Source organism: Notamacropus eugenii, chromosome 3 (genome assembly GCF_028372415.1).
Source record: "Notamacropus eugenii isolate mMacEug1 chromosome 3, mMacEug1.pri_v2, whole genome shotgun sequence".
NCBI classification, from domain to species: domain Eukaryota; kingdom Metazoa; phylum Chordata; class Mammalia; order Diprotodontia; family Macropodidae; genus Notamacropus; species Notamacropus eugenii.
The window spans coordinates 251,654,718-251,798,896 of NC_092874.1; the positions used below are offsets into that span (position 1 = coordinate 251,654,718).

The 144,179-nt window shown below is 35.0% G+C and overlaps 1 long non-coding RNA gene across 3 annotated transcripts; it reads left to right on the plus strand.

Moving 5' to 3' along the window:
* The first annotated feature begins 5,296 nt into the window (after nucleotides 1–5,296).
* LOC140534403 (uncharacterized) lies at nucleotides 5,297–100,592 on the plus strand. Of its 3 annotated transcripts, none has more exons than XR_011977274.1 (4): nucleotides 5,297–5,722; nucleotides 39,714–40,436; nucleotides 83,300–83,393; nucleotides 86,833–100,592. It is a non-coding gene; the product is annotated as an uncharacterized lncRNA (long non-coding RNA). The 3 variants fall into 3 exon arrangements; XR_011977275.1 differs by lacking the exon at nucleotides 39,714–40,436 and having other exon boundaries at nucleotides 86,833–87,042; nucleotides 88,301–100,592; XR_011977273.1 differs by lacking the exon at nucleotides 39,714–40,436.
* Nucleotides 100,593–144,179: the final 43,587 nt, after the last annotated feature.

Below are 144,179 nucleotides of genomic sequence, written 5' to 3' on the forward strand. Positions count from 1 at the left end.
TGATTATTTAAGAAAAATGGAAATATATATATTTCCCTGAATAAATAGCTCCATCTTAAATAAAGGAATTGAACAAGCTATTAATGAATTGCCTAAGAGTAAATAGGGCTGGAATGATTCACAAGTGAATTCTGCCAAACATTTAAACAACAATTAATTCCACAATATATACTTTTTTTCAGAAAACTAAGTAAACAAGGAGTCCTACCAAATTTCTTTTATATGACAAATATCATGCTGATGCCTAAAAAAAGGAAGAGCAAAAATAGAAAGGGAGAAAGAAGTCAAATTAGAGACAAATTTCTCTAACTCATATTGATACAAAATTTTAAATACAATGGCAGTAAGGAAATTACAGACTTATATTACAAGGATCATACATTATGACCAGGTTAGAATTATACCAGGAACGCAAGGCTGGTTCAGTATTAGGAAAACTATCACCATGACTGACCTTATCAATAATAAAGCCAACAGAAATCAAATTGTTATCTCAATAGATGCAGAAAAACTTTTTTTTAATAAAATACAGTGCAAATTCCAATTATAAATGCTAGAGAATATAGAAATAAATGGAGCTTTCCTTATCGTGATAAGTAGTAGATACCTAAAACCATCAACAACATTATCTGTAATGAAGATAAGCTAGAAGCCTTTCCAAGAAGATTAAGGTGGAAGTAAGGTTGCCTCTTATCACCACTGTTATTCAGTATTGTACTAGAAATATTGTGTATAACCATGAGAAGAAACAAAAATTGAAAGAATTTGAATAGGCAATGGGGAGGAATAAAACTATTGCTTATTGCATATGATATAAGGGCATATTTAGAGAATCAACTGAAAAATTAGTTGAAATAATTAACAACTTTAACAAAGTTACAGGATGTAAAATAAATCCACATAAATTGCTGACATTTCTACATATTACCAACAAAATTCAACAGCAAGATATAGAAAAAGAAACACCATTTAAAATTTCTGCAGATAATGTAAAATCTTTTGGAGTCCACCTACCAAGACAAGGTCAGAATCTATGTGAACACAATTGCAAAATGTTTTTCATACAAATAAAATCAGATCTAAAAATACAAAAATATCAATTGCCCAGCATAATAAAATGACAATTGAACTAAATTGATTTACTTATTGAGTACCATATGAATCAAACCCCCAAAACTTTTATAGAGCTAGAAAAAGATAATTATAAAATTTATGTTAAAGAAAAAAAGGCCAAGAGTGTCAAAGGAATTAATAAAGAAAAAAATCTGGCTTTATGAAGTCTGAAATTACATTATAAAACAGCGATGATCAAAACTATTTAGTGCTGGCTAAGAAATAGAGTGGTAGATCAGTGAAATAGATTAAGTGCATAAGACATAGTAGTAAATAATAATAACCTGGCATTTGGGAAATGCAACGACCCAAGTTTTTGGAATGAGAACTCAGTATTTGACAAAAACTGTTGGGAAACTGGGAAACAATATATCAGAAACTAGATATAGAACAACATCTTACACCATATACCAAGATACAGTCAAAATCACTACGTAATCTAGACATAAAAATATTATCATAAGCAAATTAGGAGAGCATGGACAATTTAATTGTCAGGTCTATGGATAAGGGAAGAATTTAAGACCAAACAAGAGAGAGAGAACATTTAGAGATGTAAAATGTATCATTTTGATGATATTCAGAAGTTTTTGAAGAAAGAAAACTAATGAAACAAAGATTAGAAGGAAAGCAGAAAGCTAAGGATTTTTTTTTTTTGCAACAAGTATCTCTGATACAGTCCTCATTCATTAAAAATATAGAAAACTGACTCAAATTTATTAACTACAAGTTGTTCCCCAATTGAAAAATGGTCAAAGGCTATGAACAGACAATTTTCAGATGAAGGAATCAAAACTATCTCTAGTCATATAGAAATACTCTAAGTCATTATTGATTAGATAAATGCACATTAGAACAACTCTGAGGTACCACCTCACACCTGTCAGATTAGCTAATATAAGAGAAAAGGAAAATTGTAAATGTTGGTGGGGACTTGAGGAAATTGGGACACTAATACAGTGTTGATGGAGAGAAAGAGAGAGAGAGAGAGAGAGAGAGAGAGAGAGAGGAAGAGAGAGAGAGAGAGAGAGAGAGAGAGAGAGAGAGAGAGAGAGAGAGAGAGAGAGAGAGAGTTGTACAAAATGATTTGTACAAAAACTTTTATAGCAGCTCTTTTCTGGTGTGCCTAAGACTTGAAATTGATGGGATGTATATTGAGTTGAGGAATGGGTGAATAAGTTGTGGCAAATGATCATAATGAAATACTATCATGCTGTAAGAAATGACAGGCTGTATCATAACAAAAACCCTGGGAAGACTTATGTTAACTGATGCAAAGTGAAGTAAGCATTCCCAAGAGAACACTGGACATGGAAAGAGCAATACTATATGCGATCAAGTGTGAATGATTTAGCTGTTTTCATTAATTCAATGATATAAGACCATTCTAAAGGATTTATGATGGAAAATGCTATCCACCTTCAGAGAAACAACTATTGGCATCTGAATTCAGGTCAAAACACACTATTTTTTTATTCTATTTGTGTGTTTTTTTTTCTTGGTCTGTGTTTTCTTTCATAATATTACTAATAAAGAAATACATTTCATACAACTACACTTGTTTAATCTATATCAAATTGTTTACAGTCTCAAGGTCTGGGGAAAGAGGGAGAGAATTTGGAACTCAAAATAATTGAAACATTTAAAATGGTTTTTATATATAATTAGGAATAAAACATAAGAAAAACAAAACAAAATATTAGCATAATCCCACCATAAAAAAGAAAATCAGTGAGATTCAGCAATGCCTCATTTAGGAAAGGTGCAGGCATTTGTCAGTTTCAAACTGCCTTTTAGTGTTAGTTTATCCTTTGTATGACCCACAGTGCAGCATATGGGAGACTAGAGAACAGGAGAATCTGTGAAGTGTGGATCAGTTCCATAGTAGAGGACTGGAATTGCTTAGCTCCTCTCTATATGGATTTTTTTGTGTGGCTTTGGTACTCCATGCTTGTGAAAAGTAGGCAGAAACTGGTGTGTTATGACAGTTGCCACGAAGGTGACATAGCGAGATCCAGGTTTTCAGTGACAAAGATCTCTTTCAAAAGAAAATGGGGAAAAGAGTAAAGAAAAGCAGTTCATTAAAGAATATGTGTTTGCATATATGCATGTATACATGTGTATATGTACATATACACACATACATACATATATACATACATATATATACCTATATACGTATATGTCACACACACATATATATGCATATGTGTGCGTATGTATGTCTGTGTATTGCACTCAGGAGAAAAATAAGATGACAATCAAGACAACTGGAAAAATTGCGTGTTGAATATATATTTAAAAAAAGAAAAATACACTTTAAAAAAGAAAAATCTGTAGATTCATATGTAACCTTCTATTTCTATTCTACTACCTATACAGAAAAGTCAATTTTATTTGTTTGGTTCAGAAAAATTTAGAAAAAGAAAATGCAGATGGTTCAGAATGAATTATACCAAAATGGGGAAAAACAGATAATGCCTTGTTAAATTTAAAGTATCCCCCCCCCCTTGAAAAATAAGGTATATTTGAAGATTCACATTCTTTAAGCTTTTTTTTTTTTTTTTGGTTCTTTGTAGAGGGAAATGTTCATGTTTCTTGAAATACCTCAAGTTTATAGTAATAAAATAGGTGAATGAACTAATGAATGAAAAAATGAATTCTCCTTCACTCATGAATACTGCCCCCAATGTGACATTTTTTTTTTTTTCACAAGTAGACTAGGAGCAAAACAGATTATGTTTCACTGGTAGCTCACTAAAGCAGAGTTTGGAGGACAGACATTAGCGAGTTGTTTTCAATGTAAATTTTAAAATTATTTTGAGCCTATGAAATTAATTAGAATGCAAAAGAATAGAACCCACTGATGAGGATGTGAAGGGACTACTGCCATCAGGGGAAATCTGGGTTACAGGTAAAGCTGAGAAGGAGGAAGAGTTTTGTAAGAAATATTAAAGGCACAAGGAGTTGGCCATAAAGAGAGGAATAGTGTTTCCACTTTGGAAAAACAGACTGCTAATTCCAGACTCCTAGTTCACCAGACTGGAAAGGAGGCTGAATATGGGGGAGCAAATCAAGATAGAGATCTGGGAAAATTTTTAGATTAGCTTTAAATATAATTTAACTGAAAATTAATGACATATTTAAATGGTCTGGGGACAGAAGAGCATCCAACATTTTTATACTATCCCAGATAACTTTTACTTACATAATCACTCATATTACTTTTGGCATTCCTATTCTGTTTTTCAATTACTATAGTCACATAAAGCCATTTTGGCAGCTTCTGAGTCCATGCTCAGTGTTTAAGTAGCTTCAAATAGCCATGCATGTTTCTTTTTTGTCTTTACCCAGATGGTTTCACAATCCATGAATATTTGGGGCTTGGCTTTTGCTTTTAAAGACAAGGTATTGTTTTAGCTCTTTCATGATTCTCTAGAAGGCTTATTTCACTCTTTATATTCTTAAAAATGTAGTTCCATGATAAGGTTTAACTTTTGACTATTTTGGGAGAATCTAGTTATAAGTGTGAGCCCCCCACTCCTTTCCTACACACTCAGAATAAGGTCATTAGGTGGAAAAGTAGACAGTGTTGGACCTGGAGTCAAGAATATTTGAGTTCATCATGCAAAGTGAAATGAGCAGAACCAGGAGAATATTGCAAACAGTAACAACAAAATTTTAAGGATGAGAAACTGTGAAAGATTTAGCTATTCTGATAAAGACTATGCTCCAAGACAATTCTAAAAGATCCATGATGAGAAATGCAATCCACCCCAAAACAGAGAACTGATGACCTCTGAATGAAGCTAGAAGCATATTTATTTCTACTCCATTTTTATTGTTATGTATTTTCTTCTTCAACAGTCAATATGAAAATATATCTTGCATATGTATAATTAATATCAAATTACTTTCTCAAGGAGCATAAAAGGAGGAAGGGAGAGAATTTGAAAATCAAAATATTAAAATGATTATTTAAAACTTTTAAAACGATTGGGTAATATTTTGCAAAAATATATTTAAAAGAATTTTAAAAGAAGACCTTATTTGAAACCCTGCTTCACATATACAGTTTCTCTGCGACCCTGGGGAAATCACTTAACCTTTCTGAATAAGAAATTAGATTTTCGTATTAAAATTGTAATATCATTCAGATTTAATAGGCCTGAGCTATTGAACGTTTAGTCTCAGGACTTGACCATTCTTTGAACCTTGTACATCCTTGGCAATAAAAACCAGGAACTCGCCATTCCTGGAACTGCTTATGTTCAAGGGAAGGTGGCCCCTTCCTTGAACATGAACACTTGACAGTGATAAAATGTGCTGAGCTTCAAGGTTTTTGAACATGTCAGCAATTAAAAAGCCAGAATTAGATCCAGTCACACAAGCTGCACATGCTATGGACGTGTGCTAAAACTCTGTATGTAACTGCCTTGGCTGAGAGCCTTCTTTGTTTGCGAACCCTATAAAAAGCTCGGACTACAAAGTCCTGTTGAGCTCACCCGTGGGAGGACGCTTCGCGCGGGACCATCTTTACACAATTCAAGTTGTTCCGGCTGCAACAGGGCTCCCAGCCGATTGAGTTATTGGAGGTTCCCTTGAATTGGTGATGTATTCTCTTCCACTGCCTATCGTAGTTTTAGCTCTTGTATTAATAATCATTATATTTGCCTTCTGCTTCTTCTGCTGTCCTAAACTGTCTGTGCCGTGCCTTGTGTAATTAAAGCTTTTTTTTTTACTTTCGTTTTGATTGAGTCCGAGAGCCTCATTTACAGGAGCGAATCCGAACTTTCTTAACACACTTTCTTATCCTCAGTTTGCTCATCTGTAAAATGAAGGCATTGGAAGACACATACATTCTAATTTTACACTGAATGAATGATTTTACTTTCGAGAATTTAGCTCCTTATCTCATGAAAATTCTGTCCTTCTATATATTTAAAAAATGGAGTTTTGTCCAAACCCTATTTATTTCCCCTATACTTAACCTTGCCATTTGTTCCTGGTTAGTGTAACAGGACGGACAGCTAAGCAGTGCAATAAATAATGGTCCTGAAGTCAGGAAGATTCATTTTCCTGAGTTCAGATCTGGCCTTAGACATTTACTATCTTGGGAACCTGGACAAGTCACTTAATTCTGTTTTCCTCAGTTCTTCATTTTTAAAATGAGCTGATGAAGGAAATCACTGGAGTGTCTTTGCCCTTGCCCTCACTCCCCCCAAAAAACACATCAAAAAACAACCGAACAAAAACCCCTGCCAAAAAGGCATCACAGGGTCACACATGACTGAAAAATAACAATATATCTAGTTGAATCATCCATGTGAAAAAACTGTGTTTCCAGAATGTCATGATAATATTCAATGGAAATAAATATATTCTCATTTTGGGATGTGCTCTGTGGTTACTTCTGGTCTGTTAACCATTTGAAGAGGAGATAGATTGTTGATTGATCGCTTTGCTGGAACTCTCAAAAATTCAAAAGTCACTTGTTAAACACAGTGTTATTTGTGGTTCAGATTCTTTCTAGACTGGCGGAAGGATGATAAACTGCTGTGGGCCTCCAAGTAGGGGAAGGAAACTCAAGAGTTTCTCTTATATGCAACTGGACAGAAGTGGGAATTGTCTGGTTCTACTATTCTTTTTGTCTTATCTATGTTTCTTTCTTTTCAGTGAATGAGATTGTAGATAGCTTATGTTTTTGTGAGCTGTATAAGGTCAGGAGAGTGAGCAACCAGTAGATAAGAGAGCAGACTTCCAGCTAGCTTTCTCGGCCATCTAGACTAGCAAGAGGTGTTGCAGAACAATTTGAGGGAACAAGCTCACCAGTAACTGACATAAGTTCTCATCCAAGAATTATGACATATTTTGGGAGTGCACCTGGTGGGATGAATTTTATGTAGAAACTTAAATTATGCTTGACCTCTCAATCTCCCCAGGGATTGAGAGCCTAAATTCCTTCAATATAATGGAAGAATGTTTTCCCCAGGTGTTGAGTGCCAGGCCTAGAGGCCTGAGGGCTACCCGAGTCTTACCTTACCTCTATCGCAGGTCTTCGGTTGGCCAAACCAGATAAATGTATGAGAGAAGAGACTTTCTGGAGTCGAACAAGGGTTAAGCTTTTATTCAGGGTCCTGGTTACAAGTGCAGGGGGAATTCTTCCTTAGGAGGGAGCGAGGAATCTCCCAAGGAGGCAAAGATCTTATAATAAGAGATTGGAAGTAGAAGTGTAAGTGGGGAGAGAGGGGGAGGGGAGAGTGAAGAGAGGAAAAACGGAGCCTTCTGTCCTGTAACGACCCCTCCCGAGCTAAGAGAGCCTTCAGGCTTTCCTGATCCTAATTAAGCTCTCTGGCTGCATAGTTTGCACCTGAATACCGTGCCTGTTAGATAACAATAGGTGTGCCCAGATCCAGGACAGTCTCGAGGGGGATGCTCCTCCCATCACGTTTCTCACAGGAAGAGGCGGAAATACACGAGATTGCTCGGTCTCACTCCTCGATTCCCTGGTGTATTATGGGGGGCCTCATGAGAACTCTAAGATTTAGAAGTTCCCACCTTTACCCGCCCGAGACTGTCCACATGGAATTGAGCTTCCATCCCTAGCAGTTGAGGAAGGGGAAACTGTTCTGTCTTTCCTAGTAAATACCCATTTGTAAAAACTAATTAATGATAAATTGTTAAGTTAAAATGGAGCACTAATTACTGACATACATCAGTAGGGCATATACATCAAAATGGTGTATGCCTAAAACTTTAAAATAGAGATGCAACCAATCTCTTTGGGTTTTGTAGTACACTGAGGAAGAGATGTAGCCAAGCTTGCTCTAAAAAGGTAAAACCTCTTGTCCTAGTATATGAATGTAATATATTGAAGGGAATAGTGGAAATTTAAAAATGCCTTGAAAATAAATACTTTTACATGACATCAATGTGTGTTAAATACCTGACCCATGATAGGGGTAGACTTTGCAATCTAAAAATCTAAAATTAAAGGATATTTTTCAATTGTTAGGGAGTTAATAACTATTAGTCTCAGTTACACAAGGAAATCTAGGGAAATTAGTCATTTATTTTATAAGAATGACAACCCCAAAGCACAAAGGAAAAAAAAAAAGTAGTGGGTGCTATTTCATGACTTCACTCTATAAGCATATAAATAAAAACTAACTAACCACTTAATGGCTGCTGTTCTTTTCTTTAGGAGTAATTTAGCAATAATTGCATCTACACTCTGTTTCTTTCTTTTAAAACCTCTGTCTCTAAAATTAATGAGGCTTCCACTCACCATTGTACATAGAGGTTGCAGGGGGGCTAGAATAAGTGTTCACTGGTTCAACTAGTATAGGTATATGGCTTTACCAGCAATCTCCCATTATTGATGCTGATGCATAGGGCTTCAATGAATCCTCTCTTCAAACTTGCCCATTGTGATTTCATTATAATCATGCTTTCTGTTACACCTGCAGATCATTTTCATCTGACCTTTGAAATAATAGCGATTTGACAATTGCCTTTTTTCAAATTATTCCTATCTTCCTGAAAAAAATATAGTCATTATGTATACATTTGTAAACACCCCCCATTTATATGTAAAATAGCTCTTAACTGTGTAGGTATCACCAAGAGCCTCCTATTAGTTTACTTATTGAATTGCTAAATAAATTAATTATACCACCTGTTTATGCCTCTATTTCTACATGGGGAACCTAATGCTATTTACTCATTAAAATATTGTTAAATATTAATAAGAAAATAATGTGACATTTTCCTTTAAGGAATTCAATTCCACAGTCAATTAATGAATCTCTATAAGACACTACTTTAAGCTGGGAGACTCATCAATCAGTGTAATAGGAAATTATTTTAAGATATATTTTTTTCAGCAACCTACTGTGTTCTTTTCTTTTTGATTGTAGACATCAGTCGGTCTTTCTGTCTCCAGCTGTTTCCCTCTCCAGTCATTCCATCCTTTTTCTGATGTATATCTCTTCATGCTGTAAAATGGACATATTTTGGCAATAGATATGGGATAATAGGGTCAAATTATTCAGATAAAAAAGCTTACATTTATCAAATGTTTTATGTCTTCTAGAGCATTTTCTTCATGTTGTTCCTGTTAAGTAGGTGATCAGATGCTAAAATGTTTTATAGCTGAAAAAGATGAAACTCAAAAAGAACGAGTGATTTGCAGAAGGATGTTCAATCTCCCAATCAATAAACATTTATTTTTAAAATATAATTTAGTTAATTTTGGTTTTCAACATTGACTTCCACAAGATTTTAAATTCTAAATCATCTCCCCATCTCTCCCTTTCACAGGACAGCAGGCACCCCAACCACCCCTTTTCCCAATCTGCCCTCCTATTACTCTCCCTTCTCCCATCCCCCTCCTCTCTATTTTCCTGTAGGGTAAGATAGATTTCTATACCCCATTGCCTGTCCAACTTATTTCCCAGGTGCATGCAAAAAAGAATTTTTAACATTCATTTTTAGAGTTTTGAGCTCCACATTCTCTCCCTTCATCCCTCTCCACCCACCCTCATTGGGAAAGCAAGAAATTAAATATAGGTCCTACATATGTAGCTACTCAAAATCCTTCCATTGTAGTCATGTTGTAAAAGACTAATCACATTTCCTTTATCCTGTCCTGCCTTCCATTTATTCCATTCTCTCCCTTGACATGTTCCCCCCCCCCCCCACAATAGTTTTTACTTCTGATTATTCCTTTCCCTGATCTGTCATCGCTTCTATTATCTTCCCTTTCCTATCCCCCTCCTAACCCCCTTCTGGCAGGGTAAGAGAGATTTCTATATCCAACTGAGTGTGTGTTATTCGCTCCTTAAGCCAAATCTGATGACAGTAAGACTCATTTATTCCCTCTCACCTCCCCCATCTTCCACTCTACTGCAAAAGAGCTTTCTTGTCTCTTTTATGAAAGATGATTTACTGCATTCTACTTCTCCCTTTCTCTTTCTAGCATTACATTCCTCTAAACACTTAATTTCATTGTTTAGGTATCCTCCCCTCATATTCAATTCACACTGTGTTGTGTGTGTGTGTGTGTGTGTGTGTGTGTGTGTGCGCGCGTGCGCCATTAGTTTCCATTTGCTCCCTTCTAATTTTTAAATGATTACTTTTTTCAGTGAGCTTTTGGACCTCATTTCCCATTTGGCTCATTCCACTTTTTATGGAATTCTTCTCCACATTGAGTTTTTGGACCACTTTTGTCATTTGGGTTAGTCTATTTACTTCAGCATTTTTTGGTTCTCTTTTAGCAAACTATTAACTCATTTTTCATGATTTTCTTTTATCACTCTCATTTCTCTTCCTGATTTTTCCTCTACTTCTCTTACTTTATTTACTTACTTTATTTACTTTATTTCCAAAATCATATTTGAGCTCTTCCATAGACTGAGACAATTTCATGTTTTTCTTGGAGGCTTTGGATGTAGAAGCCTTGACCTTGTCTTCCTCTTGTTGTTATATTCTTTGATCTCACTCTGGTTGCTTACTTTGATCTTCCTCGTCAAAGGAAAATACCTTTTCACCAAGAAAGTAACATTCTGTAGTCTTATCCACCCCATTTTTGGCCATTTCCCTAGACATTTACTTGATTTTGAGTTCTTTGTTAAGTGGAGGTATACTGCCCCATTTCAAGGGTTTTGCGCAGCTATCTCTAGGGATTTCTAAATTTTCAGTTACTCCAAAGTTGTATGATAAAAGAACAGGTGTTTAGTCCTCTTTTGGCTTATACTCTAGCCTGTGAAGAAGCCCAAGCATTCTTTTCTGTCCTAGAACTGCAAGTAGGATTCCCTCTTCAGAGCTGCCACCGCCTCTGCCACACCAGGAGTCTTCTTTCCCCCAGGACTGTCACCCAATACTGCGACCAAGATCAGCCACTAGATTCCCCCAGTGATTGTAGGACCAGAGCTCCAGAAGTAGCTGCAGCTGGAGCAGAATCTATTGCCACCCTGGGGCCACAGCTGGGCCTAGATCATGTTACTTTCTGAACTAGATGAGAGAGCTTTCCCATTGTCCTTTGAAGCTCTTTTTGGCATTTATGGTTAGAGGAGTATGGAAACCACTAGAGCTCCCAGTGATTCAGTGCCCTGAGGTCTGCTTCAGTCTTGTGTTGGTGTGGCTTCCACTGGGCCATTGTACTGCACTCTGATCCTGGTGTGATAGACCCTTCTTGCCAGCCTTCCAGATTGTCTTGACCTAGAAATCTGCTTCACTCTGTCATTTTGTGACTTCTACTGCTCTAGAACTTGTTTATACTCATCTTTACAGGTATTTTGAGGGGGTTTTGAGGAGAGTTCGGTCAGGTCCCTGATTCTCCTCTGCCATTTTAGTTCCCCTGTCCAACAAACATTTTTAAGGACTTATTATGTTCCAGTTACTATGTTAAGTACTTTTAATACAAAGACAAAATCACCATGTACTCTCAAGGAGTACATTTGGTGATGGAGTCATCAAGGAAAAGATTATGTGCAAACAAACTATGTATGCCATAGAAATTACAGAGCAAAGGAGCTAGAATTAAGTGAAATTTAGAATGTTTTCCTCTACATGTGGGGATGCTCACTGAGGTCTAAAGAAAGTCAGAGAAGCCAGGAAACAATGCAGGGATAGAGTATTTTAGAGATGAGATCAGCAAGTGAAAATGGCAAGAGTCAGGAGATGGAGTACTTTGTCACACAGATATACATTGGCATGTAAAATCAATTCTTTACACATTATTTTAAAGTCACATAAATTCTCACTTTCATTTAATTCCTGATGTGAGGCTTTATCATGAGCTAGATTTGACCCTGGCTTCTTGAAGGCTATATTAATGATATTCTACTTCTTGATAGCCCTGAAATGTTTCATAAAATAAAACATGAGTAAACAAAAGTTTAAATGGAGACCCACCAAGAGCCCTTAAATTTGTCACCTAAATATATAATTAGCTAATCCAAGAGACGATCTTCAACAGGTAGGCCTACAATTTTTTTTTTTAGCCATAGCAAAGCTTACGATATTCTATCAGGTTGTAGAGGGATTTGTGACACCATGTGCCAGTGATGGGAGAAAAACACCCTCGGCAGAAAACAAAAGTATAGATTCATCCCTACAGTATTGAAGTATTAAATTACAAAATCTTCTGAAAATAAGTGGTATATAAATTAACAAAACTTCACAAGGAATTTCTAATTTGTTAATTCTCAAGTAATACACTGATAAATTTACTTAGAAGTTATTTACACCTATTTCTCATGTTCTCAAATGACATTAGTAGAAAGGATAGGAATTGGACCTGTGATTATCTTGGTATAGGGAACTAATAAGAGCAAGGGTCAAAGACAGAGGGCTCCTCTCCATTAGAACTTGGTAATTTATTATCTTTGAGGTTACCTAAAGTATTGAGAGTCTGCTGAGAGTCCTTGTCACTTGTCGAGGGTCACACAGTATGAGGCATAGGGTTAGAGGCAGGACTTGAATCAAGATTCTGATGATTCAGTTGTTGAAACTCCATCCACTCTGTCCCCTGCATCTTACTATGAGGAGGATTGTGAAAGCTGAAGACTACAGGGGCACATGTTAGTTTCCCTCACATTTACAACTGAAGGCAAGAGTTGTAGAAAAGAACATTTATTTTGGGAAGTGCATAGTATATTATGAAGCTGGTATCTAAAAAGACATTTTATATTTCAAGATAATACCAATGATATTAATCATAATAATTAAATTATATAGTGCCATATGTGCCACTGTGATGTGTTCTCAATTATTAATTCATTTAATCCTCACAAGAACACTAGGAGATAGATGCTATTATTATCCCCATTTTACAGATTAGGAAACAGAGGTAAAAGGGTTGAGTGATTTGACCAGCTAGGAAGTGTCTGAGCCCTGATTTGAACATAGAGTTTCTCAACTCCAGATCTGGCTTCCTGACTCCCAATATGACACCCTATCTACTCCACCACTGGGCTGCTCAGCAACTTAAAATGTAGGGATGAAGGACTCCAGGCCACCGATGGAGTATGTTTAATGTAGCATGCATGTTAAAGGACCTTGAAGTTCTAATAAAAAAGATTTTATTTATTTTTTTAATGAGGGATGGAGTAGCTTGACTATGTTTATCTACCAAGCTAGACACTATAGGAAGCAACTACAATAAAGTAAGAAAAAATAAAAATTGATAGGTTTAGAAATTCATGTTTGGAAAAAAATATAAAAAAGGAGATAATCATAAATCTATAAACCTCAATTATCTATATACAGATATACAAATTTAGACAATGAATAAGAGGTTAGAGGCTCTAATTCCAGGAAGCATATTTGAACTCATAGTTATTCCTGAAACTATGAGGAATAAAACTCTGGAATGTGTCCTTGGAGGTAAAAAAAAAAATCCCAAGAATGTTGTTCTAGATAAATAAAATTATTCAAAAAAGGAGAATGGACAAAATTAGAGAATGAGACAATGATGAGTTTTCAAAATATTATAACACTGTGAGGAAATCCAGGAACCAGATTGGGAAATAATAGAGAAGGATTTTTTTTCTGTTTTTTTTTCTTTATTTCTTTTCAGCGTTCTAAAATCACTTCCATATATCTTAGATTTCTTTCCCCTCCCTCCCCCTTCTTCCCCCCTGTCTCCCTACTTCCTCCCCAAGACAGCATAAAATTTTATATAGGTTCTACACATGCATTCCTATTAAATACATTTTCACCTTAGTCATGTTGAATAGAAGAATTAAAAGGAATGGGAGAAATCATAAAACAAAATGAAACATAATCAAAAGAAAATAACCTTCTTCATTCTGCAATCGAATTCCATAGTTCTTTCTCTAGATGTGGAAGACATTTTGCCTTAAGAGACCACTGGGAATATTTTAGATGAATGCATTACAATGAAGTACTAAATCTACAAGAAAAATTCTGTGCACACTGTGGTGGCTGATGTGAACAACGTTCTCCTGGTTCTGCTCCTTTCACTCAGCATCAATTCATATGTCTTTCCAGTCCTCTCTTAAGTCTTCCTGTTCATCATTTCTTATAGCACAATAGTATTCCATTCAATTCATATACCACAATTTATTCAGTCATTCCCCAACTGATGGGCATTCTCTTGATTTAAAGTTTTTGGCCACCAAAAACAGAGCTGGTATAAATGTTTTTTTTACATTTGGGATGTTTCCCATTATTTGATCTCTTGGGGATACAGTCCTACAAGTGGTATTGCTGGGTCAAAGGGTATGCACACTTTTATAGGTCTTTGGTCTTAGTTCCAAATTGCTCTTCAGAATGGTTGGATCACCTCACAACTCCACCAATAATGAATTAGTGTCCCAGATCTCCCACGTCTTCACCAACATTTCTCATCTTCCTGTATTGTCATGTTTGCCAGTCTGATAGGTGTGATGTGGTATCTCTGTGTTGTTTTGATTTGGATATGTCTAATCAATAGTCATTTAGAGTATATTTTCATATGACTATAGATAGTTTAGTTTCTTCCTCTGAAAACTGCCTGTTCATATCCTTTGATCATTGATCAATTGGGGAATGACTTGTACGCTTGTACATTTGACTTAGTTCTCTATATATTTTAGAAATGAGGCCTTTATCACAGACACTAAATGGAAAAATTCTTTTCTAGTTTTCTGCTTCCCTCCCTATTGGGTTCCATTGGGTTTGTTTGTGCAAAAACTTTTCTTTTTTTTTTTTTTATTTAACTTTTAACATCTATTTTCACAAAATTTTGGGTTACAAATTTTCTCTCCTTTTATCCCCTCCCCCCTCCAAACCCAAGCATTCTAATTGCCCCTGTGACCAATCTGCTCTCCCCTCTATCCTCCCTCCCTGCCCTTGTCTCCGTCTTCTCTTTTGTCCTGTAGGGCCAGATAGCTTCCTTGACCCCTTAACCTGTATTTCTTATTTCCCAGTGGTAAGAACATTACATTTGATCCTAACACTTTGAGTTCCAACATCTTTAGCTCCCTCCTTCTCCACCCCTTCCCCTTGGAAGACAAGCAATTCAATATAGGCCAAATCTGTGTAGTTTTGCAAATGATTTCCATACTAGTTGTGTTGTATAGGACTACCTATATTTCCCTCCATGCTATCCTGTCCCCCATTACTTCTATTCTCTTATGATCCTTTCCCTCCCCATGAGTGTCGACCTCGGATTTGCATTCTCCTCCCCATGCCCTCCCCTCCATCCTCCCCCCCATCCTGCTTGTGCCCCTGTCCCCCAGTCTCCTGTATTATGAGATAGGTTTTCCTATCAAAATGAGTGTGCATTTTATTCTTTCCTTTGGTGGAATGTGATGAGAGTAGACCTCATGTTTTTCTCTTGCCTACCCTCTTTATCCCTCCACTAATAAGTCTTTTGCTTGCCTCTTTTATGAGAGATAGTTTGCCCCATTCAACTTCTCCCTTTCTCCTCCCAATATTTCTCTCTCACTGCTTGATTTCATTTTTTTTTAAAGATATGATCCCATCCTCTTCAATTCACTCTGTGCACTCTGTCTCTCTGTATGTGTGCATGTGTGCATGTGTGTGTGTGTGTACTCCCACCCAGTACCCAGATACTGAAATGTTTCAAGAGTTACAAATATTGTCTTTCCATGTAGGAATGTAAACAGTAGGAATGTAAACTTTAGTAAGTCCCTTATGACTTCTCTTTGCTGTTCACCTTTTCGTGGTTCTCTTCATTCTTGGTTTGAAAGTCAAATTTTTTTTTCAGCTCTGGTCTTTTCATCAAGAAAATTTGAAAATCCTCTATTTCATTGAAAGACCATTTTTTCTCCTGAAGTATTATACTCAGTTTTGCTGGGTAGGTGATTCTTGGTTTTAGTCCTAGTTCCTTTGACTTCTGGAATATCCTATTCCATTCCCTTCGATCCCTTAATGTAGAGGGTGCTAGATCTTGTGTTATCCTGATTGTATTTCCACAATACTTGAATTGTTTCTTTCTAGCTGCTTGCAATATTTTCTCTTTCACCTGGGAATTCTGGAATTTGGCCACAATGCTCCTAGGAGTTTCTCTTTTTGGATCTCTTTCATGCGGTGTTCTGCGGATTCCTTGAATATTTATTTTGCCCTCTGGTTCTAGAATCTCAGGGCAGCTTACCTTGATAATTTAATGAAAGATGATGTCTAGGCTCTTTTTTTGATCATGGTTTTCAGGTAGTCCCAGAATTTTTACATTGTCTCTCCTGATTCTATTTTCCAGGTCAGTTGTTTTTCCAATAAGATATTTCACATTATCTTCCATTTTTTGAATCTTCACGCTATGTTCTGTGATATCTGTCTTTCTCATAAAGTCCTTAGCGTCCATCTGTGCCATTCCAGTTTTGAAAGAACTATTTTCTTCAGTGAGCTTTTGAATCTCCTTTTCCATTTGGCTAATTCTGCTTTTGAAAGCATTCTTCTCCTCATTGGCCTTTTGAACCTCTTTTGCCAATTGAGTTAGGCTAGTTTTCAAGGTGTTAATTTCTTCAACATTTTTTTGGTTCTCCTTTAGCAGGGAGCTGATCTGCTTTTCATGCTTCTCTTTCATCCCTCTCATTTCTCTTCCCAGTTTTTCCTCCACCTCTCTAACTTGACTTTCAAAATTCTTTTTGAGCTCTTCCATGGCCTGAGCCCATTGGGTGGGCTGGGACACAGAAGCCTTGATTTCTGTGTCTTTGCCTGATGGTATGCATTGTTCTTCCTCGTCAGAAAGGAAGGGAGGAAGTGTCTTTTCTCTGAGAAAGTACCCTTCAATAGTTTTATTTCTTTTCCCTTTTCTGGGCATTCTCCCCAGCCAGTGGCTTGACCTCTGAATATTCTCCTCACAACCACCTCGCGTCCTGGTCCTCCCAGCCAGCATTTGGGGACTGAGATTCAAATGCTGCTTCCCGCCTTAGGGCTTTTGGCAGGGGCAGGGCTTCTATTCAGTGTGAGAATTAAGTTCAGATGGTCAGGTCGGGGCAGGGCCACCTCTCAAGCTCTGTTCCCTCAGGGGGTTTATGCACAGACCTTCCACAATGGATCCAGGCTCCCGCCCTCTTGGGGAGCCCCTGTTTGCAGCCGCCTCTCAGCTTCTATCTCCCGGGGGGGTTCTGAGCCATGGGGGCACCCCACTCCCCTCTCGACCCGCCAAAGGGACTCTCTCACCAACCCTCGTCACCTGTGGGGGGGAGGGGGGGCTTGTGCCACCGCTGGAGATCCCATCCTTGAAGCCTGCTCAGATCTGTGCCTCTCAGAGTCGTGGCTGCCACAGGTCTGGGCTGGGCTCCACGTCTGCAGCACGACGGACCTTTTGCGAGAGGTTTGCAGGTCCCTCTGTGGGTGGAGGGACCCGCGTGGCTGCTGGAGGTCCCGTCCCCATAGCCCGCTCGGATCTTTTCCTCATGGTGTCGCGGCCGCTACAGGGCTGCCCTCTGCTCCCAGCGCCCAGTCCGCAGCATGAAGGGCCCCCCGCGAGAGGTTTGCAGGTCTTTCCGGAACAGAAATCTCCCTCACTCCAATGTTCCGTGGCCTCTGGGTGCAGAATTCATGTTGAGTTGGTCCCCTCTAGCCGTTCTGTGAGTTGTGGGTTCAGAGCTATGTTTATGTGCGTCTTTCTACTCCGCCATCTTGGCTCCCAAAAACTTTTCAATTTAATGTAAACAAAATTATTCATTTTGCACTTCATAATGTTTCCTATCTCTTGTTTAGTCAAAAATTCTTCCCTTCACCATAAATCTGATAAATACACTGTTCCTTGCTCCACTAATTTGTTTATAGTATCAGTCTTCATACTTAGATCATGTACCTATTTGGACTTTATTCGTGTGTACAGTGTCAGGCACTGGTCTATGCCTAGTTCCCATCACGCTGTTATCCAGTTTTCCCAGCAATTTTTATCTAACGGTGAGTTCTTATCCCAGAAGCTGGAGTCCTTGGGTTTGTCAAACAGTAGATTGCTATATTCATCGACTTCTGAGTCTTGAGTACCTAACCTATTCCATTGGTCTACCCTTCTGTTTCTTAGCCAGTACCAAGTGGTTTTGATAATTGCTGTTTTATAATACATTTTGAGATCTGGTAGAACTAGGCCACCTTCCCTAGTATTTCTTTTCATTAGTTCTCTTGATATTCTGTAACTTTTTTTCTTCCAGATGAATGTTGATATTATTTTTTCCGGCTCTAGAAAATAATTTTCTGGTATTTTGATTGGTATGGCACTGAATAAGTAAATTAATTTAGGTAGAACTTTCATTTTTATTATATTGGCTCAGTCAACCCATGAGCAACTGATGTTTTCCCACTTACTTAGATCTGACTTCATTTGTGTGAAAAGTGTTTTGTAATTGTGTTCATATAGTCCCTTGGGGTTTTTTGGCCAGTAGACTCCCAAATATTTTATAGTGTCTACCATAGCTTTAAGTATGATTTTTCTTTCTAACTCTTGCTGTTGGGAATTTTAGCAAAATATAGAAATGCAGAAGATTTGTGTGAGTTTATTTTGATAATTGCAACTTTGCCAAAGTTGTTTATTATTTCAAGTAGTTTTCACTTGATTCTCTGGGATTCTCTAGTTATATCATCATATCATCTTCAAAGAGTGATAACTTAGTTTTTCTTTGCCTATTCTAATTCCTTCAATTTCTCTTTCTTCTCTTATTGCTACAGATAACATTTCTAGTACTGTATTGAATAACAGTGGTGATAATGGACATCCTTCTTTCACCCCTGATCTTATTGGAAATGCATCTAGCTTATTGTCATTTCATATAACGCTTGCTGAAGGTTTTAGGTAGATACAGCTTGTTATTGTATAGAAAGTTCCATTTATCCCCATGCTCTCCAGTGTTTTCAATAGGAATGGATGTTGCTTTTTGTCAAAAGCTTTTTCTGCATCTATTGAGATATCATGTGGTTTCTGATATTTTTGTTGTTGATATGGTTGATATTAGTTTTCCTAGTATTGAACTAGCCCTGCTGGTATAAATTCTACCTGATCATAATGTATTATTCTTGTGATAAGTTGCTGTATTCTTTTTGCTAAAATGTTATTTAAAATTTTTTTCACTGATATTCATTATAGAAATAGGTCTATAACTTTCTTTCTCTGTTTTGGTTCTTCCTTGTTTAGGTATCAAAACCATGCTTGTATCATAAAAAGAATTTGGGAGGGCTCCTTCTTCCTCAATTTTCAAAAAATAGTCTATATGTATTGAAATTAACTGTTCTTTAAATGTTTGATAGAATTCGCTTCTAAATCCATCTGGCACTGGAGATTTTTTCTTAGGGAGTTCATTGGTGACTTGTTCAATTTCTTTTTCTGAGGTGGAGTTAAGTATTTCTCTTCTCTTAATCTGGGCAATTTATATTTTTAAAACAATCGAGCATCTCATTTGGACTGTCGAATTTATGGGCATACAGTTGGGCAAAGTAATTACTAGTTATTGTTTTAATTTCCTTCTCATTGGAGGTAAGTTCACCCTTTTCATTTTTGATATTGGTAATTTGGTTTTCTTCTTTCTTTTCTTTAATCAAATTAACCAAATGTTTATCCGCTTTATTGTTTTTTTTCATAAAATCAACTCTTAATTTGATTTATTAATTCAATAGTTTTCTTACTTTCAATTTTATTAATCTTTTTGGTTTTCTGTATTTCTAATTTGGTATTTACCTGGTGATTTTCAATTTGTTCCTTTTCTAGATTTTTCAGCTTCATGCCCAATTCATGGATCTCCTCTTTATTTTATTCATGTCGGCATTCAAAGATATAAAACTTTCCTTAAGAACTGCTTTTGCAGTACCACTTAAGATTTGGTAGGTTGTCTCATTTTTGTCATTCTCCTGAATGAAGTTGCTGTTTGCTTCTATGATTTATTCTTCAATTCCCTTATTCTTTAGGGTTACATTATTTAGTTTCCAATTAATTTTTGGTCTATCTTTCCATAGCCTTTTATTACACGTAACTTTTATTGCATTATGATCTGAGAAAGATGCTTTCACAGTTTCTGCCTTTCTGCACTGAATTGTGAGGTTTTTAGGCCCTAGTAAATGGTAAAATTTTGTATATGTGCCTTTTATTGCTGAGAAAAAGATATAATCCTTTCTGTCTCCATTCAATTTTCTTCAGAGATCTATCATATCTACTTTATCCAGAGTTTTATTCACCTCCTCAACTTCTTTCTTATTTATTTTGGGATTTGATTTATCAAGTTCAGAGAGGGGGAGGTTAAGGTCTCCCACTAGTACAGTTTTGCTCTGTTTTTTCCTCTAATTTCCTTAACTTCTCCTGTAAGAATTTGGATGCTCTACCACTTGGAGCAGTTTAGTAATGATATTTCTTCGTTGTCTCTGGTGTCTTTTAGCAAGATATAGTTTCCTTCCTTATATCTTTTGATTAGATTTATTTGTGGTTTTTCTTTGTCTGAGATTAGGATTATTACCCCTGCTTTTTTACATCAGGTGAATCACACAATAGTCTGCTTCAACCTTTTACCTTTGCCGTTTGTGTATCTCCCCATTTCAAATGTGTTTCTTATAAACAACATATTGTTGGATTATTGTTTTTAGTCCATTCTGCTCTCCATCTCCATTTTATGGGAGAGGTCATCCCATTCACATTCACAGTTATGATTACTGTCTGTGTCTTTCCCTCCATCCTCTTTCCCACCATTTGTGCTTTTAGTTCTCCCTTCTCCCTTCCCCTCCACAACAGAATTTTGATTTTTGACCATGTGGAGGACTTTTGAATGAAATTAATACACAGTAAAACACAAGAAGTTCTGTAATTGAGTTTTTCATCAGAGCAAATGGATAGAAAAATGAATCAAATGATACAGTCAGAAATTAGACCACCAGAGTGGCACAGAGGTGAGATACTACAGAAATGAAAGATTTCAATTATTGAGCAATAGAGGTTTTAATCCTTCTCTCTCTCTCTCTCTCTCTCTCTCTCTCTCTCTCTTCTGTCTCTCGTCTTTGCCTCACTGTCTTTTTCATCTGCCTGCTTGCCTATCTTTCTCTGAATCTATTTCTATTTCTTTATGAATATTTTGTCTTTATGTCTTTGCTTTCTCTCTCTCTTTCTCTCTCTTTCTCTGCTTCTCTGTTTCTGTTTCTGTCTGTCTGTCTCTCTCTGTATCTGTATTTGTCTCCTTGTTTGTGTCTGTCTCTTTCCCAAAATTATTCTTTAAAAGATAAAGGATAAAATAAGAAAATTCTGCATACTATCTTATGCTCACTACCAAGGTTGAAGTAATTCAGTTTGTTTAGTTTATTTAAGAGAAACATATGCATGTTTGAATTTTTATGCATATAATCTTTTGAATGTTTATATGTATTTTCTGAGCTTAAGGAGGTAGCCATATTTAAATATTTTGAGGGCTGAGTTTTGGAGGAAAATGTCCTTTTCTGTTTGGCCACTCTGCGAAGAAGTAAGACCAATCAGTAGCTTTACAAGGAGATTCAATGTAACCCAAGGAAGCATCTGATAATATTTAAAATATAGGGGTTAGATGTCATTTCGTTGGTATAAGGAAAGCCTATTGAAGAACTTCCTTTACCAGTATAGAATGGAATCTTTTCTATAAGTTAATCTTATTGAGTTTCCTCAGGCAGTGTAAGGTTAAGTGACTTGGATTAGGGTAATAAAAGTCAGTTCAAGTTGGAGGCAGGATTTGAATTCAGGTCTTCTTGTGTCATAGGCCATTTCTCTTTCTACTATACAACACTTCTTTTCTTTAGAGTTTAAAACTATTTCCAAATACCTTAGAAAAAGTAAATTCCCCTTCAAATAGAGAGTGGATGACTATACAATTTGGCAGAGGTTCATAGTATTGCTTAACCCAATGGTTGGCACATAGTAAGTACCTAATAAATATTTATTGATTGAATATATGTTTTATATATGTGTATATGTGGTATCTATCTGTCATCAATCATCTATCATCTATCATACTTTGTAAATGTTAAGTCAACCAATGGATTGCATAGTTGACTTGAAACTATGAAGACCTAAGTCCAATTGTGCCTTATTTATTAAGTAGCTCTGTGACCCCAGAAAGTTTTCTCATCTCTGAAAATAGAGATGAAAATAGTAAATATGTCCCAAAGAATAAATGAAATAATACTTAGAAAACATTCATAAACTTTAACACGCTATAGTTGTGAACTTTTATTGTTTATTAAAGGAATCATATCTATCTACCTATTTCACTGTCTATCCCCAAAAGTCTTCCTGTACTTTTGAATTTCAATAATTTAAAACTGCAAGAAGACTTTTGTAACATAGACCCTAAGTATACATCATACTACTGAGTCATTTAAACACATGCAATTTGAGAGGCTATTGTATATACCAATCTGCAACCCTATCCTGTGTTTCAAGAGAGGAAAGTATCTTTATCTGGGCATAGACCTACCCAGCATCACTGTGAGATCCAAATAAAGACATCAGAAAGAATGAATGAAGTATATATGTGACTAATTTGTCCCTGAGCTAAAATGTAGAGTATGAACACAGGCGTTTTTGACTCCAGATTCAGGATTCTTTTTTACCATACTCTGCTGATTGTTAGCAACAAACAAACAAAAGCAAATTTTATAATCTTTGTATATTTCTATTTTTTTCTCCCTCTGAACAAAATCTATCTTCTATACCTTTCCATATCCTTAGCAAATTGACTCCTATTATGAGCTTTTACTAAGAAATCAGAAAAATTCAGATTTATATTGTACTTAACTTTCACTGTTCTGTGTAGCCTAATGAAATGCATAATACATAAATGTGTGCATACACATAAATATTGCATATACATGTTTGAATTTTTGTGAATATAATATGTTTGAAATATTTATGTATATTTTCTGAGATTAATCTTGATCTTAAAAAAAACTTTACATTATGATATGATATCTCTCTTTGGTAGAAGAGAGACATGACATTCTTAATGATTGGAGAGAGATGGAGAGAAAAGTCAATGAATAACATTAGCACAGAAGTGTATCTTGTATCCATTATCAAAAGATAGAAAAGAGAAAGAGAGAAATACCTTTCCATAAGTTAGAATTTTAAAAGTAAAATGATTTGCTTTAACTCATAGTAAGCTTTCTTATGTGGAAGCTAAGTGCCACAGTACATAGACCACTGGGTCTGGAGTCAAGAATCCAGGAGTTCAAATCCAGCTTCACAGACATACAAGTTGTGTGACCCAAGACGAGTCACTTAATTTTTATCTGCCTCATTTTCCTCAATGATAAAATGGGGACATTAATAGCAATATTCATAAAGTGCTTAACACAGTGCCTGAAATATGGTAGGCCGTTAATAAATGCTTCTTTCCCCCTTCTTGTTCTTCCTTCTTTCTTTCTTTTCATCCCTTCTTCCTTCTTTATTCAAATGCTGGATTGTAAAAAAAAAGATATTGTCTATAGGATTCATACTCTGGGTAAGATCAGGGTAGATTCATCTCTTTTTCTGTCATGACTTTCTCTGGAACTGTGGTTAAAACCTATAGGTTCCTTTTAAGAATAATATTTTTAAATTGATAAAATATAAAATATATGGAATTATGAAGGAAACCAAAGGCTAAATGAGGAAAAAAATAGAGTTCAAATTAAGAATTCTGGTTAGTCATTAGATGACATGTGTGATCCCTCCTAGTTTTTAGTGATTCTTTGATCGGGGGCCTCATGAACTTCTTCAATTCAGGATTATACATTTTTTTGTTTTAATCCTTAGTTCATTATATGATGCCCAAATCCAAAACTGAACAGTAAGTAGAAGTGTCTGCTGCTGTTTTTAATGCATGTACCCAGTCAACCACAGCAGTGTTCTGATGAGAAATATGATTCCACCTGTATAATCAGCTATTGGGCACATGACAGCTTTCTAACTAACCTGACTCCTGTCAGTTTCCAGGAAATTCTTGGTACTGTTGAAATATTTGATGACATATGTATTGTCACAGAAGAAGAGAACATATTGTTTTTCTGTCCCCAAGAAATTTCACATAAGTCAGTTTTCGTATTGAAAATATATCCTTATATCTATGCTCTTAACCAAACATTAGCATAGCTATTATAAAGTTTTGGTATAAATTGATCATCCATTACTGGTTCAATGCGAAATAACCTAACACTCATAGTTTCTGTCTCAGTCATAGTGAGAATTCTCTTTCCTTTCTTTTTTTCTTTTTTGGTGGCAAATTTACCATCAGAAACTTGGATGGTTATGTTAAGCAATGACCTAACATAATACATGATTTATACTCCTAATTATGCCATCTTTCATAAATCACAGAAGATCTCTCAATATTGTTATTCAAACTCAAGATTTGAAATAAACTTAGTTTTCATTGAATGTTTCTTGCTTAACCCCATATGATAAAATTTTATGAGAACATAGAATAGTTTTACATGATGAGTAGGATTGCATGAGTTCTAATTTATACCACTGAAGAAAACTTTTGAGCTTTGTTTTTATATTTGGAAAATTTTGGAAAAAGCCAAAATTTGGAGGTGTGCAGGTCTTGGAATGTTAACAGCTAAATGATTGACATTATTGAGGCACTGGAGGATACTTGTATTGGTCTTTTCTCTTGGACATTATAAATCTTATTTGTCAGATAAATATGAATATTCCAATTCTGAATAATGCCTTGTAAATAAAAATCACCAAGGTTCTCATAGAATAAAGAAAGATATCAATGAACTGAGTTTCCTCTTGCATAATATTTTCTTCTCTCAAAAATTTCACTTATATATTCAATCTTCTGTTAAAGACCAGGAGTGACATCATAGGCTTTTATTTTCTTCTGATATATCCCTTCAAAGAATATATATATACGTGTGTGTGTGTGTGTGTGTGTGTGTGTGTATGACTTTAGAAAACAAAACTTCTGAATTTATTATCTGATCATGTTCACAATGGCAAACCAAAAAAAAAAAATCAGCCTAGAAGTAACTATGTGAAAGGACCAGATTTCCTGCACTTCACCATTAGTTTTCTCCCCAAAGCACTACAGTTTTCCTTGGGACTTGATTAGTTCCTATCACCTATAACACAGCTTCAGAGTCACCTAAGGTCATAAAAATTCCCACCTACTTGAAGTCAGCCTGCTTACCCCCTCCCCAGGTGGATTTCTGGAGACTAAATAAATCATAATATCCTGCCCTGATAACTAGTTGTATTTCACATAGTAACTTAGAGGGCTGTATCCATAGAAACTCATTGCAACCACATCCTTCTTGCATATACTTGCTGTCTTAGGGGAAAATAAACTTCATTTTTTCAATGATGTGATGATTTTATTTTGTCTCAACATCAAACCTAATTTAACATGTATTGGTGTCAGGCCTACTCCTACTACATAAATATACAATGATCTAATAGTCATAATTTGTCTTTGTATCCTCAGTGCCTAGAATAGGCACTTATTTAACACTTATTTAACTTACGTAACACCTGTGGATCACTGATCATTAAATTATGTGTTTACTTACTGTGTGAGAAAGTCAAAACTTGTTCATATTGATAAAATTGTTGATGAATTTACTTATCTCTAAATTAGGACTTCTTAACTATGAACTTTTGAAAATAGTTTGAAAGCAATTTGAATATAATTGATTTCCTATGTAATTGTAGATGTTGCTTTATGCATTGAAATATCTTCATGCTCAAAAAATAAACTTGAGTAGGGTCATCTAAATGAATTTATCTTTTCCCTTTACTTTGCCTTTTTATTGACCAATGAAAACAAAAAAAAATCATTTGCTTTTTGGAGATCGGGTAGGATATTGTGAGTTACATATAGTTTCAAATGTCTAAACCACAGATTGGGAAAAATATGGTTTTCTTCCCAAAAGAGATAGGACTGGATCTATAGGACTGGAGGCCCATTAGAGTGGTTCTCACTCGGGCTATGTTTCCAGATCTAAGTAGTAAGTCTTGTTAGCAATTTGCTGAACTGACAGAGGCAAGCCATGGCCCAGTGCCTGTGCAGCAATTCAGAAGGCAGTGACCATTCAATTAGGGAAGGTAGAAACTAGCAGATCTACCTGAGGAAAACAGGCTTCTAACACAGCTTTTCTAAAGAGAAATATGCTAAAAGTAATACTAAGTAACTGTTGCAAAATGTAGCATATAGAGACTTCAATGACAAATTGACAACAAAATATAGGAGCAATCATGAATATTTAGCTGAGTTTCTATGCCCAGACTGCTATAGCCTATGTGATTACTCCAGCCCTTTCTGTCTCTTATGATTATTTTTTCCTATGCAGGACATAAGGCCTAACTCAGAGGTGAGGAACCTACAGCCTTGAGGCCACATGTGGTCCTCTGGGCCCTCTAGGTCCTCCCTACTAGGTCCTGAACTGTGGCACTTTGGCTGAATAAAAACTTCAGAGAACAAATACTCTTAATAAAAGGATTTGTTTCATAAAACTTGGACTTGGTTGAAAAGCCACACCCAAGGACCAAAAAAGCCACATATGGCCTCAAGGCCACAGTTTCCCCATCTCTGGCCTAGAGAGATGAAAAATAGGTAGAGCACATTGGGCTCAGAACTGAATACAGAAAGTGCCATGCTAGCATAGGCCAAGATTAGTCTAGAAGGAAGACATAGAGGAGGTCAGTATTGGTAATGCCAAAGCTAGGGTGGCAAGATTGGATAAAAGTTAGGATTGGAGAGAGCAGATGAAAAGAAAAATCCTTCTAAGCAAGCTGTGACAGCAGAATATTGCTGTCAAGGATCACTTTTTTACAATTTGTCAGTTATACTTCAACTCCAGGGCATTGGGTTGTCAAGGGAATGGAATAGTGGGTCCAGTTTTAAGTTATTAGTCAGGTCTTGGATTTCAAGGAACAGAGCTTCAAAGCAAGATAATTGAACTACAATATTTGTTGATAGAACACAAAAAACTATTGAAATGCTCATTCATAAAAACAAAACAAAGTGAAGCAAAGAGACATGAGTTTTCCCTCCCTGTCCCTCCAATCTTAGCCTCCTTCTAGGAAATGAAGCTGCAAAAGTAATCATTCTCAGTAAATCAACTCTATGTAAATAAATCCTAACTATGAATGACTTATGGCTTTAGGAACTCTTTAGTTTTACAGTGAGATAGTTGAGGCTAATTTTTTATAAGTCTAGAATAAGTTGGATAATCTTATACGTGCAAGTATTCTGCATAACCATGAGGCTGTACTCAAAGATATTCATTAGTTACTTTTCCTTTCTCTATCTGCATACACACACACTACTCTTATTTCTAAAAGACAAGATCCAGTCTAAACAGATGAATCTGGTTGTTTCAATCTTCAGGGGAAATCATCCAAATGAAAGTGCCTGGCAATCAAATCTCTTCCTAACAAACGACAAAGAGTTCCAAAAGTTTGATCCATTACTGAAAAAAGGGCTATTGCAAATTAGATGAGCTGTCCAAGGTCCCAATAGTGTCCTCAGAATCTAATTTGACATTTATAGAAGTACCACATGGGATAATGAGAGAAGAATCCCACAGGTCCTTCTTGAAGTATGACTATGGAAATTCTTCTTCCTTACCATTCATAAATCATAATCTCATAGTGGACCATAACATTTCAACATTCCACATTGTAACAAACCTATACTCAGAAATAATATTTATGTTACATTTTATATTATGTATTTATATATTATATAAATTTATATATAAATATTTTATACTTATATGAATGAAATATATTTATATTTTATATTATATATGTAAATAATATTTTGACTAATAATTCTCAAAATAGGCCAGATAGACAAAAATTGTGAAATGTCTTACACAGTCCCATTTGATATTATATAGGTTTCCGTGGGCCACTCTGTAAAGAATAACAAACTTTGAATTTGGTTCTTTTAGCTTTCTAATAGTATTTCAATAAAACACTATTCCAGAGCTTAAAAATATTTAATTTTTGTATTTCTAAAGTATTCATTCATACACACAGTTTGATAACTTTGAGAGCAGTTAGTTGCATGAAAGATTACTCAGTCATAAGGCATATGATAAATAAGACAACTCCCTTCAACCATAATGTATTTTCTAATCAATTTAATAAGATATTTCCAATCCAGAGTCCTTAATATTGCTGACTGTAGAATTTTCAGTGAAATTACTTACAAATAACAATTTATCATGTGTCCTGTATTAGATATGTTGTCAGTTAGCTGTCACATAAATAGTTGAGACCACTGACCCATCACTATTGCTATTCTCACTACCAAACTTGATATATCAACCATTCAGGGTAGATTTTCTGATGAAAAGTTCTGAGAAGCCTATTAAGGTGAGTATTATCTCTGTGAAAACTCTCCAAATCTGTTCCAATTACTAAGCATGTCATTGATAGATATTTATTTCCCTCCTTAAATTAGCAGCACACAAGTCTAACCCTCAGGTATTCCTTTTCCTTACACAAAACATGTCAACTGACACCCTAAAGAATATTTATTTCGCTGACTGATGAATTGATAAATACACATTGAATCATAGGTACACATTTCATTCCTGTGACTCTAGATGAATACTCTTGCGAGTATAATGCTATTGATTGATATTTATTTCACTTTGATAAGTAGTGATGCATAAAAATTTAACTGCAGATACCTATCTCTTCCACTCTCAGTGCATAAAAATGTAATTGGCAGATAGCTGAGAGATAATGGACTTCATCTCCCTAGTGTCTAAGTCACTCCCTGTGAGTGGGTTTCTTTCTTTAGGGAGCTCATTAACTCAGGTAGCTGGAGTTTTCATTTAGTGAAATGCAGTATGAATACAAAAAAGGACCTTCAGTAAATTCATGTGAAAATGAATAATATAGCCAAGAAGCCCGAGCTTTATTTTTAGAGACTTTGACATCACAGGTAGGAAACTTAAGGTCATGGATAAATCATGGTGTTTTTGTAACTTTTCCCCCTTTGAGTCTGTTCATTTTGAAGATGAAGGAGGACATGAGGAGGATAGAGATTTTCCTATTATTATAAAAGTTGAAGTGGAGCTTGTATGTTGATATATTGTAAAAACTGGGAGTGAAGTTAAAAATAGATAATTGCCAAGATCCTTTCCATCTTTAACAGGCTATGAAAATACATCTGATTAAGTAGATAGCTTTTAATGAAAGACTGGTTGCTATTGATTTCCGTATACAACAGTTTATGATACTAGAATGATTGATTTTTGGTAAGGACTGTGCAGCCTACAAAGGAAGAAAAGCCTAACTTCACAGGAGATTTGAGTATCTGCAGAAGAATTTAATTCAGAATGTAAAGAGTATGGAGGAAAATGTCAAGATTACTATGAGTGAGTGGGACAATAAAAGAAGGATATCATTAGCAGAAGTGCCTAGTAATTCTCAAAAAGATAATTAGAGAAAAGAGTGTGAAGAACAATATTTATGGACTTTAAGAACTGTATGATAACTCAAGAATCTCAAAGATATAAAACTATGCAGGATGGGAATGGTGAGTAGAAGAGAGAAATAGAAGGACAAAATTTTAATTAAAGATCTAAAATTTAGTTAGAGTTACACCTTAAGTCAAGAATACATATACCAGGAAGGAGAAAATTCACCAACTTGAGTGCTGAAATATAATGGAGAGCATTCAGTGAAAGCATTAGAAATAATGCTCTTAGGAGAAGATACTGCCAATTTCTCAACCAAATAGAAAAAAATGGTAAACACTTTTATGTCATGTTGTCCAGATGATACCAGTGAAGAAGACTACCAGGACAAAGTTAAAAAAAAAACAAAACAGTGGTTGAATAAGAGATTGTTGATCAACACAGATGTTAAAAAGTCACAAAATTGGAAAAAAATGGGTACAAATAAAGTGGCATATTGTGGTATGTATCTCCAATTATGGCCTAATTATTGATCATAATGAATCTTTTGACATACAGGTATTCAAATTCACACAATTAGAAGTTACGATTTTGTAAAATATGCTAAGTGATTGTTGCCCAATGAAAATATACAGTGTGACGTCAAATAATGTGACTACTTCAGGGGATTCATTATTTTCACTAAGTGGAATCTAGGTATACATCAAAGACTATAAAGGAAACTTGGAAAAAATGCTATGGACAAAAATGTATGGCCTTTCAAAATCGTTGATGTTAGCACAACAATCATAAATTCCAGGGCGTTTTGTTTTGTTTTTTTTTTGCTTTTTGTAATACACTAACTTCAAAGCATAATGAATGATGAAGAGAAATTCTCCTTGACTGCTTCTTGACAGTAATTACATAGTGCTACCAGTTGCCAAAGAGAAATTGAGAGCACTTAAGTTATGTTTTCCTTCATTTTTTCTCTTAAGGACAACGATCTTCAAGTTGTTATGAAAAAAACAAACATTGTTAAGAAAAATAAAAACAATAACAAAAATATCGAATAACTTAAGGTCTAGAAGAACTGAATACACTGTATGAACTATAAATACAGTTTGAGAAACCACAGGAAAAATAGAGGTTCTGGAAGATTGGAAGGAGGAAAATATTGTCATATGAGAAAAAAAGTTTCTAGGAATTCTGGACTGGTAATCTCACATCAAAATTTTATAATGAGTTATTAAAATGCATGATTTATGAACTCTTACAAAAGAGATGATCACTAATAGCCACCATGATTTCAAGAAAATGAGACTATTTCAAAATAGCCTTATTTCCTTGAAAGCTAACAAATAAATAAACAAACAAAAACTTATGCTACTGGAAGATATGCTGTAGCTGTAATAGATCACTATTTCAGCAAGAGATATGAAAAATGAAAACATGATAACTTTCTGGTCAGCAGAAAAAAAAAATGTGGGCTAAATATAGAAACAACAGTGTCTACAGAGAGTTGTTTAACAGATTTACCCAAAGAGATGTCGCTAGTACATGCCTTGGATTTTCTATAAATTTGACTCAGGAACTTGCATTCTAATGAGGAGACAACCAGTATACATAGAATGAATATAAAGAGAATAAATATTTTAAGAGCATAAAGTAATGGAATTAAATACAAAATTGTTTGGGAGGGAGGAAAGGAACAGATCTTTTTATATCATGGATGTGTTGTTTTCTGTATTTGGTGGAGAAATTATCTACATGAATGAAATCACAGATCTTCAAATTAAGGGTTACATAAAAGATTCAGTCTCAGCTTCCTGAAAAACTCAGCTTATCCATAACAGCTCATCCCCAAGGTTTTTGAGTACTATAACTGTCTGCAGTGTTCAGATCAAGAAGGATAATAGTCCCATTGTACTCTGTGGTACTGAAGTCACATCTAAAGTGTTCCACTCCCTTCCAAGTACCACATTAAGATAAATATTAGATATTCTAGATGCAGAAGTGGGGAAACTGTGGCCCTGAAGTCACAGATTTCCCAACTCTGTCATTAGGCCAATGGTGGCAAACTCAAATTGAAGTGAAAGGGACCAAAATATACATAAGGATCTATGAGGACCATATATTGACTTAGAGATCCAGGAATTAACATTTATCTATGTTTTGTTGTATTTTTATTTCAATTATCAAATATTTCCCAAAGAAATTTTATCTGATTCTGATCAACTTGGTATTGGTTGACACTTGTGCACAAGATTATGTCTACACAAGACTATATCCACATTAGGGGGAAGTGGAGAAATCGCTCAATTTCTGAACATCTGGGTGTAGTAGCTAGAACTTCCTCTTGCCTCTTCCAGTATTTTGAGGTATTATGTTTCAGTGAGAAAAATAGTAGTCATATCTGGTGATGCAAACATATAATCCCTGCTGCCTGGAGGATGAGGCTGGTGGACCTTTCAAGGTAGAGAGTTATGAGCTGCAATGAACTAGAGCCAGTCAGGTGTCTGCAGTAAATTCAGTTTTAATATTCTAAGTTTTTAGGGTGTGTTTGTGAGGGGGAGGAGTGTTACCAGATTGCTCAAGGAAAGGCAAATCAGTTTAGGGTGCAAGTGAAGTAATTAAAATCTTCTGACTAAAGTGGGTTTATACTCAGGAGTCATTCCTACATTTCTAGACTGAGCAAAGGACCAAAAAAAAGTAGTACCAAAAAAAAATCACTAGACCTTGAGTTTGACATAAAGTCCCAGTTACAATAAGAACTAATTCTGTGGCCAATCTGAATTTAAAATTTTGTAATTTGTAAGATGAGGACAATACAGTATGTGTTGCATATCTCACAAACTCATAAAGTACTATAGAAATGTAGGTTATTACTATTTCCATGTACTTCACCATAATTTTCTGGGATCTCATTAGTACAAAATTCCAGGATGAGGTCTTGTTCCTGAGGAGGTAAGCCAATGTGAGTTGGGATATCAAGTCATATGAGGAAAGATTGTAGGAAATGGAAATGTTTGGTTTATAGTACAGAAGACTAGAGGGTAGTGGGCATAAAAGCTGTCCTCAAAGTTCAAAGATCTGAGCATAGAGATAGCCAGGGCTCCATAAGTCTTTCAACCTTCATACAGAATAATGAGGATTGCTTCCAGAGGTTACATGTCCACTACCATTATGGATGTGTGTGAACAATGCATGATAGATAACTTGGGGAGGAGAGAAAGATGTTTCCACAGGTTGCTATTGTTGTTGTTGGAGTGTGTGTGTGTGTGTGTGTGTGTGTGTGTGTGTGTGCTTGCAGAACCAAGTGATCTCTTCAATTTGCTAACTTTGATTTAATCATCTTATTTGAGAATATAATTCAGACCCTCATGAATCACTGTACATTTATGGGAACTTCCTTACTAAGTAGGCTATTCTGTGTCTTCCTATCATTCTAAACTCTTGGAAAGCATCCTGGAAAATTGTAAAGTAACAGTGTCTACCCTATATACCTATCGTTTCCTTGGGATATCATGAGGTTTGGGACTATATTTAGTAGTGTTAACTTGAATGAATCTTCTGTATGAACTAAAGTTTTTGATGATAAGGTTTTTCAGATATAACTAGAACACCCTTGATCTGAGTCTTTACCCTACCAAAAATGGAAAGGGCTTGATGGCATACCCATATAAGAATATTCCATGTTGCTCTAATGTGGTGAAACTGAGACCAATGATTAGAGCTGTTATAAAGAACAAGTGGGATAATATATGTAAAGCACATTGAAAACTTTGAAAGAGTATATAAATAGGTAATATTATTATAATAAAAAACAAATGGAGAAAACATTTTCTTAAAAATCTCCTTTCAGTTGTCTCTTTTAAACACACATATACACACATATACATACATACATACATATATGTATACATATGTAACTATGATAGCATCATAAAATTCTGGTTCTGCTGATTTTTTTCTGAGTCAAGTATTTAGATATATTTCTATAATATAAGTTTTAAGTTTCAAATACATAAAATATCCTATTTCTTAAATATGCTATTTAAAATCTTTGAAACTATTTTATGGGCAATCTCTATGAATAAAATTACCCTAAACTGAATGAAGGATAGGAGACAGTGGAAACATAATTTTCTTCTGATTAAAAAAGTATATAAATGACACTTTTAAAATGAAGAGAGCATTTTTTTAATGATTTCATTTCATAACTTCCAATACTATATTGGCTCATTTTTGTTACCTTTCCTAAGACTATTAAGGGTAAGATTTTTGTTATTGTTCTTATTGTTGCCGTTTAGAGAGATACTTCTTTTGGACTGAGAATTTATTCAAAGTAAATCACTTAGGCTGCGTGGTCTAACAAGCTGAAAGTAGTCAGTCAATTACCTAGAACTTATTAAGCACTTAATATTTACCTAACATTTTGGTGTTAAGGATACAAAGAAAAGCAAAAGATGGTCCCTCTTGGCACAGATGTTATAATCTTGTGGGCATGGGGAAAAATACGATATAAATTATGTAAACATTACACAGAAATATATTTACATACATATAACATATACATGTGTTCACATATACATGAATATACATATATAACATAAATATATACACAAGTGTGTCTATATATAACATAAACAGGTATGTATGTGTGCATATATATACATATATATACACACATATATAAATATATTAAAATCCTTATATTGTTTGGGGAAAATATTATACTATTTAAATCTAACTTCATGTGATTAAAAGTTGTCTGCACCCAGAATATTTCCTTACTCAGTTAACTCCTTAGGAATGCTATAGATGGTTACAGAGCATTTTGGGTTCCTTCAGGTCCTAGATGTGAACAAAGCATTCTTACTTTGGGTTACCACACTCAGGACTCATTTAAGATGTATCCAAGCTTGTGTTTTGGGTTTGCTTCATGTGTTTCATTTGTAACTTGTGTGCAGAAAACTTTTTCAAAATCCTATATAATGTACATTTTTCAGAAATGAGAGAGACGGGGGGGGGGAGGGAATGAAGAGGGAGAGGGAGAGGGAGAGGGAGAGAACACTACTCTTCTTTCTGGCTTGCTCTCCTCTCCTTTGCCGAATCACCAAATAAATTTCTTTTACTTCTTTTTTCAAGTTTTGGTGTCTATTTTCACAAATCACTATCTATTTATCCATATGGTACATTATTCTTGACTGTAGATGAGAAATTCAACTTTAAAGGATCTTAGGAAAGATGAATTTTGGGGTTATTCAGGTAGAGTCATTAAAGTAACTTTAATTGCTGTGCATGTGGCACATAATTCATTTTTCTTACTGGGGGGAAGAGCAGAAGCTTCAAGAAGTTTCCGGAAAGTGACCAATCCATTTATCTTCCTGGTCACAGATTCTAATGTTATTTCTTAATACACAATATTAAAATTTTAAAAAATTTCTTGTACTTTTCTGCTTCCCATTTCCTTCTTTGTAAATAGTGTCACATGGATGAAAGATGTTGAAGCTGGTTACTTCATCAAATTACTAAAAAAGCATTGTTTCTGTTAGTAACATTACCAGTTCTTAAACAGTGAAAATCAAGGGAAGATGGTAAGTAAAAAAAGTTATTTATATATTGACTTTTCTTTTATATGTTCTTAAATTTGGGCTGCCAACTTTAAATAGGGCTGTGTTCCTGTCCATGATATTACAATACTTAGCATTTAGCAGTGCAGCTGGAAGAAACATATGCCCTTGGCTCCTCTACAGTCCTCTCATGTGACTCTAGGATACTAAGAACAGCTATAAGAGTTAACAGGGGATAAAGTATTCAGTATTGCAGGCTCTGAATGCACATGCTTGGGATGTACAATGAAATAGAATACTTACCACAGGAAGTATTGATCTTTCCCTTCCAGCTGTCCATTCGTTTAGCAGACAGTAAAGCCTAACAATGCTTGACTTTTTTATTTGGTATTTTGTTGGAGACATCTCTGGGTAATTTAAATAACCTCACCCACCTCCATCCTGCAATTGTCCATAACAGCTGGGATACAGAAGCAATTGAATGAATGGGGATAGGGCATTTTTCAGATTTCTAGACCTGTGACAATTGCTAATGGTGGGAAACAGACTGCTCAAAGATGAGGAGAAAAGAGATATTAGATAAGTGCAACAAGTTCCAACCTAGATCTTATTGGATCTCCTTGGGGGATTAGAGGGGAAAATCGGTAGTGCTGTTTCCTGGGAAAATTCTAATGATGGTAGCAGCAAAACAGAACCACAACTCAAGCAATGTATTTCAGAGTGGTCATACTATAGACTAGAACTGCTCTTAAGCTTTATGAATGAATGACTTTCATCTACCACCATATCAGGGAAATTCTGAAGTATCCCCCTTTGTATTCCAGAGATAGGGCAAAAATAACTGAATGGGTTTTTCCCTGGATCCAATGTCACTTTGCTTAGAATTATGAAGAATTGCATGCAAAGTGATAACTGGGATCAATGTATCACAGAAGAGAATCTGACATGAGTGTTACATTATATTACATTAAGTACTGCAAGGTTGAAATGATTTGGGATGAGTCAAACTCTTGAAAAAACTGATTTCTCCAGTCCTGTTTTGAAATGTTATATGATGGAATTTGAGATTATACCAAAATTTATGGCCCAGTGCTTTGAACTCCCACACTCACACCCCAAGCCACCATGATAATGAAATCATTGATCCTCTTTTTTTTAACCATCCCTCCAGTAGCAAGATAGAAGAAAGGAATTCTTTTGTAGCCTTAAACAACAAATGCATCTGTCTTTTCCTCTTAGTCTCATAGCTTTCCAATCTATTGAAATCATCATTATTTATACTTTTTATACTTTATAGACACTTCATTGTCATGGCATATGATTTCCATTATCAAGACTATAGTTTTCTCAAAGTAAGCTTCAGTCATTTTATTCTGACCATACTACCCCTATGTTCCTTAATCCCACACCCATGATTTGCCCACAAATGGAAAACACTAAAAATATCAGTCAAGATAGAAGTCAAGAAAACCCTGGTGTCAAAAAAAAAGAGAGAAAATATCTTGGATGTACCTCTGACATATACTAGCTGGGTGACTATAGTCAAATCATCCAAACCAGGAACTTTGGTACACTAATGAAATCACAGGTACAGACCAAAGATAAGGTGAAAGAAAATAATTTATTCCAATGAAATCAGGGGATTTGTTTTAACTTTATGGTCACACACACACAAGCACACATCCCACAGCACCTGACATAGTAATAAGAAGACAATAGGTAGATAATACATGTTTAATCAATCAGATTAGAGGTGTTGTTGGGAGGAGAGGGGCAGGATCCATTCATATTCCCTGGAGGCCTTAGTGAACAAGATGGATTCTTAACTTCCTGCAAAGCTTTGTCAAATGTGTTTTTTTTAAAAAAAGAAGGTAATGACCTTAACATTGTCTTGCTCTTTCCATTATTCATATTGGAGTGCTGTAAGGTACTAGGCACTGTCCAGAATGTACAATTATGTCCAACTCTTGCCCTAAATTCTTACATTCTGAGCTCATGAGGAAACGTCAAGGAGATACTGTGCAATATGCTAGTGAGGGCAATTAATCAAATATAACCTTTGTGTTTTTTGACATTATTTTCCTGGAAATAAAATAATGATTCGGATTCAGTCCTCCATCTCAACACATTGTTTCCTAACTGTTTTTCTTTAAAGCCTTTTTGATGTCAGGTCACTCTTTCAGGGGTAGCTGATTTGTTCAGTATTTATTTAAGGCTCAGACTTTTGATCTCCTAATTTTGTATGTACTGAAAAAAAAAAAACTGAAGAAGCTAATAATAATGACAGAGAACTGAATATATTTCTAGATAGAGCCAGAAGAGGATAGAAGGAATAGAATCTCTAAGATATGTAGATTTGTGAAAGCTATATGAAGTTAGAAAAACTTCTAATTTTAATTTTTTTTCATTTCTAAATTCTTTCTTAGTTTTTGGATTTTTGAAAGCAATCAACATCTATCTTTACAAAATTCACTTTCAAGGTTTAGATTCCTTCGTTTTCTTCTTCTTCTTCTTCTTCTTCTTCTTCTTCTTCTTCTTCTTCTTCTCCTCCTCCTCCTCCTCCTCCTTCTTCTCTCTGTCTATCTCTCTATCTCTGTCTTGCTCTCTCTCACACACACACACTGTTCCCCTTTCTGCTTTCTTTTTCAAGCTATGAGGAAATATATATTTTAGATCTATAACTTTTAAATAATTTTTGTGATTTCATATCTAAAAATGGTTTATAAATTAAACAATCAATGAATGATGGAACAGGATTAATCTATAAATTAATGTTATCATTAACATCGAATTTTATTTGAATTATATCTATTTCAAATATATAGATTTTTAAAATTCAATTTATTTCTCATTAAAAGAGGAGAGCTAGATGTTAAGAATACACACCATAGTTAGAAAAACTAGAGGCAATATATAAAATGAGTAACAAAAAGTCCCCTTAGTGTAAGACTGATGTCTATAGGGAAGGTTTATGAACTATTACCCAAAATCATAATTTTACACTCAGAAGTATGTTATACAATGACTTATGCTTATGCTTCCAGTTAGGAGCACAACTTTATAGCAATGGGCTAGGGTTTAAACTTCCAACCATTAACCAGAGAATATCCCTCTCTGTTTTGAGTAATAACCGGAACTTGTCTTTCCTATTATGCTGACAAATTCCAGGGCTTTTATAGCCAGTAAGGGGTTGACAAATGACTGATATTAATCATATGTCTTAGTCCTTAATGAATATAAGTAAAATTTTTATTATCATTGCTTTACATATAGTATAGCATGACTAATTTGAAAATGTTTGCTTTTTGGATGATTTTTCCAACTCCATCTTCAGGGAAAGTATGAGAATGAGGACATTTTGATGCTTATCTTTCAACAAGACAATCAAAATTTATTGGGTCTCCTGAGTGCCAAACTCTGTGCTAAACACTGTAAATACGAGAAAAATATAAAATAGCTCCTACCACCAAGATGTTCTAGTATGGAAAAAAAAGATAAATCATAAATGACTTCAGGGGAAATTTAACACTAAAAACAATAGAAATATGTAGAAGCTTCCTTTTATAGGTTATGTTGAGGTTCTGGGTGCTAGGGTCCCCAAAATACTAAGATACTGGGTTCTACTGAAATGAATTCAACTCAAACCTTCTGTCAATCAAAGTTTTTGTTTTGTTTTGTTTTGTTTTTTTTTAAGATTCACCATACTGGGTTGACTCTTAAGGAGCTGAAGCATTTGTAATGCTTCTATTAACAGGCAGACAAGATACAGCCTGAGCTAGATTGAGTCTGAACTAGATTGAATCTGAGGTAGATTGAATCTGCATGCTTTCATGGAGATAATAAGTATCTTATGTACAGAAAGACCGAGGGAAGGGGGCCAGAGTCAAGATGGCAGAGTAGAAGGATGAAGCTGTAGAAGCTCTCCCCCCATAGCCCATAAAATACCTGTTAAAAATGACTCTAAACAAATTCTAGACTAGCAGAAGCCACAAAACACAGAGTTAAAGAGATTTCCAGTTAAAGGCATCCTGGAAGGCTGACAGGAAGGGATTATCGCACTGGGCTTAGAGCAGAGCATAGCTCAGCCTTGGCTGCACAGTGCAGCCTGGACAGGACTGGAGCAGGCTGCAGGGCACAGAATCATGATTAGCAGCTACCATTCCCATATTCCTCAGTCAACAATCTCCAAAGACAGCTTCAAAGGTCAGTGAGAAAATACTTTCACCTGGGTGAGAAGGGAGCAGGGTACAGCCCTAGCCCCGCCCCAGGGCAGTGGAAGTCACTGCAGCACAGCGTCCATTTTTGGAGCCTTAGGACTAAAAATGCTGGGAGAACTGAAGAGCTGATCTGGGTCTCAGTCTTGAATGGTGACCCTGGAATGAGGAGGAGTGCTGGCATGGTGGAGCTGGTAGAGGTTTTGGAGAGGGAATTCTACTCACAGATCCTGGGCAAAAAACCTTGTGGTTGTTCACAGTCCAGAGTGGAGGCCAGGAGAGGAGTGAGCTCCCCTGCCTTGACTGTGGCACCTTGGAGGAAGTGAAAATTTGCAGGTCCCTAGGGTTTACTCTCCACTTGAAAAAAAACTCAAAAATCAAGTAACTGGCTGGAAAAATGCCACAAAAAGGGAAAAAATAAATAAAACTATAGAAAGTTACTTTCTTGGTGAACAGGTATTTTCTTTCATCTTTTCAGATGATGAAGAACAATGCATACCATCAGAGGAAGACACAAAAGTCAAGGCTTCTGCATCCAAAACCTCCAAAATAAATATGTAAGGATCTCAGACCATGGAGGAGCTCAAAAAGACTTTTGAAAATCAAGTAAGAGAGGTGGAGGAAAAATTGGGAAGAGAAAGGAGATCAATGCAAGGAAATCATGAAGAGCAAGTCAATAGCTTGCTAAAGGAGAAGCAAAAAGTACTGAAGAAAATAACACCTTTAAAAATAGACTAACCCAAATGGCAAAAGAAGTAAAAAAAAAAAAACACAATGAAGAAAAGAATGCTTTAAAAAGTAGAATTAGCCAAATGGAAAAGGAGGTTCAAAAGCTTACTGAAGAAAATAGTTCTTTAAAAATTAGAATGGAGCAGATGAAAGCTAATAACTTTATGAAACATCAAGAAATTACAAAACAAAACCAAAAAGAATGAAAAAATAGAAGACAATGTGAAATATCTCCTTGGAAAAACAACTGACATGGAAAATAGATCCAGGAGAGCCAATTTAAAGGTTATGGGACTAACTCAAAGCCATGATCAAAAAAAGATCCTAAGCATCATCTTTTCAAGGAAAACTGCCTTGATATTCTAGAACCAGAGGGAAAAAATAAATATGGAAAGAATATAGTGATCACCTCCTGAAAGACATATGGAAAAAAACTCCTAGGAATATTGCAGCCAAATTCCAGAGTTCCCAGGTAAAGGAGAAAATATTGCAAGCAGCCAGGCAGAAACAATTTGAGTATTGTGGAATTACAATCAGGATAACACAAGATCTAGCAGCTTCTATTTGAAGGAATCAAAGGGATTGGAATATGATATTCCAGAAGTCAAGGGAACTAGAATTAAAGCCAAGAATCACCTAAACAGCAAAAATGAGTACAATACTTCAGGGGAATTAAATTAAATAGAGGAGTTTCTTTTTTTTCCCCATTTTATCTTATTTATTTTCAGTATTCTACGATCACTTCCATATAACTTAGATTTTTCTCCTCCCTCTCCTTCTTTCCCCCTTTCTTCCCCCTTCCTCTCTGAGATGGCTTGCAATTTTATAGGTTGTGCACGTATATTCCTGTCAAATGCATTTTCAGTCATATTGCATAGAAGAAATAAAATGAATGGGAGAAATCATAAAACAAACCAAAACGTAATAGAAAGGAAAATGATCTGCTACATTCTGTAATCGAATTCCATAGATCTTTCTCTGGAATTGGAAGGCATTTTGTTTTAAGAGACCACTGGGAATTTTTTAAGTCCTTGCACTGCAATGAAGTTAAGTCTTCCAGAAAATATCCTTGCACACTGTGGTTGTTGATGTGTACAAAGTTCTCATGGTTCTGCTCCTTTCACTCAGTATCAGTTAATATAAGTCTTTCCAGCCTCTCTGAAGTCTTCCTTTTCATCATTTCTTGTAGTGCAATAGTATTCCATTTCATTCTTATACCACAATATATTCAAATATTCCCCAATTAATGGGCATTCCCTAGATTTTCAGTTTTTGATGACCACAAAGAGTCCTGCTATAAATATTTTTGTACATGTGGGACTCTTTCCCATTTTTATGATCTCTTGGGGATACAGCAGCAGAAGCAGTATTGCTGGGACAAAGGGTATGCATAATTTTGTAGCCCTTTAGGCATAGCTCCAAATGACTCTCCAGAGTGGTTTGATCAGCTCACAATTCCACCAACTATGATTTAGTGTTCCAACTCTCCCACATCGTCTCCAAAATTTATCATCCTCATGTTTTGTCATGTTACTCAATATGACAGTTATGGTGTGGTATATCAAAGTTGTTTTGATTTGCATCTCTCTAATCAGTAGTGATTTAGAGCATTTTTTCATATGACTATGGATGTCTTTAATGCGTTCCTCTGAGTGAGTTCTTATCCCAGAAGCTCAGGAATTTGCCTTTATCAAACAGTAGATTGCTATATTCATTGACTACTGTGTATTGGGTACTTAACATATTCCACTGGTCTACCCTTCTGTTTCTTAGTACCAAATCGTTTTGATAATTGCTGCTTTATAATACAATTTGAGATCTGGCTAGGCCACCTTCCCTTGCATTTCTTTTCATTAGTTCTCTTGATATTCTGGACCATTTGTTCTTCCAAATGAATTTTGATATTATATTTTCTAGCTCTACAAAATAATTACCTGGTAGTTTGATTGGTATGGCACCAAATAAGTAAATTAATTTAGGTAGAATTTTCATTTTTATTATATTGGCTCAGCCAACCCTGAGGAACTGATATTTTTTCACTTACTTAGATCTAACACTATTTGTGTGAAAAGTTTCTTGTAATTGTGTTCATATAGGCCCTGGGTTTATTTTGGCAAGCATACTCCTAAGTATTATAAAGTGTCTACCATAGCTTTAAATGGGATTTCCCTTTCTATATCTTGCTGTTGGTCTTCGTTAGTAATATATAATAATGCAGAAGATTACTATGCGTTTATTTTGATATCTGCAACTTTGCCAAAGTTGTTTATTATTTCAAGTAGTTTTTTACTCGATTCTCTGCGATTCTCTAATTATATCATCATATCATCTGTAAAGGATGACACCTTAGTTTCTTCTTTGCATATTCTAACTTCTTCAGTTTCTTTTTCTTCTCTTATTGCTATAGCAGTAATAGTGGTAATAATGACTATGCTTGTTTCACCCCTTATCTTATTGGAAATGTGTCTAGCTTATCCCCATTGCATATAATGCTTACTAAAGGTTTTATGTGGATACTGCTATTTTATGGAAAGTTCCATTTATTTCTATGTTCTCCAGAGTTTTCAAAAGGAATGGGTGTTCTGCTTTGACAAAAGTTTTTTTTCTGCATCTACTGAGATAATCATTTGGTTTCTTTGAGTTTTATTGTTGATAAGATCAATAAAGTTAATAGTTTTCCTAATATTTAACCAACCCTGCATTCCTGGTATAAATCCTACCTGGTCATAATTGTCCTGATAAGTTGCTGTATTCTTTTTGTTAAAATCTTATTTAAAATTTTTGCACATATATTCATTAGAGAAATTGGTCTATAATTTTCTTTCTCTGTTTTGTCTCTTCCTGGTTTAGCCATCAAAACCATATTTGTATCATAAAAAGAATTTGGGAAGACTCCTTCTTCCCCAATTTTCCCAAATAGTATATATAGTATTGGAATTAACTGTTCATTAAATGTTTGATAGAATTCAATTGTGAATCCATCTGGCCCTGGAGATTTTTTCCTAGAGAGTTCCTTGATGGCTAGTTCAATTTCTGTTTGTGACATGGAGTTACTTAAGTATTCAACTTCCTCTTCTCTTAATCTGGGTAATTTGTATCTTTTAAAATAATCATGCATCTTATTTTGATTGTTGAATTTATGGACATACAGTTGGGTAAAGTGATTTCTTATTATTGTTTTAATTTTCTCCTCACTGGAGGTGAGTTCACCCTTTTCCTTTCTGATATTGGTAATTTTGTTTTCTTCTTTCTTTGTTTAAACTAAATTAACTAAATGTTTATCAATTTTATTGTTTTTCTTCATAAAACGAACTCCTAATTTTATGTTTTAGTTTAATAGTTTTCTTAATTTCAATTTTATCAATGTCTCCTTTGGTTTTTAATATTTCTAAAATGGTATTTAATTGGGGATTTTCAATTCGCTCTTTTAAAAGCTTTTTTAGCTGCATGCCCAATCCATTGATCTCCTCTTTCTCTGTTTTTTCATGAAGGTATTCAAGGATATAAAACTTCCCCTAAGAACTGCTTTTGTGGTGTCCCATAAAATTTTGTAGGTTTTCTCATTTTTGTAATTCTCTTGAATGAAATTGGTGATTGTTTCTATGATTTGTTGTTTAATCCACTCATTCTTTGGGATTAGATTGCTTAGTTTCCACTTAGTTTTTGATTTATATTTCCATGGCCTTTGATTACATGTAAGTTTTATTGCATTATGATCTGAGAAGAATGCATTGAATATCTCTGCCTTTCTTCCCTGAATTGTGAGGTTTTTATGGTCTAATACATGGTCAATTTTTGTATGTATGCTATGAACTACTGAGAAAAAAATTATATTCCTTTCTATTCCCATTCAGTTTTCTCCAGAGATCTATCATATATGCCTTATTCAGAGTTCTATTCACCTCCTTAACTTCTTCTTGTTTATTTTGAGGTTAGATTTATCAAGTTCAGAGAGTGGGAGGTTGAGGTCTCCCACTAGTATAGTTTTACTGTGTGTTTATTCCCGTAACTCCCTTAATTCTACTCTAACAATTTGGATGTTATACCACTTGGACCATACATACTTAGTAATGAAATCTACTGTGTTGTTTGTAGTGCCTTTTAACAGGATATAGTTTCCTTCCTTATTTCTTTTGATTAGTTCTATTTATGCTTTTGTTTTGTAGGAGATAAGGATTGCTATCTCTGCATTTTTTACATCAGCTGAAGCAAAAAATATTCTACTCCAATCTTTTACCTTTATCCTGTATGTGTGCTCCTATTTCAAATGTGTTTCTTGTAAACAACATATTTTTGGATTACAGTTTTTAATCCATTCTGCATCCATCTCTTCTTCATGGGAGAGTTCATCCCATTCGTATTCACAGTTGTGATTACTATCTGTGTCTTTCCATCCATCCCCTCTCATCTTGTGTATTCTTTTAGTTCTCCCTTCCCCTCCACCCTAGAGTTTTAATATTTAACCACTGCCTCCCTCAGTCTTCCCTGCCTTCTTTCAGCCCCCCTCCCTTTTAATTCCCTTTTCCCTTACTACTTCTTCCCTCCCTTTTAGCCTCCCCTCCCTTTTCTTTCCCTCTTCCCCTAATACTGCCTAGAGAGCTAATTTTTTTCTACACTTAACTGAGTTTGCTGTACCTCCTTGAATCCAGTCAGATGAGAGTACTTCTCAAACAATACCCATCTCCCTTCCCTCTTTCCCTCTACTATAATATATTTTTGTGCCTCTTCATGTGATAAAATTTAATTTTTTTACTGACTTCTCCTTTTCATATCTCTCATTACAGTCCCTTCGCACCCTTAAATCACAATTGTCTTCATCACATCATTTAATTTATACCCATTTCCTCTATCTCTCTATATCCCTATTACATTTAATATCAAATATAAAATTCTCAAGATGAACTAGTATCATCTTCCCTTACAGGGATATAAAAAGTTTACTCTTATTTTGTTGCAAGTTTTTTTTTTTTCCCTGTTTACCTTTTTATGCCTCTCTTGAGACCTGTGTTTAAAGATCAGATTTTCTATTGAGTTTTGGCCTTTTCATCAGGAAGATCTGGAAATTCCTTATTTCACTGAATATCCATTTTCTTGCCTGAAATATTATGCTCAGCTTTTCTGTATAATTAATCCTTGGTTGTAGTCTCAGTTCCTTTTCCTTACACAGTATCATATTCCAATTCCTTTGGTCTTTTAATGTAGAAGCTGCAAGGTCTTGTGTGATCTTCACTGTAGGCCCTCGATATCTGAATTATTTCTTTCTGGCTTCCTGAAATATTTTCTCCTTCACTTGATAGCTCTCTAATTTGGCAACAATATTCCTTGGTGTTTTTAATTTGAGGTCCCTTGCAGGAGGTGAACAGTGCAGGAGGTGAATAGTGGTTTCTTTAGATGATTATTTTTCCCTCTCAGCCTAGGACTTCTGGGCAATTTTCCTTGATGATTTCTTGGATGATATTGTCCAGGCTCTTTTTCTTATCATGGCTTTCTAATAGACCAATAATCCTTAGATTTTCACTCCTGTATCTATTTTCTAGGTCAGTTGTTTCTCCAATTAGATATTTTACATTTTATTCTATCTTCTCCTTCTTCAGATTCTGTTTGACTTATTCTTGATGTCTCATAGATTCATTAGCTTCTACTTGCCCAATTCTTTTTTTTTTAATCAAGTTGTTTTCTTCAGGTACCTTTTGCATCTCCATTTCCATCTGTCCAATTGTTTCTTTTAGGGAGTTATTTTCACCAGTTACCTTTTGTATTTCCTTTTCCATTTGCCGAGTTCTCCTTTTTAAGGAGCTGTTCCCTTCAGTGAATTTTTTTTTTCATATTTTTAAAATCATTTGTCAGTTTTTCTTCTATTTCTCTAACTTGGCTTTTAAAATTCTTTCTTAGCTCTTCCAAGAAGGTTCTTTGTTCTTCAGACTAGTTCATATTCCCTTCTGAAGTTTCAGATGGGAGTACAATCTCAATACTGAACTCTTTGGTATTTATGTTTTAGTCCTTGTCCCCATAGAAAGATTCTATGGTTATTTCTTTTCTGCTTTGCTTTTTTACTCATGATAATAATCCTTTTCCTGGCTTTTAAAGTAGATCTCTGTCTGTGGCACAAGGAGCTCTGTTCCACAGTTCTTGTTCCTAAAACTTGAGACTTTGTGTGTTGTAGCCTCTGGTTCTTTTAGCTTGAAACTAATAATGCTGCAGCTTACCTGCTGCTGATCTGACTGGTGTTTGAAAGCAGGGGCCAAGTGAAGTCTTTTTATGTTTTCCCCTCTGTTGCCCTGGATCTAGGTCGATAAGTGTGGAGGAGGGGTAGTCCAGATGCTGGAGTCTTCTCTGCTGATCTAGAGCATAAGCAAGCATAAGCAAGAGGCATACCTGGGGTCATGGTATTGGCAGTTTCTTGTTTCACCTCCCTGGGGTTCAGGATCTTCTTCCAGGTTGTTGAGGTGGGATTGTCTGGGACAACTCTCATCCTGCACTGCTCACCTCAGCCACAGCAAGAGGAACCCTTCTTAGTAATCTTTCTAGCCTTACAGTCTGCACCTGTTTGCCCTTTCAGCTGCTCCCACTGTTTCAGGGTTTTTCCTGAGGAGATATTCTCTGGGCTCGTCAAGGTCAACAAGGTGAGGGAGACAGCAATTACCGATCACTCTGCCATCTTGGCTCCTGGAATCAGAAATCAATAGAGGACTTTAAAACATTCTTGATTAAAAGCCCAGAGCTGAATAAAAAATTTGATTTTCAAACCCAAGAATCCAGAGAAGACTGAAAAGGTAAAAAGGAAAGATAAATCATAAGGGACTTACTAATTTTGAGCTGTTGACATTCCTACCTGGAAAGATAATATTTGTAACTCTTGAAACTTTTCTCAGCATTTGGGGAGTTGGAGGGATTATATACATACATACATACATACATATGTACATATACATATATATATATATATATATATATATATATATATAGACAGAGGATGCAGGGTGAGTTGAATAGGAAGTGATGATATCTAAAAAAATAAAATTAAGGGTTCAAAGAGGAATATATTGAGAGGATAAAGGAAGAAATGCAATGGGGCAAATTATTTCTCATAAAAGAGACAAGAAAAAGCTTTGCCAGTGGAAGGGAAATGGGAAGAGGTAAGAGGGAAAAAGTGAAGCTTACTCTGGTCACATTTGTCTTAAGTCAGGAGTAATAAGCACACTCAATTTGGTTTGAAAACCTATCTTACAGTACAGGAAATTAGGGGAGAAGGGGATAAGAGGGTTGGTGGAAGATGATAGAGAGGAGGGCAAATTAGAGGAGGAAGGAATTAAAAGTAAACACTTTTGGGGAGAGACAAGGTCAAAAGAAAGAATAGAATAAATGGGAGACAGGATAGGATGGAGGCAAACATAGTTAGTCTTTCACAACATGACTATTATGGAAGTCTTTTGCATAACTACATATGTAGAGCCTATATTGAATTGCTTTCTTTCTCAGAGGGGAGGGAGGAAGGGAGAGAAGCTGGAACTCAAAGTTTTAGGAACTAACACAGAGAATTGTTTTTGTATGCAACTGAGAAATAAGAAATACAGGTAAAGGGTTATAGAAACCTGTCTTGGCCTACAAGAATAGAGAGAAGATGGGGATAAGCTAAAGGAGAGTTGTGATAGGAGGGAGGGTAGATTGGGGGAAGGGGTAATCAGAATGCAAGGTGTTATATATTTCCATATATATGCAAGATTGTGTGGAATGGAGAGATGGGAAGAAAATTTGGAACTCAAAATCTTGTGGAAGTAAATGTTAAAAAATAGAAAGAAAGAAAGAAAGAAAGAAAGAAAGAAAGAAAGAAAGAAAGAAAGAAAGAAAGAAAGAAAGAAAGAAAGAAAGAAAGAAAGGAAGGAAGGAAGGAAGGAAGGAAGGAAGGAAGGAAGGAAGGAAGGAAGGAAGGAAGGAAGAAAGGAAGAAAGGAAGAAAGGAAGAAAGGTAGAAAAAAAGAAAGAAAGGAAGGAAGAAAGAAAGAAAGAGGGAAACTAACAAAAAACAAAGAAAGAAAGAATGAATGAATAAATCAGTAAATAAATAAATTAAAAAGGCTGAGGATAGAATTCAGATATCACAAAATAGTCTGGGGGTTCCAGTGACTGTATTAATATGGATGGTCAGCCTGGAATATCAGAGGTATGATCTTGATCAGAATGACCACTAAAAAATCAAATCTAGGGGGAATCTTAATGAGAGTGACCAGTACGCTGGGGTGATTAAAGATCAAATCTAGGGAGTATCTTGGTGGGAGTGGCCAGTAGCCTGGAGAATATAAATTTGATAACATCATCGGTTGGAAGTATAACAGAAGTTTAGGCATGGTGATAATGAAAACTTACGGACCTCAAGAGAATCAAGAGAATGCTAGATCAAATATGGGGAATCCAAGGAGCTTTCAATTTGAGGTTTTCCAGGGCCCTTTAGAAAAATGGGATCAAAACTCTTTTGGGCTATGAGACAAAGGCCTTGGCTTGGGCTTGTGCTCTGTCAGTTCCACTTAAACTAAGCCCAGAAGGAAGCAAATACTTCCATGTAACACTTCCTAGAAGGAAGTTAGATGGGCAAAGGGAGTGAATTTTAAATATGCCTCATACTAATGTAAAGGCACAGAAGAGATGGGTAAAATGCTGAGTCTGGGAGACATAGAGTAGATGACCACAACCAGGAAAGACAAACTGGAGGTAGACTGTAAAGTGATCTAAATGATCAACAATGGAGTTGTCATATTCTCTAAGAAGTCACAGGGAATAAATGGTTACTTAAATTTTTCAATCTTGCAAATGACATTACCAGGTATGTATTATATGTCAGGTAGGCATTTTATTTAAAGAAAAATGAGGAGACCAGATTGGAGAAGGGAGAGACTAGAAGCAAGCAGAACAATTAGGAAGTTAGTACAAAGACCATGACATGAAGATCTGAAAAGAGATGACAACTATGAGATAAAAGAACACATATGAATAATTCTGTAGCGTTAGATTCTGGAAAACTTGTTAACTGATTGTATTTAGTGACTAAGGGAGAGGGATAAGAGAAGCATTACTCCAGTGTTGTGAGCCTGAGGGACTTGGAAGGGTGATTATGTCCTCTACAGAAAGCAGGAAGGACAGGTTTAAGGGCTAAGATTATGTATTCCATTTCAGACATGTTGGGCTTAGGATGAAGACTGGACATTTAAATGAGATGCTATCCAGCAGTTGATAATGCGGGACTAGAGAACAAGAAAGACCTTAGGGATAGAAATATAGCCCTAGGACTCATCTGAATTGCAAATTTTAATGGGGCCTTTTATTTCTCTGAGTTTAACAATGCTTCTTTATAAAAAAAAAAAAACAACTTATTTTTATTGATAGCTTTTCAAAAATGTAAATGATTTTCTGAATATTTCCTCACACCCATTGGGGAGCAAGCTATCTGGTATAACAAAGATTGAGAAGAAACAAATACAACACCCACACCCACATCCACATGGCGATAGGGTAGATCAGCAAAATTAGCTACCATTTCATCTGACTGATAAATGTTTGCATAATAAAATGTTCTACAGTCACAGTTTACCCATTTCTTTAATGAAGGGGAGGAAATGGTTTTTTTCATAAACCTTCTGTGGGTTGTTGGGACATTATAATTATCCAGGACTGAATTTTTCTTTCTTATGTTTTGTTTGAATTATTATAATCATCATAGATAGATTTTCTGGCTATCCACTTAACCCGCTTTCACTTTATATATCTTCCTATACTTCCTGAATTCTGTGTATTTGTCTTTTCTTGAAACACTAATACTTGGATATAATTTACATTTGCAACAGTGATTATCCATTCCCCAACCTGTGATACCCCCTGCTTTTTTTTGACTGATATTGCAAGAATTTTCAGAGTTCTTGTTAGCCACTGCACTGAAGAAAGACTTTGACAATTATATGTATTTGTCCTCTGACTTCAGAAACCTGTCATACAATAGCTTGGGTTCCACATGTTCTCGATTGCAGATGACAAATTTACATTAACTAAGAGTAAATTTTGCAACAATTGTGCAACAGACTATATGTTACCTTAGTACATCTATTAATTTCAGGCTATACTTTGTGTGATCTATTTTATTGTTTATAAATTCATTCTATGTCAAACAACCCATTTAATAATATTGATCACATAATTTTATTTTAATTAAGAGGAATAAGAGAGTTTTCAAGGCCTTTCAGATGTTAATGTCCTGTTATGTAAGTATATATTATTGTCCTCTAAATAAGTTGATTTGGCGGTTGACTTGCATAAACTCTTGGCAAGGGAAATGGGAGCCTGTGGTAGAAATAATCTCTAAATGAATAAATGTGTTGATATACTAAATATATATGAAGCACAAAGGAAATTAATCATGCAGAGGATTCCAGTGACGCACTTAAAGTGCAGCACACCCACTCCATTTTCAAGTTTAGCTGAAGTGATTTTCAATAGAACTCACAAGTATTCATTGACTCAACCGAGCACTCATTGTCTTTAAATAGGAGTTAATGAATACTGGTAAGACACAGTTACCTACGGATGAAGTATTAATCTGGGAATTATTCACAACAGTAAATTGAAACCTAATTCTCTGCCACAAAAAAGACATTTAAGAAAAAGAAAGGAAATTGTTCTACTCTGAGGGAAAGCACGGGGGAGCCAATACAACAATGTTCCAGTTAAGAGTTTGGGAAGAAGGCATATTTCCTCTAACTTTATGTCTGTCTTACCATTCATTATACAGTCCTTGCTTCAGCCAATCTGCTAGGAGTATGCAAATGAAATTGTCTTGCTTTCAGAATCTGACAGAAGTTTGTCTATGTATTTAGTCAGATTTGGGTATAAATAAACATAATAGAGAAGAATTGGAAACTAATTCATGAGCTAGTCAATATTTGCATTTTAAAAGAGCAGACCATTCTGTTATAGTTGGCATAGTTGTGTTTTACCTAATCATTCAATCACTAAACTTTTATTAAGGACTAACTAGATACCAGGCTCTGCGCAAACTACTTTGACCTTGATTATAGGTTTTCAAATACTATTGAAAAACTATAATGTTTTAGAATTTCTATAGCCATTTCATCATTTGTCAGTTCCACACAAGGAAGACAAGATCAGTCAACTCAGTAATACCTCTAATGAAAGGTAAGCATGATTTAAATTGAGTAAAATTTGATCTTTGGAGATGAAGTATAAAGGAAAGCATAGTTGTCATTATTTATGTTATTTCAGTTTGTTCCATAGTCATGACATACAATCTATAAGCTAGCATGTTTAATCTCATTTGTGACTATACACTGACTATACACCTAGCCATGCATATACACATACATATATGTATGAATATGTATACATATATTTACATATATATGTAATTATAAACAATAGTCTTCAAATGCCCCATTTTCTATATGCTTGCAGATATATGTATATACACACAGAATTAAGTATATATGCATGTACATACATACATGTGTATATATATATATGTGTATATATATATATATATATATATATATATATATATATATATATATATATATATATATATATATATATATATATATATATATATATATATATACATATAGTATAGTATCTCCAAAAGCACTAGTATATTTCTCAGGATATTTCTAAGCAATATCTTGTGCCTTTTCATTAACTACCATCTGTGTAACAATTTTTGGAAATAAAATGATTTACTTGGCAAGTATAGAAATTGCTTTGATCAGGTACTATATGAAAGTAGAACTCTGGAGTTGTTTGAAGGAAATCAATATACGTGTACAATATTTAAAAAGACATGGAAGGTTGCTTAGAAAGTGACTTTCTTTCAATAAATTCACATTTAAAATGCCTGTTAGATTCACAATCCATTCCTCACCTATATGTATTTGGTTATGTCAAATTATGTATTTTATATTTAATGGAGCATAGCCTCTGGTAGATAGTTACATGTCAGATGTGCAAATTTGATCATGTGAGTTAGAGTCCCATCGTCTTTGACCAGTATTCCCATCCAAACTAATAACAGTGGTCCAGATCATGTCCATGAATAAGAATGTCAGCATAACTTACTCTTTAATTATAACTAATGCAAAATTAATTTGACAAAAGAATTAGGAGAACATCTATTTGTAATAAAGTTCTGTCACTCCATATCTAATATTAACAGTAATATTACAAACAGATTATCATTTGCAATATTGAAGACTCCACATTCTTTTCTATACTCCCCCTCTCTTTTTCCTTCCCTTTGCTTTTTTTTCTTCCTTTGAATCCTCCTAAACAGAGGTAGTGAGCTGATTTACTAAAATGCTTATTAGCTCAGTGACCATGGTCAAATCATTTAACCTCTATTTGCCTTAGTTTCTTCAGCTGTAAAGTGTCAATAACATAATAGCTCCTAGAATTAAGATAGCATGGCAAACTGCTAAGCACAGGGTCTGGGACACAGAAAACATTTAATACTTCTGTATTTCTTTCCTTTGTTCCTTCCTTCTTTCCTCCTTTTTTTCTCTCCCTCCATCTTTCCCTCCATCTCTCCCTCCTCCTTGTCTCTCCTTCCCTTTTTTTCCTCTCTTCCCTCCCTTCCTTCTCTTTTTTACTTTTGTTTACATTTCTCTTCCTCCTCTTTCCCCTCCTCCTCGTCTCCTCCTTCTTCCTCTTCTTCTTCCTCTTTTTCTTCTTCTGCTGCTTCTCTTCCTCCTCATCTTCCCTTTTTCTTTCTCTTTCATCTTCTCTTGTTTTTTTACCTCCTTCTCTTCCTTATTCTTTTCAATCTGCTCATCCTCCTAATCTTCCATGCCACAATGTTGTAATTAGAACAAATCACTTAATGACATTCAGATAGAGGTAACATCCTGTCCTAAGCAACTCCAGCATAAAAATCTATTACGCTCCACAATTTCATTTGAAGAATCAGTACAGGACATCGGTTCTAGACCCAAAAGTTTGTTTGCTCAGAATTATTAAACTTGAAATTAATTTTTTCTTTCTGGCTATGAGATATTAAATAGAGGGGAATTTAAAACTTGGAATTTTATGTTAGCAAAATTTTATATTATACTACCTTCCTGGAGCTTAAGATAAATTACAAATTCTAGCTGTCAAAAAATAATCTTGACAATATGCCAGCTCATTTCTGTGTTCATTAATGAAAATAACACATAAAACATCTTCATCCAATGCAGCTCTCTGGGAGAGGGATAATATCTTTTACTTCTCAAATGCCTACCTATGTCACTTTAAATGTCCAATAATAGAATTCATTAGCATATTTCAATTCAATCAAAATCAACTAGTTTTTATTAGCCTATCATTGAGCTAGGCATCTGGGATAAAATGGCAAAAGAAATGGTCTCTCAAGGAGTTTATATTCTACTTAAATTTTTGTGAAAATTATTCACTTCAGTTTTAGTCCCTTTAACGTCTTCACCAAATCAATACCTTCAATTAATGAGGATGGCTTCTGAATTTTCAGTGTTTAGTCTGATAGCTGAAAGAGGAAGTAATAGTTTTAATCTACTTTTTAAGAAACTATGTTAATTTTCATGAAACAAATAGAAATATAGAATTTAGAGGTTCTTCCCAACAGGAATGGGACTCTTCCCATAAATCCAACATTTTGTACTTAGGTTGTGTCCAAGTTCTCTGTAATGCATGTCTTTCACAGACTATTTTTGTAGCAGTAACATTTTCACACTCAGATTGATCTTAGATTGACAGACATTTTGTAGATTTGGTACTGTACACCATGTGATCATTTGTTCAATTCTCTGAGCAATTTCCCCAGGCACTTTAATATTGAAGACTTTGCAACTAGAATAGAAAAAAAAAAAAAACAGGTGTACAGACAGCAGAGGGGTTGGGCTGCAAAGCAATTTAGGTTTTACATTCCCCCCTCACCACAATCTCTGTACTTCAAAGAGTCTTACAACCTGAACAAAGTGAAGTAGAGATACCTCCAGGGCACATGTAACTTTTGAAATGAAGATGTCAGTGCACAAGAGTATTACTAGAGGAAAAAAAGTGACAGGATTAGCTATTGGTCAATCGTGACATCACAGAGCAATATTACAAATGCAGTAAGACAGCAAGTGACATTCTCAGAGTGGAGTGAGAAGTGAGACAGAGTGATATAAGAACTTTGGCTTCATTCCCTAATTCGTTGTAAATATCAGTATGACTTTCTAATGACTTGGGAGAGGGGAGCTTGGAAGGACACAGGTGAGGACACCACAAACCATTTTATAGGATGTGAGGGAAATGGAAATACCCTTAGACCAAAACAAAACAAGTATTCATAGATACTTAGGTGGTTGTTTACAAATGTGGTGCCAGGGTTAAACCACCTTCCCATGGGATGTTGTCCAGAAGAGCATGAACTTCCAAGGATGTGGACCATTTTAAAAACACTATGTTCGAATTCTCAGCACTTTAGTGAAGTGAAATGCCTTACAGAAGATACGTGATGAGTAAATCTCTCGATTTAAATTTAAGGATTTGAGAACATTTTTCAAATATACAAAAAATAACATATTTACACTAAAAAAACAACTCCATGGGAAATTTACTAAGAGGTGACCATTTTCCATATTTCCTATGTTTTTCTACTACAGTCACCTAGAAGATTGAGGCGGTCTCTTGTTGCTTCAAAGAAATGAGAGACAAATATGTAGACCCTTGTCCTATATTACTGCCACTATAATAAAAGTCCTTGTTCGTTTTACACTCCTTCAAATAAACATTTGTAGCTCAGGGACATTACATTTGTAGTCATTGAATTGAACAAGTATGAACACACACTTATGATACTGAGGCTGATAGGAGCAGAACTTTACATGTATATCAAACATCTATTATTCTGTATATAGTAGGCTTATATTCACATTAGATCAGGTACTTAAACTACATGTAGGTATGGAGTATGAGGGGTTATTTTTTTACTTGAAAAAAACTAACAAGTATGAGGCTTCTGACTAGCTTACAAACTTTTGTCCTGCTTTTATTTCTTCATTCTTGGTCATAGTTTCCAACACAGTTTCCTACCATTCCAACCTGTGTCTGCTTTTGACTTAAAGTTATAAAGGGAATGGATGCATATTGCTTTAGTTAACCCATTTGGCACCTTCATGCATATTGTTTGAATTATTGATTTGTTAAACTTCTGGAGCAATCATACTGATATGTAGTTCAGGTCCTCCCTCTGGCACAAAATGGCTGTGGCACCCTGGGCAAGTCATCTAACTTCTAACCTTCTATGTGGCCCTCCAAAACTATAAGTTAAAGAGAAAGTGCAAAGTTCCTCCCTGGGAGGCAGCTATAGTAATGAAATCACACTTCTAGCTTAATAAAAGAAAAGAAAAACTCCTACTTTCAGGATTGTTATTTTGCTGATGTTCAGCATGAACCAAGGCAATCAAATATGTCATTTAATAATATTTCTTGCTGCCTTCAGGTAAATTAGGTAAATACTTCCCTCCACTAACCCCTTTATTATGGAACTCTCAATTGACCATCCATTTAGCTACAACCTATTTATGCCTTTTGGTTTTATTTATAGTGGTTCAATTTCTTCAGGGGTATATGAACTCATTAATTATTAGAAGGTCTAGAATTTAGTGTACTAACAGCTGTTAAGGTGTATATATTTTCAGTCGATCAATCAACAGGCATTGATTGCATCAATGTTTCAGGAACACAATGTAACCTCATATTTGTATATGTGTATATATCCATATATATACATATATATATATACACATGATATGTATATATATGCATACATATGTATATAGACACAAATACATATTCATATAGATAAACAAGCATGTATATATCCATATATATGTGTATGTTTATGTACTACACTTTTATATGTCTTACATTTTATATAAACAAACTAACTCTAGTCTTCTCCATTTAGAGATTTTCATATGAGAGGATGAACTAGATAATAGGTAAGGAATATCCCATCTTTGAATAGGAAGCAACATCTCTGCAAATACATTTGTCTTACAAAACTAGTAATGAAGAGGGTTTTCTAGCTCTAACAAAAACAAAGGGGGAAGAAAGATAAAGAATGGGGAGCATCAGGGGGTTATACACTTTTCATGCCTGGTGGTGAGGATTCAATGTTGTATAGTCTGTATAAAGAGGAAAAAAAAGTTGAGTTTTGGTCAGAGAGTATATTTGGTGTCATGACCTGCATTACAAGTATTGAATGAAGCTTTAAGATGCTTATATCTTAAAGTAACTAAGTTGTTGTTGGTTCAGGGGTAAAGGGAATAAAGATGATTATGGGAATGGGGGACAGTGAAAGATGGTAATTTAATTGTAGAAATTTTATACAGTTATTTTTCGTATGAACATATGCTGCCCTACACACACACACACACACACACACACATACACACACACACACACACACAAACACACACATACACTCCCCTAATAGAACTCTTTAATATCACTAATCTCCCAAGGATACCATTCAACTATGGTCCATGGAGTTCTCTCTGAAAAGTCAAAAACTTTCAGATAAGCTTGTGGAATGAATGAATAAATATAATGAATGAATGAATATATAGAATGATAGAATAGAATAGAATTGGAACATAGAATAGAAAAGAACAGAACAATAGAATGAAGTACAGTGAGTGAAAGTAGGGTGCTGTTTTTTTAGCAAGGATGATTTGTACAAAAGAAGTGGCGCAAATGACATCATTCCAGTAATGTTTGACTAAAAAATAAGCCATGTCTTAAAGTGACTATATAGACCTACCAAGAATTGTGATCAAGGGATTGAAGATGGACTGCCTAATTGTGGGTTGATACCTAGGGTGATATTGAAAGGCTTCTGCAACATTGGGTAAGACACTAAAAAAATTTTATTTTGGAACACATGAATAAAACTGAGTCAGATGAAGATGATTCAGGTGAAGAAAAGGTTGGTTTGCATTTTGCCCTTTTGGAGGGAATACTTCAATACCAGAGAGATCCTAAAGAGTTACTGAAGTATTATTCAACAACTCAAAAAAACAAATTTTTTAAAAAATTAATGCCTATAAATGTGAGGAATGGAGTAGCATAGTGGACAATGAGGATCGACTGTGGAGTCAGGATGACTTCCTTTCAAATCCTGCCTATGACATTTACAGAGTATGAGGTAAGTAACCTCTCAGCTCATCTGGGAAATTCCCTGAGAAGACAAGTCATACCTAATAATTGCTGAATTGTATCAATTAAGGGAGTTTCTAAACAGGGAGTATCTTTTGAAACATTGACAAAATCACTGGGGTCTAGAAAAATACTGTTTCGTAAGTGTCCCTGTCAAAGAAATCTCATTTTGGGGAGGCATTTATTGTGGTCAGTCTCTATTCAGGCCACTAAATTTCTCTGTTCTTTTTGAGTTCACAGAACTGTATTTCATAATACTTTTGAGGGCAACATTATCAGAGAGTGTTTTTGTATCAAAGAAGTGCTGTCACATTGAATGCTTGATTGTTGCTTACTTGTTTTATTGGGATCTAGCCCAGCCTTCTTCTACTGGTGAAGGTCAAGAGCCATGTTAAAGTTCAGTCTTACAATAGGAGACAGGGAACAGTGAGTGTATTCTCAACACCTTCCAGGAAGCAAGAGAACACACATTCGCTTCAAGCAATTGAAACACAGAAAATGACTGTGTTGGAACCATTGAATTTCCAATTGAAATTGATTCTAGCAATCATCTAATCTAAATTCATCAATATAAAATTATTACATATAAAAATAATCATAAATAAGTATATAAATAATTATTAATAATTATAATTAATATGCATTAATTACAATAATATAAATAATTATATAATTTTTATAATATTAAATAATATTTATAAATATTATTGTCTATTTTATTGTACCAGATCAACAGCACTAACTACAATACAACCAAGTGCCAAATGGTCAACCAGTTATTGGTTATAAAGCTCTAGTGGTAGAAAACTTTCTACCCATAAGACATTTTTTTTTCATTTTTGGATAATTTTAACTTATGGAAAAGTTTTTCTTCACTCACACTGAAAACTTGCTTCTACCTTCTATTCATTGATAGAAGTTCTACTCTCTAGTTAATCATTTAATTTCCCTTATCTTGGTTTTCCCCTTTATAGAATTAATGCATGCTCCCACAGTGGCACAATGGAAACATGCAATCAAGATCTGGGCTCTAAGTCATAGAGCTAGAATTTAGAGCAAGAAGAGAACTAGATGATGATCTTGTCCAAGATGTTGAGAGGTGAACTGAATTACCTAAGATCATATGGGTAGCAGAGCTGAGAGTCTCTTTGACTACAGAGACACTGTTCTTTTCATTATATCAAACTGCTATCCATGTGGCTATGGAAAAGTCTTTATCTTTCTCAGGATCAGTTTCCTCACTTGGGAAATGAAAGGGCTTTTATTTGTAGGGAATATATAGAACTCTACACTTAAATTAGGCAAAACCGAGTTTGAAAAAAAAAAACAAACCGAGTTTGGATCCTCACCTTGAAACTTAGAGGATGATCATCGTCAGCCAATCAATAAACAATTTATTAAGTACCTACTATACACCAGGCACTGTACTAAGTGTTTGGGATATCAGCAAAGACAAAAAACAAAAAACAAAAAACAAAAAAAAACCAGTACATGCTCTCAAGGAGTTCACAGTTGAATGGAGTAGGGAAACAAGACCATACAAAGAAGCTGAAAAGGGAGGGCAAGAAAGAGGTGTGATGGAAAGGTAGGAAAGAGGTGGTCCCAGGTCAGAAACATGATGAAATTTTGTAGCCCTCTGAGGTACCCAGAAAATAATAGGATGACTGCCCTGGGCTTCTTCCTTAAATGGAGGATCTAGGAGAGGTTTTCCAACTATACCCTCTCCAATCAGAGGAAAAGATGTAGCTCAACAGCGTCATGAGCAGTCCCTTGATTTTTGGACACACTTTTTCCTCATCTGGAAAATGGAGATTATACCTGTAGTAGACATAACTTGCAATATTATTGTTGTATGTAGAAGTTACTATTTTCATATTTATTGTCATAGAAATTCCTTTCCAGCTTTAACATTCTATACCTTAGCATTTGAGGTCTCTTAGATTTAACTGGATTTGTGAGAGGAACAATGATGTTTCTGTCTTGAGCTGCTCAAAAATTCCTGAGATGTGCATTGTGCTACCAGCTTCTAAAGATGAATTTAGGGGGCTATAGAAAATATTCTTTTTATGTGTACCATCAGAATTTGTTCAGAGCTTTCAATTACACAGTCATAATTAAAAGCCAGTTTGAGGGAGCTGTGTCATTTGCCTCAACATGGTAAGATGAGGGATTTCTTTCTTGAGATTTGGCTTGGACTATCTGTTCTCCTTGATTGGTATGCATTTCCTCCTCACCATAATAACTGATAATGTGGATACGGTACTTACAAAGTTTATATATTTTGTGTATGTTTGTATGCATATATATGTGTGTATATATACATACATATGTATATATACAAATGTGTATATATGTATAACTATGTGTGTATATATATATGCATGTGCATATATATATATATACACAGACACATATGCACAATCTTATAAGTGTATATGTTTTTCCCATAATAAAATGTATCTGTCTTGAGGATAACATGTCATTTCCAACATAATTGGAACCTTATTAATTCCTCCTGATTTATTTATTTTCTAGTTCTCAATAAAATCATCTACTTTTTATTGAAAAACAATTACCTTATATTAGCCTAATATACAGTCCTGCCCAATATATCTTACCTCATTTTTGTCATAATATTTAGAGGAGGAAATTATAATAATCTGCTCACAATATTTAGACAGTCATTTTCAACTAGATAGAAGAAGAAGTATTTATTTAGTATCTACTATGTGTGAGGCATGGTGCTAAGCACTTTATAAATATTAATTCAAATAAGAAATTCTTATTTCATAACATTTATATGTCAGTCCAGACATTTGAACCTCTTGTTTTGTTTGGAAGATAGGTACATTATGCACATTTCTTTTGTTTAGGATAAAGTAATACCAGTAGCCAGGATGTTCCACAGGTAGATCCCACTGAGAAATCCAATTTCACAGTTGACTTTCATCCCTCAGAATTTTTTCTTATGTGAAGTAGGTTTGTCTAATGTATTTATCATGTATATGCATTCTTTGATGAAGGCCTGAAGTTAGGAAGAACTGAGATCAAATCCAACCTCAAATACTTACCATCTGTGTGGGTGAGTCATTCAACCTTAGTTGCCTCAGTTTCTCATCTGTAAAATGTGCTAGAGAAGGAAATGACAATCCACTCCAGTATCTTTGCAAGAAAACTCCACTTGGAATTATGAAGAGTTGGACATATCTTAAAAAACTCAATAATGACAATATTGTTTATGAACTCATGTGCAGATAGTGTGGTATATAGAGTTAAAGTGCTATAAGTGGAAGTCAGGAAGACCAGGTTCAAAGTTTCACTCTGATACTCACTAACTGTGTGATAAGGAACACATAACTTCTTTGAGTCTCACTTTCCACATTGCCAAAATGGGTAAATGAGTCTATTCAGCCTCTATGATCCCTTCCAGCCCAAGATCTATTATGTCCTCATCTAGACCTCATTAGAATACATTCATGCAATCAGACTACAGAGATACCATTCTTAGACACTTAGAAAATCATGGTATCCATGCAGCAATGTAAATTTTCAGAAAGTATGAAATCTGACAGTGAAGATGCTTTAGTTATAATACCCTCGAGAAGTGGCAATGGAATGGGAAAATCTACAATAACATCATCCATAATTAGCTATGATTCATTTTGGGCAAAGTTAGAATTTGCAAAGTTCTTTCCTTCAAGATGAATAGCAAAGAATTTATCACATTCAGTAAAACTGAATGCTTTTCTAATTTAAATCCATTCTGCAAATATTTATTGGGATAGAGCATTGATCTTGGAGCCCATAAAGACTTGAGTTCAAGTTTTTTCTTTGATATATATTTACTCCCCTCCCATTTTTAGAGGTTTGCTTATGGTCTGAAGAGCCAAGCTGTGCTTTGAAGGTCCTTTGATTTCTTCATTTGGCTCATCTGAATCTAGCTAGGTGAAATCGGGAAATGACATCTTCTGCCATCAACCCATTTAACAGCTATCATATTCATAAGGCATCAAATATAAAAGAGCCTTTTTTGGATAGAAATTAAAGGCACCAAAAGAGCTCATATTGTAGAGTTGAGATGTCCATTCTCTGTTTTTGGTTACTCTTGCTAATAAACTCTCATGTGATCAAAATTTCTAGTATTATTCAGGATTGAGCTCAAATCATAGAAGGGGACCCAGCATTGCCTAGAGAACCAAATCCCCCACTCACCAGTCTCGGTACCTTTTGATGCTGATATTGGCATCATGGTTTGCTAGAAAGAATGTTTGATTTGGGCACTGGGTTTCTGGATGGTCATCCCAGCTCTGCTACTATGTGGGTGTGAGCTTGAGCATCTACTTTTCCAGGTCTCAATTTCCACCTCTGTAGATGGAAATAATTGATCTATCTAACCTCTTGAGTCCCTTCTGAATAAAAATCAATTTTCATAGAGATAGATAGAGCATTGCATTTTGACTCAGGAAGATCTGGGTTCAAATATTGCCTCAAACATTTGCATGACCCTGAAAAAGGTACTTAACATCATTGTGATTCAGTTTCCTTATATGAAAAGAAAGGAGTTAAATCTGATGACATCAAAAAGTCCTTTCAACTATAATTCCATGATCTTAACTATCACTTAGTTGGAATTTTTCTTTCTTGCAGAATCTCACTAAGTTTAGGGATTCAAAGGCATTTCTGCCATCTTTTTTCCATCTTATGGCCTTAATCCTCATATTTCTCCTTGCCTACTGGTCCCAGATATACAAATGGATGTTTTATTATCTTCATAAAACATTGAAACCAAATTAGAAGAGAAGCAGACTTAGAGATTCCTTCAGCACAGGAGTCCATAGACTGTTTTCCCCCAGAAGAGATGTAGATATTGAAAAATAATGAAGATTCATTTTCTTACTAAACATAGAACTCCCAAATCTCCAAAGAACAAAAATGGTAGGTGTTTTGCAAATATTAATTTGGATGTTGTCTTCCCCATTAGGCTGCAAACTCCTTGAGGGTAGAGATTATGTTTTGCTTCTTTTTGTATGGATGTCCAAAGCTTAGCACAACTCCTATAACACTGTAGAGGCAGCTAGGTGGTGCAATGGATAGAGCACCAGTACAGGAGTCAGGAGGACCTGAGTTCAAATCTCACCTCACACACTTGACACTCACTAGATGTGTGACATTGGATAAGTCACTTAACCCCAATTGCCTCATTCTGGGTCATCTCCAGGCATCCTGATGAATATCTAGTCACTGGATTCAGATGGCTCTGGTGGAGAAGTGAGGCTGGTGACCTGCACAGCCCTCCCTCACTCGATACAAAGTCAGGCACAAGTCATGTCTTTATTTCTCTGATGGCATAGTCTTCTTTGGCAATGCAGGACGAACACACACAGGCATTTAATAATAGTTTATTGAATGAATGAACAAATGTAATGGGAAAGTACAGTGGGTAAAAGTATCTCCAGTACCTAAATCATTGTTAAGTATGAGTAAGTACTGAATAGATGTTTATTGGTTTGTTCTTAGTTGATTAATTTGTTCTAGTTATAATCAATGAGACGTTATCTAGCTGTATCTGTTACTTTTACAGATCATTTTATTCATTTACTTTTAGTTTTTAACATTCACTTCCACAAGATTTTGAGTTCCAAATTTTCTCCCTATCTCTCCCATTGCCCCACCCCAAGACACTGTGCATTCTGATTACTCCTTCCCCCAATCTGCCCTCCCTTCTTTCACCCCCACTTCTATCCCCTTCCCTTCTATTTGCCTGTAGGGCAAGAAAGATTTCTATTCCCCACTGCCTATATGCCTTATTTCCCAGTTGCATGTAAAAACAATAAATTTATTTTTAAAACTTTGAATTCTACTTTCTGTCCCTTCCTCCCTACCCACACACCCTCATTTAGAAGGCAAGCAATTCGATATAGGTTATATATGTGTAGGGATGCAAAATACTTCCATAACAATTACGTTGTAAAAGACTAACTATATTTCCTTCCATCCTATCCCACTCCCCATTTAGTCTGTTCTCTCCTTTGACCCTGTATCTTCTCAAAGTGTTTGCTTGTGATAAATCTCTTTTCCCATTTGCCCTCCCTTCTATCACCACCCACCATCTTATTCCCTTTGCCCCTACTTTCCTCTAGTGTAAAACAGATTTTCATATCCAATTCAGTGTGTATTATTCCTCCCTTAAGTCAAATCTAAAGAAACTAAGTTTCACTCATTCCCTCTCATATTCCCCCTCCTCAATCACTGTAAAAGCTTTTTTCTTTCCTCTTTTATGTGAGATAAATTGCCAGATTCTACCTTCCCCTTTTCCTTCTCCCGGTACATTCCTACATACACACACATGTATATATACACATATATATACATATATGTGTACGCATTTACAAGAATGCATATATACACATACGTATCATTTACACATATGTATATATGAATGTATGTATATCATTCTTTCTGATGACTCTAATACTGAGAAAGGTCTCATGAGTTACAAATATCATCTTCTGGTGTAGGAATGTAAATAGTTCAACTTTAACTAAAAATACCTTATGATGTTTATTTGCTATTTACCTGTTCATATTTTTCTTGAGTCTTATATTTGGACATCAGATTTTGTAGTCAGTTCTGGTCTTCTCATCAAGAATACTTGAAAGTCCTCTATTTCACTGAATATCCATTTTCCCTCCTGAAGGATTATACTCAATTCTGATTGGTAGTGATTCTTAGTTTTAATCATATCTCCTTGGACTTCTGGAATATCATATTCCAAACCCTGAGATCCCTTAATGCAGATGCTGATAAATCTTGTGTTATCCTGATTATACTTGAATTACATTTTTTCTGGCTCCTTGTAGTATTTTCTCCTTGATCTGGGAACTCTTGAATTTGCCAACAATATTACTGAGAGTTTACCTTTAGGGATCTCTCTAAGGAGATGATCTCTTTAAGGATGTATCAGTAAGCACCCCAACATGCAGAGGGACCCTGCTGTCACAGGTTCTTTAATCTGCTTTTCTAAAAGGAAAGACAACTTTTGAGGAGTCAACAATCACTTTAATCAAGCACATGTATCATTGCCTTAGTTCAGGGGACAACTCAGCACCCTGAACTTCAGGGAAAATACAGAGAAATCAAAGGTCAACAGATGTTTTCAAAGGTCTGACAAAAGGAATACATACATCATAGATCAACAGACAAATCTAAATATCTGATCATAGTTATGAGAGAGGAAAGCACCAACATCTGGGTTTTCAAGGCCAGGGGCTTCCTTAGTGACTTCCCAACATACGTTTTCTTTTTGTTGCTGTTGTTTATTTCTTTCTTTTAAGTTTTCAACAATCATTTCCACAAAAGTTGAGTTCCAAATTATCTCCTCTTCTCTCCCCTCCCCCACCCCAAAACGCCAAACATTTTTATTACCTCTTCCACCAATCTGGCTTCCCTTCTAATGCTCCCTCACTTCCCGTATCCCCATCTTCTCTCTTGTCCTATAGGGAAAGATAAATTTCTATACTTCATGACCTGTATTTCTTATTTCCCAATTCACTTTTTTCCCTCTTACCTCCCCCCTTTTCTTTTCCATTGAAAATAACATTTTCTTTCCTCTTTTATGAGAGATAATTTGCCCCATCCCATTTCTCCCTTTCTCTTCCCAATATTTTCCTTCCTCACCCCTTGGTTTTATTTTTTTATATGATCCATTCCTATTCAACTGACTGTACTCTCTGTCTCTGTCTCTGTCTCTGTCTCTGTCTCTCTCTCTCTCTCTCTCTCTCTCTCTATATATATATATATATATATATATGTGTGTGTGTGTGTGTGTGTGTGTGTGTGTGTGTGTGTGTTTAATCCCTCCAATTCCAACTACCCAGATACTGAGAAAAGTCTCAGGAGTTACAAATATTATCTTTCCATGTAGGAATGTAATTGGGACACCTTGGAGAAACTGAGATCCTACAGGTCCCCAGAGTATTCCATACTCTTGACAAAGGAACTAAAACTCAAGTAACTCATTGGGAAAAAGCAAAAAAAAGGGAAAAATAAGACTACAGAAGGTTACTTTCTTGATGAAACGTATTTTCTCCATCCTTTCAGATGAGGAAGAACAATGCTTACCATTACAATGACCTCAGGTCATGGAAGAGCTCAAAAAGGATTTTGAAAATCAAGTGATAGAAGTGGACAAAAAATTGGGAAGAAAAATGAGAGTGACACAAGAAAATCATGAAAAGTGAGTCAACAGCTTGCTAAAGGTGACCCCCCCCAAAAATGATGAAGAAAATAACACCTTTAAAAATAGACTAACTCAATTGGGAAAAGAGGTCCAAAAAGCCAATGAGGAGATGAATGCTTTAAAAAGCAGAATTAGCCAAATAGAAAAAGAGGTTCAAAAGCTCACTGAAGGAAATACTTCTTTAAAAATTAGGATGGAACAGATGGAAGCTAATGACTTTGTTAGAAACCAAGGAATTACAAAACAAAACCAAAAGAATGAAATAATGGAAGAGAATGTGAAATATCTCATTGGAAAAACAACTGATCTGTAAAATAGATCCAGGAGAGACAATTTAGAAACTATGGGACTACCTGAAAGTCATGATAAAAAAAAAAAAAAAGAGCCTAGACATCATCTTTCATGAAATTATTGAAAGAATTCAACTATCACCTCCTGAAAGAGATCCAAAAAGAACAATTCCTAACAATATTGTAGCCAAATTACAAAGTTCCCAGATCAAGGAGAAAATATTGCAAGCAGTTAGAAACAAACCATTCGAGTATTTTGGAAATACAATCAGGATAACACAAGATCTAGCATCTTCTACATTAAGGGATCAAAGGGCATGGAATATGATACTGTAGAAGGCAAAGGAACTAGGATTAAAACCAAAGAATCACCCGCTCAGCAAAGCTGAGTATAATACGTCAGGGGGAAAAGGGGTCGTTCAATGAAATAGAGCACTTTCAAGCATTCTTGATGAAAAGATAAGAGCTGAGAAGAAAATTTGACTTTCAAACACAAGAATCAAGAGAAGCATGAAAAGGTAAAGAGGAAAGAGAAGTCATAAGGGACTTACTAAAATTAAATTGTTTACATTCCAAACAAACATTTTCAAAAAAGTAAACCCCAAAGTAAAACATACTCTCTTTTTTGTTTCATGGCTTTCAAGTTGTCCAAGAAGTTTTAAATCTTCTCTCCTAGATCTATTTATCAGGTCAACTGTTTTCCAATAAAATATTGGGCATTGCCTTCTATTTTTTTCCTCAGTTTAGTTTTGTTTTAATAATTTCTTGATTTATCAAAAAGTCATTAACCTCTATTTGCTCCATTCTAACTTTTGGGAAATTGTTTTCTTCAATGAGTTTTTGCATCTGCTTTTCCATTTGGCTTCTTCTGCTTTTTAAAAATTGTCCTAGTTGGAGTTTTGGACTTCTTTTGCTATTTGGGATAGACTTGCTTTTAAGATATTTCTTTCTTCAGCATTTTTTGTGTGTCCTTTAAGCAGGATGTTCACTCATTTTTCATGGTTTTCTTGCATCATGCTCATTTCTCTTTCCCAATTATTAATATATTTCTGTCACTTAATTTTCAAATCCTTTTTGAGCTGTTCCACAGTCTTAGAAAAAAATATTTATTTTTCTTGAAGGCTTTGTATGTAGGAGCATTGACTTTGCTGTCTTTGTCTGGTTGTATGTATTGATCTTCCTTGTCTTTAAAGTAAGATCCTATAGTCTGATTTTTTTCCCACTGTTTGGTCATTTTCCTAGCCAATTACTTGACTTTTTAATTATTTGTTAAGGTAAGACTCTGTTTCCAGTGTGAAGGGTCCCAAGCTTCAGGCATTTTGGGCAGCCCTTTTCAGAGATATTTCTACGGACCTATAAATTTTCAGTTCTTCCAAGTTGGTATGATCAAAGGAGAGATGTCTATTCCTCTGCTGGTCTGTATTCTGGCTTGTAAGTGATCAAAAGCATTCTCTCCTTCCTTGCAAATGAGACAATAATTTCCTCTGCACCATGAACAGAAGTTCCGTCATGCCAGCACTCCTTGTTGCCCCAGAACTGCCACCCAGAACAACAACCCAGATCCAAGCACAGTCAAAGCAAGAGGATTCTGCCTGCACACCAGCAAAAAGATCCCTACAATTGCCTTCTGATCAGATGCTACATCCCCTACAATCTGTGAGCTGAGAGTTCCTGAACCAGTCACTGCTTTTGCAGTTGTCCCATGGTAGAGACTGAATGGTGTTCGTCTCTCACCGAGGTCCAACAGACCTTTTCCACAGAACTTCTATGTGTCTTTGGTGTTTGTGGCTTAGAAGTCTGGAAACTGCCACAGCTGCTACAGATTCAGTCTCCTGAGACCTGTACTATTCCTGTCTATGCTGGCACAGGTCACATTAAACTGTATTTTTCTCTCAAGCTGGTGCATCAGACATTTTCTGTTGATCTTCAAGGTGGTCTTATAATGGAAATTTGCTTCACTCTGTCATTTTGTGGATTCTGCACCTCTAGAGTCATTTTTATAGGTATTGGGAGGGGTTTGGGGGAGAGTTCAAGCAAGTCTCTGCTTTTACTCTACCATCTTGGCTCTTCTCCCATCTGTTATTTTTAGATCCTTTCCTTCCCACAAGACTCAATCTCACTATTATCCTTTTCTTTTGTTTATTCCCTACATAGGTCTGCAATCTTCCTCCTCTAGCACACATTCATAGTCACAAAGCAGCTATATTTACTTAAATAAACTGGTTTCCTTTTTTAACCATGAAGGGAGTTATTAGTAGAATGGCCCTGTGTATTGAAGCTAAAGAGTAGTAAGCCAAAGTTCCCTTATAGATGCTTAATTCTCTTAGAAGCTCTCAAAGCAAAATTCTTCTTACCTCAACATATCAGTTAACAGAAAGATCTCATTGTTCTTCTCAGTAAATCAAAGTCACAGGAATATGGGAAAGAGGCCAAGAAGCTTAGAAGTCATATTTCCATGTTCTAAGTCCTGGGAGATTAGTTTTTGACAACTATGTAGAAACTGAAATCAGGACCTTGTGGCTTGATCTCAAGAGAACTCTTCTGCTATGTGTATTCTTCTATCACTTGGCCAAAATCCCAGGAAAATTTTGGCAGTCCTAATTAGGTGAATCCTCTGGGAATCAACAGTTATGGTTAAAAATGATAAAAAAAATTTGTATTTTACAGTAAAAATTGTGTGAGATTTTTGCTTTACCAACTGAGAATCTCTAGAAATTTCTAATACCTGCCAATACAAATCTTCAATTTAATAATGTGTACCAATGCTAAAATTTTGCCTTGCCAAAGAAAATAAATGGAAAATTGAAATGAAGCCTAATTCTTTTCCTTCCACACCCAGAGAACAGGAAAAAAGGATTCTCTAAAAATTAAAAAGTTCCTTTAGATGCTACTGTTTGTGAACCCTATGATATTTTGTTGTTTGTATAAAGATATGGAATTTAAAAAATTCATCTAAGAAGGAATTTGAAACCATTAAAGTCTTTGGCCTAATTGTCTATGCAATTTATCAAATTTGATAAAGGATATCTGTTTTCAATATTATGATATACTTCAAAAGAAATAATAGATCCATTATAAAATATTTTCAGTATTATAGATCTATATGTAAAATGAGTGAAGAACAATTATACACATATATACATACTTTAAATATGCACTAATATACATTTATATATGTATACATATACATACATATACGTGTATGTGTGTTTTACAATATATTTTGCCGGTATTATCTCATTTTATCCTCACAACAATGAGGTAGATTATTTGGGATGTAGATGTTATTATTATCCCTATTTCAGAAGGTAAGGAAATTGAACCCTAGAGAGACTGGGTGACTTGAAAAGTTTCAAACAGAAAATAAATGACAGAGGCTAAATTTGAACTTGGGTATTTGTGACTCTGAGTCTATTGCTCTCTCCACTGTACTGCCTAGAAACCTGTGTGAGTAGGTATGGGCATAGGTAGGGTTGTGTGTGTGTGTGTGTGTGTGTGTGTGTGTGTTTATACATACATATAGACATATTCATATGCATATGTATATAGCTATTGATATATATGCATGTATATGTGAACATACACACACTAATATTTTTATAATGCTTCGAGTTTTCAAAGTTACTATGAACAAACACATATGCACTTTACAAATATTATCTTATTTGATCCTCATGTGAACCTTTGGTGGTAGGAGCTATATTCCTATTTTAGCGTCAAGAAACTGAGGCATTTTTGTTATTTTTTAGTTGTTCAGTCATATCTGACTCTTTATGATCTATGGACACCAAGCCCTTCCATCCTCCACTATCTTTCAAAGTATGTTCAAGTTCATGTTTATTGTTTTCATTATACTATCCATTCCTCTTACCTAACTGCTTTTCCTTTTGCCTTAAATCTTTCCCATCCTTGGGTATTTTTGGTTTTGTTTTGTTGTTGGTTTTGTTTTGTTTGTTTGTTTGTTTGTTTGTTTTTGCAATGACTCCTGTCTTCTTATTATGTGGCCAAAATGTTTTAGCTTCAGTTTCACTACCTGACCTTCCAGTGCCTATCTTGAATTAATTTCTTTAAATATTTACTGATTTGATCTCCTTGCTGGCCAAGGGATACTAAGAAGTCTTCTCCAATAACACAATCCAAAAGCATCTATTCTGCAGCACTCTGCTTTCCTTATAATCCAACTCTCGTAGTGAATATACTGTTAATAGAAAAAAGATATAGCTATGACTATATGGACCTTTGTTAGCATGATGATGCCTCTGCTTTTTAGTATGCTGTCCAGATTTGCCATAACTTTACTTCCAAGGAGTGTCTTTTAATTTCATGGCTGCAGTCTGTCTGCTGTGATCTTTGAGCCCAAGAATATAAAATCTGAAACTACTTCCATTTCCTTTCCCTGTATTTGCCAGGAAGCATTGGAACTAGTTGCCAATATCTTTTTTTGTGTTGAATTTGAAACAAGCTTTTATACTCCCCTCTTTCACTGTCCTCAAGAGGCTTGTTAATTCTTCTCCACCTTCCTCCGTTAGAGTGGGATCATCTGCATTTCTGAGATTATGGCTATTTTTCTTGTAGCATTAATTCTTGCTTTTGATCCATCCATCTGTATTTTAAATGATGTACTTTCATAAGTTAAATAAATAAGATGACATTTTATATACACACACACACACACACATATATAGAGATAGATAGATAGATAGATAGATAGATAGATAGATAGATAGATAGATAGATGTATATACAGTTTGTCATATGAGTTTTCCAATCTTAAACAAATAAGTTGTTCCATATTGGTTCAAACTATTGCTTTTGGCCCATGTACAGTTTCCTCAGGAGACAAATAAAATGAACAGAGGCATACGGAATTTACATTATTTAACCAGATTTACCAGAATTACAAACACAATCAATGCCTAAGACCAAATTTTAACTTAGGTCTAGCACTGTATGTATCATGATATTTAGCTGCCTCAACTACACCCTACACACACATGAGCGCGCACACATACATTCATTGCCATGACCATTGTCTTCACATGCCATCAAGGGAAAGATAAAAAGGCCTCTAAGATGTTGAGTATACCCCCTATAGGAAACTTATATGAGAACATGGAGAATTGTTCATAAGATGAGTAGGTTTGTATAGTAAGTTATATCATTAGAGTGATTATCAACATTGAGATTGCATTCAATGTGATTATAGTGAATAAATATTCAAATTCATTTGAGTATTTGATTGCTGAGGGAAGGGAATTAGTTTCTTATGGTTGGAAAAAATATAAAGAATAGTCTTTGTTTCACAACTTTGGAAATCATTGATGCTTTAATCAATGCTATTCCATTCTCTTATCAGAATTGAGAAAACAAAGTTAGCAGAGCCAGGCAGTTGAAGGCACACAAGCCAAGAGAAATTTATTCTCAAGTAATTAGTGTTTTTGACTAGGGGTTTCTCCCTTTCTATCCAACTTCAAGATTTGTACCTATGTATGTACATATGTAAGTGTGTAAATGTATATGTATACATGAATATAAATGCATATATATGCATTTATATATGTATGTATATATGTGTATATGTAATATACTTGTATATGTATACATCTGTATATATTCCCTCTCTGTATGCATATATGCATGCATACATATGTGTGTATACAGACATATAACCATAGACATATATGCATGTATGCATGTATTGTGTATGTATGTTTTATTCCAGAAGATAGTATGAATAACTGGAAGATAGTTTTCTGAAAATGCATCTTCAGAAAACAACAAAATGGGATTCAACAAATTTGTACTAAGTGCCTATTATATGCAGTTCAGAATTCTTAGTGTTTAGGGAAATATCACAGAAAATAAAAACAATATGACAAATACCAAATTTTGGAAGATCTTTGTTCTGCCTGCAAAGTTTAGAAAACAGCATCATGAAATTAGAGTTCAAAGAGAATTTAGAGGAAGAATTCTTAATCTGGTGTCCAGGAAATTATACCCCAATCTCTATCTCTCTGGGCAGCTAGGTGGAATGATGGATACAGCACTTATCTTGGAATTAGGAAGACTCATTATCCTGAGTTCAAACCTGGCCTAAGACACTTATTAACTGTGTGGTCCTGGAAAAATCATTTCATCCTGTTTTCTTAGTTTCCTCATCTGTAAAATAAACTAGAAAAATAAATGGCAAACTAATAGAGTATCTTTGCCAAGAAAATGCCAAAATGGTATCAAGAAAAGTCGGACATGACCGAAACATGAACAACAATAGCATCTCTAGCCCAGTAGCTTCACCAGGCTCTTACTAGCATTCATGACACAAAAACGATAAAAATTCCTGCCTTAAAAGTTATTCAACCCCCCACCTAATTTGATAGTTGAATAAACTGAGTCATAGAGGGTTATATGTCTGGTCCAAGGTTCTTTGTCGCCCCCAAATGGCATTATATTCCCACTCCTCTGGGAGTTTATAGTGCATTTGGTGAATGCCACATAAACATAATAATAAATAAGAAAACAGTCAATAAATCTATCAAATGCTATTCACAAATATATAGTCATATTATAATATTGTCTTTTAAGAACTGATTTCCTAACTTGGTATACTTTCTCTAGAATAATGATAATATGAGGATGATGATGATGATGATGATGATGATGATGATGATGATGATGACGACGACGATATTCCTGTATATGAACAAGGATTTCCCCCCACCGCACAAAACAAACTCCTACTTGTTTGTTTTCTGACTACATACTTAATGCCAGGCATTGCAAATTGAGATGGATGGCAAGGGCAGAAAGCAATCATCCAAAGGGGTTTAACTGGTGTGAAATGAGATGCAATTATTCAAAAGCAAATGTCAGACTAGCAGAAAAAAAAACAAAACAAACCAACGTAATGGTGATGCCCATTTGACGCTGGCATGCTCAGCCAACAAAAGCATTATTGCGTGCTTGGGACACTGACGATTGGCCTGAACAAAACATTAGAGAAGATTAGAGCCAACTCTCCTCTGTTGGTTTTTGGGAAATGACCTAATAAGATCTTTTCTATTTTGAATTTCTACAGTCATTGAAATTTCACTTCCAGGAAGAAAAAAAAAAAGAGGCCTTGGATGCTTTTTCATTATGGAAAGCTTTCTTTCACAATTCAAAGCAACTGGGAGGAATTTTGAGAGAACTTGTATAAGTGTCTTTAACTTTAAAAGATCTAGCAAGGCATAATGTTTTATTATTCTCAAAATCATTTCAGTTCATATTCGTTTTTTTTAAATTACTTTGCCTATCCCTTCTCCCACAACTTTTCTAATGGACAGTGTTGTATCAACCACTTATTACTGTCCTTAAATTTTACTGAATTAAGTGTCAAAAGACTTGAACTTCACATTGGTCCTGCCCCTTAGTGACTATGTGATCTTATTTTTTTTCAGTATTTTTTTTATTTTCACCAGTTACATGTAAAAACAATTTTAACATTGCTTTTTCAAACTTTGAGTTCCAAATTCCTTCCCTTCTTCCCTCCCCACATCATTTCATTTAGAAGGCAAGTAATTTGGTATACCATACATTTATGGCAGGTGTAGTCATACAAAACATTTTCATAATAGCCAGATTGTGAAAAAAAAAAAAAAAACAAAACAAAAAACAGACCAAGTCCGGGGCAACCTTCAAGAAAAATAAGGAAAGTTAAAAAAAGTGTGTTTCAATCTTTATTCAGACACAATCAGTTCTTTCTCTGGGGATAAACAGCATTTTTCACTTTTCCTCTGTCCCCTCCGCTATTTTTCATTTTTGTTTTCTGTCCTATTAGTCAATCTAATAGGTATGAGGTAGTACCTCAGAATTGATTTAATTTCCATTTCTCCAATCAGTAGTGAGTCAAATCATTTTTTAAATGTGGCTATACATAGTTCTGATTACTTCATATTAAAACTGTTGATATCTTATGATCATTTATCAATTTGCAATTCTCTGATCAATGGTGATTTAGAGCATTCTCTATGACTATAGGTATCTTTAATTTCTTGACCTGAAAACTTCCTGTTCGTAATTTTTGACCATTTATCAAATGGAGAATGACTTGTATTCTTATAAATTTCGCTTAGTTCTCTATAAATTTTAGGAATGAGACCTTTGTCCAAGGCTCTGGTTGTCAAAATTATTTCCCAGCTTTCAGTTTCCCTTCTAATTTTGGTTGCGTTGGTTCTCTGTGCAAAGCGTTTTTGATTTAATATGATCAAAATAATCCATTTTTTATTTCACAGTATTCTCTCTTTCTTCTTTAGTCATAAATCCTCTTCTCTACATATCTGACAGGTAAACTATTCCTTGTCTTCCTAGTTTGCTTATAATATCAGTTTTTATATCTAAATTATGTACCCATTTTGACTTTATCTTAGTTTAGGGTGTAAGATATTGTTGGTCTATTTCTACTTTCTGTCATACTATTTTTCAGTTTCCCCAGCAGTTTTTGTTAAATAGTATGTTCTTATCCTAGAAGCTGCAGTCTTTGGATTTATCAAACAGTGGATTACTATAGTTATTTACTATTATATATTAAGTACATAACATATTGCACTGATCTACCACTCTATTAGCCAGTATCAAGTAGTTTTGATGATTGCCATTTTATAATATAATTGAAGATCTAGTACAACTAGGCCACCTTCCCTTGCATTTTGTTGATTATTTACCTTGATATTATAGAACTTTTTCTCTTCCAGATGAATTTTCTTCTTTTTTTCTAGCTCTAGAATTTTTTTTTTGTATTATGATTGGTATGGCACTGAAAAAGTAAATTAATTTAGATAGAATTGTCATTTTTATTATACTAACTCATCCTACCTATGAGCAGGTGATCTTTCCCCACTTATTTAGATTTTAGTTTATTAGTGTGAAAACTGGTTTGTAACTGTATTCATATAGTTCTGGATTTGTTTTGCCAGGTAGGCTCCCAAATATTACATAATGTCTACATTTACTTTGAATGGAATTTATCTTTCTATCTCTTGCTGCTGAGCTCTACTGGTAATATATTGAAGTGCTAATGATTTACTTGAGTTTATTTTATATCCTGCAACTTTGCTAAAGTTGTTTATAATTTCAAGTAATTTTTGCTTGATTTTATAAGAATATCTTATCATCTACAAAGAGCGATAACTTTGTTGCTTCTTTGCCTGTCCTAATTCCTTCAATTTATTTTTTTTCTTCCCTTACTGCTAAAGCTAATGTTTCTAGTACCATACTGAATAACAGTAGTGATAATGGACATCATTATTTCACCCCTACTAAAATGCTCCTAGCTTATCCCATTAACTATAATGCCTGCTAATAATTTCAGATAGATGATACCTAGCATTTTAAAGAAGACTCCATTTATTCCTATGCTCTCTAGTATTTTCAGTAGAAAATGGTGTTACATATTGTCAAAAGTTTTTTCTTTTTCTAGTGAGATTATCATATGATTTCTATTCATTTTGTTGTGGATATGTACAATTATTTTGATAGTTTTCCTAATATTGAACCACTCCTTCATTCCATGTATAAATCCTGTCTAGTCACAGTGTATTATCCTTGTAATAAGTTTCTGTTATCTTTTTGCTAACATTTTAATTTTTTTCACCTATATTCATTAGGGAAATTGGTCTAAATTTTCTTTATCTGTTTTGATTCTTCCTGGTAAAAGTATTAGCACCATATTTGTATCATAAAAATAACTTGATGTTATTGATTTTTTGCCTATTTTACCAAATAGTTTATATAACATTGGAATTGCATGTTTTTAAATGTTTGTAGTTGTATGCCCAAATGATAGATCTCCTCTTTCTCTATTTTATTCATGTAAGCATTCAGAGATACAAAACTTTCCATAATAACTGCTTTTACTGCATACCATAAGTTTTGGCAGGTTGACTTATTATGTCATTCTCTTGGATGAAGTTATTGATTGCTTCTTTAATTTATAGTTTGACCCAAATATTCTTTACAATTGGATCATTAAGCTTCCAATTAATTTTTAACGCTCTTCTATGACACTTATTGTATGTAATCTTTATTGAATTATTATCTGAAAAGGATGCATTTAATATTTCTCCCTTTCTGTATTGTGTTGTGAGATGTTTATGCCCTAATACATAGCCAATTTTTATGTTGGAGCCATGTACTACTGAGAAAAAAAGGTATATTCCTTTTAATCCCCCTTCAATTTTTTTCCAGAGGTCTACTATATCTAACTTTTCTAAAATTTGTATTCACCTTCTTAGCTTCTTTCGGTTTGTTTTTGGTTAGATTTATCAAGTTCTGAGAGGGAGAGGTGGAAGTCCCCCACTAGTGAAGTTTTGCTATCTGTTTCTTCCTGTAAGTCCCTTAACTTCTCTAAGAATTCGGATGCTATGCCACTTGGTGTATATATGCTTAGTAATGATGTCACTTCACTGTCTATGGTACCTTTTAGCAGGATGCAGTTTCCTTTCTTACTCCTTTTAGTAAAATAATTATTTTTGACTTTTGCTTTGTCTGAGACTAGGATTGTTATCCCTCCTTTTTTTAACTTCAGGTGAAGCATAATAGAGTCTACTCCCTTTCCCTTCTCACTAGAGTTTTGCTCAATCTTCCTCAATCTTCCCTCTCTTCTATCAGCCCCCACGATTTTGTTCCCTTTCCCTTATTACTTCTTCCATCCCTTCTATACACACCCTCCCTTTTCTTTCCTCTTTCCCCTCCTACTTCCTATAGGGTAAGTTAGATTTCTATACTTAAATGACTATGTTATTCCTCTTTGAGCCAAATCTGATAAGAATAAGGTTCAAACAATGTTCATCACCCTCCCTTCTTTCCCTCTACTGGAATAGGTCTTTATGCCTCTTCATGTCATAGCATTTACCCCTTTCTCCCTCCTCCTTCCCTTTTCTCCCAGTGTAATCCCTTTCCACCACTTAATTAGATTTTTTATTATCACAACAAATTCAATTTATACCAAGGCCCTCTGTGTATGTATACCCCTTGTAAATGTCATAATAAAGATATAGTTCTCAAGACTTAAAATTAACACCTTTCCTTGTAGGCATGTTAACAGTTTGCATTTATTGTATGATATGTTGTTGCTTTTGTTGTTGTTGTTGTTGTTTCCCTTTCCTGTTTCTCTTCTTAAGCCTCTCTTAAATCTTGTATTTGATGGTCAGATTATCTGTTGAGATCTGGTCTTTGCATCATGAAGGTGTGGAAATTCTTTATTTAGTTGATTGTTCATCTCCTCCCCTGAAATACTATTCTCAGTTTTGCTGAATAGTTTCTTGGTTGCAATCCAAACTCCTGTGTCTTGCTGAATATCATATTTCAGCCCCTAGAATCATTTAATGTAGACATTGCAAGCTCCTGTGAATTCCAGCCTGTGTTTTCACAATATTTGCTTATTTATTTTCTTTCTGACTGCTTGCAATATTGTCCCTTTCATTTAATAGTTTTTGAATTTGACTACAATATTCTTTGGCAATTTCAATTTGAGATCTCTTTCAGTCAGTGATTCATGGATTCTTTCAATGACTATTTTACTCTCTTTTTTTTAGGATTTCAGGGTAGTTTTTATTTATTTATTTTTTGATGATGATGTTTTCTTGGAAGATGCTGCATAGGCTTTTTGCGTTTTCATCATGGCTTTCAGGCAGATCAATAATATTTAAATTATATCTCCCAGATATATTTTCCAGGTCTGTTGTTTTTCCAATGAGGTATTTTATATTTTTGCCTATCTTTTCATTCTTTTGATTTTATTTGACTGATTCTTGAAGTCTGATATGATTTTTATCTTTTGTTTGCCCAATTCCAATTTTTGGATGAAATATTTTCTTCAATTAGATTTTTAAATAAATTTATTTTCAGTTTTCAACCTTCACTTCTAAAAAATTCTGTATTTCAAATTTTCTCTCCATCTCTTCCCTACCTCTACCCCAGGACAGTGTGTACTTTGATTTCCCTTTCCTCCAGTCTGCCCTCTCTTCTATCACCCACCTCCCATTCTTATCCTTTTCCTTTCTATTTTCCTGTAGGGTGAGAGAGATTTCTATGCCCCATTGTCTAAATATCTTATTTCCTTATTGCATGCAAAAACAACCTCTAACATTCATTTTTAAATCTTTGAGTTCTACATTCTCTCTCTTTCCCACTCCTCATCCACCCTTATTGAAGGGGCAAGAAATTCCATATAGGTTATACATGTGAGATTATACAAAAGACCTCTATAACAGTCATGTTGTGAAAGACTAACTATATTTCCCTCTATACTATCTCACCCTCCTTTTATTTATTCCTCTCCTTTGACATGTCCTTCTGCAAAAGTGTTTACTTCCCATTTCCCCTTCCCCCAATCTGCTGTCCATTCTATTATTCCCTGCCCACATTTATCCCCATCCCCCTTGCTTCCCTTTAGGGTAAGATGAACTTCCATACTCAATTGAATATGTATGTTATTTCCTTCTGAAGTCAAATGGGATGAATAGAAGCCTCATTTATTCCCTCTCCCCTTCTCCTTCTTCCCCTCCATTGCAAAGACTCTTCCTATGTCTTTTATGTAAGAATATTAACTGCATTCTCCCTCTCCCTTTCTCTTAGTACATTCCTCTTAACACTTAATTTCCTTTTTTTAGATATCATCTTTTCATCTTCAGGTCACCGTGCTCTCTCTCTCTCTCTCTCTCTCTCTCTCTCTCTCTCTCTCTCTCTCTCTCTCTCTCTCTCTCTCTCTCTCTCTCTCTCTCTCTCTCTCTCTTCATCAACAGTGCATTAGTGTCCCAATCAATTTGTGTGTGTGTGTGTGTGTGTGTATTCTATTCCAGTATCCTAATGCTGAGAAAGGTCTCATGAGTTACAAATATCATCTTTCCATGTAAGAATGTAAAGAGCTAAGCTTTAATAAGCACCTTATATTTTTCTTTCCTATTTACCTTTTCATACTTCTCTTGATTCTTGCATTTGAAAGTAAAATTCACTATTCATCTCTGATCTTTTCAACAAGAATACTTGAAAGTCCTCTATTTCATTGAAATTCCATTTTTTCCCCTGAAGTATTATGCTCAGTTTTGCTGGGTAGGTATTCATGATTTTAATTCTATCTCCTTTGACCTCTGGAATATCATATTCCAAGCTGTCTGATCCAACAGTATAGAAGTTGCTAAATCCTGTGTATCCTACTTATGTTTCAACCATATTTGAATTATTTCTTTATGACTCCTTATATTATTTTCTCCTTGACTTGAAAACTTTGGAATTTGGCTACAATATTCCAGGGGTTTTCCTTTTGGGATATCTTTCAGGAGGTAATCGGTGGATTCTTCTATTTTGATTTTATCCCCTGAATCTAGAATATCAGGGAAACTTTCCTTGATAATTTCTTGAATTATTTCTTGAATTTCTTGATGTCAAGGCTCTTGATTTGATTATGGTTTTCAGGTAGTTTAACAATTTTTAAGTTATTTCTCCTTGATCCATTTTCCATGTCAGTTGTTTTTCCAGTGAGATACTTCACATAGTCTTCTATTGTTTCAATCTTTTGGCTTTGTTTTATGAATTCTTGATTTTTCATAAAATCATTAGTTTACATTTGTTCCATTCTAATTTTTAGATAATTACTTTCTTCAGTGAGCTTTTGGAACTCTTTTCCCATTATAGAAGCATTCCTCTACTCATTGACTTTTTGGAGCTCTTTTGCCTTTTGTGCTTACTTTTTTTTTTCTTTTAGATATATAATTCATTTATTTATTTTCTGTTCTTAACATTCACTTCCACAAGATTTTGAATTCAAACATTTCTCCCCATCTCTCCCCACCTCTGTCCAAGCACAACATGCACCCCATCAACCCCTTCCTCCAGTGTGTCCTCCCTTCTTTTACCCACTTTCCTTCCAACCCCCTTGCCCTCTATTTTCCTGTAGGTCAAAGTAAATTTCTATACTCCATTGCCTGTAGATATTAATTTCAATTTGCATGCTAAAACAATTTTTAACATTCATCCTTAAAGTTTTGAGTTCCATATTCTCTCCCTCCCTTCCCACTCACCCTCATTGAGAAAACAAGCAATTTAATACCATTTATACATGTGTAAAAATGCACTTCCATATTATTTGTGTTGTAAAAGACTAACTACATTTCCCTCTGTCCTATCCTGCTCTTCATTTATTCCATTCTTTCCCTTCACCAAAATAGTGGTCACTCCCACAATAGTGTTTGCTTCTGATTGTACCTTTCTCCAATTTGCTGTCCCTTCTATTATCTTCCCTCTCCTATTCCCACCCCTCTTGCCTTCCTGCAGGGCAAAATAGATTTCCATATGCAATGGATTGTGTCTTATTCCCTCTTTAAGTCAAATTCCATGAGAATAATGCTCAGTTACTTTCTTTCATCTCTCCCCTCATCCCCTCCATTATAAAAGCTCTTTCTTCCCTCTTTTATGTGAGATGATTAGCTACATTCTACCACTCCCTTTCTCTTACTCCTAGTACATTCCATTCAACTGTAAATTTTATTTTTTAGGTATTCTCCCTTCATATTCAGCTCACCCTGTGCCCTATGTCTATGTCTATGTACATATATATATATATATATATGTGTGCGATATACATACATATGCATATACATATATATGTATGTGTATACATGTACACATGCATATATATATATATATACATACAGACACACCTACATATCCATACCTACACATACATAATATACACATACATACATAACAATATACACTTACATATATATAAACATATATATTCCCTATAACTGCCCCAAGACTAAAAAAGTTCTCATGAGTTACAAATAATATCTTTCCGTATAAGAATATAAACAGTTCAAATTTAATGAGTTCCTTAAGGCTTGTCTTTACTGCTTACCTTTTCATATTTCTGTTGATTCTTTTATATGAAAGTCAAATTGTCTATTCTACTCTGGTCTTTTCAAGAAGAATGCTTAAACTTCTTCTATTTCATTGGAATTCCATATTATCCCCTGAAGCATTATACTCAGTTATGCTAAGTAGATGATTCTTGGTTTTAATCCTCTCTCCTTTGACCTCTGGAATATCATATTCCAAACCCTTCTGTCCCTTAGTGCACAAACTCCTAAAACCTGTGTTATGCTGACTGTATTTCCATAATACCTGAATTGTTTCTTTCTGGTTGCTTGTAATATTTTCTCCTTGACTTGGGAACTCTGAAATTTGGCTAAAATATTCCTAGGAGTTTTGCTTTTTGGATCTCTTTTAGGAGGTGATTGGTGGATTCTTTCAGTAATTATTTTATCCTTTGGTTCCAGATTATCAGGGTAATTTTCCTTGATAATTCCTTGCAGATTGATATCTAGGCTCTTTTTCTGATCATGTTTTCAAATAGACCAATAATTTTTAAATGATATCTCCTGGATCTATTTTACAGTTCTGTGGTTTTTTCCAATGAGATATTTCACATTGTCTTCTATTTTTTCATTCTTTTGAATTTGCTTTATAATTTCTTGGTTCTCATAAAGTCATTAGCTTCCATCTGTTCTATTCTAATTTTTAAAGAACTAATTTACTTAGTGAGCTTTTGAACTTTCTTTTCCATTTGGTCAATTTTGATTTTCAAAGCATTGTTTTCCTCATTGGTCATTTGGACTGATTTTGTCATTCGTATTAGTCTATTTTTTTTGTTTCTTTGTTTAGTCAATTTTTAAAGGAATTATTTTGTTCAGCAGTTTTGGGATCTCCTTTAACAAGCTGTTGAATAACTCTTCATGATTTTCTTGCATTGCTCTCATTTCTTTTTCCAATTCTTCTTCCACCTCTCTGATTTTCAAAATTCTTTTGAACTCTTCCATGGGATGAGTCCATTGCATATTTTTTTTGGAGGTTTTCGATATAAGAGCCTTGAATTTAATGACTTCCTCCTGTATTCTTTGTCTTCCTCATCTGAAAGGATTGAAGAAAATACCTTTTCACCCAGAAAGTAACTTTTTATATTCTTATTTTTTTCAATTTTGGGGGGCATTTTCCCAGCCACATACTTGATTTTTGAGTCCTTTGTCAAATGAAGGACATACTCCACAGACATGTAAGTTCTCAGTTCCTCCAAAGTGGCACAATCAATGAAGAGGAGTTTACTCCTCTCCTGACTTGCTCTCTGGTCTGGGAGCAACCAAAACCACTCTTTTCTGCCCAGGATCTGAGAGTAGGATCCCCTTTCTACTGCCACCACCAGCTCCACTACACCAGCCCTCCTTTTCACCCCAGGATAGTCACTCAGAACTGTGACCCAGATCAGGTGCTCAATTCCCCCAGGTTTTTTAGGCCAAGGGCTCCAAACGTGAATGCTATCTTGGGACTAGGGCTGGATGCAGACCCCCCCCTCTCACCCAGGTGAAAAAACTTTCTTACTGACCTTTGAAGCTGTCTTTGGCATTTGTGGGGTAGGAAATCTGAGAACTGAATCTGTTCCCCGTGTCCTGAAGTCTGCTCTAGTCCTCTCCTTGCTGCGTGCCAAGGCTAGCCTGAATTTTTCTCTGAATCTGGTGTGATAGACCTTTCTTGTTGGCCTTTCAGTCTGTCTTTGACTGGAAATCTCTTTCACTCTCATTTTTTGCTTTCTGTTGCTCTAGAATTTGTTTAGACTCATTCGTTACAGTTATTTTATGGATTATGGGTGAGGAGCTAGGGCAGGTCCTTCTCTCTGCTCCACTATCTTGGTTCCCATGTTAGTCTACTTTTAAAAGTGTTATTTTCTTCAACATTTTGGGGGTTTTCTTTAGCAAATTGTTGACTCGTCTTTCATGATTTTCTTGCATCATTCTCATTTTTTTTCCAATTTTTTTCTACTTCTCTTACTTGATTTTATTTTTAAAATTTATTTAATTTATTTGTTTCTAGTTTTCAACAATCACTTCCATAAATTTGAAATTATATGCTCCTCACTTCTGCCTCCCTCCCTGAGATCACATACAATTTAATAAGGGTTCTACCTATACTTTCCTATTAAACACATTTTCACATTAGTCTTGTTGCATAGAAGAATTGAAATAATGGGAGAAACCGTGAGAAAAATCAAGCCAAAACATAATATAACACAAGAGAAAATATTCTGCTTCATTCTGCATTCTGATTCCATAGTTCTTTCTCTGGATGTGGATGGCATTTTGGATCAAGTCCTCTGAGAATATTTTAGGTCCTTCCATTGCTGTGAAGGACTAAGTCTATCAGAAATAGTCTTTGTTCACTGTGGCTGTTACTGTGTATAATATTCTCCTGGTTCTGTTCATTTTACTCAGCATCAGTTCATATAGGTCTTTCAGATTTTGCTGAAGTCTTCCTGTTCATAACTTCTTATAGCACAATAGTATTTCATTACATTAGTATAACACAAATGTGTGCTCAGCCATTCCCTAACTGATGGACATTTCCTCAATTTCCAGTTCTTGGCCACCACAAAAAGGGCTACTATAAATATTTTTGTACATGTAGAATTTTTCTAATTTTTATGATCTCTTTGGGATTCTCTTACTTGATTTTCAAACTCTTTTTTGAGCTCTTCCATGAACTGAGACCCATTCATATTTTGTTACAGGCTTTGGATGGAAGAGCTTTGAATTTTCTTCTGGCTGTGTGTTTTGATCTGCCTCGTCACCAATGACAGAAGAAAATAACTCTTCACCAAGAAAGTAAGAATTTATAGTCTGTTTCTTTTTCCACTCTTTGCTTATTTTCCAAGTGAAATATTTGAATTTTGAGCTTTGTTAAGAGATCTCCAGAAGCAGCCTCTACTTCAGCAGTAGCTGCAACTGCTCTGCACCCCAAGCAGTGGCTGAGTCAGGAGCTGGGACTGGGGTGGAGCTAGACCATGCTCCCCTCTCAGCCAGGTGAGAGACCCTTCCCATTAACCATTGAAGCTGTCCCATCAACCTTCTATATTGTCTTAGACTGGCATTTTGCTTCATTTTGTGGCTTCTACTATTCTAGAATTTGTTTAGAGTCATTTTTACAGGTTTTTTGAGAGATTTAAGGGGAGAACTCTAACTGGTCTCTGCTTCTATTCTGCCGTCTTGGATCCACCCCATCAATTAGATTTTATTCCATCCATTGGCTTCATTTTTCTTTTTAAGGAGTTCCCTTCAATGAGTTTTTGTGCCTCTTTTTCCATTTGACCAGTTCTACTTTTTAGGAGTTTTTTCCTATAGTCAATTTTTGTCCTTCCTTTTCCAATCTATTGTCTCTCTCTTGCATGCCCCTCAATCTGTTTCCCAATATTTCTTCTACCTCTCCTAGTCTACTTTTCAAATTCTTCTTATGCTCTTGCAGAAGGCTTTTCAAGCTTGAGACCAGTTCATATTCCCCTTTGAGGTTTCGAATGTGAGTATATTGACAATGTTGTTCTTTTCTAAATTTGTGCCTTGATCTTCCCTGTCCCCATAATAAGAATCTATGATCATTTTTCCATTTTTACTTTTGGCTCATGGTGTTTGCCTATTTCCTGGCTTTAAAGGTTGAGCACTCCTGCTGAATCACAGGGGACACTGACCCAAGATATTTTTGGATCTTATCATTAGCTTTGTATGCTGGGGCCTCAGGTTTTAGATGCTGGATGCTGTAGGTGTCTGGCAGCTTATCTAGTATTGAACTAGGCTTAGCAACATTGAAATTTTCAGGGTTGGGGTTAGGGTCTGGTCCCTGGACGCTGCCTGCTCGCATGGGCTGCTTTGAAATACTGAAGCATTTTGGTATTGGAGGATACCTGACTGTTGAAGTATGTAGTGGTTTTCCAAGCTGAAGTCTACCTTGCTTATTCTCCTGTCTATGCCAAGCCATTTGGAGGTCCTGGTGTTGGCCCTTGCCTACTCAACCACCATAGTACTCAGAATCTCCAACATGGTTTCCTGAAGTGGGGATTGTTACTGGCTTGTTGGGATGCCTCCTGTCCTGTACTGTTCCCCTTTCACCAGAATGAAAGGGATGTTTCCTGTTAATCCTTTTTGGGCTGCCATACTGCTGCATCCCATTTTTCTCCTGGCTCAGTTTTTACAATTTTTTTCCCTGGGGCAATATTTTCTGTGTTTTTAGAGGTCATAAGGGAGAGCAAGAAAGACTTACTTCTGACTGCAATTTTGGCTCCCAGAGGTAGTCCCAATTCTTATTTTTTTCTTCAATGTTTTGCATACAAGAACATTGACTTGGTTATCTTCTTCTGAGTGTGGGTTTTGATCTTCGTCTCTATAGTGACTTTCTGTGGTCAGATTACATTTTCTGTTGTTTACTTATTTTCCCTTACTATTTGCCTGACTTTTGACTCTTTGTTAAAGTAGGACTCTGCTTCCCGGCTGGAGCGTGCACTGTCCCAAACTTCAGGGGTTTGGTATAACTGTTTTAAGAGATACTTCTAAGGACATGTAAGTTTTCAGTTCTTCCAAGGTGGTATGGTCTAAGGAGACATATTACCTCTTCTGGCCTGTGCTCTGGTGTGTGAGTGAACACAAGCACTCTTTTCTATCCTATAACTGTGAGGAAGTCCTTGCTCCACTATGGCCACATGATCTTGTGTGCTAGGGCTCCTTCTTGCCCTGGGATTGCCACCCAGGGGTATGATGAGCAAAGCAAGAGTCCAGCCTCAGTGATGCCAAAGACACTATAACTTCTATCTGACCAGTTGTTCATTCCTCCCGTATCATCTCTGGACTGAGAGCTCTCGAAGAATCTGCTGCCACTCTTGATTCAGAGGCTCCCAAGACCTGCTCCAGGATTTCTGGGATCTAGGTTGTGCTGACAAGGCATGTTCTGGACTGTGCTCCACTCTCACCCAACATACAGCAGACCTTTGCTCCAGACCTAAGTTTTCTTTAGTGCCTATTGACTGAAATTTCTGGAAACTGCCACTGTGGCCACTGATTCATTCGTCCCACACCTGCTCCTCATTCAGTGTCTCAGATTGTGCTAACATAGCCTGCTCTGTACTGTGCTTCTCTCTCACCCTAGTGCAACAGACCTTTCTTGCCAACCTTCCAAGTTGTCTCGGGTTAAAAAATTGTTTCACTCCATATTTTGTGGGTTCTGTCATTCTAGAATTTTTCTTTTACAATCATTACTTTAAGGTATTTGGAGAGGCTTGGGGGAGCACTTGGGTAAGTCCCAGCCTTTGCTCTGCTATCTTGGCTCTGCCTTATGACTTTATTTAAATCATTGAATTTCTCTCAGTCTTTGTTGTGTCATCAGTAAACTGAGGAACTTGAACTAGAGTATTTCTAGTATACCTTTGAGCCTTAAGATTCTAGCAAATCTGTCTTCAAGGTCAAGTTTGATATTGCACACAGAAACTTGAGACTTCTGATTGAACTGAAGGCACATCTATTTGGAAGGAAATACCTGTTCATTGTCAGAATTATGACAAAGTATGATTCATGTACATGACATCTAACATCATAATGGAAGTTTCTTTTGCAAAGGACAGAGGTGTCTGACAGTATACTGTTAAGTGATGATTCATTCCATTTTTTCCCATGTTACTCCTTTCTCTTCTTCCTTGTTCAGTCCATGTTGTCATGGTCTATCTATGTGATATAAAAATTTAAAAAGGAGTACAACATTGGGTAGAGGGAAAGAGTTTCTCACCTGAACACCATGGAAAGAATTCCCTGGACTCTCCAAACCTACACAGTGACATTTTTGTTGTTACATTCACATAAATTATTGTATTCCTAGGTGTTTGAGCATGACTTAACCTGAAACATTCCAAGAAGGGAGAGGAATAAAAGTATGCACTGTTTTGACTAGAATATTCAAGACTCAATGAATAAGACAAAAAACCCTCTCAAATAGAAATTTTAATTGTGAAAAGTAACCTCTTTTTTGGGATATTGGTTTAATCATAGTTCTCTATTTCATACCTTAAATATTTGTTTTCTTCTCGTAAAGCCCCTAGATTCCTTCAAAGTATGGTTCTAGTGCTATTTCTTTTTTTTATCATTTTCATTAATTTATTTATTTTTAGTTTACAACAAGCTTTTGAGTTCCAAATTTTCTCCCTCTCCGTTTCCCCTTCCCTCTCTCCAAGATGTCATGTAACCTGATATAGCCTCTGCATATATATTCACATTAAACATATTTTCACAGGAATCATATTGCAAAGAAGAATTAGAACCAATGGAATGAACTGCAAGAAAGAAGAAACAAAAGAAAAAAGAGAGACAGAAAATAATATACTTTGATCTGCATTCAGACTATAATTCTTTCCTTGTATGTGGATAGAATTTTCCATCATGAGACTTTTGGAGTTAGTTGTCCTAGAACCTTGCACTGCTGAGAAGAACCAAGTCTATCAAAGTTAGTTATCATACAATGTGCCTGAAACTGTGTACAATGTTTTCTTGGTACTGATCCCCTTATTTAGCATTGGTTCATCTAAGTCTTTCCAGGTTTTTCTGAAGTTCGCCTACTCATCATATAGTACAACAGTATTCAATTATATTAATATACCACAGTTTGTTCAGCTATTCTCCAAGTGATGAGCATCCCCTTATTTTCCAATTCTTTGCCGTCACAAAAAGAGATGCTATAAATATTTTTGTACATGTGGGTCTTTCTCCCATTTGTATGATCTCTTTGGGATACTAATGCTATTTCTTAATGAGCCTTTGTAGATGCCCTCTTAATTATAAGCTCTCTTTTTTTCTTGAGTTGATGTTTTATAACTGTATAAATTACATTTTGTTGGTATATGTATTCATTGTATCCACCCAGTAGAACAGAATCTCCTTGAAGGTAGGGACTCTCTTTTCTTGCATCTTTAGTGATTGGAATAGTGTTTATAATGTCTTGAACAGAGTGTGCCCTCAGTACATATTTGATTGATTCCATTGAATATAATACAATTAGAAGGAAATATGGAATCAAGATGAAAAAATTGCTTTGATGTCTGAAAGAATTGCCTTCAAGTCACACTTCTTATGTCCTTGTTTAACCTTGAGAAATTTACTTAACAGCTAAAAGCTCTAAGCAACGCCTTAATAACAAGTTGCCTAAATGATGCCAACATACTTTGTTAAAAGGAAATTTCTTTAATTAGGAGTTCTCCATAATGATAAATAAATACTTCTAGTCACATATATGCATATATTTTTATGTATATATGAGTGTGCCTGCGTGAGTGTGTGTGTGGGGGGGGAGGAAGAAAGGAAAGAACAAAGGAAGGAAGAAAGGAAGGAGGGAGGAAAGAAAGGAAGGAAAGGAGGAAGGAAGGAGGGAAGGAAGGAAGAAAAAGGTCCAGAGACAACTCGAGATCATATAGGAAATAACTTTTGAAATAAGAGTCTAGCCCAGGTCTATACATGGGGTGACATTTGATAGTTTCCAACTATGCCATGGTTCATATTTAGTAACATATTATAAATATGATGTTGCATACAAAAATTCTTTACCTAATTTCTGAATCTTAGTCATTTTGATGGAATAGACTTAATCAGTACCATACACCAACCACATTCTCATTTGTTTCAAAATGCTTAGTGGTTACCTTTCTTTCAAGTGTTGTCATTTTAGGAGCATCAGTGAAATATATACTATTCATTTCTGTTATCACTAGAGTTGCAAGAATTACAGTATCAAGACAGTGATGCCTGAGAGATATTTGCATCCATTCTACATTCTATTTGTATAGAGAGACATCCATTTCATCATGCATTATCACTAGAATGAAAGCCACAAGACCTGAATTTTTATTCTGAGTTCACAGCTGCATAAATGAGGTAAATAAACGTTTTTCCCTTTCTCACCCAGCTCATTAATGCCCAGAGGCTTTCCTTTGCAAAAGTTCAAAGCTATTGCTCATTATAAGAAATTTTACCAGAAGCAAGATACTAAAAATAGGTGTTAAAGGAGTACATTATGTGATGTCTATGAAGAGAGATGCATACTCTTGGTCTGTAAAGGTAAAATAAAATGTTAAAGCTTGTTAATGAAGGGTAATATTAATAAAATATTAGAGCAGACTAAGTCAAAAATGGGAATTTTATGTTAAAAAATCTGGTATGTTGCAGATAATTTGCATTTTCAGCCTTAAAAATTATTATTCCTTTAATACCCACTTCATAGTACTTTCATAATGACTACAAGTTTCCTGAAGGTAAATAGAGATGAGGACAATTAGCAAGAAATAATAGGGTTTGGATCACATCATGCTAGATCTTTTTCTCTTAATTATCGCTCTAGATGATGATAGATTAACATATTTCAGTGTGATGTACATGTGGGCATTAATTTGTTCCACTAGAAATTGAATTCTTCCCCTATTTAATAATAATATGCTTTTTTTAGTTCACATAAATTATTTCATTTAATTATCATTGCTATCTTTTTAATTGAATATCATCTTTATTATTGTACCCTTCATCAATGATGTTATTGAGGCTTAAAAATGTAATCACCTTGCAGTGCATCATATAGACAGTAAATTTCAGAGGAACGATTTGAATCCAGGTCTTCCTGACTATAAATATAAGCATTCCTTTATAGCTGCCTGTTTAAGTGTTTTCCTGACCATATTTTCTTCTTCGGATTTTTAGGGTATCTTAAGGCTGAAAATACTGAACCACTTGATATTATGATTCCAATCTTTCTTTCAAGATTGATTTCCCATTACTCTTATTCATATCTTCAATGTTTTACCTAAAATAGTCTCATTCCTGTTTCCTTCTCATGATATTTCATCTCTTATCTCTGTTCCCTTGTAGAGGATAACCCCCATGCTTCTTCTCCCTCCACATCTTGGATACCTGGTTCATGTCAAAGGTCACCACTTCCACAAGATCTTTCCTTTGTGGTTAGTCTTTTTTACCAATTTCCCATAAGTCTTTGTTTTTTCTTTTGTATATATGAGTGCGGATGCACCCAGACTCTAATTAATCACTGAAGACATAGATATTTGAAGTAAAATCATCAAAATGAAACAGGGAGGGAATAAGTCCTTAATCAGTTTGAAAAAGATTAGGGGTTGGGTTTGAGTCATTGGATGAAAGCAGTTAAATTACTAAATGCAAAAGAATTATTTGAATGCTTATTATGTGAAAAACAATGTGCTTAGCACTTGGGATACAAATAGAAAACTGGAGATATCCCTGATCTTGTAAAATTCACATTCTACGGGGGTTGACACCAGGCAGGAAATACTGTGATTGGTGAAAGAGAATCAGTCATGCCTTATGAGGTTATCTGTCCTTATCATCTGTATCTATCTATTTACCTATCTATCTATCATCTATCTGTCTGTCTGTCTATCTATCTGTCTACTTACTATCGTATCTATTATCTATCATCTCTCAAACATTTCTCTACTATCTGTTATCTATCATCTTTCTATCTCATATATAAATAATAAACTAGTTTGGAGCCAGTCAACTGAGAGTAAGAGGACTGATTTTGGTACCTAAAGATTCCAGCCTTCTGAAATGAAATTTCTCTTGTAGCTTATCAACATCTACTCATATAATATCCTGAGGTTTAATATCTAAAATAGACATTCTCTTCTTATTTTAAAAATCTGACACTTGCTGAAAGATCTCTAGAACCATGAATTAACTTCTTTTTGGTCAGTATGGAGGTGTCTGTGCAGAATATTCTTCAGGGAAGTCTTTTAAAAATTTATATTTGATGATCAGATATATAACTTTCTTAACTAAAACTTTATTAGGCATGGGGATTCAGTAAATTATCAACGTATAGAATATGTTCATAGAACTTGAGAAAAACATATCCTCCATGTGGTTCACACTTTATACACTGAAAGATTTCTTTGTAAATTCTAAAAACAAACAAAAACACAGACTCATGTATATAAATGTGAGCTGTCATTTATCCTGTTATTTTTTCTATATATTAGATAGAAAAACTATTTTACAGAGGAAAATCAAGGCCATTCTGCATGAACAACTCTTCTCTTTCTCCTCATTTTCTATTACTTCTTTACCTTCTGTTACTTTTCTTCCTTCATTTCAGTTTCATATAATGAAATGAGCTTATTCCTTACAAATGCTAAAGCCTCTACTTATTTATGTGATTCTATTTCACCACATGTCCTCCAACAGACTGTCTCTTCTGTTACCCCCTTCTTTCTTTTATTTTCAGTCTTTCCCTCTCTACTCTTCATTTGCTATTGCCCAAAGCAGAATTGGCCTCAAAGTCATATGTGATCCTCTGTGTCCTCAGGTGCAGCCTTTTGACTGAATCAAAACTTTACAAAACAAATCCCTTTAATAAAAGGATCTGTTCTGTAAAACTTTGACTGAGTCAAAAGGCTGCAACCAAGGACCTAGAAAGCTATGTGTGGCCTTGAGGCTGCAGATTCTCCACCTCTGCCCTAAAGCACACCTATGTCTCACCTATTCTGGAAAAAAAAAAAGAATCAAAAAAAGTATCAAAATCTCACTTGATCCCTCTATTCCTGCTATCATCCTGTTTCTCTTTTGCCCTTTGTAGCTAAACTCAAAAAGGATCATCCAAAATAGCTGCCTCTGCTTTCTCTCCTCATTTCTTCTGAAGCCCTAACAATCTATCTTCCAAACCTATTCCACTGAAATTGCTCTCTCTGAAGGTACTGATGCTCTCTTAGTTGTCAAATTTAATTGTCTTTTCTAAATCCTCATTCTCCTTGACTTCTCTGCAGCTTTCGGCACCATTAATCAATCCTCTTTGATACGCTTTTCTTTCTAGGTTTTTAGGACTCCACTCTCTCCTGATTCTCCTCCTATCTTTCCGACCACTTCTCTGTCGCCTATGCTGCTTCTTCCTCTAGATCACATGCTTTAAGAGTAGGTGTCCCTTAGGTTCTTTTGTGGGTCCTCTTCTCCCTCTATATTACTTCATTTAGTTATGTCTTCAACTCCCATGGGATTTAATATGGTCTTCATGCTAATGATTCTCACATATACCTTTCCTGCCCCAGTCTCTCTGCTGACCTCCAGTTCCAGACTTGTCAATTTCACTTCACAACATCTCTCAAGTACTCCCCCTTCTTTCCTTTGGCAATGGTATCACTCTAGTGCAGGCCCTCATTACTTCATGTCTTGATTAAAACAATAGCCTGTTGGTAGGTCTTCCTTTCTCATCTCTCCTGCTTGAATCCATTCTTCATTCAGTCACTAAAGTGATTTTCCTGAAACACAAACCTGAGCATGTCACCCCTCTATTCAAGAAACTCCAGTGGTTCCCTGTTGACTCCAGGAACAAAGAGAAAATGCTGTTTTTCACATTCAAAGATCTTCATAACATAGCCCCTCTTACATATTCATTCTTCTTACACATTACTCCCTAAGATACTTGCTTCAATTCAGTGAAACTGGTCTCCTTGCTGTTCCATGAATAAGACACTCCATCTCTTGGCTCCAGGCATTTTATCTTGATATCTTCCATGCCTGGAATGTTGTCCCTCTGCTTTAATTACTGAGATTTCTGATTACCATTAAGTACCAAATAAAACACTACCTTTACAGCAAGCCTCCTTTGTCTCCTATTAATTCCCGTGCTTTTCCTCTTTTAGTTATTTCCTATTTATCCTGCATATAGCTTCCTTTGTTCATATTGGTTTGAATGTTGTCTCCCCCATTAGATTGTAAACTTCTTGAGGGCAGAGACTGTCTCTTGTTCCCTTTTGTTTCCCAAGTACTTAGCATAGTGCTTGGCACATATTAGGCACTTAAATATTTATTGAATGAATTAATTCAAATAAATTTGGTTTTGATTCATATCACAGTCATATGTAGCAGGTAGTAACTGGGACATTGTTTTCAGGAAGAAAATTTAGAGAGTGCTGCCAATGCTACTGATTTCACCCCATTATTGTTGCTGTTCATTAGTGTCCAAGTTTTCATGGTTCCATTTGGGGTCTTCTTGGCAAAGATACTGGAGCGGTTGGGCATTTCCTTCTCCAGCTCATTTTATAGAAGAGGAAATTAAGGCAAACATTGTTAAATGACCTACCAAGACTCACATAGTTAGTAAGGGTATACAGTATTTGAAATCAAGCTTTCCTAACTCTAGCCCTTATACTCTATCCACTGTGACACCTAGCTGTCACAATTCCACCCTATTAAGTCAAATTTTATTTTGCAGTCCCTCCCCTCCATCATAGAACATTGTCTTGGGACCTTTCTCCCTCTCCAGTTCACATAACTACATTTACATTAAAATGTTGATTTTTAAGTCATTTTGGCTGAATCTTTCTGGGTGCCAAAAGTTTTAGTTACATCTTTACTCCATATTAATTGTTAAATTTAACAGGTTTATGATGCTTTGGTCTTAGGTCAAGAAAGACAAGCTGATGACCACTGTAACTACAAGTGCTCTATGAAATTCTACTATGAACTCAGCTTTGTATTTGAGGCTGTAGGAGAGAAGGTGCTTAAATGTTTGTTAATTGTTTCAGCAAGTGATTGAAAAAAAATATGCCCCCTTGTTATTTCAATGTAGTTTGGAAAAATGAGCCCACAAATTATTAAAGGCAAATTAGATAACATGTATGTATGCATGGATATATTTTTGTTTTACGTGTGTGTGTGTGTGTATGCAGTAATATTCTACAAACAAGATATTCCATCTCTCAGCTCCAATCATTTTCTCTGACTGTCTACCATTCCTGGAATGCAATTCTTCCTCTGCTCCAACTATGGACCTCTCTGATTACTTTTAAGTCTCAAGTAAAATGCCATCTTTACTGCAAGCCTTCATTACACCCTTTTAATTCCAGTTTTTTCTTCTTTTAATTATTTCCTTATATACACATATATGTATATATTTATTTCTATCCATATATTCATATGTATCACACATACACACTTTCATACTCACATATATCCATACCTTTCTAAATATTCTCATCTATGTGTGTATACAAATATATCTATATGTATATATATACACGCATACATGCATATATGTATACATAATTAATTATATATGTACATATATATGTATATATGTATGTGTGTATATATATGTACATATATATGTATATATGTATGTATGTGTATATATATGTAAAAGTCCTGGAATGAATGAAACATGTGATAGATAAATAGATAGACAGATAGATCTGTGTATTATTCAACAATAGGTGTAACAGGAGTACAAAAGTTAAGAAAAGGCAATAGAAACTCAGAGACATATGCCACAGCATGTTTCATTATGGAAATGAGTATCATTTATCAAAACTTTCCAGTTTCTATAGAGGTCATCACCTTAGTCAACCTAGCAACCTTAAAATCATCCTTGACTCTTCCCTATCAATCCCCCTATTAATCTCTTAGATTCATTCCCACAATATTCCTTCCATACATCTTATTCTTTCTAATTCACATTTCTTCTACCATAGTCAAGACTCTAAAAACCTCTCACCTATGTTTCTGCTGTAGCTTCCTAATTGGTCTCCTTAATCCTACTTCTTCTCTACTCAGTTCATCTAACATGTGGCTACTATATGATTATTCCTAAGATATAAATCTGAATATATCTCCCCAGTTCTTTTGAAAAAAAAATCATCAATGATGAAGAGGCAGACTTCAGAAAAACCTGGAAAGACTTAGATGAACTGATGACGAACCAAGAGAACATTATACACTGTAACAGCTACAGTGTGCCAAACTATCTCTGATAGACTTAGCCCTTCACAGCAATGCAAGGACCTATAACATTCCCAAAGGACTTGATGCAAAATGTCATCCACATTCAGAGAAAGAACTATGGAATGAGAATGCAGAATGAAGCAGAATATTCTCTCTTTTGTTATGTTTTGTTTTGTTTTTGTCATGGTCTCTCCCATTTATTTCAATTTTTCTATGCAACATGACTAATGTGAAGATGTGTTTAATAAGAATGTATGTACAGAACTCTTATAAGGTTGCATGCCATCTCAGGGAGGGAGGGTGGAAGGAGGGGAAGATAATTTAAAACTTATGGAAAATCATTAAGTTGAAAACTGAAAACAAATTAAATTAAAAACTAAAAACAAATAAATTAATTAAAACATTTGCAGTAGCTTCCTATTTTCCCTCTGATAAAATACAAATATCTCACTCTGGAATTTAACATCTTCCACCATCTGACTCCCACTGTACCTTTCCAAATTTATTTTAAATTTTTCCCGTTATATTCACTCTATGTTCCAGCAAACTAGCCTCCTATATGCCTTTCATTCCATTCTCTTCTCTGCTTTTTAATTATCCTAGTTTCTTTCAAGGCTCAGCCTAGGTAACTCCCTCTGACAAGTACCATTTTGGAGAATGCTTAGTTAGAAGTAATTAATTCCTCCTCAGATTGCTTTGTATTTACTTATTACTATATATGCTATATAACTACCCACTAGAATGTCAGCCCCAGAAGGGCGGGGCTTGTATGATTTTGTATTTTTATTCCAATGCTTAGCACAGTGTCTTACACACATTAGATTGTTCTTAAATGCTGGTTGATTTACATTGAATTGAATTGAAATAGGAGGAGTTGGGAGATATGCCATTTTACATGGGAGAAAGAGCATGAGGGAAGTAAAGACATTCAGAATTAGCCTGAAATATTTAAGATATAATGGAGAGAACGAGAGAATGATCTGATTAAAACAGAACATTTAAGCTGAGCAATACATAGTGGATGTTGTGTGGAAGCATATTATGTACAACACACTTTATATATATTACAACAAATTTTATATTTTTGATCTGATTCCCTGAGAACACAGATAGTAGCACAGTCAGACTGAGACAAATGCTAAGGCTTCCAGAATGTGACAGTCATCACCAAAATCATTATAGTGCATTCAGAAAGATAACTTAAAAAAGAAACAAAAAAAACTTTAATACTTTACTTTCTTCAGAGCTCCAAACCATTTGATGGTATTTTGACTTTTAAATAGCATTGGATTAAACAATTTCCCATTTCTTACTTCTGTCAGAATAAAAAAAAATTCAACTTAAAACCAAATGGCGATAAAAATGAAATTGAAATTCTATTAGCATGGCCTCAATCCTAACCCTTATCTAACTGGCTTTACCTTGTCAATATCTTGACTCATTCTAAACCTGTTTAATATCTATCCCTCATATTTCCCACAGTTATTAACAAATTACTTGGCACATAGTAAAAACTTGAAAAATATGTTCTTATTCCCTTCCTTTCCATTCTTACAAAAAATGAATTATTGTCCAGGTCAAATTCAAACCTTGTCTTTATTTGTATTATCTGTCTATCTATCTATCTAGTAAAATTACCACTTTCTCACTTCAAATTTTTATTAATATACATTCTCATTGGTATGAATTTCCCTTTTGCAATGCTACTCACAATTTTTCCACTCATTATACTGTGGAATATCAAAGTCTTCACACAAATTTTCCATAGATGATCTACTCATCATGTTTTCTTCTGACTCTTTTACTAGTTTACATGTAAGGGGGAAACTGATCCCTGAGAACCTAATTTCCTCTTCAGAATATAGCAATAGATGACACCATGTTATTTCATCGACGAAGTACCAATATTCTGTTCAAGTCATTGCAAAGTGGTGACACCTTTTTGTTTTTGAATTGAGAAAGCTATCTGACCAGACGAGAACTGGTCCTCAGCCTGCTGGAATTTTCATAACTAATTATACCCTTGCTGGAATCATTGTATACAATTCCACAGCCATTGAAGAATGAGTCTGTTCAGGGAGGAGCAAACAGTTCAGGAAGAACCCAGGTTTGGAAAGGATCTCACTCATAGTGGGAGGGAGTGGATTTCTCCCTACTTCCCATAATCTGTAATTTAAATTAACCAGAAGAAGGAACCATAGTTGGAATAGAAAAGAGGCATACTCTTTTCAGACAGAAAAACAGCTTATTTAAGCAGCTAGAAAGCCATGCTAAGAAACTGAATCATTTCCATTTGAATTGTCTTAGGAAGATTTAAAGATCACCTGGCAAGATAATGTACTGGACAGTGAGGTCCTTTCTCAAGCTACACTGCAAAATATTCAAATTCTACTGCAGATATCATAACTCAAAAGGACTTGTCACACTGTTCAAATACCAAACATACATTTGCCTATAAGACTATTTTACAGAGAATTCACACAAGCAAGCACTTACAGAGAGGTTATGAGAAGAGATACAAAGAGACTCTCAAGGTCTCTCTGAAGAACTTTGGAATTGATTGTGTGACATGGGAGACACTAGCAAAGGACTTCCCAGCATGGTTTGCTGCTGTGCTCTATAAGCAAAGCAGAATCAGAGTATCTCTAAAGAAATGTGAGATGTGCAAATTTAGAGAAATCTCCACACGGAATGTTCATGTGGACTATCTCTGCCCGACTGGTGAAAGGCTTCTGAGCTTTTTTGGTCTGATTAGCCACACTCAGACACACTTTACCTTGACTCAGACACAACGATGTTATTTTGGTCCTTGTGGAAGATGAAGGACAACGACTGAAATACTCACAAAGCAAGAGATGTATCCTGGGTCAGAAATGTGTGGAGCATGGTAGAGGAGGGCAGCAAGTAGATCTTGATCTGTATCAAAATACTTTGGAAGGACCAAAAATCTACAAGCTCATAGACTGGGCTAGGAAAGCAGAAGGGTATAATAAACAGAAGTTTAGTCTAGATATTACCCCTGCTCCCCAAAATGAACAGAGCCAACTCCACCTGAGGGAACAACAATAACATTATGTTCCTTATTCCTCAGGTGCTTTATGTGGGTTGAATCTTGAGCAAAGCTGAAAATAAATAAATGAATACCTATAAAGATTGGAAAGGAAAGATGATGAATTTAGAGGATACATAAAACATTTGGTTATGAATAAAGAAAGAAATTATTTGTAGTAAAATAAGCCTAGTTTATTAACAAGAAAAGACTATTACTTGTATGGAGAAACCGTAACTCTGATAGGAAAGGGAGAGAATGACAAGAGAGAAAAATGTGATATAAGAAATGATATTTAATCATTTCTGTCAAAACTTTGACAGGAAAAAAATGAAAAATGAGGCAACTGAGGAATCAAATGAAAACCAAGCATCAATAGTTAGACTAACCAAAGTTGGAAAAACCCAATTGGCTAAGAAATCTGGTGTCAGTGAAAAGTATAACAAAAAATTCAAAATTGTCAGAAGTGCAGTAAGATGACAGGTAGCTGATAAATCGGGTAGTATTTGATTTGAGTTGTGGGTTTTAAGTGTTGTCAAAGATTCAGAATGAATGAAGAAATGGTTCTAAAATGATTTGGGGATTTTCTTTACAGGAAAGCTCTCTTTTCCATTCCTTACTATTTTTTTTTTTTTTTGCCATGGCTTCTGTGATTTAAAATAAATTTAAAAAAAAACAAACACACCTATCTCTTCATACACTTGAGATTCCCTGCTGAATTTTGTTTGAATAGTTCAAATGCATGAGTCAAATAGAAGAAAACATCAAGTTATACCATTGAAATACAAAAGAGCACCTTGATCCTTTCTTTAAAGCAAAATGATTAAGGCTTTGTCTATTCTAAACTAACAGATCTCTTATTCCTTACATTTTCTTTACTTGAGAAGGAATTTCTTAACTTGTGTCTTTAGAGACAGATGTTTGTGCCCATAATTATAATGAAAATTAATTTATGCACTGCCTGTTGGTTTCTGTTACTGGAAATGGAGTCTTTTGAAGAGTAAGCTGCTTTTTTAATATTCTTGGGAATGGTGATGAGGATCCATATGATATCAGAAAAAAAGAACATCAAATACTAAGATTCAATTTATACACATTTATTTAGTGTCTACATTATGCCAGACTGTGTATGAGGAGCAAAAGTGAAACTGTTTCTATACTTACATTCTCAGATACTAGCAGAGAAAGCTTAGCTTGCCTATGATTGAGTTCAGCAGAGGAGCCTCCAGTGTCTAGACCACCCCTTCTCCTCACTTGACAAGCTACCTCCAGGGTAATTGCAGGGAAACCCCAAAAGACCTAACTGATATCTGCTTTCAAACACCAGCCATCTCAGCACCAGGTAAACTCATCATTTAATTTCTGGCTGAAAGAACCAGAGTCCACAACACACAAATCCTCAAGTTTTAGGCACAAGAACTGTGGGACAGGGCTCTCTGTGCAAAAGATGCAGAGATCTACCTTAAAAGCCAAGAAAAGGGTTATTGTCATGAGCAAAAAGCAAAGCAGAAAAGAAAAACACATAGTATATTTTTGTGGGGACAAGAACTAAAACAAAAATACCGCAGGTCAACATTGAGACTGTACTCAAATCTGAAACTTCAGAAGGTAATATGAACTGGTCAGAAGTAAAAAGAGCCTTCTTGGAAGAGCTCTGAAAGAATTTTAAAATCCAAATTAGAGAAAGAGAAGAAAAATTGACCAGTGATTTTAAAAGTATGAAAAAAAGAACTCATTGAAGAGAACAGCTCCTTAAAAAGGAAAATTGGACAAATGGAAAAGGAAGTACAGAACCCAACTGGTGAAGGTAACTCCTTAAAAGGAACAATTGGACAGATGGAAAAATGGATGAAGAAAACAATTTGATAAAAATAGAGTCAGACAAGTAGAAGTTAATGAATCTATGAGACATCTTGAATCAGTCACATAGAATCTGAAGAAGGAAAAGATAGAAGAAAATATAAAAACTCTAGCTGTAAAAACAACTGACCTGGAAAATAGATTAAGAAGAGAAAAAATCTAAGAATAATTAGTTTACCAGAAAGCCATAATGAAAAAAGAGAGCCTGGAGAATATTATCCAAGAAATCTTCAAGGAAAGTTGCCCAGAAGTCCTAGATTCAGAGGGCAAAATAGTCATCGAAATAATCCACTGTTCACCTCCTGAACGGGACCCCAAACTAAAAACACCAAGGAATACTGTTGCCCAATTCCAGAACTATCAAGTAAAGGAGAAAATACTGCAAGCAGCTAGAAAGAAACAACTCAAATATTGAAGAGTTACAGTCAGGATCAAACAGGACTTTGCAGCTTCTACATTAAAAAATAGAAGGAATTGGATTACGATATTCCACAAAGCAAAGGCATTGGGATTACAACCAATGATTAATTACCCAGCATAGTTGAGCATACTATTTCAGATAAGGAGATGGATATTCAAGGAAATAAGGGATTTCCAGACTTTCTGGATGAAAAGGCCAGAACTCAAGAGAAAATTTGATATTCAAAGGCAAGTAAAAGGGGAAAAAACAAACAAAAAAGCTTATTACACAATATGTGCAGACTGTTTACATCCCTATAAGGGAAGGTTATACTTGTTAATCCTGAGAATTGTGTATTTATTATGAAATGTAGAAGGGATATAGAGAGAATGAGCGTGTATAAATCAAATGATATGATAATAACAAATGTGATTTAAGGGTACAAATGGATTTTAATGGCATATGTGAAAAGGAGCAGGTAGAAAATAAAATTCCATCACAAGAAGAGGCAGAAAAATATATTACAGTAGAGGGAGAGAGGGGAGGGAGATGAGTATTGTTTGAGAGGTACTGTCATGTGATTTTATTCAAGGAGGGTACAACAAAGTCAGTTAAGTACAGAAATGCAACTAGCTCTATAGGCAATAGCTGTGTTCATCCCTAGTTGCCAAAGAAGACCATGTCATCAGAGAAATAATGACATGACTTGCATTTGACTTTGTTTTGAGTGAGGGAGGGATGTGCAGGTCACCAGTCTCACTTCTCCTCCGGAGCCATCTGAATCCAGTGATTAGATATTCTTCAGGATGACTGGAGATGACCCAGGATGAGGTAATTGGGGTTAAGTGACTTGCTCAAGGTCACACAGCTAGTGAGTGTCAAACATGTGAGGGGAGATTTGAACTCAGGTCCTCCTGACTCCCGCACTGGTGCTTTATCCACTGCACCACTAGCTGCCCCATTGGCAATAGGAGAGGAAGAGGGAAAGAAAAGGGAGGGGAGGGTAAAAGGGGGGGAAGAAGTAGTAAGGGAAAAGGGGATTAAAAAGCAGGGGGGCTGAAGGAAGGGAGGGAAGACTGAGGGAGGTAGTGGTCAAAAATTAAAACTCTATTGGGGAGGTAAAGAGGGAAGGGAGAACTAAAAGCATATTAAAGAGGAAAAGGAATGGAGGAAAAGACACAAACAGTAATCATAACTGTGAATGTGAATGGTATGGATGCTCCCATAAAACTTAGAGGGAAAGCAGAATGGATTAAAAGCCATAATCCAACTATATGTTGTTTATAAGAAAGACGTTTGAAAAGCAGAGACACATAGAGAAAAGGTAAAAGGTTGGAGCAGACTTTCCTGTAGCTGATGTAAAAAAAATTAGGAGTAGCAATCTTAATCTCACACACAGCAAAATCAGAAATACAGCTAATCAAAAGAGATAAGGAAGAAAACTTTATCCTCCTAAAAGGCACCATAGACAAGGAAGCAATTTCATTACTAAACATATATGCTTCAAGTGGTAAAGCATCCAAATTCTTAGAGGAGAAGTTAGGGGAGTTATAGGAAGAAATAGACAGCAAAACTATACTAGTGGGAGACCTCAACCTCACCCTCTCTGAACTTGATAAATATGACCTCAAAATAAACAAGAAAGAAGATAAGGAGGTGAATAGAACTCTGGATAAGGTAGATATGATAGACATCTGAACAAAATTGAATGGAGATAGAAAGGAATATACTTTGTTTCAGTGGTACATGGTATATATACAAAAATTGACCATGTGTTAGGCCATAAAAACCTCACAATGCAGTGCAGAAAGGCAGACATAGTCAATGCAATATTCTCAAGTCATAATGCAATAAAACTTATATGTAATCAAAGGCCATGGAAACATAAACCAAAAACTATTTGGAAACTAAACAATTTAATGCTAAAGAATGAGTGGGTTAAACAAAAATTTGTAGAAACTACTACTTCTTTCAAGATAATGACAATAATGAGAAAACCTATCCAATTTTTGGGGGTACTGCAAAAACAGTTCTTAGGGAAGTTTTATATCTTTGAATGCCTATATGAATAAAATAGAGAAAAGGGAGATCAATAAATTGGGCAAGCAGCTGAGAAAAACTAGAAAAAGAATAAATTGAAAATCCTCGAATAAATACCAAATTAGAAATACTGAAAATCAAAGGAGAGATTAATAAAATTGAAATTAATAAAACTATTGAACTAATAAATAAAACTAGGGGCTGGTTTCATGAAGAAAACAATAAAATTGATAAACCTTTTTTCAATCTAATTTAAAAAAGAAAGAAGAAAACCAAATTACCAATATCAAAAATGAAAAAGGTGAACTCACCTCCAATGAGGAGGAAATTAAAACAATAATAATAAATTATTTTGCCCAACTCTTGGCCCATAAATTCGACAATCTAAATGAGATGAATGATTATTTTAAAAGATGCAAATTGCCCAGATTAACAGAATAGGAAGCTGAATACTTAAACAACACCATCTCAGAAAAAGAAATTGAACAAACCATCAATGAACTCCCTCGGAAAAAGTCTCCAGGGCCAGGTAGATTCACAATTGAATTCTATCAAACATGTAAAAAACAGTTAATTTCAATAATATATAGATTATTCGGGAAAATTAGGGAAGGAGTCCTCCAAAATTCTTTTTATGATGCAAATATGATTTTGATACTTAAACCAGGAAGGAATGAAACAGAGAACGAAAATTATAGACCGATTTCTCTAATGAATATAGATAAAAATTTTAATATGATTTTAGCAAAAAGAACATAACAACTAATCATGAGAAAAATACATTATGACCAGGTCGAATTTACACCAGGAATGCAGAGATAGTTCAATATTAGGAAAATTAACATTATTGATCATATTAACATCAAAATTAACAAAAACCACATGATTATCTCAATGGATTCAGAAAAGCTTTTGACAAAATACAATACCCATTCCTATTGAAAACACTGGAGAACCTAGGAATAAATGGAACTTTCCCAAAAATAATAAGCAATATCTACCTAAAACTTTCAGCAAGCATTATATACAATGAGAATAAGCTAGAGGCATTTCGAATAAGATCAGGGGTGAAACAAGGGAATCCATTATTTCCACTATTATTCAATATGGTGCTAGAAATGTTAGGTGTAGCAATAAGAGAAGAAAAAGAAACTGAAGGAATTAGAATTGGAAAAGAAGAAAGAACACTATCACTCTTTGCAAATGATATACTGATATACTTAAAGAATCCCAGAGAATCAAGTAAAAAACTACTTGAAATAAACAACTTTTGCAAAGTTGGAGGTTACAAAAGAAGCAAACACAATTCTTCTACATTTCTATATATTCCTAACAAAGTCCAACAGTAAGAGATAGAAAGAGAAATCCCATTTAAAGCTACAGTAGGCACTGTAAAATATTTCAGAATCTACCTGGAAAAACAAACCCAGGGACTAGATGAACACAATTACAAAACACTTTTCACACAAACAAAGTGAGATCTAAATAAGTGGAAAAATATCAGTTGCTCATGGGTGGGCCAAGCCAATATAATAAAAATGACAATTCTACCTAAATTAGTTTGCTTATTCAGTGCCATACCAATCAAAGTATCAGATGGTTATTTTGTAGAGCTAGAAAAAAAAATATCAAAGTTCATTTCAAAGAACAAAAGTTCCAGAACATCAAGGGAACTCATGAAAAGAAATACTAGCTAAGGTGGCCTAGCTCTACCAGATCTCAAATTGTATTATAAAGCAGCAATTGTCAAACCACTTTGTACTGGCTAAGAAACAGAAGGGGAGACCAGTGAAATAGGTTAGGTATCCAAGACACAGTAGTCAATGAATACAGCAATGTACTGTTTGACAAACCCATGGATCCCACCTTCTGGGATAAGAACTCACTGTTTGACAAAAATTGCTGAGAACACTGGATAACAGTATGGCAGAAACTAGACATAGACCAATGCCTGACACTGTACACAAAAATAAAGTCCACATTGGTACATGACATAGGTACAAAGACTGATACTTTAAACAAATTAATGGAGCAAGGAATAGTGTATTTATCAGATTTATAGAGAAGGGAAGGATTTTTGACTAAACAAGATAGAAAACATTATGATGTGCAAAATGAATAAGTTTGATTACATTAAATAGAAAAGTTTTTGCACAAACAAACCCAAAGCAACCAAGATTAGGAGGGAAGCAGAAACCTGAGAAAGAATTTTTGCAACTAGTGTCTGCCATAAAGTCATCATTTCTAAAATATATAGAGAACCGAGTCAAATGTAAAAGAGTACAAGTCATTCCCCAGTTGATAAATGGTCAAAGGACATGAACAAGCAGTTTTCAGAGGAAGAAATCAAAGCTATCTATAGTCATTTGAAAAAAATACCCTAAATCACTCTTGATTAGAGAGATGCAAATCAAAACAACTCTGAAATACCACATTACACCTACCAGATTGGCTAACATGAGAAAACAGGATGATGATAAATGTTACAGAAGATGTAAGAGAGTTGGAACACTAATTCATTGTTGTTGGAGTTGTGAGCTGATCTAACCATTCTAGAGAGCAATTTGGAACTTTGCCCAAAGGCTACAAAATGTCCATATCCTTTGACCCTGCAATAGGGCTTCTAGGACATAAAAATGGGAAACAGTCCCACATACACAAAAATGTTTATAGCAGCACTCTTTTTGGTGGCCAAAAACTAGAAATCAAGGGGATGCCCAACAATTTGGGAATGGCTGAATAAATTGTGGTATATGAATGTAATGGAATTGTACTCTAAGAAATGATGAACAGCAAGACTTCAGAGAGTCCTGTAAAGACTTATATGAACTGATGTTGAGTGAAAAGAACAGAACCAGGAGAATTTTATACACAGCAACAAACACGGTGTGTGAGGATTTTTTCTCTAGACTTAGTACTTCGTTGCAATGCAAGGACTTAGATTATTCCCAATGGTCCCTTAAGGAAAAGTGCCTTCCACATCCAGAGAAAGAATTATGGAATTCGATCGCAGAGCGTAGCAGATCATTTTCTTTTGTATTACGTTTTGTTTTACTTTATGATTTCTCCCATTCATTTTAATTCTTCTATGCAACAAGACTAAGACTAAGGTGAATATGTATTTAATAGGAATGTATGTGCAGAACATATATAAAATTGTGTGCCATCTCAGGGAAGGAGTGGGAAGGTAGAGGGGAAGGAGTGGGAAGGAGGGGAAAAATCTAAGATATATAGAAGTGATTGTGGAACATTGAAAACAAATAAAATAAAATAAAAATTAAACAATAAAAAAAGAAAGTGTTGGATAAATTGCAGGGAGATAGATACACTATTATAGCTCTTTAAGAAATGACAAAGAACTCTATGCAAAATTTCATTCACATCCAGAGACAGAACTATGAAATTGGAACACAAAATGAAGTAGAGTATGTTTTCTTGTGTTATGTTTTGTTGGTTTTGTTTTTCTCATGGTTCTCCCATTCATTTTAATTCTTCTATGCAACATGACTAATGTGAAAATGTGATTAATAAGAATAAATGTGTAGAATCTATGTAAGATTACATGTCATCTTGGGGAGAGAGAGGGAGAAACTCTAAGACTTATGGAAGTGATTGTAGAAAACTGAAAACAAGTAAATTAATAAAAAAAAAAGTGGTATCAAAGGATGGTTTCACACAAAACCTGGGAAGACTCATTTGTACTGATGCAAAGTGAAGTGAGCAGAACCAGAACAACTTTCTACACAGTAACAGAAATACTATAACAATAATTGGTTGTGAAAGACTTAACTGCTCTGAATAATACAATTATCCATCAATACAATCTCCACATGATTAATGATTAAAAATGCTATCACTTCCAGAGAAAACTGAAGAGTTCTAGGTGAAGACTGAAGAATGCATTTTCTACTTTCTCTTTTAAAAAAAAAAAAACAAAAAACCTATTTAATATGGAGATATGTATTATATGATGATGTATTACCGGTAAAGAGGTAATGTACTTCTTGCCTTCTAAATGGGTGGGGAAAGGGCTGAAAGGACAGACAAAATTTAGAAAGAAATAAAAATTGAAAAATTGAATGTTTAAAATCATGAATAAAATAACAAAAATTTAAAACAATGAAGAAACTTTGATACGGACTTATTTGTAGAAGTGCTTTTGTTTATAGCAAAGAATTGGGAACAAATCAGATCCTTACCAGTAGGTAATACAGAAATAAGTTATTTTACATAAATGTAATGGCTTGTAATAATGGAACAACTCCCCCAACAAATACAATGAACGTAGCAAAGAAGAGAAAGCATAATCTGATTCGAAATGAAAGAAGATCCAAGAAAATTATACACTTTGAGCACAGCAAAGTAAGTGGAAAGGATAGCCATGAAACATCGAAAGTGAACATTTCAAAATTACCAAGAAAGTGCATGATCCTCAGAAAGAAAGAAAAAAGAGCACTACCCTCTACTCCACTCTTTTGAATCACTGGTAGGTTGGCTTCTAGGGGACCATGCATTTATTTGTCAATGTATTGATGTGTTTTGATGTTCGCCCTCATCTTTCCTTTGGGTATTTATTCTTTCCTTTAAAATATTATTTTTTGGGGGGAGAAAGTTTCTGAAAGTTTTAGAGGGAAATAATCTAAGAACAATTTTTTCAATGTTCAAAAATATTATGTGTTTCAAAGATGCTCTTCCAATTACTTAAATGAATGGTGATGAAGATGTTGGTGGAAAGAAAGAGGAGTGAATACATGTGAAAGACAACATGGAGGGAGAATAAACAAAACTGAAAACCATTTATATATGTGAGTTAATGGAGAATTAGTAGTAAATGTCAAATCTAATGTTTCAATAAAAATACATTGAACAATTATGGGATCCCAGCTGAATATAGGAAAGTCAAAAGAAGAGGTGCGTTTAGGGGACACATGAAATTCATACATACACATACACATATATGAACACATGCATGTATTAATTTAATGCATGTTCCATTTGAAGAGTCATTCCCAGTTAGAGATGCCTTAATGTGGGATATAAGGATGCTGAAGACTTTAAGGAAGTTGGAAAAGTGGACTTGTACTTCATAAAAGAATTGAAAGCAAGAGATGTAAATCAGACAAATTAAATGACTTGTCCAATTTCACACAATTAATGTTTCCATAAAATATAAATATTTCTTGAAAAAATTATCATTTTACAACTGTTCATAATGTAATAAGGGTACATCTGTTAGTCAGCAAACTTGACCTAGAAGGATTAAAATAATTGATTGGCAATACTGTTCCCAAATTTAAGACAGTTGTTTCCTTCTTGAAAGTGGAATTTCTTGGAGTTAAATCCATGTCCTTTGACTACAAGTCCCTAATTTGTTGGCATATATATGTATATTATATATATGTATATATATATGTGTGTGTGCATATATGTGTGTGTATATATCTATATAAATATCTACATCTATATTGATATATCTATATCTATCTATCTATCTATCTATCTATCTATATATCTATCTATCTATCAATCTATACATACCTACTATGGTCATGATATATTATGATACTTCAGAAACTTAAACATAATAGGCAGTTATTTGATACTGATTTATTTTAATGAATTATTTCATTTGTACATCCTTCAAAAATATAATTAATCACTGAGATTCATTTATTGAATGGTTGGGATGGCACTTTCCCAGGATAAATCTTGTTAAGTTGTTCTAGAGTTCTTGATGAAAGTGTTTATCAACTTTAGGAATTCCCTTCATAGTTTCTCATGGACATTACAAATAGAATAACATTTTTATTACTGATGACATTCCTGTAACTGTCTCCTAGAAACATTTTATTTGTGATAGTTCATATTTTGCAGGATACTGAGGTGTGCTGGACACAGCTGTTTGATAATTTCTCAATTATAACTTGATCTCTGAATTCTTTGGATATCCATTTTGAGTTTAAAAAAAATTAAAGCCCATTTGCATTCAGGTCCCTAGCCATGGCATCCCCCTTTCACATTCATATTCCAATTTCAAAGTTTTGGATGAAGAACAGATCTCTGTATGTCCAGAGGTATGTGACTCCATGACTGTTATATGACAAGTATGTCATCTTGCTCACAGCATGGGTGACAGGCCTTTTCAGTTTTGCTTAGTGATTCTCACTCAAATTACCCTGGAGAAAATACTCTTTGAAGATGTGACTGGATGGCTTCTCTCACACACTAAGAAAACATTTGGCATTTTAATTATGTTCCCACAGTTGTAAAGGCCATGTTTCCTGTCTTCCTCGTGGTTGATGGTCCCAGGTGGCTTTGTGTCTTGAAACATTCAAGAGAAATAAATTCTTGATCATCATTTCTTCCACAAATGATTAAATAGTCACTGGACAGACTGAATAGATAAACTAAAATAGTTGTCAAGATGACAAAAAATGTTCTATTTCTCCAGGTCATTTGTTGTAATTTAAATGGCGTTAAAAAGTCTCTTGAATTCATCATGCTATGCCAATTATTCTGATTCCTTTTCTCATGCTAGGAAGATGGTATAATTACGAATTCAAGAAAAGGCAACATTTGAGGGGTCATTTTTACAGACTTGCACTGATAATAATTACCTCTATACTGAGCACACAATGAAATCCTTGTACTGACCTCTACTACCTCAGATATAGCACTTCTTTCTCATTTTGTTGCATTTGTTCTTTCAGAGAGGAGAATCACTCTTTCCATTTTTAAAGATTAAGCTATTCCTAGGTCTTCTAGCACTTAACACTATCTTTCTATAAGCCAATAGGATTATTGCTATTCCTTGTTTCTCCCTCTCCCCTTTGCATCTCTGTCATTCAAATTACTTCTCAGTGATAGTGATTGATTGGGAAATAAGTGTTTTCATTATCACCTGTATTATTTCAGCATGATTTTTTTTTCTAGAGCAAAGATGATGGGGCAACAATTCTTGTTGTGAGCATTCTGCTTTTACTTATGTTATTTAAAAATATGTCCATCTTTTATTATCAAAAAAACTAAAAACAGAACTCATATTATTTCAGGTCTGTGGAATTTTCATTTGGGTTTGAGGGACTTCACATTTCTACCAGTAAGGGATAAGTCCTCCTTTACAGAATAGTAAAAGAGGGAGGGAAGTAATTGATTTCATCTATTTATATTAAAAAATAGTTTTTGGTCTTGAAATTTAGATTTAGAAATATGATACTACCTCGAAGAAGAAAGCAATTTGACAATCATCATGGAAACTTTTCCAGAGGAAATCTCTATTTTTCAATACCTTTAAATTTTTATCCACAATCCAAGTCCCTTAGCCCAGGGCCTCCTGTCAAGGTCTCAAAGTACACAAATTAAAACATATACTGATATTTTTTAATGTTAGTTTATTTTGGTCAAGCTAAATGTTTTTGTACCTTCCTTCCATTCTCATTTTAAATATATTTATTCTCTTGATTTTTTCTATTTTTCTATTTTCTATTTTTCTATTTTTTCTATTTTAAATTTCCTATGTGAGCCTTTACACCTCAGAAATGGGCGAAAGCTACAAATCATAGCTTGATTTGTTATTTGGTTCACTGTCTAGACTTAAGAAGGAGATGAACAGAAGGGAGATGCACAGAATAAAACTTAAAATGCATGTGCTTTGTGTGTATGTGTGTGTGTGTGTATGTGTGAATTAATTTTCTGGCTGAGAGAGCTAGTTGCTAAACAATTAATATCATCCACTGGAGGTAAGCAATAGAGAGGCAGAGAATAAAATGAAAATAGAAAATATCAAGAGAACAAATACATTAAGAGGAAAAGAAAACAAAGAACAGAAGAGGTCACAAAAGAGGGGCAACATTATTGCTATAATAAATGCATTACATATTTTAAAAATAAGGTATACCTAGATTGATGGTTTCATATATAATTATTATTAGCATATTGTAATGTGAGAATCTCTGATTGTTAATTTTATAATTATTTTTACAATGTCAAAAAAAGAAATGTGGCATATAACAGACAAAATCAAGAGAATAAATATATCAAAATGAGAAGGTAAAGAAGGAACAAAAAAGCTTTAGGTAGACTAAAATAAATTAACATTAAAATATCAATATATGCTTTAATAGGAAAAAAGTGTCACCATAAATATCTTTTGTACATATGAACCCTTCCTTTTGTACATATAAACCCTTCTTAGATCTCTTCAGGATATATGCCTTGCAGTGATATCAATAGGTTGAAATATATATATATATATATATATACATACATATATATATACACATACATATATATATGTATATATATATATATATACATATATATATATATGAACAAAAGCAAATTTGTGACTTGTGTTTAGTACAAGATTGCATTCCATAATGGTTGGACCTACTTTGTATATTTTTTTTGAACTTTCATTTCTATAATCCAGAATTAGAGTTGAGAATCTCTGGTTATTTGATAGTGAGGATGCATGGAAATGAAAAAATAAGAAACAACTTGTCAAGGTTTGTATTACCTCATTCTATATGCCATATGCAACATTTATATAAAGAAAATGTCTTCCCTAAAAATAGCCTGTCTTCATATGTGGTCCTTGAGGAAAATCACAGTTGTAATAACTGATAATGCCTGAGAACTATGGGACAAATTATTTGAGATCTATTGATGTCATGGAACCTATTTATAGGATCTCTAAATAATTAGTGCTTCATGGACCACTCACCAATTAAGGAATAGAAAGAAATTTCCCAAGACTTTTAACTTTTTCTGTCCATTTTGCAATGACTTCTGAGAGACTTTAACATTTCCCAATATTATACAAATAATAGGTGGCAAAGTTAAAATTTGAACCCAAACATCCTCACTCCAAAGTTGTTACATACTCCAATTATTCTACTCTGACTGATGAATTAAATCAAATTAGATACTGACTTGAATTCTTTATTACTCATTTATATGGAGAGTGAAACAATTTATAGAATGTGATTTGACCTTAATCCCAAGAAAAGTGAGACATAGTGTAATACAGATTTTCTTGAATTTATATAGGCTCCTAGAAAATTGAAGCTCTACAGGTAACATAGAGACAAGTATCATCCCTTCAGGGATGTTAGAAGGCCAATTTCTCACCGGCAAAATGAAGAACAGGTATTCCAGATCTTATGAAGATAAACAGCTAGTTCTTCTGACACTCCTTGTTATTAGTGATGCCAGCTATAGAGAAAGGCTGCTAAGTGGATGTTGCAGAGGAAATGACAAATCAGCCTGAAAGGAATAATAAGACAGGGTACAGTTGAAAGGACAGAATCCAAGCCAAATATGCTGGCTAGCCAGAAGACAAAGAGTGATTCAGGAGGGAAAACTGAAATTCTTTTTTTAAATGGGAGGGGATCTGAAATAATTACATTGAAAAATTTTAATGAAAAGGAAGAAACAGGTAAATAAGGATACAGAATGAATAGAGAAAAGAAGAAACCAGCACATAGTGCCAATTACAGTGATAATAATAGCAAAATCAAGAGATAAAAAAGTTAAACCCTAGGCAAAGAAAGCTCTGCTATGCTTGCCATGTTATTTAAAGCAAATAGTTTAATCATGCTGCATAGTAGTTTCCTCATCTACAAAAGAAAAATAAACTGACCTTTACTAAATATTTCATAATCTAATTGGAGATCATAGTTACTAAAGAAAGGGATTTGAAAAAAGTTGTATACATATATACATATATATCTCATATTTATTATATGTGTGTATGTATGTGTGTACAAATACTGATTCTATTAATAATATCCAGTTAACAACTGGAGAGACGAGGTGGAAAAATAGAAATGGCTTATCTTGGGTTCAGGTTGACCCAAATTTGAGTCTTATTTCTGAAACATGCTGGCAGTCTGACAATGAACAATTCACTAAAACTTTCATCGGCTTAGACAAATTGCTAATCATACAGATCAACTGTCAATTTGTATCAGAATAGGGAGTTCTTTCATTGGAAATTTCTTATGGCTATGAAATCATAGGAAGAGAAAGATAAGGAGGAAGAAGGGAAGGAAAGAAGGAGGAGGTAAAGATGGAGGATAAGGAGGAGGAGAAGATGGAGAATAAGGAGGAGTCTTAAGAAAAGATTTTGTAAAAAATGTGAATTTATGTTGTTTAACATGTAGATGGGAAGATATACATACATACATATACATACACAGAGACATATATATTAGAGCAAGGAAGGGCGGACAAGTCAAAAAAGTTTTGAGCTTATATTCAAACCCATTTGAGTTGGGGAAATGAGCTAGTTTGGACAGTCTCACATAAAACAACAAGAGGTGAGGAGGATGAGGGCTTGAATATTAGAATTTAGTGGGAAAGACTCTAAAGCACATGCTTAGGAGATAGTATTTCTCTATCCATTACTAAGAACTTTACCCCACCTCCCAAAAATTGTGACTCCTGCAGCCTCCAGAAATAAAGGTTCAGAAGCATCACACTTCAGTGACTAGGGAAAATTGATGGTTTTAGTTCTTCCTTTTAATGGAAGTGAATAAGATGACTCATTTTCCTGCATTCTTGCTACATCCAATATGCAATAGAGGGCCTGTAGATGAACACATTTTCTTGCTCAATCTCTCTCACTAAAGTGAATATTGGAGAAAGAAGTAGAAGTCTACAATTTCTTACCACATCTATGAAAGAGGTTGCTATTTCATTTACTGACACACTCTATCTTCTACTAAATCACTTATATTGGACTTTTTATACAACTATAGACTTAGGGACTTTGGAAACAGATGGATAATTGGGTTTTAAGAAATAAAATACCAATTAAGAAATTGTTTTTCATCACTGAGGTCCTAGAGTGTTATTGTTCTCTATCTACTGGTTTAAGCATGACTCTACTTTACAACCATCACCCTCCCCCTTCTTTTTAAATATCTCTTTTTGCTACAACAAATAATGGAAAGATTGGAAGAATGAAGGAAGTATAGATTTGAGAAATTATTTACATATTTTATGCTTAACCTAAATCCATGAATTTGCTTCCCATGTCAAATTTAGAAGTTATTCAATGAATTCTATAACATCTAGAAAACAAAATGCTGAACAGAGTAAACATTCAATTTGGGGGCCCGATTAATTTTTATTAGTGATTTATTTTTCATCAGTGGAAAAGTCCATTTAATTCTTCTAATTCCAGGCTTTAGTCCAGATCCTTGGCTAAAAATACCTTTTCCCTTGGTAACAAAAATGAATTTATTTAACATACACCAAAAGAAAGAATATATGACCTTTTGGATAAAATACTCATCTATACATACATACACACACACACACACACATATTCATGTTGTCTCTAAGACTTACTATTTTGCTTGATCTGCATATCCTTCTGCTCTAAAAGACAATTATTTGTAGGTCTTGTTTCATATCTATCCCTGTATGATTCTTCTGGACAAAATAGTTACTTGCCTATAACCTTTGAATTCTGATACAAACACCACTTGCTTCTATATCTGTAGCATATCTTCATATTAGCAGTATAGCTTATTACCATGTTTTAAATTTTAAAAAGGCCACATTTACATTGTTCCACAATGACCTTATTCCCAAATCACAATCATTTTGGGGAGGATTCCATATTACAATAATGAAATCAAATTCAAATACATAATACTATACTAGAAGCATATGCCCCAAGGAATTTAAATCAAAACGGAAGGTATTATATGTGCCGGAATATCTATAACAGCATGCAAATAGGAGCAAAGACTGGAAATAGAGCAAGTCCCTGTTGAGTGAGGAAGTTTGAATGAACTCTGACATGTGAATATAATGTTACCATATTGTGCATAAGGAATGCTGAATATGAGAAAGTTGGAGAAATCTGGGAACACTTGTCTGAACTGCTGCCAAGAAAAGTAAGCAGAACCAGGAAATATGTCTATATTAATAGAAATGACATAAAAGTGAAGGGACAAATTGAGATTTGTAGGTTTGATCAGTCTTGAGGGATTGATCTTAGATCTAGAGCTTGGATAAACATTAGGTGCTACATAAATGCTATCATCATCATCATCATCATCATCATCATCATCATCATCAACATCTATCTAGTATTTCAACTCCATTTTAGGGATGAAGATACTGAGGACATAATGTTGGGCTGGGAATCAGGAGGACTTGATTGGAAATCCAGCCTCAGATACTTAAAAAGTTGTGTAACCCTGGACAAGCTACTTATCATCTCTTTGCCTCAATTTTCTTGAGTGTAAAATGGATATATTAATAGTATCTACCTCACAGGGTTATTGTGAAGAATAAACGAGATAATATTTTGAAAGTGTTTATCATAGGCCCTGGCACATAGTAGATTCTATGTAAATGCTTGCTATTAATGCTGTTGCTAGGATCAGGATTTGAATTTAGGACATTTAACTCCAAATCTAGCATGTATTTTGCTGTCACTTGATTTTATTTTGCTATTACATTATTTTCCCTTCTGGAAAAAAAAAACAAGATGATGAAATTTATTTATTTCTTCTCCTCAAAAAGTTCCTGAAAATAAAAATAATATTATCTTTCAAGACAATTGCTTTGCCTGTACATTTAGTTGCTTTCCCTATAGTTTCATAACACTAATTGCTTTTTGGACATCTTAAACTGGTTGTCCCAGAAGGCATAGCAACATTAATATATACAAAAAAAAAACTTATGATCTTCCCAACAAATTAAACCCCCACTCCCAAAATTTTCTTTTACTCACTCAGGTTCCTAACCTTGGAGTCATCATTGATTGATTATTCTCACTCACTTCTCACATCCATGTGTTCTGAATCCTGTAATTTCTCTCTTACCAACACTTTTTCTGTACATAACCTTTTTACTCTTACAGCTATACAGTCCAAAACCTAGGACTTTCTTATTTTTCACTTGCATATCATATCTTCATGATTATCACACACTCATTCATCTCAATGATTTTAAATCTCTGTTGATTACATAAGAAAGCCATTCCCCATTCCCACCTGTCTTCTCTCTCCTTTTAATAACCCATTGACCTATCCCATCAAATATCTTGGACATTTAGGTGATGCAGTAGATAGAGTACCAGGGAAGTTGTCAGGAATACTCATCTTCCATAGTTCAAATCTGATCTTACTTACTAGCTAAATGATGTTAGGTAAGTCACTTAAACCTGCTTGTTTTAGTTCCTCAATTGTAAAATGACCTGAAGAAGGCAATGGCAACCATTCCAGTATCTTTCCCAACAAAAACCTAAATGGGGTAATGAAGAATTAGAAACAGTTGAAACTATTGAACTAAACCAAATGTCTCTCCTCAGATCTACAGACCCCCTCATAGTAATCTTTCGCAAATGCCAGTTCCATGTTTAACATACTTATTTTCTTATTAAACATTTCCCTTTCTCATTTCTGTTTACTGGTACTTACTGAACTGTGAGTGTCTTCATATAGCATTTCATCTCTGTCTATCCTTTCGAATACTGGTTTCATTTTCACTCATATATCCAGATTCTCTAAAAAAGGTGGAGGAGTCAGGCAAATCTTTGTTCCCTATTGCCTCTTCCAGAGACTTCCACTACCACCATCTCTCAGGCATCTACCCTCCTTTGAAGTTTACCACACTAAAATTTATCACCCAATCTATATGGTAGATCCAGAAATGCTCACTTCCTAATGAACTGTTACTTATGAAATCCCAGGAGATTCCTCTACTTTTCTCATTGAGTATGGTCTTTTTTCTCTGCACAAATTCCTAACTTAACATTAGGGCATGTAAACATACTCACTTATACTTTCTGATACCCCCTACCTTCTTTACTCAATCTGCTTTCTTCTCATGATCTACTTCTCAACTCCAAATCAGCTACACATAAGAATGACAATACTTAATCTTGCTATCATCTAGTGAATCTAATGAACTGCTACTATTTTTGAAAGCTACTTCATGAGAAGACTGATTTATCTGTTTTTTAAAAGAAAAAAAATTATTCATGTTTTGAGTAGTGTTGGTAAAAATGACTTTTTGGGTTTAAAACATATATAAATAGAAATCGATTCCTCACTGCAAATGAAAGACAGACAATTTAAGTCAGTTTAAAAGACTACCACATATTTGTTCACAGGATTTTTTCCCATTTAACTTAGGTGCTTGGGGTTGCTTTTTATTATCATTGTCATGGTCATGGTGATTCTCTTTTTCCTCCTCTTCCTCCTTCTTTCTCTTCTTTTTTTCTCCTTCTCCTTCACTTCTTCTGCCTTCTCCTTTTCTTCCTCTTCACATCCTCCTTTGCTTCTCTCCTTTCCTTTTGAAAAACCAAAATATGTCAACCTTAGCATTTTTATTTCAGAAATCTCATCTTCTCCTGTTTTCACACTTGTTAAATATTGTTTATTTTGCTCTCATACAAATCAAAAGAGAGAGACTGTTCTTTAATTTTTTTTCTTTAGTTATAAACTTCAAATAGAAACACTGGCCCACATTTTGTGTATATGTATGTCAACCTAGATTTCTTTCAAAACAGGTGATCTGAAGCTAAACTGTGGTGTTGTAGTATACTTTTAATTTTGTCACATATTTATAAATTACATAAAAAAGAATCAATATTACATGACATAGGTATAAGAAAGCATTGTGCTTTAAATTGTGTGGTGCTGGTTGGAGGATGCCAGGGTTACAGAGTATGTGTAGTCTAATTTGAGGTAATCGATAGTTATTGACACAATTGGTGTGTGTTACGAAAGAGCCTTTAGTCATTTTCTCTATTTGACTTGAATAGCTGTGTTGTCTCAGGAATTTTGTTTCTGGTGTTTTATAAATTTATCCAACTTTTAGATTTGGGACAGGTTGTAGGGGAATAAGTGTTAGGCTTAGAACTGAGCTCCTGGGTATGAATCCTGTCTCTGACATCCAGCAGCTGTGTAACTAAATATAAAGTAAACTATTTTATGACTTTAAGCCTCAGTTACTTCTCCTGTTAAATATGAATAAAATATGTGCAATATCTTCTTCTCAGGGTTGTTGTGAAGAAAGCACCATGTAAATTTTCTGCTACTATATAAGTGTTAAAAAGGTGAAACAGCATGGTGGATAGAGAACTTTTCTTCAACCTAGCATACCTGGATTCAAGTAATACTTCTTACATGCACTATGTAAACATGGAACAGTCATTTGACCACTGAAAGCTCTAGATAGAGGTGCCAAACTCTCAGGCCAGCCTGTGTGTAGCCCAAAACAGACTGAAAAGTAATTGGAAAATGTCTAACAACATAAATGAAGATATTATATAACATAGATAATGCTAATTTGTGGCTTTCTAAGTTATTATGCAGCTACAAAGTTTCAATTTTCCTTTGATGCAATTGTGAAAAGCATTTTAAGATAGTAAGTTTCTGAGAAGGTGACCAATCTGCACAGAGGGGATTTTCTCACCTGAGAGTTCTTTATATCAATATCAATATCTTTATATCAGTCAGCACTCTGGCACTTATCCCTATCATGTTGTTTTTGCTGTTGTTATACCTTCCAATAGCAGTTGAAAGATACATATTCATCTTCAAATGGTATCATCTTGGGGCAAAAATTATCGCCTTAGCCAGATAAGATTGAAATTTGTAGATAATCATCATGCCTTTTCTCTCCAATTCCTTGTATCATTAGTCATCCAATTTACAATTCTACCCCCCTAATACTATATCTATATCTGATGTATCTATCTATTTTTCTGTCTACCTATCTATCTATCCTTTCCATTTCCTAAATGTTCTTTCTACTTTCAGTCTCTCGTGCATTCAAGATGTGGTTAATTCTTCTGCCATATTCATTCTTTCTATTCATAATTCTGTTAATGCCATTCCTATGCCTAAACCTTCAATGGCTCCTCACTTCCCACTGAATAAAGGGTAACTATGTGGTTTAACATTTAAAGTTCTTTATATTTAAAAGTCAGCCTGCTTCTCCTGTTTCTTTATTGCACTAATCTCACACTATTCCATAAAACGTAATATACTTACACTTAATAAACTCTAAACACTAGTACAACAAGATTACACTGCATTTCTAGATTTCATACTTTGGCATCCTGCTTCTGTTCCTCCTCTCTTTTTCTTTCCCATGACACTTTTGCTTCCTTCTCCAATCTCCATCTATGATAAATAAGTAATTTTTTTTTTTTCACAGAGAATAGAGCACTGTACCTGGAGTCAGGAAAATCTGAGTTCAAAACTAGTCTTAGACACATGCTAGTTATATAACCCTGGGCAAATCATAGAACACCTATTTACCTCAGTTTCCCCAACTGAAAAAATCAGACAATAATTGTACCTACCACAGAAGGTTGTTGTAAAGATCAAATAAAATGTTTGTAACCCATTAGTCTTGGCTTAGCAAATGCTTACTCCCTCTGCTTTCACTTTCAGCTACTAAAATACTACCTTCCTTCCAACAGACAGCTTAAATACCTCATTTTCCATAGAGCCATCCTTCATTCCCAGGCCAATAGTAACGTCTCCTTCTGCTCAACTCAATCCTCATAGAAATCTATTCATCCATTTACCATCTTCTAAGTTTTTTGTTATATTTATTTGTACACGTATGTTATCTATTAGATTGCAATATCTGCAGGGATCAGAACAAACCATGCCTTAGTCATCTTTATGTCTCCATCAGTACTTAGCATAGTACATAATTCCATGCTCAATAAATATTATTCAACTGCATTGAATAGAAATGAATTGAAATAAACCTCTATGTCCTCCCTTTTACATTTTTATACAGTTGAAATATGGTTAAAATTATTGTCAGAACTAGTATTGAAAGGTAAAAGGAATCATAAACTATGTGGCCTGAAGGTGCTGGAATGAAAGGAAGAAGCAGCAGTCTAAATTGCATTGCCTTTGAGATAGTGATGGTGCTCAAGAATTATGATTTTATGCATCTGAGCTTCAAGTATTTGCATTTCGTACTTCAACTCACAATTGGCAAGTTTTATTACCTGAAAAATTCCAAGTTCATAAATTTAGAGCTGGGAGGGGCCCTACTCCAAAGTTCCTTTTTTTACAGATTCAGAAAATGAGACCTGGAGATGGTAAGTACTTTGTCCACCAGTGCCCAGGAGGCAGAATATGGATTTCAACCCATTGCTTATTACTTTTAATCTAGTTATTATTGTTCCCATTTTACAGATGAGGAAGCTGAAGCAGAGATTGACTTGCCAAGGGTCACACAGCTAGTGAATTTCTGAGAGAAGATTTGAACTTAGGTTCTATTGATCAGTTTTAGTGTTATACTAACTGTGCCACCTAGATGACTGCTTGGTACTTCATATTTACTTGTCCTACAATAGACTTATCTCTTCCTAGTAGGGTATAGTCAAACGAACTAAATTTGGTATCAGGAGACCTGAATTTGAAGCTTAGTTGTATTTTTTCCTAACTATAGGAATGTGAAGAAATCATTTTACTTCCCTGGGTTGCAGTTTAAACATCTCTAAAATGAAGGACTAAATTTATCATCAAATAATCTGTTTCAGACTTCTCTATTTCTTATTCGAATTCATTTGCTTCTGATTTCTTCAGGAACTCTCACAGTTTTTGATCTTCTCTAAAATACTAAAAAATGCTTTTCTTCCATTCTTCCTCATTTAGCACATTTCCCCCTGTCATTGGTCTTGCTGATTCTACCTCTATAATTTTTCTTGAATGCCTCTCTCATGGTAGTATCACTATCTGACACATGTCCTAATCATCACTCATTCATACTATTCTATCAAGTTGTCCTATGCTAATACCCCACTCCTCCTGTCTGTCTTATCACCAGATAAAAGTTCTTTATGCATATATGATCATATTTTCCCTCAAACCCATTCAATAGATTAATATTGTCATTCAAATAAAATCTGCTTTTCTTGGCTTGAATTATGTATCTCTTTGGAATTTACTATGAAATTTAGTACCTTTTGAACATTATCTAAGGCTATTTATTCTTCACCATATACTCTCTGTTTGAGTGAAAATGTATCATTTGATAAGTCTTTGCATTGTCTCTGAAATTTCTTTCCCAGATCTGTCTCTACCTTTTCAGATCTAACTCATGGCACATACAGATGTGCATAGTATTTAAATATTTGTTTGGAAAATTGGGTCCTACCATTTGGAGGAGATGGGGGAAAGTACCATGAACAAGATTGAGATTGAACTGAATCTGAAAGAATTAGGATTTTAGAAGGTTGTGGCGATGAGGGAATGCTGTTTTGTTGTTGTTTTTCTTCATTCTTGAAGAAGTGATGCCATGGCATGCAAGTAAATTGAATTTAAATGAGGGAGAGCTCACTCTCTCCTCCAGAACCATCTGGGTCCATTAGCAAGATATAGATTTGGAGGACTGGAGATGGCACTGAGTGCAGTGGTAGACTTTGGCATTTTTTAGCTAAGGTATTTAATAGGTCTCAGTTTGACTTAGGCACCCTTTCAGTGATTAAGGGTAGGTAAAAAATGAGGCAGACAATGACCTTTTTAAAATTTATTTTTATTACTTTTATTTTTTCAGTATATAGTTTGTGTATTTTCAGGATTTAACATTCACTTCCACAAGAATTTGAATTCAAAGTTTTCTGACCATCTCTCCCCACCCCAACTCCAATACAGCATGCACTTCATCTACTCTTTCCTCCAGTTTATTCTTCCTTCTATTTTCTACCCTTTTTCCATTCCCCTTCCCTTCTATTTTTCTGTAGGGCAAAATAGATGTCTGTATTCCATTACCTATATAGATTAATTTCCAGTTGTATGCTAAAACAATTTTTAACATTCATTCTTAAAGCTTTGATTTCTATATTCTCTCCCTCCCTCCCCACCCACCCTCAAGCAATTCAATATAGGTCATACATGTATAACAATGCAAAGCACTTTCATAATTATATTGAAAAAGACTAACCCCACTTCTCTCTGTCCTATCCTGCCCTAAATTTATTCCATTCTCTCCTTTGACCTATCCTCCCACAACAGTGCTTGTTTCTGATTATCCCTTTCCCCAATTTATTTTCCCTTCTTTATCTTCCCTCTCTAATCCCCTTCTTCCTTGCCTTCCTAGGGTGTAAAAGAGATTGCCATATCCAATGGAGTGTGTATTATTCCCTCCTTAAGCAAAATCCCATGAGAGTAAAGCTTATTTCCTGTTATCTCCCTCCTCTTCCTCTCCATTGTAAAAGCTCTTTCTTCCTTCTTTTATATGAGATGATATGCTACATTCTACCTCTCCCTTTTTCTTACTCCTAGTGCATTCCATTCAACAGTAAATTTTATATTTTTTAGGTATTCTCTCTTCATATTCAGCTCATCCTGTGCTCTCTGTCTATACATACACACACACACACACACACACACACACACACATATACCCATACACACCTACATATGTATTCCCTCTAACTACCATAATACTGAAAAAGGTCTCATGAATTATAAATAATATCTTTCCATGTAGGAATGTAAAGCGTTCAGCTTTAATGAGTTCCTTAAGGTTTCCCTTTCTTCTTTACCTTTTCATGTTTCTCTTGATTCTTGTATTTGAAAACCAAATTTTCTATTCAGCTCTAGTCTTTTCAACAAGAATGCTTTGAAGTCCTCTATTTCATTGAAAATCCATTTTTCCTCTGAAGTATTATACTCAGTTTTGCTAAGTAGGGAATTTTTGGTTTTAATCCTATCTCGTTTGACCTCTGGAATATCATATTCCAAGCCCTTTGGTCCCTTAGTGTAGAAGCTGCTGAATCCTGTGTTATCCTGATTGTATTTTCACAATATTTGAATTATTTCTTTCTGGCTGCTTGGAATATTTTCTCCTGTAGCTACAATATTTGTTGGAGTTTTCTTTTGAGATCTCTTTCAGGAAGTGATCAGTGAAATCTTTCCATTTCTATTTTGTCCTCTAGTTCTAGAATATCAGGACAGTTTTCCTTGATTATTTCTTGGAAGATGAAATCTAGGCTCCTTTTTTGATCATTGTTTTCAGGTAGACCAACACTTTTTAAATTATCTCTCTTGTATCTATTTTCCAGGCCAGTTGTTTTTCCAATGAGATACTTCACATTGTCTTCTAATTTTTCATTCTTTTGTTTTTGTTTTATAATTTCTTGGTTTCTCATAAAGTCAATAGCTTCTCTCTGCTCCACTCAAATTTTGAAAGAACTATTTTCTTCAGTGAGCTTTTGCAAGTCCTTTTCCATTTGGCCAATATGCTTTTTAAAGCATTCTTCTCCTTATTGACTCTTTGGACCTCTTTTGACATTTTAATTAGTCTGCTTCTAAAGATGTTATTTTCTTCAGCATTGTTGGGTCTATTTTAGCAAGCTGTTGACTAACTTTTCATGATTTCTTGCATTGCTCACCTTTCTCTTCCCAATTTTTCTTCCACCTGTTTTACTTGATTTTCAAAATACTTTTTGAAATCTTCCATAGCCTGAGAGCATTGCATATTTTTTTGGAGATTTTAGATGTAGAAGCCTTGACTGTTATGTGTTCCTCTGATGGTATGCTTTGTTTTTCCTCATCCGAAAGGATGGAAGAATATACCTGTTCACCAAGAAAGTAACCTTCTTTAGTTTTATTTTTGCCCATTTTGGGGCATTTTCCCAGTCAGTTTCTTAACTTTGGAGTCCTTTGTCAAGTGGAGGGACCTCTACGTTCTCAGTTCCTCCAAGGTGGCACAATCAAGGGAGAGAACTTTACTCCTTTCTTGGTCTTCACTCTTATTTGTGAGCAAACACAAGCAGTCATTGCTTCCCAGGATCTGTGAGCAGTATTCTCTCTCCACAGTCACCACCAGTTCCACCAACTCAGTGCTTCTCCTCATTTCAGGACTGCCACTCAGGACTGAGATCTAGATCAGCTGCTCAATTTCCCCAGGTTCTTTAGGTCGAGGGCTCCAGAAGTGAACCTTGCTGCTGCAGTGACTGCTGCTGCCCTGGGGCCAGGGCTGGGGCCAAACCCACACCCCCTCTCACCCAGGTGAAAAAGCTTTCTTACTGATTTTTGAAACTGTTTTTGGTGTTTGTGGGTCGAGAAATCTGGGCACCACAGCTGCTACCCATGATTTAGATCCCTGATGCCTACTCCAGTTCTGCCTGTGCTGAGTGGTCAAGGCTGGTCTGCACTCTCCTCTGAGCCTGGTGTGACAGATCTTTCCTTTCAGCCTTCCAGGATGTCTTGGGCTGGAATTCTTTCACTCTGTCATTTGGTAGCTTCTGCTGCTCTGGACTTTGTTTAGAGTCATTTTTGAAGATATTCTATGGGCTATTTGGGGAGAGCTAGAGCAGGTTGGTTCTTCTATTCTACCATCTTGTTTCTGTCCCTGGCCTTTTTTTTTTTACATACTCATACTCATACTCATACTAGTACTCTACTACTACTACTACTACTACTACTACTACTACTACTACTACTACTACTACTGCTACTACTAATGATAATAATAAATAACAATGATGATGATGATAATGATTATGATGATGAAGAAGAATCTGGGAGGGGAGGAGGGAATGTATTCCAAGAATGAAAGGTCATGGAAACTGGGGGTGACATGTCATTAATGAAGAACAGAAAAAAAGATCACTTTGACCAGACTATGAAGTACAGACAGAAGAGTAATTAATATCCAGTGAGACCAGAGGAGTTACATAGGATTAGCTTTTGGAAAGCTTTAAAAATTAAATGCAAGAATTTGCATTTTATTTTGGTGGAAATAAGAGGTCACTGGAGATACATGAGCATTATAGGAATGTGATCAAATTCTTACTTAAGGAAAATGAATTTGGCAGTGGTGTTTGAATGAACTTGAGTGGGGAGAGATGAGGCATGGAGGCCAATTAGGAGGCTATTACATTATTCTAAGCAAGAAATTATTTGGACATGAACTAAAGTGTCAGTCAGTCAATTCATAAACTGTTATGTGCCAAGTGTTGTACTAAATGCTATAGATACAAATAGAAGTGAAAAAGAAAAATAGAGTGCCTGCCTTCAAGAAACTTACAATCTAATAGGAGAATACAAGACACAAAAGGAAGATGAAAAGTTGGGGATAAGGAGGTGAGGGTAAGGAGAATGCACCTGGCATGTGGGTTTGATGGAGAAGTCCCAAGGAATTCAGCAGCAGTGTAACTGGTGGGAAACTGGTAGAAGGTTGTACTTAGCCCATTTTTAAATAGATATCATGGGACTCATAGCCCTACCCTCTAGCCAGAGGAACCAATGAGAGGGGCGAGGTACCAATTATATGTGAGTACAAACAGAATCGACTGATTATTATTAGATAATATTATAATATGATTATTATTTGATAATAATATTTATCAGTGATGAGCTTCCTAAAAAAGGAAGACAAAATGAAGAAATGCAAATGTGGTGGAGCCAAATTCAAAAGATTTATGCAAGTAAAAATATCTAAGTTTGACAACTGATAATATGATTCATTTTGCCTATTATTGGATAAGTAGCTATGTGAAAGATTTAAGTGTCATTGAAGTGAGTGGTTCCTTATGCAAATATCACCCATTGGGTGGGTGCCTTGCCTTATGAGTGGATGATTGTGTAGTAACACAACACATTGGATGAGGGCTCAAGAACCAGAGTTAGATATCTGGGAAGTTTACTTTCCCTCAAAACAGTACGCCTAATATTCAGAGACATTGTGTATGTGTGTAATCTTGAGTTCATAGTGTATCTATGGGTATTAATGGTCAGATCTCATTTAAAGACTGATATATAAATATATGGTTGAATGTTAGTCAGTGATTATCCCACATCTAACTTCATGGCACCATACTATCCAATACCTTTTGGATGTTGTTTTTGAAAATGTGCCTATGTGTGCTCATGCACAAGGTTGATTTGTAATCAACTCCTCTGTAACTTCAACAGTTGTGATGTTAATGGATAAGATTTCAAGAGGAAGGTTTAAAAGATCTTCTTCTTCAGACATTCTATAAACATTTGTACTTATGCAATGATCAAGTTTTATTTTGTAGAATAGTTTGATTGAGAAAAGGCATCTTGTATGATAGGACCAGTGTTCTTTGTCTTCCCATATTAAGTGTTATTTATCCCTAAAAGACAAGAAAAGCAGCTAGGTGGTGAAGTGGACAGAGCTCTGAAACTGAAGTCTGGAAAATCTGAGTTCAAATCCAGCCACAGACACTTACTAGAATTGTGACCCTGGGCAAGTCATTTTACCCTGTTTGCCTCAGTTTCCTCATCTACACAATGGGCTGAAGAAGGAAATGCCAAACTGCTGAAACATCTTTGCCAAAAAAATCTCAAACTGGTTCACAGTCAGAAATGACTGAAGCAATTGAAAGACAAAAAGGCAAGAACATTCTCCTTACAACTTGGCTCTTTACTCTCTCACTGCAGTTTCCTGTTTACCTAAGGACATAAAAATGTTCACCTATGTGGAAATGGGGTCCTTCCAACTTGGCAGATTTCTGCAGACCACATGAGACACTTGACCCTGACTTGTCAACTACACATATTTCCATATAGAGTAGAGGGGAACCAGATCCCAACAATGACCCTGCTTCTGTTTCTAACCCTATAAATTATTAATTTAAATAATTATACTGCCACAATATCCGTATATATCCACCAACTTAAATAAGGAAAAAGAAAATTCATACTCCCATGATGTCTTAGTAGAATTGTGAAAACAAGTCTGATTGTGAAGAAGTGTACCTAATTCTGCATGTTGAGACTATGAGTCATCATAGATGTTATGATAATTATTAAAATAGGTGTTTTATGATGTTTTTGAAATTTACTCTTTAAAGTATTTAAGTAATGTCAAACAAATGATGACAATTTATAAGAGGGCATCTCAGTTCTTAAGTCATTTCAGTTGTGTCCAATTCTTTGTGTCATGTTTGGAGTTTTCTTGGCAAAGATACTGGAGTAGTTTGCTATTTCCTTCTCCAGCTCATTTTACAGATGAGGAAATTGACGCAGTGTTGTGAGTTACCTAGGGTCACACAGCTAGTATCTGAAGCCAGATTTGAACTCAACTCTTCCTGATTCCAGGCCCAGCACTCTAACTGCATTACCACCTAGCTGTCTCCTAGGCAAACAGTTTATATGACTTCCCCAAAGTCACACAGCTCGTAAGTGTCTGATATCAGATCTGATCTGATATCAGATTTAAACTCAGATCTTCCAAAATCTAGGCTCAGTGCTCTATCACTGATCTATGGAGCTGCTCTACATTTATATATCACACTACAATTTATCAAGCTTTCAACTTATAACAATAAACATTTATTAAGAGATTACTATGTGTCACGCAGTATGCTAAGTGCTGAAGTTAATATTTCGAGGTTTATTAGTTCCATTTCACTGGGTCTCAGAGTTTAAAAGAACTTCCTCATACTCACACAGGAAGAATCAAGGCTATATTTCATACCTAAGTTTTCTGAGTCCATAATCAGTTGTACAATGCTTAACTTCTCTTTGAATAATTGAAACAGTGTTTAAAATAGTTTTGGACAATCCCTTACAGCAAGTAATTGTTGAGACAATCCATCAGATTATAAACTCCTTGAGAGCAGAGATTGATTTTTGCCTTTCTTTGTATGCCCTCTACTTATACCTAGAACACAGTAGGCACTTAATAAATGCTAGGTAAGTAGTCATCAGATTATTTTCCAAGCAAAAACCTAGAAGACACATGTTTAACATAACAAATGGTTTCTTGCAATGTGTAGTAGAACAGTTTCACAAATAGTTGGATTGTATTATCAAGAGAATGGTCCAGGCTCAATATTTTATGCTTACCCAATAGAGAGAGCTCTGTCTAGGTACTTCATCAATTTCCACAGTGAAGTCTCAGGTATTTCCAATCCCTTGTTTCCTTTAGTGGCCATGTTCAATTCCACTGGGAAATCCTCAAGTAGAAATACAATTTATGTACATTGAAGAGAGTTCTTGCACCTATCTCCAGTTCTATTATTCTGTAGGTGACAGCTCTTCATTTCCTTAATGGAGGGGCAGTGAAGAGGGAAGTATAGAGTAGTCAATGTAAATTTATCCAATTAGTATCTTGGCTGGAGCTTTCACCTGGAAAATCTCTACCTTCTTCCTGTATTATTTCAATGAACTCTAATCAAATGAGGTTATCACACAAGATGATCTGTCTGAAATTTTTACTCATTTACTTTTACTGAAAATTTTACTCATTTACTTACTAAATAACATAAATGAAAAGAATAAAAACATATATATTAGAATGACTACCACAAAAGTTTTACATCCCTGGCTTCTCCCAAAGCTAGGCAACTTTTACTTAAGCTATCAGCACATTCTCCATTGCTTGGAAGTTTTGGAAACTGTTCAGATGCTTAAATTTAATGTTCCCATCAATAGATCCTTACTGTTCCATTTACCCTCTTCCAGAGGGTCAGATTCCAGTTATCTGTGGAAATTTGTGATCCAGATGGCACAGTGGATAGAGCATTGGAGTCAGGAAGACTGACTACTGAGTTCATATCTGCCTTTGTGACCTTGGACAAGTCACTTAACCTCTATTTGCTACAATTTCCTCAACTGTAAAATGGAATTATGCTAGCACATCCTCCCAGGGTATAAACCTAGCTTGATGCCTTGCACATAAGATATTCCATATATATACTACTACCATCATTTTTAATTATATGACTATAATCATTAATTATCATTAATTATTAATTATCTTCTTCCTCCTCCTCCTCATTATCATTATTATCCTTATCCAGGTCAGTATGTTTGGTCACTGGCCCTGTATTAAAACAAACAAATTAGCAAACATGATAGTAAGACGGGTTTCAATCCTGATTCTTTTACCCACCAATATTCCTAGATATCACCTCCATTCTGGCTAAGCCTCCAGACTTTATTGCCTCCTTTGAAGATCATAACCTTTCCCAAATGATCTTCTCCTTTATTTTTCACTCCCAGGAAAGTGAAAAAAGGACCAAATTGTGCTCTCTACATCTCAACCATTTGCCCCCTGCTCTTTTACCTCCCTCACTGAACTCTGGAAAATAGGGCACACCTGCAAGCCTTCTTTCTTTTTCCAACTCAAAGCTACTTTTCAGTACTCTGTATGTATGTTGTTTCATTTTTAGGGAGTAAATGTTCATGTGCTACTTTCCAACAACTATATCTATCTGTTCATCTATCGATCGATATCTATCTATCTATAATTTTTCATATTTTATGTAAGTTTATAAGAAATGGGGGGAGGCTGGTGACTGGGTACATAGAGTATGGTTAATATAATCCCCATGCAGAATAGACTGGGGAGACTGCTCCTGGAGAATATGATGGCTAATAATGGAAGAGCCCTACTACCCAATATAGAATATGCTTAGACATCCTATAACTGGTTCTAGTCTACTAACCCTTTGTGAAGAAAGACCTTTTGGATGGAGTATGGAGAAAGAAAGGGGATGTATTCCATTAAAGTGAAAAACAAAACAAAAAGTCAATCTGGTCACTTTCCAATTAAAAAAATTGTTGAATGGAATTGAATTAATTCAAAACAACAACTTTTTTCAATTTTTCATTTTGTAAAAACTTCAAGGGTACTTGACTTACATTGGTCATTATCTTTACTTCCACCTGGTTCCCTTTATTATTATCTCTGTTGGGATCAAGGAGGTCATTATTCTTGTACTCCAGTCTTTGTGTTGGTGAATGTTGAACTAAAGGATGAGAAGTGAACTATTCTAAGTTAAGTATTTTCTTCTAAACAGCTTATAATGTCTTCTCCAAAGTCTCTTTCATTTGAAATTTTCTGTTTTTCATCTCATCCTAAAGTTGAATATTTTAGAAAGCTGGGCAAAAATCAATTCTGCAGCTTTTTATAAAACTTATATAAGGATGAAAAATGCATTTTTCTACACTTTCAAAAAGGCCTCTGGCATTTATTTGAACTCAGCTGAAGTTATAATCTTCAAACTTGACAGGATCACAACCCTCATTAAACCAGGAAAATCAACATGAATTTGAAGGGAAATTTTTGAGAAATTTGAAAGTTCAAATGATGTACACATAGCAGTCTAACGATGTTACTACACAATCCTTTCTTTAGGTTTTAAAGGTTGAAGTAACATTTTCTCGAGATTTCCTATGATATTCATGTCCATTTTTAAAATATTTCTCCAAGTAGAAATCACTAAAATTTTATTTCTGTATATAAGTCTAACATCAGAAGTGTTTAGTTCAAATCCTCACCTTTGAAATTTTAAATAATCATAAAGCTTTTAAGAGTCTACTTTGTGTTAGGTGCTGGGGATAGAAGGACAAAAATAGATACGGTCCCTCTCCTCAGGGAGTCTCCTTTGATTCTGGGAGAGAACATGTTCACATACAGGTGTATACAAATACAGACACAGCTAAAGGATAATTGAGAGTGGGAAGCATTGACATTTTATGTTGTCTTGGCCCTGGAATGACTTCAGCATATTTTCCCAGACTCATTTTACATATCTCTTTCACACAGTCTCCATGTTAGTCAAACAGTGCTACTTTGGACGTTCCAAGCTTGCCATTCTATATCCTGTTTGGGACCTTTTCTAGGTGATCTTGTGTCCCAGGAGTTCCTTCTTGATTCATCTCTACTTTGTAAAATTTCTAGTTTTCTTCAAGGATTTAACTTAGGTCCAACCTCCTACTTCCCTGATTCCTAACACTGGCACTGTTCTTAACCTTGTCCAGTTACATTATATTTTATGTATATGTTTACCTGGTATATTCTCTAAATATTTTATTAGATTAGCTTTTCCTGGACAGTTTTCTTAGCTTGTTTTCTTTTTTTTTCTTTGTAGATCAGTGCCTCCTATAACAAGTGCTTAATGAATGTTGTTCAGTTGGATTGAGCTGATGTATTTATACCTTTCTTTCTGCTATATTGTAAACTCACTTCAGAGAGAACCAGTTTGCTGCCCAAGGGTAATAACTTTCATATAAGATGTATTCTGTGCCAGACACTATGCTAAGCATTTTACAATTATCTCACTTGATCCTCACAACAACCCTGAGAGATACATGCCATCATTATCTCCATTTTACAGATGAACAGCTAAGGCAGAGGCCAAGATCCTTTCTCTAGGGGTCACATAGGTAGTAAGTGTCTGGGGTTGGATTTGAATTCCTAACTCAGGCCCTTTTTCTCTAGCTACTGTGATACTGTGAATGTACCACAGTATCATTACTGTTAATCATTAAATTAATTTGAAATCTGTTAATTTATTTGGTTGGCAAATTTAAATTTCTATGAAAAAACCTACCCAATTGTCAGAAGGAAATCATTTTCTAAACAAATGTCTTTTTTCTAAGGAAAGGATTCTAATGAAGAAAGATTGCAGGGTATGTCTAGAATGTTTGGCTTTCTTGGAGGAGAAACATTCAATGTTCTTCCCATTTCCTGAATGAAAATCACTTTTAACCCAGAACTAGTTTAAAACTCTTATTATTCTGGTGGGGTGACTTCCTTTTTCGTGATATTGCCCTAGTAGCCCTTGTATTGAAAGGAAGGAATTCCTTGCTACAACACATTCACCTTTTGTGCCTCAGTGTCCTCAACTGTAAAGTGAAGGGTTTGTGTTATAGGATCTCTATGATGTAGTTTAGAATCCCATGGGCTATGTTTGTTATGTAGGTAGAAAAAGATAAAACTATAGGATCATTAATTTTGAATTCAAACATACCTTGGAGTCAATACAGCCAACATGCCACTCCACATACACATTATGCAGTTGAGAAACTGGGATCAAAATAGAGACAAAGGGGCTTATCTCAAGGAAACCATGTAGTAAGTAAAAAAGACAGGATTCAAACTCAGGACCTTTTTCCTGAATGATTTTCCAGGGCCTGGAATTGGCTCTTAGCTAATGAGAATTAATCGAGTTTTACAGTCTGTTTATTCTGCCTAAGGAAAGCATTCAGCTTCATCACCCCATTAAATTCTGCAAGCATTTTTTGTTAGCAATGTGCAAAGTGATGCTTTAGGTTGCTGATTTTCTTAACTTGGAGTTATCCATGCATACACACATATAGCATATACATGTTTTATACACATACATATATATATGTATGCATACATATACATACATACAATTATATATTATATATGTATATATCCTATTAATATATTCATATATTAATGTGGGCTATATATTTGTGTTGATTCATATGATATATACATATATGCATAAAACAATTTCAATACAATAGCTTTCAAATGTAATCTTGTATATTTTATTTAGTCACTTAAAACATTCTTCTGATTAAGGGTCCACAGGGTTCACCAGATGACAAAAGGGCCTATGACACAAACGACAGTAAAAGCCCATTTCTAGGATTATAAAATTAAAAAAAAAATTCTCTCTATCCTCAAAAAGCTTATATTTAACAGATGGACTTGACAATATTTTTTTTTAATTAAGTTATTTAAATGTCTTTTAAGCCATAGGTAAGTCAATTATTTTTTTACTTATCTTTATGGTTGTCATTGTTTTTAAGTCCAATGATTTCCCATTAACTTCCACATCATTTCTTTTCCTGACTTTACCACATTGAACTCTCAATACAGCTGCTTTGAACTGCCTGAATTACAACTCACCTACCTTCTGTGTGTATCTCACTGATCCATAAATTTGACCAATAATTATTAAAACTTGACAAAATGGGCGTGTGCTTTGTCCACCCCTTACTTTTTGTCTATTCTACTTTCAATTTAATTTATTCAATATGGACCATCTGATGCCCTATTATGGGGAAAAAGGAAAAGGGAAGTAAATCTATGGAAATATACTTGAAGAAAGCAAGAGGGCAATTTACTACACAGCATGTCCTCCAACATGCACAAACAAGAACTTGTCATAGCCATCTGTAGTTGTGTTTACACAAAGATACATGCCAGCCAGAAACCAGAGGAAGTCTTGCTGAATTAATAGATATGGGAAGCAGAGTGTGTGTTTGCAAAGAATGCAATGACTTTAGCATATACAGGCAAGTTGATTAGCAAGTGTGAAGAAACTTGGAATTGAAACTTTTGTTACTGAATATGTGTATATACATAAATATATCTATATATGTATAGGCTTATCTATATCTCTTTATATATGTATTTTTAGTACACCAAGAAGATATAGAGGGATCATTGCTGGCAACAGGAAATATATCTCAGTAGTAAAGATAATGCTTTGTATGTCTTGGGTTTGATCCCTGGAAACGCTAACTTTTCAATTCTTGTGCAAATGTCCCAATAGATTCTCAGTAAATAATTATGGAATGAATTAATGACATTCTTGTGAAAGTTGTTCAGGAGTAACCATACCCTATTGTATGGCTATGTTATTGAGTTTGAGTCAGAGTGTGTTTGTTACTGATTGAGAGTTGAATTTGCCTGAGGCAGTACGTACTGTAGCTTTCAATAGCAGATGATCTTAGGCCATATGGGCAACATAGTCTAATAGGAATGATTTGAAGTTAAGATGTCCAGGCTGAGAGGTGAGCTAGCCTTGTGGCTGGAGAGTTGGCTGCAGAGTTAGGAAGTTCTAGGTTGAGTCTTAACTGACATATAATTAGCTATGTGATACTAGCCACATTACTGAAACTTCCAGAGCCTCCTAGGAATAATCCAAGAATCTCAACAGCAAACAAATAAATACTGAGCTGTTGTGTTAAAGGTAGCTTACTCACTAAGTGCTCTTTAAACTTATCACATCATGGGTTCAATAACCAAGAAACATGGATAAAGTCCCTACTATGCACAACTGTTCTAAGTGCTGTGAATACAAAAAAAAAAAGCCCTCAAGAGGTTTGCAATCTAATAGGAGATACAATATTCAAACAAACACAAACAAAGCAAGCTATATACAGGATAAATAGGAAATAATTAAAAGGGGATAGGGCTGAAATTAAGAGGGGTTAAAGAAGTCTTTCTGTGGGGATTTTTGTGCCAACTTATCATAAACCAAGGAGGTAATTAATTGAAACCAAAGAGGAAGAGGATTTCAGTATGAGAACAGGAATATAAAGTGCCCAGAGCTGAGAAATATAGTGTCTTGTTCATGGAACTGCCAGGAGAATAGTATTATTGTATTGAAGAATACATGTTGAAGAGTAAAGTATAAGAAGACTGGAAAGGTAGGAAGGTTATGATAGGCATTGAAAATAAATTTTTCATTTTTTTCCTGGAATCCATAGGGAGCCTCTGGAGTCTATTCAGTGTAGGACAGACATGATCATACCTGTGTTTTAGGAAAATTGCAAAGGTAGCTGAATGTAGAATGTAATACTAGACTGGGTAGACTCAAAGTAGGCAGATTCATTAGCATGATATTGTGGTAATCAAGAAATGAGGTGATGAGGGCCTATACCAGGGTCCTGGCATTATTTTAAAAAATGACATATATTCGAAAGATGTTGTAACAATAAAATCAATAAACCTTGGAAACAGCTTGGATATTGGGGTTGACTGTGGATCAGCCTGAGGGACTGGGATGATAGTGTTTCCCTCTATAGCAATAGGTAAAGTAGTAGTTGGGGAAAGTTTAGGGGGAAAGATTGTGAATTGCGTATTGGACATATTGAGTTGAAGATGTCTACTGGACATCTCAATCAAGATATCTGAAAGGTAGTTAGAGAGGTGAGACTGGATATCAGGAAAGAAGGAAAGGGAAATTTGGGAATCATCAGCACCAAGGTCAAATTCCTCCTTTTTTCCCAAAGGAAGAACAAAGGAACAACAATATTTACACTAAATAATTTCCTTGGAATTTCATTTTTTTTTGTTTGTTTGTAAGACAACAGGGAAAATTTCAATATGGCTTATTAAAGATACTAGTATTCATCTAATGTACTATACTCATTAGTGATGGTTATAGGGATTTTAAGCACTTTGCATTTAAGTGAAATCTGAAGCACTTTTATAACAAACAGTATAATTGACAGCAAAGAATTTTTTTATATTTGATTAGCACAAAAGCAGTGAAATTTAACAGTAATACTCTCTCATTTGGCAATTTCCCACATTATGTTAATTTTTGAACTCTTTTAGAAGTTTAATTTTGTTAATGACATAGAAAAGGTATAAGGTTTTCCCTCCTGTTTAAAAAAATAATAGAACAGATCAGCAACTTTCAAGAAATTATTTCTCAGTACACCAGAATGGGTCAGTTAATTGATAGCAATAATAAAAGCTACACTGCACCCTCAGGTCAGAGGTCTCTGTAGTATAAATAGTCAGCCATATCTTTCAGAGGTTATGATGTGTTTCTTCACTCTAGCTCACATTCAAAAAGATGGGAAACACATTGATCTAGTATGGTTAGTATTTCCCAACTTTCAAGGACTGTAGGCATAAGATGCAATAAAACTTTTAAAACAGGGAAGTAACCCTATCTGATGCTAACAATGCCAAAAGTCAGTGCTCCCTATGCTTCAATAAAGAAAAAGAAGCCATTTTTAGTCAGAAGACCATAGATTTAAAGTTTGAAGGGACCTTAAAGGCCATCAAATCTAACCCTCTCATTTTACAAAAGTGAAAATGAGGCCAATATAGGTTATGTCTTGGCATGTACATGGCCCCCACACACCTACCCATCTCCGTTCCTCACATACAGAATAGGTTTCTGAGACAGAATTTGAACCCAATTCTTCCTCATTCAAATTCTGCCAAGCTTTTCTCTATTCAACTATGTTTTCCCTCTATACTGTTTTGCTTCAGGGAAAGTTAGGTGACCCACTGGATAGAGAGCTGAACCTGGAGTCAGCAAGACTCAATTTCATTAGTTCAAATCTGACTTTGGACTCTTAGTAGCTGTGTGACCCTGGGCAAGTCATGTAACCCTGACATTTGAGAAGCAAATGGCAAGCCACTCCAGTTGCTTTGCCAAGAAAACCCCAAATAAGGACATGAAGAGTAAGATATGATTGAAAAATGATTGAACAATGTTTCCTCAGACCCATATTTTCATTCTCATCATTAATTCATAGATGGTGGGCATATAGCACTAAAATAATTTTTATGTATGTGTCTGTGTGTGTGAATGTTTTTATTCCTTCAAGAATTTCTAAATTAATGTTGTTCCATTTGAAAATATATGTTTTAAGGAGTGATGACTTCTAATGTAAAGCATCATAACAATGTCCAGCTTTCCCGGGTGTACCTAAATAAAGATCTAAAAAAAAGATGCTAGATCAAAAATTTATCAAGAAATTCCAAGAGAAAATCTATCATAAAAATTTTAAACCAACTTTAGATCACACACACACACACAGTAATTACAAAAAGCATGAGGGTATTAGGAGGCAGAATCTGATAAGGAAGTCATTATAAATTCATATAGATAGGCCTGAAAACTCCTCTAACCAGAGATGTTCTGTGAGGACATGAAGTCCACAACATTCTTACCAAAAATGCTCTGGAAAACCTGAAGACCATAGTGCTTTATGTGAGGACATAAAAGGGGAACGTGAGATCCACAGTGCTCTGACTAGTGATGTTAAAGGGAAGATTTAGTCTTGACATCATTCTGAATGCATCAATTAAAAGCAAGATCATTCTAAGTATAAGATATACAAGAAAGAATTGAAATGCTTCAATGGAATTTTGGGAATGTAAGAAATGGTAGAGGTCTGGAATTTAGTAAATGAGACTCAAACACATAGATGTTTCTCAGCCATGTCTTGGACCTTTACAAAAACTGGAAATATGACAAGAAAAAAAGAAAAGCAAAGGTAAAAGTAGAAGACAAAATAGAAAAGAAAAGAAAAAAGCATAGAAACAAATGAAAACAAGCAGGAATATTAAACATATTTGACAAGAAAAAAACAAAAGAAAAAGTAGAGACAAAAGAACAAAGAAAAGAAGATAAAAAACATGTAAACAAATGAAAATAAGCAGAAATATTAAACATATTTTACTATTCATAAAACAAATATTCTGATCAATAAAATATTTAAATAAAGGATTGCAATTTAAATGTATACTAAATATCTGAATTCTAGAGGATTAATAGTTCAAAGTATGAATTAATTTATCCTGTATCATCTTATAAGAGAAATCAATAGCAACGACCGTGACAACATACAAAAACTCCTAGATTGTAGTTAAAGCAGTCCTGAAGGGGGAAATTTACTGTCTGTTGCAAAAGAGTGGAATAAAGAGTTCAATAAGAAATTAACCTAAAAAGCAACAAAATGTTGAACTTAACTGTACAAAATTGAAATTCTGAAAGTTAAAATGTGATAACATATTGATTGATGGTCAAAATTAGAAGCTTCTTTGAAAGAAACAAAATAAATTAGATTAACCTTTAGTAACATTATTTTAAATTGAAGAGATCAAAAATGTAGTGCCAATACATAAAAGGAAAAACTACAACAAATGAAACAGAAAAAAATTTAGACATTATTTCCCCCTCTCCATGTCAACAAAAACAAAATGACAATGAAATAAATAAACATATTTTAAGAAAACATAAAATAACTATCAAGAAACAATTTAAGTACCAACCTCAGAAAATGAAACTGAATGAATCACAAAAGAACTTCCAAAGAAAAATATGGAACAAAGTGGGATATAAAGCTAATCCACAAAATCCTCAGCCCTTTTGTGCATTAGGTAGCAAGATCAGAAACAACAATAGCAGTGACAGCAGTAGTAGCAACACCAACAAAAACAAAAGAAGCAAGAAAGAAAAACAATCTACTCAAAAGTCTGATAGGACATAGCAAATAACTGGCAATCCATATCCAAAAGTATACACTAATATAAGTTGCATACAATTAGAAAATATTTTCTAAAGAAGTAAAACAGGCCTAACTAGTTATATTGAACATAATTGGACTGTTACCTCACCCTAAGTGAGTACCTGAATAGACCTTGGCCTAACGGGCCCAAGGTCTCCCATTGCATCCTGGCCCATCTCCAGCCATCCTGGTCACTGGATCCAGATGGCTCTGGAGAAGAAGTGAGGCTGGTGACCTGCACAGCCCTCCCTCACACAAAGGGAAGTCAAGTGCAAGTCATGTCATTATTCTCTAATGGCAAGGTCTTCTTCAGCGAAGAAGGACAAACATAGTAACAACAATTGAACTGTCCCAGTATAATAAAAAAGTACAATGCAATCTATTTTAATTTAATTTAATCTAATTTAATTTAAGCCATGTTGGTTAAAGTACCAAATACTTATTTTAGGGGAAGAGACAAATATTATCTCAAGGGAAAAAAGACAACAAATTTAAAAAGAATGCTGTCTGTCCAGATCTCTCATTGTAATTCAAAGTACTAATTATTAAAACTAGCACTTATCAAAAATAGAAAAGCTGATTAGATAAATGATTTCCGGAAGCAAATAAATATATTGTCATAGTAGATCAAAACCTCTGGACCCCAACTAATGTTTGAGAGAAGAAATAGAAGAAAAGGGAAAAGTCACAAAAAAAAAAGTGAAAATAGTATACTTTAATCTGCCTTCAGACTTTTCTCTGGATGTAGATAGTTCTTCCTCTGGATATGGATAGCGTTTTCTGTCATGAGTCTTTTGGAATTGTCTTAGATCAGAACTGTATAACCTGTGGCCCTATGCTGCTTATGACTACTTGCTTCACACCAATGGATTTCCTCACACACAAAGGATGTTTATATCTACAATTTTTGTGGAAGCTTGAAATGTTTGGCTTGCTGCCAGCAGCTGGAGGAGTAGCTGCTGACTGCAGGTTATGCAGGCTTGTGCTAGTGACTAATGTGCTAATTCAAGAAGAAAAATAAAAGCCTGTTGAGAAAATGTCAAAGTACTCTAACAGATATTGTTTGTACCAACTATTTGTGGGGGAATATACCCCAGGTTTTTAGAGACCCTATTTTATAACTATGATTTTTGCTACTACTTAAATAAAAATACTTTTGCTATAAGCTAATGGCATATATCAAGCTGCTAGGTGGTATGGTGGATAGACTGTCTTCCCTGGAATGAGGAAGAATCCTTTCTGTGAGTTTCAATCTGGCCTTAGACACTTAATAGCTATGTAACCCTGAGCTTAATCTTGTTTACCACAATTTCCTCAGAGGTAAAATGAACTGGAAAAGGAAATGAAAATCTGTACCAGTAGCTTTACCTAGTAAACTCCAAAGAGTTGGATACAACTGCAAACAACTCAACAATTATATAGCATATAATGGCTCACAGGAGATATGAAACACACAGGCAGGTGATCTGGAGCTATAAGAGGAGGAGTCACTCACAAAGCTATCCCAAGTTACCTTTCAGGGACAAAGTGTAAATTCAAGTTAAGGGAACAGTTCCCTCATGATAGTATATGGAAAACTACTTAAAATCCTTTTTGCTTGCTTTTGAGTATATAAAAACTCAACAGTATAGATTGTCTGTATTTCTCACTTTTGTACTTGGTATATTTTGTAAAGATATTTAAAACACTTTTCTTTCTTTTCTTCCTTCTTTTTTGAGGTGATGAGTACAACTGCATCTAATTCTCAGAAAAATTCCTTTATGACTGAATGGCTTATTTTTTATTTTTACCTTTTCATTCACCCCCACTGCAGATAATTTAGCCAATCAGAAGTCTATTCCACTGTGTTGTCAGTTGCCTTTATTCAATAAGCAAAATCCTGCACAGTAATCATTTCAAGTGGAATGATATGAGTTGGAGGAAAGAGCTTCCTTCCTTATATATACATATGTACATATATATGTATGTGTGTATATATATATATTATTGAGATTCACTACTTTCTATAGTCTTTTGTTTTGTTTTGTTATTTTTTTCTATTTTAACTTTTTAATGCTGTAGGAAATTTCTTAATACCTCTTCTAGATTTAATACCTCCTCTGTATTTTTTTCCTCATCTCTTCAGGACCAAACTTCATCATTATGAATAGGAAGAGTTCATTTCCATTTTTGTAATTGTACTTTTCATTTTCATTGCTTTCTGATGATACATTTCATTCAATTATATCAAATAGTCTATAGCACTTAAGATGAAAAATTCATCGATCATAGGTACATACCTAATATGAGGGATCATTTAAATTTGATGTTTTTATGAATTTCATTTAAAAAATTAGCTCCTAGAATGGAGTTGATACCCTTATGGTATTGTGTGCGTGTGTGTGTATGTTTTCTCATTTTTATCTTTGATATCAACAGTATTGAATTTTTGCACACTATATATTTTTTTAAATGGATGAGTAAATTTCTAAGATGAACAGATTGTGTGAGCTCTGTCAGTCCCTATTTATAGAATCAAAGGGGTCATTGCTTATCTTGTTCTGCACATTGCAGACCTGAGCTAAGTATGAATTCCTTTGAAATCGGTAGGAGCTGAGTTCTTAGAATAGCTCCTTTTGATGCTGAGGAAGGAAAGTGTTTTTCACTCTCAATAATATTTTTTATCTTAATTTGTTATGGCAAGTTTTAAACTAAGAAATTCATTATGTTCATTTATGGAGGATTTAATACAGGGGGGAAATTACAAAACCCTACCATTTATACAGAAAAGAAAATAAGTTTGTTTTTTCTCACAGAGAGATTATTATATTCTGTGTTTCTTGATTTAAGTTGTTTGCACTGTAGCATGTTGAACAAATTAGACATTAAATGTGACTATCTAGATGACATTTGAAATATTGAGAAGGGTAGGGATTGGATCAAAATGATATAAATCAATGTATTTGGTCCTCAGTTTGTTCATCTATAAAATTAGAGAGTTGGACCTCTGAGATCCTTTCCAATTTAAAACTATTCATAGTAAATAGGGATCAGGTCCAAGTTAATATGTTTGGTTAGTGTTTTGGAACCTTTCTGCAGTGAACTCTGTCTATTACTACTTAATCTTGGACCACTGAAGAATTTTCCCAAGCTTTGTCCAGGGTGGTCATCACATCCAGTGTTCTTCTACATGGCATCTTTTTCTAAGGGTACCTTCCACCATGAACCTCTGCCAAGAGGACTAGAACCTAGGGCAGAGGCCACTCCTTTTATTCTGATATGGCTGCACATTTGGTTACATTGCACTCTTGGTCACCATCATTCCTGTCTCCCAATGTGGACAAAAATCTATGTTATCATTAGCTGCAGCCCTATTGCCCTTAACAAAATTGCCCCAAGTGAAAGGATACCTATATATAGCTTTGTTTTTCCCTACTCTGGGTACAATCCTAAGAGTTTTAGGGGAAAACACAAAACAAACACTTAAGAAAAGTATTGCTTTCTCATCTTCATATTCAATGAATTTGAAATGAGGGAAATGGTGATTTGTCTCTATGTGTACATGCCTGAGTGGGTTAAGAATTTGGGGAAGAATGCTCACATCCAAGATATTTGAAATTTAATGTAGTCCTTTAAAAAGTTTATTCTGTAAATCAACAAGAATATGAGCCATTCCCCACTTGATAAATTATCAAATGTAATGAATAGGCAGTTGTGTGATGAAGAAATCAAAACAATTTATAGTCATATAAAATGCTCTAAATCATTATTGATTAAAAATGCATATTAAAACAAATTAAATATTATTTTGTATCTATCAAATTGGCAAAAATGATTAAAGAGGAAAGCAAAAAATTTTGGTGGTGATGTAGGAAAATGGGAGCACTCATATGCTGTAGGCAGAACCGTGAAATGATCCAGCAGTTTTGGAGAGTGATTTAGTATATGTCAAAAAATTATTAAATTGCCTATGCTCTTTGAACCAGTCATAATACTACTAAGTCTATTTCCAAAGATCCAATCAGTAAACCCAAGGGGAAAAGACAGCTTTTGGCTATCAAAGTGTACCTTTACCTGGGAAGACCACCCCAGGCAAAGAGGGAGAAAAGAAGAGGGGAAGAAAAGGGAGGGGAGAAGAGAAAAGTAAAGGAGATGTAGAGAATTATTTTGCATATACATATAAATAGAAACATATATACACATATATTTGCATCTCAGGGGTAGCCATCTCTAGTACAGGGAGAAGTGAGGAAAGAGAAAGAATGTAAAAAGAATAATGACCTTATTATATATTTAAAAGGAAAAAAAAACAAATTATACATGATAGAATAATAGTTTCATATAAAATCACCTTTTTCTATTTTATAGAAATATTTGTTTTATTTCCTAAATTAAAAACAAACAATATATGTGATACACATGCACACATATTCAGCAAATGATACAAGTATGAAAAATATGAAAAGTATAAAAAGAAATATTGAAATGACTAACCCTTTTAATACAATCTATTCACATATCCTGCATATTTTGAGTAGAAAAAAATATGGTATTTTTTCACAGCTTCAATACAAATGTATATCATAAGAAATCAGTTTTGAAGAAACATTTTCTCTAATCTCCCAACAGTCTTTATCAGATTGTAAAAGAACTTTCAACCTGATGAGAAAAATAGATCAGAAAGAGACATCTAAAAATAAAATTACTAGGATAAATCAAATTAGTCATTTGCAGGCTATATTACAGACAACATTGGGGAAAAGGGATCAACCTGCCAAACATGAAAGCCTCCTACAGCAGCCCTGTGCTGTTGGAACTAGTTTTTCACTCAAGTATGGCACAGTAGAGACCAAATCTGTCCTTGTAAAATGAAGAGTATAATTTAACCAAAATTATAATAATTACTCAAAGAATTTCAACAACTAATACACTTTTTCAATTATTCAATTAACCACCTCCATGTTTCTTACCTAATTTACAGAGAAATACCGAGACATTGATACTCTTCTAGTTTTCGCTTAAAATCTTATCTAATGTCTTTTAATACTGCAGATTTTTTAATGTCTTTACTAAATATGCATATATGTAGACAGATAAGTAGACAGAGATATAGGAATGCTTAAAATGTACGTTTCTATGTTATATCCAATTAATTATCTTAAGAAGCTATACCTAATTGGTTCAAGAAACTTTTATTAAGAAACAATTACAGGGCACGTAGCCAAGATGGTGGAGAGAAGCCAGGAAGTTTCCGGTGCTTTTCCCAGTTTCTCTTGGAAACAATATTAAATCAACCCTTTAAATTGATTCTGGATAGAAAAAAACTCACAAAAAGATTGAGTGAAAAAATTTTCCAGCTTAAAATAACTTAGAAGAACTTTAGGAAAGGTCTGTCTCACTTAGGTAAAAGGAGAGAACAGCCTAGTGCAGATGATTTGGGGGCAAGATAGTGGAGGATCTTAACTGTAGCACTGATCAGGAGTTGAAGCCCATATGTCTTGGCTGGCCAGGCTAGTGACACAGAAGGGCAGCTGTGAGGCCTCAGGTCACAACACAAAAGGCAAATTGTCAGACCCAGAGCACAGGTATAAAAGGTATGACAAAGCTGGGCCACCCCAGCACAGTGGTCAAGCTTCTAGCACCTGAAGCCCTGGAGTAGAAAACCTGTGACCAGGACCCAAACAAAGGGAGCTTGAGACAGTTCCCTTTGTGCCTCAGGAGAATAGATGAACTTTAAAAAATGACCAAAACAAAAAAGAGCCCTCACCACAGAAAGCTAGTCTGGATACAAGGAATATCAAAACGAACTCGGGACAGCAGTGTCAAAATGTCAACAGGAGAAACTTAAAGAGGAATATAAATTGGTCTCAAGCCCAAAAGTCTACTTAGAAGAGCTCAGAAAGGATTTTAAAAATCAAGTAAGAGAGGTAGAAGAAAAATTGGGAAGAGGAATGAGTTATGAAGAATTATAGGAAAAAGTCAACAGCCTGGAAAAGGAAACATAAAAATCAACTGAAGGAAATAACTCCTAAAAATAGAATTTACCAAACTGGGGGAAAAAAAAAATCTAGTAAAGAAAAAAATTCCCTTAAAAATAGAATTGGGAGTCAGAAATTAGATATTTCAGATAGGCAGGGACTCACCTAAGCTGTCCTCCAACATCTTCCAAATTCCTTTAAAAATGATCAGAAACAAATTCTAGTGTAACAGGACCCAAAAGAGACAGAGTGAAGTGAATTTCCAGCCCAAGACAATCTGCAAAGTCTACAGGAAAGATCTGTTGCACTAGGGTTACACAGTGCCTCCAGCTCCAGCAAACACAGAGCAGGCCTTGGGACTACTGAATCACTGGCAGCAGTGGCAATTTTTAGACGTTTCAATCCACAGACACCAAAAACAACTTATAAAGTCATCATGAAAGGTCTGTCAGGCCTGGGTTAGGGAGAAGCATAGTCCAGCACAGTCTGTTCCAGTATAGGCCAGGGCTAAGTAAGCCAGGAATAGGTCTTAGAAGTGATTGAATCAGCAGTGAGAATAATAACAGCTTCTGGAGCTCTCAGACCACAGACAATAAAGGGGGTAAAACAATTGGTCTAAAGATTACAGGGGTCTCTTCACTACCACTGAGACAGGACTCTGTTGCTTTGCCTATACTCAGATCTGGATTTCAGTTCTGGGTGGCAGTTCCAGGGCAAGGAAGAGCACTAGTATAACAAACCTCATGGTAGTAAAGAAGAGGGGACCTTCCTCACAGTTCCATGGCAGAAAAGAGTGCTTGTGGTCACCTACAGACCAGAGCACAGATCAAGAGCAGAGTAAACACCTCTCCTTAGATCATACCACCTTGGAAGAACTGAAAATATACAGGTTCCTAGAAGAATCTCTAAAAAACAGCAATCTCTAAAAATCCCTGATGCTGGGGCAGTTCACCCTTGATGCTGGAAGCAAAGCCCCACTTTAGCAAAAGGTAAAAGTCAATGAAAAGGCTGAGAAATTTAGCAAACAACAGAAAAATCCTCAGACTACAGAAACTTACTTGGTGATAAGCAAGATGAAAACACACAATAAGAAGAACACAACAAAGAAAAAATTTCTACATTAAAAGCCTCCAAGAAAAACTTGAATTGTTCCCAGGCCATGGCAGAACTCAAAGGGATTTTGAAAATCAGATAAGAGAGGTAGAGGAAAAACTGAGGAGAGAAATGAGTGCGATGTAAGAATATAATGGGAAAAAAAGTCAACAGCTTGGTGAAGTGGAAAAAAGATATTGAAAATAACATCTTAAAAATCAGACTAGGTCAAATGGTAAAAGAGGTTGTTGTTGTCGTCTTTGTCCTTCATGCCAAAGAAGACCATGCCATCAGAGAAATGATGACATGACTTGCACTTGACTTTGTTGTGAAGGAGAGAGTACTGTGCAAGGTCACTCACTTCTCCTCCAGACCATCTGAATCCAGTGGCCAGATATTCATCAGGATGACTGGAGATGATCCAGGATATAATAGGAGACCTTGTCCCTTTTAAGCCAAGGTCTACTCAGGAACTCACTTGGAGTGAGATAATACCCATTCAGTGAATAGGCCTCTTAAAGAAGAAGCCCAGGGATGGCCCCTTTGAGATGTACAAAGAACAATAATGAGGAGAAGAATGTCTTAAAAAGCACAATTGGCCAAAGGAAGGAGAGAAACAAAAATTCACTGAAGGAAAAAAAAAACTCCTTAAAAAGC